This window comes from Mesoplodon densirostris, chromosome 2 (assembly GCF_025265405.1).
Source record: "Mesoplodon densirostris isolate mMesDen1 chromosome 2, mMesDen1 primary haplotype, whole genome shotgun sequence".
Taxonomy (NCBI): Eukaryota; Metazoa; Chordata; class Mammalia; order Artiodactyla; family Ziphiidae; genus Mesoplodon; species Mesoplodon densirostris.
In genome coordinates, this window is record NC_082662.1 from 22,512,835 (window position 1) to 22,652,774 (window position 139,940).

Below are 139,940 nucleotides of genomic sequence, written 5' to 3' on the forward strand. Positions count from 1 at the left end.
GTGACCTTGGGCAGGTGACTTCACCTCTCTGAGCCTCAGTTTCCTTATCTGTAAACTGGGGATCATAATTGCTTCTATTTCCCAGAGCTGTGAAGATTAAATGAGATAATAAATGTGAAGTAGTTAGCACAGTAGTTGGCACATAAGTAGCAGTTGTTGAATGTTCACCTTAATAATAATTATTATTATTATTGATGTCAGCAGTTACTACCCGTACTAGATAAGATTCTGGGGCTTTGCTTGAAAGTTGTCTGGCAACAGGAGCCTTCGTTTCTCCTTTTAGGCAACGGAGATAGGTTGCTTTCAGAGGGAGTAGTGTTGTGCATCTTAATACTAATACTGGGAATTCCCTGATGGTCCAGTGGTTAGGACTCCGCGCTTTCACTGCCGAGGGCACGGGTTCAATCCCTGGTCAGGGAACTAAGATCCCACAAGCCGCACAGCACTGCCAATAAGCACTAACATTGAACATTTGCTACGTGCCAGCCATGTGCTAAGTGTTTCATAGGTATTAACTCATAAATTCTTACAGCAGTCCTATAAATTAGGTCCTGTTATTATCATCATTTTACAAATGAGATAAAGGAAGCACAGAGAGGTTAAGTGACTTGCCCAAGGCCAGCCAGTCAAGAAGCAGCATGGCTCGAGTTTAAAACCCAACCTTGGAACTTGAGAGGGCTTGCTGGTCTTGAGGGGCAAGCCCTCCCTCTACTACCCAAGGAGTTATCACCTGGTACGATGAAATAATTCATTGCCCATAAATCCCAGGTTCTGAAGACCAAGCCCCATTCCTTTCCCCCCAGTTCTAAAAAATAACCCCTGCCTGTTTTCTGTCCCCTGAGGCTGATAAGATCAGGGAACAGAACTTCTCCCTCTGCAAGGGGAAGCAAAAAGACACGTAGAGTCACCAGAACTGGGTTTGAGTCCCAACTGTGCCACGTAATGGTTCTGTCTTAGCCAAGTCACACCCTCTCTCTGAGCCTCAGTTTCCTTATCTATAAAATAGGGATGATAATAGCTCTGCCTACAGGGCTGTTGTGAGGAGCAGAAAAAACAAGTCCTGCATAAACTATAAAGTGCTCTCAGCACAAGCCTTCCTCTCCTGTTGCTATGGGGATGGCAAGCACTCCAGGAAAGCAGCTGAAGCCAGTATAGCGTATAGCAGGAAAACGGCCATCTCTGGAAACAGTCCTGGATTCGAGTCCCAGAACTCCCTTTTATGCCTGAGTGACCTTGGGGAAGTCTTAGCCTCAGTTTTCTCATCTATAAAATAGAGTGAATAATACTGATCTTGTAGGGCTGGAGACAAAACATAGTGAAAGAATGCATAAAAAGCCATGAGCCAATGCCTGGTACAGAGCTGGCAGAGCACAGTCGGCTAAGGGATTCTAGGGATTCAGAGCAGGGGGACCAAGGAGAATCACCCTGCCCGCTCCACACCACCCCTGCCTGAGGGCAAGAGGGTGGAGAGTACTGTGATCAGAGCCAGAATGGACTCCAGCCACTGCCCTGCCTCTGGCATCCTCAGCTCTGGCTGGGTCCACTGCATCTCTCTCTCTCTCTCTCTCTCTCTCTCTCTCTCTCTCTCTCTCTCTCTCTCCCCCCACCCTTCTCGTCAAACAAGTTCTTCTCCACTGAGCAATCCCAGGGGGCCCCCGAACCTCAGTTCCAGCCAAGCTTGCAGGCTTTCCCCGCCTCCACATCCTGAATCCACAGCCTTTGCATTTGCCATTCCTTCCACCTGGAATGCTCTCTCCTCCCGGAGCGACTTTGATGGGGAAGGTGGGGGGCGGTGCTGGAGGGAAAGGATCTGGAATGATGCTCCCCCACCACCCCACTCCCCTTTGCTGCATCTCCCACACTGCAAGCCTGACCTCCCCCCTCCCAGCGTGGGGGACGAGGCAGCGCCGGGAGGGGTAGGGGAAGGGGGAGGGCTCAGTGAAGGGCCCTGTATGGGGTTTTTCACCTGCTCAGAAGAGGCAGACAGAAATGAAAGCTCTAGAAAAATGCCTGCCGCTCTGATCCCGAGGCCCCAGCTCGGTGAAGCCTCCCCGCCTTCCCACTGTGCCATCTTCTCTCCCTCCCCCTCCTCCTGCAGGCAGGTGCCACACAGTCAAGGAACATGTGTGGGTGGCAGGCCAGAAAGACTTGAGTTCAAATCCCATTCCTGCTGCTTACCCAGTGAGTGGCCTTAGCAAGCTGTTTGGCCTGCTTACACCTGATTTCTTTGTAAAAGGACACAACAATCCCTTCTTCTGAGGCTGCTGTGAGGACTAAGTAAGATGCCAGATGAAAGTGCCGGGGCACAACCAAAGCGCTCAGCAATGGAGATAATAACAATGATGGCAAACACACCCAGTGCCCATGTGTGCCTGGCACAGGTCTCAGTACCTTGCATATATTAGCCTATTTAATTCCTGGTGAGGTGGATACCATTACTATCCATTTTCCAGATGAGGACACTGAGGCACAGAGAGGTTCTATAACTTACACAAGGCCACACAGGCAATGAGAGGCAGACCTTATCTCTGTTCTTACCCATCATACTATGATGCTCTCAGTGGTAGTTTTATTTGCTTTTATCTGTACTGACTCTATGCCCTCAGTAAGTACATGTTATTCTTTTTTTCCTCCCACCTTCAAAATCCTGCCTGAATTTTCCCTCCTTTGTTACATCTTCCAGTCTATTCATTTAATGAGTATCTATTGCTGACAGCTCTGGCCAGGCCTGGGCAGGGCACTGGGGACCCAGGGATCAATCCACTCAGTCTCTGCCTCGAGTGGCTCCCAATCTGGTGAGGGAGAAAACACATATATAAAAATTACAGTAAAAGAGGCAGACACCAATTGCAGCAGGAGCTGTGAGCTCACAGAAGCATAGAGCTTAACTGGAGGAGTGGGGCAGGCTTACCAGAAGAGGAGTCATTTGAGTGGGGTCTTGAAGGGTGAGTAGGAGTTCCTCAGACAGTTATGAAGTAGAGACATAAAATATGATGTACAGTGCAGACCCTGCAAGGGAGACTGAGTCAATAAAGGCTAGAGAATAACATGCTGGGGTCAGTTCTATGCCAGGTCTTGTACTGGGCACTGCAGATACAGAGGTGGAAAGAAATTAACTGGGCCCCCAGGGAGCTTACAGACTTAGCGTCAGGGGTTGGAAAGCAACAAGTAAAGCAAAAATATCAATATTAAAGAAAAATCCAGAGGGGCTTTGGGACTACCAAAAAAGAGACCTAAACTTGTCAGTGGGTTAGTGAAGGCTTCCTGGAGGAGTAGTTGATGTCTAGGCTGAGATTTAAAGATCAGAGCCAGGGCTTCCCTGGTGGCGCAGTGGTTGAGAGTCCGCCTGCCGATGCAGGTGACACGGGTTCGTGCCCCAGTCCGGGAAGATCCCACATGCCGCGGAGCGGCTAGGCCCGTGAGCCATGGCCGCTGAGCCTGCGCGTCCAGAGCCTGTGCTCCGCAATGGGAGAGGCCACAACAGTGAGAGGCCGGCGTACCGCAAAAAAAAAAAGATCAGAGCCAGATTATATCACCTACCACCACCCCAGCCCATACGAAAATTCAACGTTAAAACAAAACCAACTGTAAAATGAGAGTAAGGAACTCCAATAAACTTCAGATTTTTCCCATGTATACTGTATAAATGTTTTTTAAGTTATCAAACATCAAATTATTTTTTTTTAAATAATGTTTCTAGTGCCCCTCCTTTGCTGGTGTTCTAAAAACATGTTGCTCTGCTCATTGGGTAATCTGCCGGGGTGACAGGCCAGAGGGAGTCAGCCAGGGGAGAGTTGGGGAGGGTGTGGCGGGCAGGGGGAATTTCTCATAAGTACAAAGGCCCAGAGGCAAGAGAAAAGATGGCATGTTGGGGAAAAAAGGAAATCCTTTGATGAGAGCTGGCAAATGGGACGAGGTAGGGACGGAGAATCGGACTGGATTCTAAGGGTGCTGGGGAGGCATGGAAGGGTTTTAGCTGGATGTGCCATGATCAAATGTCCCTTTTGCAAGCTCATTCTGAATATTGCTAGAGATCTTTTTGTGGTTTGAATTCATTCATGCAAGAGACACCAAGTACCCACTATGTTTCAAGCACTGACCCAGATGCTGGGGCTGCAAGAGATAATTAATTAAGGGTTCTGCAGACAGAGCAAGATGTGGCAGGGACATTGAGTGCCCCTTCTACAGAGCGGTCTGAGTGTATAGGGGCTTCGAGTGTGAAAGGGTATGGCTTTCACAAAAAGAAAGCCAAGCCCTGTGCTGGACAACGAAGCAGTGAGATGGGATATGGCACTCAGGGAAACTGCAGGGTACTTGCAGTGGAGAGACCGACAACTCCTAGGAGAGAAGAAGGAAGGAATGTAAGGAGGAGTAGAGGCAATGGGTTAGGGGTAGAAAATCCTGATCCTATAACCTCCCTAGAAGGTGGCCAAGTGGGCAGAGGGGCAGAGGCCCTGGCCAACCCCGTCAGCATCCCCATGCTTTCTTAGCCCTGCTGAGCCTTGCAGCTTGTCTCCTGGCTCCAGAAGTCAGACCAAACCCTGAAGGAGAACAGAGGCGGGTGAGGAGGGGGCGGGCGGGAAACAAGCCCAGGCCTCTCACCCCAGCAGGGCCTTCCTTCCCAGTGGCTGGAGCCAACCCTGCTGAGGAGCCAGAGGTTACAGGGGAGGATTAAGGAGTTGGTTGCTTTTTTACCCAAATTGTGGCTGCATTTCTCTCTCTTTCTTTCTCTCTCTCTCTCTCTCTTTTTTTTTTAAGAAAGAAAAATGTTCCTGTACACGCACCCAGAGGCTTTTGCAGGAGGCGGCTATTGGAGAACCAGGAAAACAAGCCAAGAAACAAGAGAGAGGAAAAAGACCACGCCTCGCTTGGCAGATTCCTAATAGCCCAGGAGACCTGAGGCTTTACAGTGGGAGGCCGGTGGGGGCTGGCTCGGGTGGGAGGGAAGGGCAGGCCGAAGGACAGCCACTTGCTGGCCAGTGACCTTGGGCGGGATGCTGCCTGCTTCCCTCTGGTGAGAATGGGGAGGAGGGGGCAGGGGCAGGGCTGGATGGCTGAGGTCACAGGAAGGCCTCTTCCAGCCTGAAACGCGATCTCGGGATGTGGGGCCTGCCAACCTGCAGAGACCCTGGGCCAGCAGAGATGAAAGGCTGCCTGTCCCCAGCTTCCGGACCCCCGAGGCCCCAGTGCCTCCAACTTGAAGGGCAGCAAAGCTGCTGCAGCTGGCTGAAGCCAGTTGCTGGGCTCCCCCCCCCCACACACACACCTGATGTCATCCAACCCTCCCTTCCCTGTTTTGCAGAGGACACTCAGGCCCAGAGAGGGCTGGTGGCCTGCCCGAGGTCACACAGCAAGTTGGAGGCTGAGCCAGGACTCACCACAAAGTCTTTGGCCTCCAAGTCCAGGTCTCATTCCCTTTCCCCTAAACTTGGCTGCCTGGGGGGCTTACCCTGGGGAGTTGGAGAGACCCAGGTTTAGGGAGGACAGTTGGGAGCTGTGTCTGTTTGAAGTCACGACTTAATGTTGATTAAAGTGCCTTTTTAAAAAAAAAAAAAAAAAAAAAAGAACGTTCCCAGCCCTTGCCATGAGCCTGGACTTGCTCTGCTGGCAGGGGAAGGAATGCAGCTCTGGCCGCCACAGCTGCTGGTGGCCAGCTGCGGCCTCAGCTCCTGCCGCTCCCACCCCAGCAGGCAAAGGGACAAAGGCCTCTTCTCAGCCTGTCCCCTCCAGCCCCCTGGATCAGTGGGGGCAGAGCAACAATCAGGAGGCTCTGTCACTGACCAGCTAAGTCGCTGTTCCTCTCTGGGCCTTAGCGCCCTTTCTGGAAAATGGGGGCAGAGTATCTGCCTGACCTACTTCTCAGCACCATTTTGAGGTTTCAAAGAGGTAAAGTTACAGAAATACAGACCTCTCAGCACCTTCTTCTGCCTGAGGGTCAGCCTACTTAGAGACCCCTCTGCCTCAAATGTCCCTCCCTTCCTCATGCTTCACCTGGCCAGCCCCAGCTTGCTCAGCTCAGCTCAGCCGGACCATCCCTCGCTCTGGGGATCCCTCCCTCACCTCCAAACCGTGATGCTCCTTCAAGGTATTTATCACTGTTGTAATTAAATAATTAATTGTGTAACTGGATCTGTCTCCCCACTAAAATGTGAATTCTGTAATAATAATAGCTGACACAAAAGGCTTACCCAGTGCCGGAGACTTTCCATGTATTAACCCATTTAATCCCTATGCCAGGTAAGATTAGTTTTCCCATTTTACAGATGAGGAAACTAAGACAATGAGAGATTTAGTAAATAACCTGACGTCACAGCAAGCTGGAGGCTGACCCAGGACTCAATACAAAGAAGTTGCAGAACCAGGATTCAAATCCAGACCCCAGGCTGCCCCACTAGTCAGGCAGATTCAGCTTGTTCCTTGTCCATCCCAGCTCCCAGAACATCTGGCATACAGTTAGTGCTCCATATACGTTGGGTGAATGAGGACACAAACAGGTTATGAATATACACATGAGTATTTGGAGAAGACTAAAGCACCTTCCAGGAGTGAGTTTTGCAGGTGCCATGTGTAGAGCCATGGTGATGGGAAGAGGTACCCAATATATTTTTATAGACCAATTATTGGGCTTCTTTCTCAAACATACAGGCCAAAAAGCTGAGACATCATCTTTGATTCCTCCTTCCACTTTATCTGCCGGAGCCACTCAGTCCCCCGGTTCTGCTCGATGTCTCCCAGTGTACCCCTTCTTCTCCATCCTTCAACCCCCATCTTTTCCTTGGATGTTTATAGCAACTCTTACACAGGTTTCTCTGTCTCTAATTTCTCCTCCTTCAAAGTGGGCCTCTAAAAACAGAAAGCTAATTGTGGGTGCTACGCCTCTTTACCCCCTCCCTCACTAATGAACCTTCCATGGCTCCACTTTGCTCTCTGGATAAAGCCCACCCTCCTCACCAAGGCTTCTACCACCCAACTCCTGCCTCCACCTGTCCGGTCTCACTTCCTGCCCCTCTCCTCCACATGTCCTTTGCCCAAGCCACTCTATGCAGTAGAAGTTAAGAGCATGGAAGAAGACAGACCTGGGTTCGAGTCTGAATTTTGCCACTTACTAGATGTGGAAGTTTGTAAACAAATCAGTTCCCTTCTATAAGCCTCAGTTCCCACATCTGGGAAAATGGGCATAATTATGATACCTCTTCACAGAGTCAGTGTAAGGATTAAATGAATACATACAGTGCTGAGCACAGCACCCGACATGCCCAATAGTTCCTGTAATTCTTTTTTTTTTTTTTTTTTTTTGCGGTACGTGGGCCTCTCACTGTTGTGGCCTCTCCCGTTGAGGAGCAGAGGCTCCGGACGTGCAGGCTCAACGGCCATGGCTCACGGGCCCAGCCGCTCCGCGGCATGTGGGATCTTCCCGACCGGGGCACGAACCCATGTCCCCTGCATCGGCAGGCGGACTCTCAACCACTGCGCTACCAGGGAAGCCCAGTTCCTGTAATTCTTATCCTTTCCTCTGTTACAAAGAGCATTTCTTTTATTTTTTTATTATTTATATATTTATTTATTTATTTATTTATTTTTAATTTTTGGCTGCGTTGGGTCTTCGTTGCTGCGTGCGGGCTTTCTCTGGTTGCGGCGAGCAGGGGCTACTCTTCGTTGCAGTGTGCGGGCTTCTCACTGCGGTGGCTTCTCTTGTTGCGGAGCACGGGCTCTAGGCGCGCGGGTTTCAGTAGTTGTGGCGCGTGGGCTCAGTAGTTGTGGCTTGCGGGCTCTAGAGCGCAGGCTCAGTAGTTGTGGTGCACAGGCTTAGTTGCTCCGCGGCATGTGGGATCTTCCCGGACCAGGGCTCAAACCCGTGTCCCCTTCATTAGCAGGCGGATTCTTAACCACTGTGCCACCAGGGAAGCCCAAGAGCGTTTCTTACTGTCAGTCTTACTATTCTTTATGACCCAGCTCAAATATCACCTCTTGGAGGAAATTTTTCTTGATATTCATACTCTGTTCCCTAAGTGAAATCAGTCTCACTTTCCAGACTCGCTTGCACTTTGCACCTCTGTAAAGCACTTGTAATATTGTTGTTGCACTCTTTCCCCCATTACCCCACGAGCTCCAGGAGAGCAGGAACAATACATTCTTAACTCTAGCCCATGCCTGGCATGCAGCAGGTGCTCAAACAGTGTTGGTAGAATTGAATGGAGTCACCACTTGCAGTGCTTTTCTTGAGTGCCTTGCAGGGAGGAGGCCTGAGGGATGCTGGGACCTGGTTGCCTGAGTCCCACTCCAGCTCTGGTGTGGGGTATGTTGGTACGTGTGTGGGAGTGGAAGTGGGTAGAAGAAACCCCTGACCTCTGGGCTCTTTCTTCTGGCCAGGACTCTTCAGTCCTCTGAGGGAGGAAGAGAAGGGAGAGGAGGTGAGGAGGTCCAGGTGCTGAGCAGGGGTGAGGTAGGGCTATAACAGGAGCTGGGGCGTGGGTGGGAGCTGGGAGACTCCAGTTGCTCTAAGACCAGGGCTGGGCCCGCCAGGACAGGGCCTCATAGCCCAAGTTGCCGCCTGCTATGCCCCGCCTCATCCTGGCACCTGGATTAAGTGACTTTTCAGGTTGTAAAACTACATCTTGATTTGCAAGGAAGCAGAATCCAAGCCTGGCCTTGTCTGGTTGCTGAGCAGGGAGGAAGGGGAGTGTTCCCTTTTATTCTCCTTTTTGTGTTGGCAACCCCTTGCACTCCTGGGCACATCAAAGAAGGTAGTACTCTTTGTAAACCCAGGTTAAGGTCACATTATCCCCAACTGTTGCTTCAGTTGGTGCTCCTGTCACTCCCCCTATTTAAAACGCTTCTCTCACTGCTTAGTACCCTCAGGATAAAGTCCCAACTCCTAATACAACCCAGAAAGTCCTGGGTAGTCTGGCCCCTGCCTCCTCGTGTACTTTCTCTCGCTTCCCTCTCCCCCTGCCTCCACGTCTTCTGGCCCTTTCTCAGTTCTCTCAAGCACACCTTTCCCCTTCCTCTGGGTCTTCACACATACTGTTTTCTCTGTCTCCAATGCTTTTCCCTATCACCTGATAATTATATTTTATGTTGAGTGCTTTTGATGCCTAAGAAATCTTTGCCTATCCCAAGATCATGAAGATATTGTCATATGTGTTCTTCTAGAAGTTTATAGTGTTAGCTTTCACATTTAGGTCCACGATTCATCGTGGATTAATTTTTGTGCGTTGTCAGATAGAGGCTGAGACTCATTCCCGCTTTAATTCCTACTCATTCTTGACAGTTCAGCTTATCCCTCACCTCCTTTGAGAAGCCTTCCTTGACTGCTCCCAGATTAGATCAGTTCCTCCCACTCCACAGCCCATAGCACCCTGTACTTTATTGTAGCACTTGTCACAATTATAATTAAACAATTATTCGTGTAATTAGTTGTTTAACATCTCATCTCCTCTTGTATACTGTAGCTCTCTGAACTCAATGCTTGTGACGGTCTTCTTAAAAAACTTTGTACTGAAATATACATTCAGAAAACTGCACATATCAAAATATATAGCTTGATGAATTTTCACAAACTGAACACACTATATAACTGGTACCCAGATCAAGATGCAGACCGTTATGATGCTAAACATTTTCTGTACCCAGGAGTCCCCTCCCCTCAGCTATGGCTGTCTTTTTTTACCCTTATATTCTTAGCTCCCAGCACAGAGCTAGGCATTATTAAGCTCTCAAAAAAAAAAAAAAAAAAAAAAAAATCCCAACTCTTCGCTGAATGAATGAATTAGTTGATGATGCTTAATTCTTCTTCAAAGAACTAGACATGGAATCCAATTTTGGCTCTAGGTCTAGCTCAGTGTGACCTTGAGGAGGTCCCTCTGCTTTCTGGGTCTCAGGTTGCTTGTTTACAAAATGGGTGGGTGGGGGGGGGTGATGGAGGGAGTTTGGATAATAATCCCTTTGGGCCTTTTCCAGATATGACATTTGGGGCAGAATTAGCCCCCTTAGGTTCTGACAATACATTGTTGGGAACTATTTTGGTTTCCTGCCTGGAAATGAGGACCTGGCGGGATTAGAAACTATATCCACGTAGAGCATCAGGAGCCTGGGCCTAAGAGTCAGAGGACGTAGGTTTGAGTCTTGGCCTGGCCTGTGGGTGACCTTGGGCAAGTCCCTTCCCTTCCCTGGGTCTCCTTGGTTTCTGCCCTTAAAATGCGGGGTAGGTTGACCTCAAGAGCTTGACGAACAGTGATGCTGGCTCCAGGCCTCTGAGCACCAAGTTTCTGTTCCTGGAGCACGGGAAACTGGCTCTGGGCTCCTCCCTGCCAGGCACTGTGCGGGGAGAGGAGAGCACTAGATGTGATAACCACCCTGCAAAGGGAACTCGCAGTCTGGCCAGGGGGACCCAGTGTTCAGCCAGGAAGCGAATGGAAAATGGGCTGATGGTCCAAGTGATTCTCTACGTGTGGGGCTGAAGGGAGAGGAGCTGGAGTGTTCCAAGTAGGGGTAGGAGACCTGGCAGTGGGGGTTGGGAGAAGACAGAGCCGGCTTCCTGGGGGAGAAGCCTTTGGAAATTGGCAGGGCAGCCCAGGGGCGCTTCCCAGAGATGGGAGGAGGCAGGAAGGAGGAAATTGGGTCCAGGTGACCACAGAGCAGCAACTTGGCCAGGGAGTAGGAGAGGCGGGAGCTTGGGCAGCCGCCCCACAGCTGAGCCTTGAAGGGGAAGGGGGGGCTGCTTCCTCTGCCTTGGCCTTGGGAAAGCGCCATCTTCTCAGGCCACAGGCTAGGAAGGAGGGCATTGTTGTGAGCTCAGGCTAGAGGGGCCTCTCTTGGAGCAGCCCCCCAGGGCCCTGCCCAGCTATGCTGGGGCTGCAGGATGGAGGGTGAGAAGCAGAGTCAAGCCCCAGCCCTCAGTTCCTTCCACAGGGCCCTCCCTTCAGCTTGGATCACATTTCTGACTCTTCCTGGCTTTACAACCAGGGGGCACTCAGAGCATCTTTACTGAATCCCATTCTTCAGACCGATGACTGAGGCAGAGTGGTCAGTGGCCAAGTTAAGGAGCTGAGTTACAACTATGCAGATGGTAATAGACAGCAGAGCCTAGAGTTAAGAGCTTGACTGCCGGGGTTCAACTCCCAGCTCTGCCACTTATGAGCTGTGTGACCTTAGGCAAATCCCTGAACCTTTCTGTGCCTCAGCTTCCTCATCTGTAAAGTAGGATGATAATATTACTTATATCATAGGGTTGTTGTGAGGATTAAATGAGGCAATAGATATAAAGCATTAAGATATAAAGCACTGCCACCTCAGAGGCAGCAAAACAGACAGTCTTTGGAGTCACTCCTCTAGTCCAAGCCTTAGTTTCTTTATCTCTAAAATGGTGCTAATAATTCCTGCCTCTCGGGGCATATGTGAAGATTAGTAAGGACAAGCTGGCCCCTAATAGGAGTCCACTGGAGGCCTCTCTCTCGCATCTCTTCCCTGCCTCATCGTTAGCATGTTCAAGCTCTATTCACCTGTCCCCAGCAAACAGTTGCCCCTTGGCCACCTTGTAGGCCTAGGAATCTACCCTGGCAGTGGGGTTTGGACTAGACAAGGGTCATTCAGGCTCTGGGACCTAGCTCAAGGGATTCTAGGATCTGGGTACCCAGAGGTGGTCTAGAGGGGGTGGAGGTGGGCTCCAGGTGGGCATGGCCTCTTGGCTTCTCTCTGACTCCTCATTCCATGGGGAAGGGCCCAGTAGAGGAAGCCTAGAGTGGGCCCTCTGAAAGGGGGGGTTCCTACCTCCCTGGTGGCCTGAGCCTAAGGGCCAAACTAATTAAGAATAAATGCTAGGGAATTCCCTGGCAGTTCAGTGGTCAGGATTGCACGCTTCCACTGCAGTGGGCACAGGTTTGATCCCTGGTTGGGGACTAAGATCCCACAAAAAACAACAACAACAAAAACTCTGGAAAAAAAAGAATAAATGACAAAGCGCATAGTAGACCCTTGGGAAATAGTAAGAATGGCTGCCATCCCTTATCTTCACAACGTTCCTGAAAAGCAGGCACTATTGAGCCCATTTTGAAGATGGAGAAACTGAGGCTCAGAGAGGTAAAGTCACTTGCTTGGGGGTCACACAGCTATATCTAAGGGCACAGCTGAGATTCAAAGCTGGATCTGTCTGATCCCAAAGGGGCTGCCAGCCAAAGACTAGGAATCCCAAGGTCACCAGCAGACTCTTGTTAGGGCTGGACCAGAAGCCAGGTGCTGGACTGGGCATGGTGTGGTCCCAGGATGATGAGCAGATCCACTCAGGACAGAGGAGTTTAATGTACCCTCAGAAACCTGCCTGTGAACCCAGCTCCCAACCCTCTAGTAACGTTCTTACTAAAGTTATTTATTCATTCTATGCACATTTGCACACCCCTTCCCTAAGTGTAGCTATGTGCTGGGCCCTGGGGACCCTGGATAAGTCAGACTTGGACATTGCCCTCTGAGTGCTGCTAGTCTGCTAGGGGAGACAGAGGCATGGCTAGAGACTGTACTATAGGGTGAGGTGGACTAGAGAGTAAGCACATGAGCTGTGGCAACCAACTCCCCGGGCCCCAGCTCTATCACTTATTACCTTTAGAAATGGGGCCAGTTACTAAACCTTTCTGAGCCTCAGTTTCATGTGTGTAAAATGGAGATGATGATAAGATATTTTCTTTCTTTTTTTTTTGGCCGTGCCACACGGCATGCAGCATCTTAGTTCTAGGACCAGGGATCTAACCCGTGCCCCCCTGCAGTGGAAGCATGGAGCCCTAACCACTGGACCGCCAGGGAATTCCAAGATATTTTCTTTTAAGATAGCCATGAGGATTAAATAATATCATGAACATGATATGCTTATATAAAGTCTAGCACATAGAAAGAAGCATCCAGGGGACTTCTCTGGTGGTCCAGGGTAAGACTCCACTCTCCCAATGCAGGGAGCCTGGGTTTGATCCCCGGTTGGGGAACTAGATCCCGCACGCATGCCGCAACTAAGAGTCCACATGCCGCAACTAAGAGTCCACATGCTGCAACTAAAAGATCCTGCATGCCACAACTAAGACCCGGCGCAGCCAAAATAGATAAATAAGTAAATATTAAAAAGAAAGATAGAAAGAAAGAAGTATCCAATGTGTATTAGCTGTCTGTAATTAAGTGTAATGGGGGCATAGAGGAGAAACCTATTTTTTGTTGGGGAACAGGGGTCAGGAGAGGCTTCTTGGAGGAAGGGACATCTGGATTGGGCCCTGAAGGATGAAGACTTCACCTGGAGAAGTGGGGGAGGGCACTCCAGGAGGATGTACCACAGGGACAAGGGCCCAGAGACCGGGAGGATATAACCTGTTTGGGTGTGGCTGAGCAGAGTCAGCTGGGAGGAGTGACTGGAAATGAGGCTGGAAAGGCCGTTTCAAGGACCTCGAGTCTGGACTTTAAAGGGCTGGGGACGGAGCAGGCCTTTAAGAGCTGGGAAGGGACATGATTGTGCCTATTTTAGGAAGATGACTCTCACTGTAGTGTGGAGAGTGAACCGGAAGGGGAGAGACTGGATGTCAGGGAGCGGATCTGAGTGTGTGCCCCCCGTGGGTTAAAGTCCCCCAGGGGTTCCCCAGCAGTCTGCAGATCAGGCTCTGACCTCTTACTTCCCACCTGCCCACAGGCTCTCTCCTTTGCATGCGACATCAACATCTTCCCCCTCGGTTCGCCCACTAATTCCTGGTCCTCCCTCTGGTCTCCAGTCTAGCCATGCTTCCCCCCGGAAGCCCTTCTGGGCACCCCAGGTCTAGATTAGGTCTTCCTCCTCCTCCTCGGGACGTGTAAACTTGCCCAGACTGGACTCTGGCCGAGGGCAAGGACTGTGTGGTCCTGCTCAGGCTTGAGTCCACAAGGCCCAGCAGAGCGTGCCCAGCACATAGGGGGAGCTTATCCCACGATTGGAGGAATGACTGAACCGCTGAGTGAAGGGACAAGCCCCTTAGGGGGCAGGTGTGATAGTCAAGTGAAAATGATGAGGCCTGCGGTGCCGTGAGGAGAGAGATCCAGCGGGTGAATTGACAGGACACACGATTGATGAGAGGTGAGCACGGGGAAAAGAAAGAGTTGGCGATAACTCAGAGGTCTCTCCCTCTGATAGCCTGATGCCTTTAACCAAGATAGGAAACATGGGTGGGGGCGGAGGTGGGGAGGAGGAGGCCTAGGCGGGAGATGGGGCCCGGGTGCAAGCTGTTCCCCATAATGCCCTTCCTCCCTATCTCCCCACTGGTGGGTCCCCATCAATGTGACTCTGTCAAAATGTTGCTTCCTCAGAGAGGCCACTCTGACCACCCTAGGTAGGCTGGCCCCCTGTGGATCACTCTCTACCAATGTACCCTCTCCATTTCCTTCCCAGCCCTCTTCATGATTGTCATCATGTATCTATTGATTTGTATTTTGTTTGTAGTGTGTGTTTCTCAATAGATGGGAAGTTCCACGAAGGCAGGGATCTTGCTTGTTTCATTGACCATGTATACCTGGCAGGTTTCATGAAACACAGGAGGTGCTCAAAACAAGATTTATTGGTATGAATGAGTGAATGAAGGAAGGAAGGAAGGCCGTGAATGCCATGATAAGGAATTTTACTCTCAGCCTCAGAGGAACGGGGAGCCATGGAAAGTTCTTAAGGGAGGCAGTGTCAGGGTTCAGCTTGTGTTTTAGAAAGCTCACCCTGGGGGCTGTGTGGAAGATGAATTGGGGAGGGAGGCAGCGGGAATTGAGACAAAGACAGTACCTGGGGCCAGGCTTGGAAACCCCCTGCCTGTGGGGACCTGGAGGCCCCTCCCTGTCCTTCCCCACCCCCGGCCAGGCCTGTTGTCTCAGACCCCAGCGGCGAGCAGGCGGTGGGAAGAGCAGGGCTGGCGAAGCTGACACTCACTAATCACGGCCCTCACCCCGGAGCCGCACTGACTGTCTGGTCTCCATGGAGACACGGCAACCTCCGGCCACTTGTTAATGGCAGCTCAACAAGGCTGCAGCAACGGGGACGGGCCTGACCAGCATGCCCCAGCCCGGCACCACCTGTCCCAGCCTGGGCCTCTGCAGCAAACCCCAGGGGCGCCTGAGCTGGGGGACAGGACCGGAGGTCTGGTGGCTGGGAGGCTCCCCCCACCCCTCCGGAGCCCCACCTCTCTTGGCACTGCCAAGCAGTGAGAGGGCAGAGGCAGCCTCTGCCCTGGCTGACTCCTCCGCGGGGCTGCTGGGAAGCTGAGCTCATGCAGGTCACCGAGGCAGGGCCAAAGGGCTGGAGGGGGATGGTGAGGAGAGTGTGTGTGGGGGGACCTGCCTGCATCCCACACACAAGAGGAACGGAGGAGAGGGCGCTTCGCCTGCCATGACAAACCTCTGCTCTGCTAGCCCGCGGCAGGGACCCGATTGGGAACCATCTGTCCAGAACCTCTTCCCTAGTTTGCTGTCACTACATCTGAAATCTGAAATGCCACCATTAGCAATTCACTCCTTCGGGAGGCAGCGTGGCATAGCACAAAAACACTGGCTTTGCAGTCAGGCAGGCCTGGATGTAAGGCCTGGCTCTGTCTCGCCACCTCTGAGCATTGATCTCCCCATCTGTAAAATGGGATAGTAATTGCACCCACACAGACACACATTCGAACATGCACACTTCTCTGAGCTTACTCTGAGTTATCCTAGGAGGCTGAGCTCAATACCTGTGACTCCTCCTCCCACAGGCCTTTCTTCACACCCACAGCTGAGTTGGGTGTCTCCTCCATGGTCCCCAGGACAGCATTCACCCTCCTCCTGTAACTGTCTGTCCCACCTTTATCCTCCCCACAGACTGCCCTGTGGGGCAGGGCAAAGTGAGCAGCAGGAGAGGTTTGTCTAGTAAACAAAGGAGGCGGGTAGGGGGAGCCTCCCTCTGCCTTTTGTCCTCCTTCCTCCGCAGGGGGTGCTCAACCCCTAGAGCACTGCTTGAGGGCCTCCTTTCCCTCTCTCCTTCATACCTTTGTTTGTCCCTCTGTCTGTCCACCCAGCCATCCTGCAAAGACGTGTGAGAGGGCCCAGACGTGACCCCCGCAAGCAGGTGAGGCAGAGACCAGAGTCCTCGGGTCAGGCACCTGAGGCCCACCCACGGCCGCCCCCAACCGTGTTTCTCCTCAGTCACTCCCTAGGCAACATTCCAAGCTGAGAGGGCCCTTGGAAATCAGCTAGTCTAATCCACTGCAGCCAGATGAAGAAACCAAGGCCCAGAGAGGACTGGGGCTTGCCCAAGATCCCACAGCAGCTCTGTTTTTGGGTTGACAATGTACCAATTATGTGGGCCTCCTTGGGAGGTGGCTTTTGGCTCTCTTGGCCCTGCCGACAGCCATGTTCCCAGTGGCAGCTGGAAGGCTGGTGGGAGGCCTGTCTGGCCTTTGCACCCTGACTCCCCAGGGCAGAACCAGGTGGCTCTGAGGGGGCTCAGGGCCTGGGGGGGTGGGGGGGGAGTGGGAGGATCTCAGAGGGGCAGCCCGGATACCAGCAGGGGCATGGGATGTCTGAAAGATAAAGGAAGCAACATTGATCTTAAAGACTAAATCAGAAGCCCTGAGCGTCTGTCCCAGCTCTGCCACACTCACTTGCTGGGCAACCTTGGGTGCATCATTTGACCTCTCTGAGCCTTAGTTTTCTTACCTGCAAAATGGTGCTACCTTTGTAGAATGAAAACCGTATTGTCAATGGCAACAGCAGTTTAGAGGTGAGGAATTTTTTTTTTTTTTTTTTGCAATGTGTGGGTCTCTCACCACTGTGGCTTCTCCCGTTGCAGAGCACAGGCTCTGGACGCGCAGGCCCAGCGGCCATGGCTCATGGGCCCAGCCGCTCCGTGGCACGTGGGATCCTCCCGGACCAGGGCATGAACCCGTGTCCCCTGCATCGGCAGGCGGACTCTCAACCACTGCGCCACCAGGGAAGCCCAAGGTGAGGAGTTTTTAACTGCTGGACTGAAAAGCTAAGTCTCTGAAAGGGGAAGGGACTAGCTCGAGGCCACAGAGTGAACCCACAGCTCCCTCCCATGAGGTCTTTGCACTGAATTGGATACAAGGTTTAGGAGCTGGAGGAAGCATCCAGGCCAGGCTGTTCGCTTGCTGAAGGAGAAGGAAACAGGATCAGAGAAGGGGAGCAAGTTCCCCAAGGTCACCCAGTGAGTCTGGGGCCAATGTGGGCCCAGAGCCCGGGCTGGGCACGACGTCCCCTTGCCCAGCTGCTTCGCTTGCTCATCCAGCCCCCTTGGTTTTGTCTCCCCCAGTGAGTGGGCGCAGAACGGGCCCAGCTTCCTTCCTGCCGCCCTGCCCGCCGTCTGCCACGTTGGCAGCCGCCCGCAGCCTTCTCGCCCCTGCTGCTGCTGCTGCTGCTGCTGTTGCGCATCAGCCGAGACCAACCCGCCGAGAGTTTGCCCAGAACAGCCAGGGCTGCCGGAGCCGGGGCTGGGCTGGCTGACTCTGCCAGACAGGAAGGAGCGAGCCAGCCGGCGTAGGGAGGGAACAAGGGTTGAGCCAGCCCCCAACCTTCCCAGTCCTGCCCCACCCTCACCAGCCAAGAAAGGGAGGCAGGAGGCTTGGGTTGGGGGCCTGGGGCTGGGGTGTCTGTGTGTGAGGTTCAGGTAGCCGGGTCTGTCTGTGGGAGTGTGCACACTTAGGTGTGCAGGGGGGAGCATGCTGGGGGTGAGTCTGTGTTTGCCTCAATGCACACAGGTGACTGTGTGTGAGTTTGTGCTGGTTTGTGATACACAGGGGCCACTGCATGTTTGTGTAAGCACAAGGGAGGATGACAAGACGACGACTATTAGTGATAAGGAATCTGTGTGCGTAAAAGGCTCAGCATGTGTGTCTGAGTCTGTGTACTCACCTCATGTCTGGGTGCGTTGGGGCCCCTGTGAATTTGTTATTGTGTGCAAGAGGATAATGACGTAACTGTGAGTTTGAGCTCCTCTGTGTGTGCCCAAGGGACGGCGATTGTATGTGCACAGCAGAGTCATGTGTGCAGCTGGGATTTTAGGCAGATCTCCATGCCCAGGAAGACACTGTGTAACAGAGTGCGCTGGTCCAAATGTCCAGGGCGTGGGCACGGGGTGTCTCTGTGCCCGGCGGGCTTTGTAAGCATGGTTATCTCTGGTGATGCAGGGGATGACCGTGTGTGATTGTTGATGCTCGGCTGTGTGTGCAGAGAACAGGCGGCACGGCTGTTGTGTTCCTGGGGTTGCATCCGCATGGGGCCAAAGCAGCCGTGGCGGAGGTGGCAGCTGTGCTATGCAGGGAGAGACAGTAAGCTACGGGTTTGCACTTGTTTCTCTGCTCGGCAGGGCCCTGTGTGTGACTGTGTTTGTGCGTGTCTGTGAGCACCGCGTGCTGGAAACTGCGTGCTTCTGAGTCTGTGGTGAGCTGAGTGTAGGAAGGGGGAGTACGTGGCCGTGTTGGTACTTGTCTGTGAGCCCCGGGTCGGATGCGCTCCATGTGCTGCCTCCTGTGTGCACAGGTGGCCGCTGTGTCCAACCGTGTCTTTGTGTGTTTCGGGTCGTCTGAATGTGCACAGGAGGAGGACATGGAGGGGGGGATTTGAGTGCGTGCCTGTGCAGGCCCCTTTAACGTGGCAAGTCGAAGAAATGTCGGCCTTCTTGGCAGCAGATCTGGGCTTGGTTCCACTGGGGGTGTCTGCAGAGAGGGGCTCTTAGAAGGGACGTGCTTGAGCGAGAGAGACAGGAAGGGAAGGGGGGGCCAGCCCCAGCTCGGGGTTTCCAGGAGGGAAAGCCAGACATTGGAACTTGTCAACGCTACCTCCTTCCCCGCCCCCACCTCCCCTCCTGGCGCCTGAAGGCTGCTGGCAGCCGGACAGACAGACAGACAGTGCACACATAGACTGGCTCACCGGCACAGAGCCCGAATGTGAGCCCCTAAACACACGAGCCTGGACGCCTAAGGTCCAGAGAGGGCAAAAGACGTGGGCACATGTGTTTATATGTACTGGGGGGCAGGGGTGCTGTTGGCCTCTGGTGCTTCAACCCAGACTAGAGCCCAGGCCTAGAGGGGGGAGGAGGCTGTCGGGGAGCCTCTGAGGAGGGGGCTTTTGTTACTCTGATCAGACTCCCCAGGCTCCCAGGCCCCCGCCCTGTTTATACAACTGCTGCAGTGACTTTGGGAATCTCATTGCCTCAGAAATCACCAACTGCAGCTCTCTCTTTGTTAGAAGCAGAAGAGAGATCCAGAGAGGGGCAGCAGCTGATCCAGGGTAACACAGCAGAGTCGGAAGTGGAAGCCAGGGCTGCTTCTTCCCCTAGCGGTGTCTGCTGTGCCCACTGGCCCGTGGCCCGGTCTGTCCTATCCTAGCCTTCCCATGGCCCATTGAGCTGTTTCTCCCTCCTAGTTCTTCATGATACGACAATGACCTCTGGCTTTTGCTTTTCTTTTCTTTTTTTTTGTCCCAAGTGATGTGTTTGTGTGCTTGATAGTCCATCTGTTTATCACAAGGGCTCCAACACCCTCTAGGGCAGCAGAACCTGGAAGAGAAAAGGAGAGTTTGGTTCTGGGCCAAGGGCTACTGGGGAGGTGGCGATGGGATGGGGAGATAGAGAAAGAGAAGGAAAGGAACTCAAGAAGAGAGGGAGGAGGGGAGGAGAGCAAAGCGAGGAGGGGCCTGGTGGCGCCTCTGAGAAGCATAGACTCTCCTGGCTCCACCTCCAGTCTGGGCACCAGGGGCAAACTCTGAACTCAGAGGGAGTCCTGCCCCTTGCTGGGTTTCTCTAGGGCCTGGCCTCAACCCCCAGTCCCTGGGGTCAGTAGGGTTGGAATCTTGGGGGCAGAATTTTGGGTGCACGTATGGTGTGCAGTGACCACACTCACCTTGAGAAAAGAGGGAAGGGGCTGGAGGGTGGGAGGATGGGCGTGAACCTAGGTGTGTGGCCTCTTTGCAGCTTGGGAGTTAGGTGTGTATGTGAAGTTGTGTGATAGGGCTCCGTGTGTACATCTGTGAACATAGGCAAACAGGCTTGGACTTCACTGGGTGGGGGGAGGATTGTGGGAATGTGTGCATGTGTGTGTCTGCTATAGGCAGGGAGAGGAATTTTACCCTGAGGGGATAGTTGTGAGCATGTGTGTGTGTGCACAAGGGCATGTAGAGGGGCGTGTGTGAACCTGCACTTACATGCTTTTGTAGAGGCTATATTCTGTGTACGAAGGTAAGTAACTTATATAGTTATGCACAGTGTGTGTGTGGTTGGATTTGTGCGTGTGTATCGTGTGTTTGATTGCATGAGTATTTACACGTGAAGTGTATAACTGCATATGTGCACAGCTGTGCACACGTCTGTGATTGTTTTGAGGGACAAGGTGGAGTTGTCTGTATGAGTCCTGACTGTGGGTTGTGTGTGCAGTTTTGTATATTTGTGGGACAGTGACTGTCAGGGAGCTGTTCACACGTGTGGTTGTGTGTTTGGGGGGATTGGGTTAAATGGGTGGTTCTTGAAGCAATACTTTATTTATTTTTTGTTTATGGTCAAACATTTCCCCCCCGCCCCAGGATGTAAACTCTATGAGGGCTGGAATTTTGCTCTGTATGTTCACAGTACTGTTTGTGTCTAGAACAGTGCCCAACACACAGCAGGCACTGAATCATACTTCTCAACTGAATGATGACCGAGTGTGTGCGTGCTCAGCTAGGTGTGGGAAGTGTGTTGTATGTCTGAATTGTACGTGCATGTATCTGGGTGTGTGAACAGGTACATTTCGTGTTGTCCGGGTGTGTGAGGTTTTAGGCATAAGTGGCACGTGGACCGTGTGTGTGCACAGGTGCATGTGTGTGTATCTAGATCCGCACATAACTGTGTCCCTGAAGCTGTGCCCCTTAGGTGAGCATTGCGAGTGTTGCGGGACGTGGCTGTGTGCGTGCACAGTTGTGTGTGCATGTGCAACGGGGGCGGGAAGGCGCTGGCGGCTTCTCCCAGCCTTCAGCACTCACTCAGCTTCACCCCAGGTCGCCTGCTGCGAAATGTCAGTGGCAGAGAAGCTAAAAATACCCGCTCTCCTCCTCCTGCTCACTGCTTGGGCTGACAGGGCTGTGGGGCCCCAGCAGGCCCCTTGGGCCCTGGCGGGAGGAGGAGCTGCTGGGTGAGGGGCGGGTGTGGGGTAAGATAAGGAGGCCCTCCTCAGCACACTCCCTCCCCCTTTCCTCCTGGGCTCCAAAACCAGGCGCCAGGCTCACCTCTGTCAGGAAGCCCTCCAGAACCCCCCAGGAGCTGCCACATGCTGGTGTGTGTATATGTGTCCATCTGTAGTGTCCAGAGCTGCCTGGGAGGGAGATACGGCCTCCGTCAGACCGGAGCTCATCTGGGCAGGACAGTGCCTCTTTTGTCAGTCCAGGCAGGGACTGAGGAGGACAGAGCTTCAGACAGGGCCTCCTGGGGATGGGCTGTATCTTTCCTCTCAGTCTGAGGGCTCCCAGGGAGAGAGCTGGTGCTGTTTCCTCCCTAGTGCTGAGGGTACAGCCCAGGCTGTATGGGTTCATCTGGAGCTGGTACTGAAGCCACTAGGGCCCTCTGACCTCAAGGCACATCTGCTGCTCCTCAGGGCTTGTGGGCAGGGAGGAGTCTCCCCTCACACCCTAGGCCGGCATGTGTTTGTGCTACGGGTATTTGTGTGGGTGTGGGTGCGGGTGGGACATGTCAGGGCCCATGGTCCTTCAGGGACTTGTGTCTCTTCACATGTTGGGCTCCTGGGTGTGTCTTTGCTTACATCTGTGCTGTCAGCAACTGCCTGCCTTAAGCATTGTGGGCAATCAATAAAAGTTTGGGGAGTTGTGTGTTTCTCAGTGTGCGTGTGGGTGACTCCATATGTGAGGCTGGGTTTCTTTCATAATGCAGACCTGCAAACTCTAGCTGGAATGAACTGCGTTAGTATGATAGCTGCTGGTGTTACCACATGGGGATTTTGGTGTGTCAGTGTTTTGGAGTGTGTGTCTCTTATCAGATGGTCAGTGCCTGTTTGTCCTCTGTATCAAGAGGTCTGTGCATATGTCTGTGTGTTGGGGTTTCAATCACTTGATTACTGCACTTCTGTGTGTCTGTGTGTGTCTACCTGGATGTCATTATGTCAATGGGCATCTCTGTGCCTGTGTGTGTGCCTATGTCAGTTTGATTGCGTGGGTCTCTGTGTCGATGTGTCCCTGCAAATGCTGGAGTTGTCTGTGTGGGTTGAAATCTGTGAACAAACTGGGCACCCTCATCCCCCAGCCCTTTATCAAGGAATTTTATTTTTTCAGCCATGCCACACGGCTTGCAGGATCTCAGTTACCCCACCAGGGATTGAACCTGGGCCACGGCAGTGAAAGCCCAGAACCCTAACCACTAGGCCACCAGGGAACTCCCCCAACCCTTTCTTAGTCTCCCACCATTTCTATGTTGAAGGCCTTGGGTTGTGTGTGTGTGTGTGTGTGTGTGTGTGTATCAACTGTCCCCAGCTCCAAAGCCTCCAGCTCTGCGCTCTGCCCTCCCACTCTCTCTCCAGTTGGACTTGAGGTAGGAGCTGAAGCAAAGAGGGCAGGCAGGCACCAGGCACGAAGCCCACCACAGCCAGGGGCTGGGGCCAGGCTGCCACCAGGGCACTGCCTCAGCTTTCCTCCAAGCAAGCGGGTAAGCCAGAGCCTCGGTTACATGTAAACACCAGCTGTGTCAAGACAGCGCAGCTTCTTCTAGGTCAACAGACAGCTGTGGGGTTGCTAGGCAACTGCCTGGCTCCCCCCCATTAACCCCCCCCACCCACTGCCTCTACCTGCAAACCCTCTGCTGGCTCCCCCAACCCCAGAATACCACCACACCCCTCCATGCCAATTAAAACAGTGGGCCTGAGTGGGTAGGGGGTCAAGGCTGTGTAAAAAGGGGGGCTCAGGGACTGGGATTAAGGTACGGTAACCCTTTTGGTGCCAATGCCCCCCTGCCCTCAGTCCTCAGCACACTCCTCCACAGCCCCACCTCACCAGTCAGACGAGCGGAACTGGAGTGATGGTAACTGATTCCCCCACCACTACCACCACCATAGGCCAAGCCAGAACTGGAGAGATGCTGGAAGCAGATGGAAAGTGAGGGGTGTAGACTGTATTAGTGATTGGTCAAGTCCCCTCCCTCTCCCCAGCCAAGCCTGGGGAAGACTGGCTGGAGGGACCGATGGCAACAAAAGCGTTAAATTCCCCCTTTATTTTCCCCCCTCCCAGGATTGCCACCCCGGTTTCCAAGACAGCACCTGCGCTCCCAGCTGCCGTGCCCGTTTGGTGCCCATGCCCAGGCCGGGCAGCGCCCCAGGCCCTCGCCCCGCGCAGCCTTTCACCTGGCCTCCTCCGGGAGTCCCGCAGCCCCGAGCTTCCCAACCGCCCCAGGCCCCAGGCCGGCATGGGGAGGCCGAGGTGAGGCTCTGGCTCTCTGAGTCGGGTGCGCTGGCCAAGCCTCGGGCCGGGGCGACTCGGGCTGAGCTGGAGGAAGGAGTGGGAGGAGGGAGCGGGGCGGACAGGGGGCAGCGCCAGTGGCCGCCCCATTAGTATGCGGCCGCGCTCTGCGCACCATGGCAACCGCTCCCCCAGCGCCGCGCCGGCCAGGCAGCCCCGGGCGCAGCGCGCACCTCTCCTCCCACAGGTGGCGGCGCGCACGGGGCGGGCACGCTCGCACGGGTACGCACGCGCGGGCACGCACACTCGGGGCGCCTGGGGCCGCCTGGGGGCGAGCCGAGGGCGCCAGGTGCGCTGGGCCGCCCGGGCCCCGCTCCCGCCGCCTGTGGGCGTGTCCCCAGGTGCTCCAGAGTGAGCCCCGAGGGGGGGTGTACCTGAGGATGTTCTTCCTGTGCCTGGGTGTGTCCCTCAGTGTGCCTGTTGTGCCTCTGTCTCTGGTTGTCCTTGAGGCTATTTGCCTGTCTGTGCTCATTTGCCTCCTTACTCCTGACTGTATGTGGCTCTGAGTGTGACTGCCGTGGTGGAACTGAGTGTGCCTGTGCCTCTGTATATTTGTGTTTCAGTGTGTGATTGTGTCTCCTATCTTTGTGCCTGTGTGTCTGTATGTTTCTTAGGGTGTGTGTACGGTTGTGTCCGTGTGCGTGCCCATGGCCCTGGGTTTTCCTCTGGAAGAATGCCCTGAGTGCCTGTGACTGTGTATCCCGGTGTGCCTAGATGAGTATTTGTCAGTGTGTGTGTGTGTGTGTGTGATTTCTTTGCATGTGACCCTCGGTGTTTGGCATCCGTGCGTTGTGGGGTGCAGCTGTGTGTTGAATTGTGTACCTGGGTGTATGTCCCCGAGGACCCATCTCTCCATGTATGACACTGTGCGTTCCTGTGAGCTCCCTGAGTATGTGTCCTGGAGTGTGGCTGTGTGTCCAGGGGCTCCTGGCTCTGTGCCCTTCTCAACTTCACTCCCTGCTGCCTGAGTGAGCTGACACCTGCTTCCTGAGCACTGGGCCCCCTCCTCCCACCTGGCAAGGACAAGGAAGGACACGGAGACAGAGGCGTACATAGAGGCAGAGACAGACAGACTTGGAAGGGGACACAGAGAGCCAAGTAGGCTGGAGAGGTGGTGACCCAGAGTCATGTGATCAGCCTCAGAGCCCAAGACCCAGAAAAGAGAAACAGATCCAAGATCCAGACATTAGAGAGAGGGAGACCCAGAGTCACAGAGAGACCCAGAGCACTAAGTCCGGAACTGCTGAAACAGACCAGAGATCAAGGATGTGGCTCCCCAGCCTCCCTCTCTGTCTCTCCCTCCCTTCCTCCCACTCTAGAGTTTCCAGCCCCAGCTGTGCCTCCTCCACACACCCAAAGCAGAATTCTCTTGGCCCTGGGAGTTTGTGCCCTGGGACTGGAACCCAGCCTCCTCTTTGCAGCAGCTGTCTGTGTGTGTGTGCTTGAGTGTGCATGTGCCACCATCTGTGTGCTGTTCTAGGCTGGTGCCTACTTTGCACACAGCCCTCCCCCATCACCCCCTCCTACACACACACACACACACACACACACACACTGTTGTGCACACTTTCACCGGCCCAGATCATGCACACCTTTAAACACATGCCACATAGTCAGCCACACTCATTCAAACCCGGAAACATGCCCTGGGTCTCCCTCTCTCAAACACATCTGCACACAGGGCCAGAAGATCCACCCTGCACACAGCCAACCAGCAAGTCTCACCTTCCTAAGCCCTCCCAGCCAGCCATTCACCCCTTAGCAACCCCTGAGGGGTTCCCAACCCCTGCCACCCACAGGGAAAGACGTAAGACCAAATTTGTCAATACTATCAGACCATACACACAAAGGCAGGGACCCCATTTGTCTTGTTCACTGGTGTATCCCCAGGTGCCTGGGACAGTGCTTGGAATCTTATAGATGCTTAAGAAATATCGGTTGAATTAATGTGTTCACACAGTGTCTCTAACAGTCACTGAGAAGGACCCATGGTAATTTACAACCAGCCACTCAGTGATAAACACTGATGGATACCACAGTATACACTCAAGAAAGCATCTTATGCACACCTAGGACAACTCATTAAATATAGGTGTGTGCACACAGGTGGCTGCTTGTACGCACTCAGCACAATAGCTAGATTAGAGGTTCTCAACTTTGGCTGCACATTAGAACCACCTGGGGAGCTTTTAAAAATCCCCATGCCCAGGCCCCACCCAGACCAATCAAATCTCTGGATTGAAAACCAGTGATCTAGATGAATGGACTCGAAAATGTTGACACAAGGATTGTTACCAGGAATGGGGGTAGAGTGGGTTTTCACCTTGAACAGTATAGTGAAGCAGACTCCTGAAGGAGATTGCTTGGGTTTCAACCCTGGTGTCATTATTTACTCACTGAGTGGTCTTTGTAAATTACCTCTCTGCACTTGAGTTTCCTGTCTGTAAAATGGGAATGATAATCATTACAGTAAAGCCTCACGGGATTGTTGTGGGGATGGAATGAGTTTATATATATGGTTTAGAATAGTAACTAGTACATAGTGTTATATAATTTTTTCTTACTCTTATTTCTATCATTTAAAATTTTTATTATAGAATAGATGAATTTGGGGATGAACTTTATAAGCAAGATTTTTTTCCCTTTAAATTGTTATGAAAAAGTAAGGGCTCAGAGCCAGACTCTGGGCCAACCTGCTTCTGCCACCTCCTGTGGGATCTTGGACAGGTCACTTACTCCGTGTCTCTGAACCTGTCTTCCCATCTGTAAATGAGGTGAGTATTTTTCTCTACCTCACGGATTGTCTTGAGGAATAAAAACCTCAGGGAAGCGTTTAATAAATGGCGGCAAAACCCAAATATCTAGGAGCCACATTGCCTTGATGAATTCCAGGATCAGGTGTGGGATTGTGGCTGCGAAGGCCCTTCCCCCAGAAGCCCCAGGGCCCAAGGGCCAAGAGAAGCTTCCATCCCAAAGGCTGGGCCCTCGGCCATGGCAGATGTCCCTGAGCCTGCTCTCCAAATACACCTCGGCCCTCCTCAGCCCTCTTCAGCCCAGACTAAGCCACAGACCCTGGACTGAGACCCCTCCCCTTCCTGAGCTCCATTCTCTCCAGGAGCCCACCCTTAACCTTTCAAGGAGCCCCAGTTCTCGCCAAGCCTCCCTCCCATCCCGGAAACCACAAGGCCTTCTCTGGGTTCCATCCCTCTCCAGGTGCCCCTCTCTTTTCAGTGAATCCCCACCCCTCCTACAAAGCCCTCTTCAAGTTACAGAGCCTCCTTGCTGGGCTATAATTTTCTCCCTAAACTCCCATTTCCTTCCTGGGTCACCCCTCTCCACCCCCACCCCAATTCCTGGGCACACAAGCCTTCACTGTCCCTCCTCCCCATCTTGCAGAGCTGCAACAGTCCCTTCCACGGAATAATCCCCCCACTACCCCTTCCCCACTGCACCTCCATCCCCCAGCCCTCAACCCCCTCAGCGAGCCCCCCCCTACCCAGCCTGCCCCACCTGGACAGCCTTCCCTGATCTCTTCCGCTTCCTCAGCAGCCCTGAACACATTCATTTTCTCCCTGCGGGCGATTCTTGGGGCTGAAAACAAACTTCTCCTGGCCTCTCCCACTGGTGCCTTTGAAGCCACCCACCCCTTCCAACCAGCCTCCCCCCTGCCCAGGGGTGACCTTTCCAAAGCCCTCTCCCCTCCCCAAACACACACACAGTGTCTACTCCAAACAGACCTAGCGACGTGTGGCTTCCACCCCCTGCCCTGCTCTTTCCTCCTCTGGGAACTCCCTCATTCTTATGCACCCCGGTGTTGGCCTCCAGGAAACCCTCGCTGGGTCTTACAGCCCCTGCCCCGACTCCCAGCCCCACCCCGGGCTGCAGCTTGAGTGCAGTGGATGCCTCCGCCCTCACCGCGCAGGAGGGTGGGAACAACGGCGTCTTCAGCTGAGTCTTGGGGCTGCACAGAGGGCGCTTGGTGGGAGGCTGAACCTTCACATCCAGCACAGAGAATGCAGTTTTAGGGACTGTTACCTGCTCCTGTCTGAACCCTCCAGCGTCCTTTTTCAGACAGGGGTGCCCAGAAGCTGGGGGTCTGTCTCCTGCCTCAGGCGGAGGGTTCCTCTGACCCTCCCAAGGCCTGGGCCTTGCCGGTAGGGTGAGGGAGGGGGGCAGGTGGTGCAGAGCTGTCCCTTGGGGTCTCCTTGAGCTTCAGCAGGGAGGGACAAAGAGCAGAGCTTTAACATAAACTGGGTCTATGGGAAAAGCTGCTTGCTAAGGACCAGGCAGCCCAAAGTGGGCTTATTTGGTCAAGGGCAGCCAAGAGCTCCCCAAGGTCAGGGGGTGTGATACAGTTCGGCCCTGCCAGGTCCACCAGAAATAGGCACAGGATTAGGAGTTTTCTTTTTCCAAAGTTTACAAAAGCTGGGAGGAAATACAGACCCGGCATTTGGGGTTCAGAGTGGAAAGAAAGGAGAAGGCAGATGGGTTTGGCCTAGTCAAACCTTGGAGTTTGCATACGCAGAGGCAGGTGTGTTAGGATAAAAAAGAGGGGGGACCTGGAGACAAAGGAGACCCAGGCCCTGGGGTAGATGGGAGACACACAAACAGGGGATACTCCAGTCTTTGTGGGAAAGGGGAGTGTCCCACAAGGGTTCTTGCGCTCAGGATTGATGGGTGTCTGAAAGACAGGTATCCTGAACCAGAGTACAACGGTGGGGCCCAAAGGCTGAGGGGACACAGGACAAATGAAGGGGCTGGAGTCAGAGACCTGGGACAGAGGATGGAGTAAGGGGGTCTAGAAGCAGGGGAGACCCAAGACCGGATTTATAATGGGGGTTCCTCAGGGAGAGGAAACCAAGGACTTGGGGGAGAACAGGGGTCTCAGAATCATGGGAGACCCAGGACCTAGGGCAAAAGAAAGCTCTAAAAGGCAGACTCCTTGGACCTGGGACAGAAAGCATGGACCAAGGGCCACGAAACCCCAGGGGGCAGTCTGGGGAGCCCAGAGGCAGGGGAGACCCAGGGCCTGGGGTGTAAAGGAAGGGGCCCAGATGCAAAGGTGACTCAGATCTCAGGCAGAAGGGAGAGCTCTGAGGGAGGGAACATATGAAGGTATTTCAACTCCTCTGGGGACCCAGTGGCTGGTGACGACCCCCAGCTGTCACACCCCTTCCACTCTGTCCACCCTCACTCACCCCCTTTCACAAGACACGAGGTTGTTTTTTTGTTTTTGTTTTTTGTTTTTTTTTGCTTTTTTTCATTTCTTTTTAATACAAACTTGGATCTTTGGGTGTGTCCTGCCAACAGAAAACAACAACAACAACAGAAGAGAAAACCCAAAAGAGTGAAAAATAAGAAAAAAAAAAAAAAAAGCTCCCGCAAGAGGTTCTTCTCCCTCCCCCCCACCATGCGAATTTGCACACCACGGGACCACAGCAGGTTTACAGAATGCAATATACAATCCACGATTTATAATAAAACAGTATATACAATAAATAGGATATTGTTCATTTTTGTCAAACGACCTGTAGATAAATTTCTCAGTGCATACTTGCAGGGGCTCTGGACACCTTGAGGCCCTGCTCGCAACCTCTTGCACACGCTCGCGTTCTCTCTCTCTCTCTCTTTTTTTTGTCTTTTTCTAAAACTGTGTTTTGTTTTTAAGTTTTGTACATTTTTAAAAAGTATTTACAATTGCTGGTTTTGTGCAGAAAGGGCTCACCTTCGGCTTCTGCGTGGAGGAGATGGGCAGGGAGGGGTGGGGGGTCAATGGGGCTGCAGGGGGTGCAGGGGAGGTGGGGCGGGAGGCAGAGGGGCAGGCGCCTGCCGGAGGACCATGTGGACGCTGGGAGGGGTCTTGGCGTTGGTTTTCTGAAAGCTGCAGAGAAACACAAGAGAAGAGGCAGAAGTCAGCGGCAGGGACAGACCCTGAGCTCTGGGAACAGGGAGGCTAAAAGCGGGACCTCTACCTGGTTCCTACCAGGATTCTGAGAGAAGGGAACTGCATTGTTCCTTCTCACAGAAAATTCCAAGTGGCCCCAGCCATGAGCCTCTGGACTGCTTCTGGCCTGCTCTGAGCTCACTTTCCCCATCTGTAAAATAGGTGTGTGTCCAAGGCCCACACCACTGAGAGGTAAAGGATGTGCTGGATGAGGAGCTGGGATTCCAGGCAGTGCAATCTGTTCAGAACTTGAGCTGAGTCAGACACAGCTGAGTTCAAACGCTAGCACCACCATTTAATAGCTCTATGACCTTGGGAAAGTCAGTGAATCTTTGTGAGCCTCAGTTTACTCATCTGTAAAAAGGGGATAACAGAACTATCCCGTAAATTTTTTGGGAAGGTTCAGTGGTTTGAGGCAGATTAAGCCTGGTCCATAAATGTGTCATAAGTGATTCTAATTAGTACTAGTCATTATCTTCATGAGGCGTGGGCCAGCTAGGCGCCCCAAGCCTCGGCTTCCTCATGTAACAGTTCGTTTAGTAATTCCTCCTACCTAGGCTGTTCTGAGGAATGACATAATGTGAAGACAGGGCCTTAGCACAGCACAGGTGTGAACCACTGCTTTAATTTCTTCCAAATCCAACCTTCTCCCCATTCCCTATCAATGTCATTCTGTTCCTTAGAGAGGTGAGGTGCTGAGGAAGTCTGTCTGAATAAAGGAATAAAGAAATTGCCCAACAAAATACCATCTGTGTTTGGCTGCACCCCGCCTTCCTGAAGCTCAGAAAATCTCGAGTCCCCAGTCCCTACAATCACCAGACAATAGAGATCTCAAGTACCCCCTTTCCCTAGACAGTCAGTCCTAATTATGTTTGCAGGGCTCTGGGGACCTGACTCCCTATCCAGACCCCTAGCTTTGCTGGGGTGAGTGGGAAGATGCCCAGTGGGAAAGGGGTGGGCTCAGTTATTCTCAAGACCTCCAGTCGTTAGCCTGGCTCTTTTAGAGCTCTGTGCTCTTCTCAGAGCCCTGAAATTCATGTCTCCTATACTGGGTGAGTGACCAACCCACCAAAATTAAGGGGCAGGCGTGGGGGTCCTAAAACCACCTTCTGAGACTCCTCAGCAAGCCATCCACCCTCCCCCACCCCTGCAGGAACCAGGCAGCCACAGAAAGCCTTCCCTCTCTTGTCCTCTTTCTTGGCTTCCCTTTCCAACGGGGCCACATTTAAATTCTGCTCAGCCTTGGCTGCTGTCTGCTGGGCAGTCAGCCCCCAGGAAGACTTTTGTCCCAAGGCTGGACTTGCCAGGACTCCCCTCAGGGAGCCAGGTGGGCTCCTGGGAGGCGGGACAGCACCCCATCCTGGTGCCTCAGCCCAGGTGGCATGCAGAGGCATGAGGGGGAGGGTAGGAGCTGCATCTTTGTTAAGCTGTCTGGTCTCCTGCTGGTGAGGGGAGGATGGAATATTAGCCATAGGGGTAAGAGGTGTGCTTGTTATGGCGACAGCTGTATTACAACTGGGGTGATGGGGAGAAAAGCTGTATTGCAACTGGGGTGATTGGGGCAGGGGATACAGTTGGGGTGGGTGTCAGTTCTCCAGTTAGGGTGATAAACAGGGTGGGGAGACAGGTTCAGCTGGAGGGCTGGGGGCAGCTGTAGGACAGCTTTACTGCAGTTGAATAACAGCTGCCAAGCTAAGGAACCTCTGTTGGGGTGGCAGATATGGTGTATTGGGGTGACAAGTGAGGGGGAGATTTAGGACGGGAGGCTCCCAACTACTTAGCAAGCGAACTGTGCTGAGCCCCAGCCTCCCCTGCTCCCCTTAAGGGCCCCGGGGCAGGCTGGGAGCCTCTGCACAAATCCCTGTCACCCCCGCCCCCTCCAGCCCTTAGCCACTGCCAGTGACCCTCTCCAAGCCAGGTCTCCATGGTGATCTCAGCCCAGCAGGCAGCTCCTGCCAGAACCATTCCCGTGGTGCCGGCGGCCAGGCAGCAGGGAGGCTTTCTCACCCTCTGCTAAGCCACCGCTGTCTCACCTTCCTAACACCGCCCTCCCCAGCTTTCATGACTTGGCCAGAATCTGGGGGGGGATGGGGGGGATGGGGAGAGAATCAAAAACAGAGGTTCCTGAGCCAGGGAGAAAGCAGAATGCTATGGCCCTGCAGAACCCTGACTTCACCAGGTTCAACTCGCCACGGAACAGAAGCAGTGCTGCTGGGCCAGGTGGCCCAGTGCTGGGCACTGGAGACAAAGCAGAGAGCAAGATGGATCTGGTCCCTGCCCTTGAGGGGCTCACAGAGCACAGAGGGAAGCAAAGCAGACCCCAAACCAGGCGATCACATGCAGGGAGATGGGGGTGTGTCAAGAGGAGCCCTGGGGGACTCAGGGAGCACAGCGGGGGCACCTCACCCAGCTTTGGTGAGAGGGACTGTGGCTCTTCAACACACTGCTGAGCACGGCGCCCAGCACATGCTGGGGTCAACGATGTGTGCTGACTGAACGAAAGAGCCATGACCGGTCTAAGTCCGATCGGTGAGTCAAGGTCCAGGTCAGGTGTTCCACATCTCCGGACGCCTCCTCAGACCGCCCTGTTACCATAGCTACTGGGGCACTTATCATTCCCTTCTGTGCTCCTCCTGGGCAGAGACCTGCGTGGGGTACCTCCGTATCCCCAGTGCCAGCATGTGGCTGGCGCCCCAGGATGCCAGCCATTGTTCACGAGACTTAACCTTTTAGTGCCGCCATAACGAAGGACTGCACGTTCCAGAGTCTCATGCTCCAGCAGTTTTACCATCTGTGAGGCCAGGGCTTTAAGTGGTCTCTGCCTGTCAGTGGGCGCTGGGGGTGCCAAGGAAGAGCTGAGCAGGGATTTAAAATGCTACAGATCACATATAAATCAGGTTGTCCAAAGAGAGCGGCTCTCCCCGGCAAAAGGAGCATTCATTCAAGCAACCAGCAGACATGTATTCATAGCCACTAACTGCCAGGCCACGAGCTAAGGTCTAACCCCACCTTCTAGTCTCTACCCTCCAGAAAGGGGTCTCAACATCAAACAAGGCAGTGGAGCAGAAGGCAAAGAGTGCATGAGGATTTGAGAGACGGATATGCTGTGTGACCCAGGGCAAGTCCTTTCCCTCTCTGGGCTTCAGTTTCTATGTAAAATAAGGGGGTTGAACAGGGAATGGCAGAGATCTTCAGGCGCTGAGATAGAGCACCAAAGACAAGGGGTCAGAGACCCAGCTGCCCAGGGAGGCTGATCCAGCCCTTCTGATGTCTTCAGGCAAAGTCAGGCTTTTGAGTCCCTTAAATGTGGAGAAGATGCTGCTTCCCTGAGGCCCAGACCACGCCTGACAGATGGAGATACCCTCTGGACCCAGAGTTCTCTGAGGGATGAAGCTTCCAATTGGGGATAGGTAGGCTGTGGCATGTGGGTGGGTGTGTGGCTCTCCTCCTCACTCCAGGGAAGTTTTTCAAAATCTGTCCACCAGTGACTAGAGGCATTCCTTAAACTCTAGCTCTGCCAGTCATTCCCTCCTTAGAGATCTTCTCCTACCTCCCCCCACTGCTGGGCATAGAGAGGGATGCTAGTGGGACCAAATGGGGTTTACATCCATGGTTGCCCACCAAGCTTGTGTGACCTTGTATCTCTCACCTCTCAGAGCCTCATGCTCCTTACCTGTCCTGGGAGGAGGCTATACACGCCCCCACCCCAAACACCCACACTCTCCACCCTCCTGATCGGAGATGCCTATGTAAGGACAGGCATCTGTCCCACATCTGGGTATGTGCTGGGCTTGCAACTGAGTGGAGGCTGAGGAAGCGGCAAGAACATGGAACTGGGTGATCCCCAAGGGGCCTTCCTGGCTCTACCTTTCCGTGCTTCCCTGCCTGGGTGGCTCTGTGTCTTTGGGCGAGTCCCTCTTCCTCTCTGTAAACTGGGAGGCGCTGAATTTACAGAACTCCAAAAGCTCAGTTAGCCTGAGAGTTGGAACTGGTTTATTTATACACCCCTCATCCTTAGGAGTGCATCTGATATCAGTAGGGCTGAGAGAAACCAGTTCGTGCCCCGTTCCCCGATGCCTAACCTTTTCTCTCACAATTCTTCCTAGTCTACATGCCCTTCTTTGACTCCAGGAAAAAAAAAAAAAAATCCTGACCCTTGAAGTGTCCCCGGCAAGATGAGACACTGGGGAGACAGGGACAGTGCACAGAGATGAGTAGCACAGAGATGAGTAACCAGCCTAAAGGAGCTGATGGCATGGTGAGGAAAACATTCCCCGGAAGGGCTGTCATGGATGCATAAAGGGCTGGAGATTAATTGCGCCTGGGAAGGATCCTGGAACGCTTCTTGGAGGAGGCAGTGTCTGAGTGAAAGATAGGAAATGACAGGTGGGAGATGGATGATGACTAGGAAAGGGCGGCCCAGGCCAGGGAACAGCTAAAGCAAAGATGCAGGGCACACTGGGGAAAGGGCCTGGAAAGCTCCCTCCCGATCCCACAGTATAGAGCTGGAAAGGGAGGCTGTGTGAGCAGGAGGTCAGGGCTGAAGAAGCAGCCTTGAATACCCAGAATACCAGGTGAGGAAGTCGGGCCTTTATTTTGGAGGCAAGGAGGCTGGCGAGGGGAGGATGCAATCAAAACGTGTTAAGCAATGAAGTCACAAGAGCGGACATGTTTAAATCAATTCATCCAGTAAATATTCTGGGGCGGGGGGGAGGTTGCTCCAGACACCATGCATCCCAAAATGCTGAAGGACATTCAGCAGCCACAATGGGGGCTGTGGGCTCAGGAAGCGGGGGCAGGTGTTGGAGCAGAGACCTGGCACGCACTGGCTGTGCTGACCCAGGTGGCTGAGCTAGGGCTATAGCTTCCGAAGCCTCAAATTTGTTCAAGACCCATTTTCTGCCCTCCCGGCCCCCCCAGGAAGCTCTTGCTGTCTGCCCTGCCCGTGGTTCAAGAGGGTGGTCCCTGGTATTTCCGGTGGGAGCATTTCAGTCCCTCCCCTGGAGAGTGATGCCCACATGGAGGCTTGAAATGAACACCTGCTTCAAGGCTGTAAACTCCATGAGGGCAGGACACAGCTCATCTTGTTCAGTGGTACCTTTAGTACCAGATGCAATGCCTGGCCCAGGGCAGGCGCCTGGTTCATGCTGGTTGAACACAGAATTAACCTACTTCCTCCTGCCCTCCAGCACAAACAGAGGGCACTATGGCAGCAAAAGTTAGGATGACAAGGAGGGCAAATCTGCTGGGAGAGAAATCATGATGTATTACAAAATCACAAGGCAATCTTCTTTCAGATTATCTGTACCAAAAGAGAGGACTGCTGTGGATAACTGTGTGTGGATAGAGTTTCTAGCTGACCTGGGTCATTTAGGAGTCTGGGTCCTGTTGCCCAACAGGCTTTAGGTCCCTTGGTGTGGGGTCTGTGGCTTACCTTGTCTCTGGACCGCCCAGGGAGGACTCAGCCCCACTGTTAAGGCATATAACTAGGTGGTATTTCACAGCCTCCTGCCAAAGGCCCCAAACCCATACTAGAATACAAGCTCCTTCCTAGAAGGGAAGCATGAAGAGCAGGTGAAGGAGTGCTGGCTACGGAGTCCTGAGCTTGGAGGAAAGGGTCAGAGGTGTGTGACGCGCACAGACGGTGGGGAGGTATTTTATTCACCCATCTACCAACCACTGATTACATGCTTCCTGTGTGCCAGGGACAAGCTAAGTGCTTCACGGGTAATCTCATTTAATTCTCACAAGAGATGCAGTGAGGTGACGTGACTCACCAGGTCACACAGCTGGTAAGGGATGGAACCAGGCTCTGCACGGAGGCCTGTTTGTGCCCACAGGCATGCTCCTAGCCACCACCCTCCAGTTTCAGGGCCTTGCTCCCTTGGGTTCTTCTGGGTCCACAGGGATGTGGGGAGATGGGAGAGGAGGAGTGTGAGAGGGCATGCTCATGGAGAGATTATATTTCCAGGAAATGAGGGCTCAGCACAAGAAGGCCTGGCCTGAAAATGGCTGCAGGAGAGGCAAGAGATAGGATTGGAGGGAGGATAGCCCCAGAGAGTGGGAAGAGGAGCCCAGGAGAGGCAGGGCAGGCCTGGCTGACCCCTGACGTGAGGGCCTCTTGCCTAGGGCCGGAGACAAGATCAGGTGACCTCTTGAGGTTTCAAGACATGGAGAGACAAAGCCCAGAGCGGCCAGTGCCTGGCCCAGGTCCGGCCATGCCTGCTGACCCTGGCTGGTTGGTGGCCTTGGAAGCCGCCTTCTGCTCCGGTGAGGCCCCAGTTGGTGTAACCTTGGAGGACCTGTGACATTTCTCTTGGCCTCAGGTCCAGGCCTGAGAGGGAATAGGGAGGAGAGGGGGGACTCGAGATCCCTAAACACCTTGGAGGGCCCTTCCCACCCTCCCACCCTTTCCCCAGGGTCTGGAAGGGCTGATCTTCAGCCGTGAGGGCCCAAGGCGGAGCCAGTCTGTCTGGCTCTGCATTCCATCTAAGGGACTAGAAGATGTTTGCGGGGCCCAAGTCTCCCTCACCCCCACATCCCCACCCCACCCCGGCCCCACTTCCCTCTCTGTCCCATCAACTCAGCTCCCAGACCATTCAGGTCCCACATTCCCCACTCTGGCTCCTCCAAGCTTTCTTCTTCTAATTCACATTGGGATGTGACCTGCCCTGGCTCACGGTTTCCTCAGCCTGGAATGCCCTTCCCCCCGTCTCCATCTCCGTGGATGGGCACTCTGAGGACAGGGGCCACGTCTGCTTTGTCTTCCCCGTGCCTGGTATCGGGACGGGCATGGAGGGGCTCAGGATGTGAGGCTAAGCTCAGTGACTGCTCCCCCTGTGCCCAGGGTCAGAAGGGCCCACTGCCTGTTGGTGAATGAGTGTGTCACTGTCCTCCCTGCTTAAGCCCTCTGTTGACAGTGACACTCCCTCTGTTAACTCTTTTTCCTCACTGTTCTCCTCCCCTATATCCCCAAGGCTTCTTCACTCCCACAATGATTGTAATCAGTCCTTGGGCAGGGTGCCGGGGTGGTGGTTTTGCCCTAGGTGAGGGAGTGTTTGGATAAAGAAGGGGGACAGCCCTCCCACCACCATGGTCCAAGCCACCACCACTGCTTGCCTGGGCTACTGCAGCCGGTCTCCCTCCTTCAACATGGGCCCTGCTCCACTGTGGCCCACGACATTCCAGCTGAGAACGCTTCAGTGGTTCCCCATTTGTCTTGGGACAAAGTTCAAACTCCTTCCAATGCCCTGCATGATCTGGCCCTGCCCCCTCACCCCCTCACGCAGTGTTGCCGTCCTCCCATCGGCTCCTCAAAGCTGAGCCGCTTCCTGCCTCAGGGCTTTACCCACTGCTGTTCCCTCTGCCCAGAATGCTCTTCCCATTTCCCATTTGGCTGACGCCCCCTCATCTTTCAGGCATCAGCCTCAGCCTCAGCATCTGGTCAGCTGGCCGCAAGCCCTCACGGCCTCCTAGCTTTCCTCCTCTTGCACTGTCCTTCCTACAGAGATAATTACCAGATGCTTTGTGTCATTCTGTTTACTGTCTTTCCCGCTCAACTGGAAGCCCCGTGAGGACCAGGACCCTGTTTGAGGTGTTCACTGCTGTGTCCCCGATGCCTGGCATGCAGTGGGTGCTGGACAGACGTCTCTGGCTGGAACAACTGAATGCATCGGTTTGAGGACAGTGCTGTCAACTCCCAGCTCTGAGTGGGGAGCGGGGCCAGAATGTGGGGCTGGATGGCATCCCAGTTCCTCCTGCGTTCAGGCCTCACTGGGTGGTTCCATTATGTATCTCACTGAGCCGTGACCTGCCCAAACACCCAGCCCCCTCACCCGTTTATTTTCCCACCCAGAGCCCAGGAGGAAAGGTTTTCAGATTATTTCGCATGTCTGGATTATCCATGAGACATCTCCCCTCCAGTGAGAAGGATCAGGAGTTTGACATTTTAAACCCTAAGCAGCTTCTCCCTGGCCTGCTTCAGATGTATGGCTCTGCTGCTTGCAATGAGGCGCATGGGGAACGGAAGGCCATTTTAATCTTGGTCTGGTTTCATTAGGAGGAAAAATATGCTGTCCCCCAAGGAAGTCTGGTCCACTGTCTATGCCATGCAGAGTTTTAAGAGCCCAAGAGATTATCAAAGTCAACTGCCTTCAACGGATGGGGAAACAGAGGTGGGGGGGTGGGTGGAGTAGGGGCAAAAGCTTGGTCAAGGGCATGTAGCAAGTTGGCCAGTTGGGGAGTGGTCCTTCCCCAGGCCTCTTGACTCCCATGTGCTGCCCTTTGCCATCTTCAGGCACCAAGGGAGCTGAGGTCAGGCAGAGAGGGAGTAATAAGTTTCCACTGACATGACTTCAGGACCCTGAGTCACCCTGGCTTCGAACAGCCTTCCCAGAGCAGGGACGGGGCTTTCCAGGAGCCCTGCTATTCATTCTCCAAGAAAAGGCACTCCCAGGAGGCTATGGTAGTAGCAGAGGTGGCAGGGAGTGAGGGGCTCAGACAGGCCCCCAGCCCATTCCATCACCACCCACCACGTCTGGGTCAATTTTTGTAACAGGTCTGTTCCAAAAGTGGGATCTCATGGGCCAGTTACGGCTGCATTTCTGGAGCAGGTTGTTCATCAAGAAAATGATTCCTCCAAGTCTGTCCCGTTTTACCACTTTGGGGGCATTTCCCCTCTTTTATTTTCCTTTGCCTAAACACAAAATCTTAAGAAAACTCAAGGAGGTGACAATACCTGATAAAACAATATCTGAATACCTAACAATATTTAACGGAATTCTTTTTTTTTTTTTGGCCGCGCAGTGCGGCTTGCAGGATCGCAGGATCTTTGTTCCCCAACCCGGGATCGAACCCACGCCCCCTGCAGTGGAAACGAGGAGTCCTAACCACTGGACTGCCAGGGAGTTCCCTAATGGAATTCTTAAGAAAAGCATTAGGCTTCATGAAAGGGACTGGCTTTTTCTAGGTAGGAAACATCCTGCCTGGGGATAGATCTGCTGGCTACAGGTCCCCAGGCACAGGGAGATCCCAACACCCCTGTTGAAAAATAGCCTTTGGGGTACCCTGGGAGAGCAGAAAAGGACATACTGACCACACCCTCAGTCTGGCCCTTGCCAGACTGCATCTTGAACTAAATGAAGCTCCCAGGGAGACAAGGAAGCAGGCAGGGTCAGTATCCTGGATGGGCCTCGGCGGATAATTATCCAACCTGCTTCCTTCTCCATCTGTCACATGCAGGGCGATGCAAACGCCCTCCCTTGCAAGAGGTCAAGTGGTGAGTGCTTCCTGGGACTCAGGTGGTCCCTGCCCAGGACCTAGCATGGATGAGGGAAATGAACGCTTGAGGAACCGAACTAGATGGCCCCATCCAGTCTATGGTCCTCCAGCCATTTCAATAATGGGACCCCCTGAATGCCCAAGCCCCACACTGGGCTCCCCACCCACGGCCCCATCTCCTCCCTAGGACTCTTCCTAATGCCAGACTCCCTGAATCCCAACTCGGGTCCCCAGTCTTGTCCTCAAATCCTTCCTGCTCATTGCTATACTTCTTCCCCTTGCCCAAGTTCTAATGTCCTCATCCCCCACCCCACCCCCACCCCACCCCCCGCTTCTTCCCACCGCACCCACATCCTCAGACTCACCCAGGAACAAAACCTCGAGGTCCAGTCGGCACTTCAGTTGGCACTACAGGGAGGTGACGGTGAATGTGTCCTCAGGGTGAGGTTCCGCCATGGGCCCCAAGAAGCCGCTCTTGGGGCCCCCACCCAGGCCGGGATGCGCCTGCGGCATAAAGCCTGGATACCTGTAGGCGGTATCCTGCAGGGGCAGCAGCGAGTCCCTCGGCACGGGGGATAGGGTCAAGTCACTAAGGAGTGGGCAGCCATAGCCAGCAGCAGCTGCAGCGGGGCCACGGGGTGGGCCGGGCGGCCGGGCCATCTCCAGTGGCTCCTTGTCGGCCTTAGGTGTGGCCGGTGGGCTAGCCAGGTGTGGGGCACTGAGGCACGCGGCCTCCGTCCTGCCCAGGAAGTCAGCCAGCAGCCCTGAACCCACCTTGCCTTCATAGGGCGGGCTGCGGGCGGCCGAGCCTGGCGGGTACCAATACGCCGTACCCTTGCAGCTGGGGGAGTCGTAGTGGGGCTGGCCCAGCGGCAGGTCCCGGCAGCTCAGGTGGGCCTGGGCTGCAGCTGCATGGCTCAGGCTGGCCCCCTGGAGCCCATGCTTGAGGGGCTCACAGGCAGCCAGCTTTGTGGGTGGCGGCCGCAGCTCTTCCTTGAAGCCTAGGGTCGGGGAGCAGGTCGGGGAGTAGGCCTTCTGCAGGCCAGCATCAAACACCGTGGGTGGGTGGGCCAGCGGCGGGAAATGCTTGCCATCCAGCTCAGGGGCACCGAGGCTGGGCGAGTCGCAGTGGAAGCCTTGGCCGAAGGTGCCGTCCGATGGCGTGGACGGGTTCATGGAGTAGGGTCCCATGAAGTCACAGGGATCTCGCTCGCCCACGCTGAAGGCCCTCGACTGCGAGGGCAGTGGTGACATGCTGCTGTCCCCGCTGTAGTAGTCCAGGCCGAGGTCTGGGCTGTCCTGGAACAGTGGGTTGACCGGCTGGGGCTTGGGGATGAACTTGGCTTTGGCCGCCGCCCCGCCCCGCTCCTTCTTGGCTGAGCAGGCCCCGCCACCCCGTCCACCCCGAGGCTGCCGGGGCCCAGTGCTCCGTTTGGATGGGTAGCCCGCGGCGCTGGCCGAGGCAGTTGACGGGAAGCCCAGATGCGAGGCCTCGAACAGGTCCACCTTCTTCCGCCGTCCGCGGCCTGGCTTGGAGCTGCTCTGGAAGAGGACGCTCTGGTTCCAGTTGTAACCGGGGGCGGACGATGCCTCGTTCCAGTCCATCATCAGTTTCTCCAGGCTGGACAGGCTCGACTGGCCCTCGCTGCTCGAGGCCTCGCTGTTGGCACGCCGGAAACCGCCGCCGCCGACGGGCTGATTGAACTGGGTGCTGTCGGAGGACGACTCGGAGAAGGTCTCGGACACGGCTGTCTGCTGCTTCACCTTCTGTGGCGTGTAGTTGGAGATGTCCAGGATCACGTTGGGCTCGCTGACGTGGCAGTCGAAACCGGGATTGTAGAGCTGACTGAAGGCCTCCGAGGCCCAGTCCAGGCCTCCATAGCCCTGCCGGAAAGGCCACTGAGAAGCCCCCGCAAACTGCCGACAGTTCTCAGGCGAGGGCTGGAAGGAGGAGGACGACGAGGACGCGGCAGAGGTGGCAGAGGCTGTGGTGCCCTTGGGTACCATGTAGCCGCCGGGTGAGACCGTGCTGGCCCGGCTGTCACAGCGCAGGGGTGTGGGGGCCGAACCAGAGAAGGGGCCCCCCTCAGAGCTGTTGAAGAAGGACGCCTTGCTTGGTGGCAGGCAGGGGCCACCGGTAGGCGGTGGGGCGTAGCCAGCGCTGTGGGCGCTGCTGGGTGAGGCAGGGAGGCTGTTGCCACTGCCGTAGGCAAAGCTGCAGTCCTTGCTGTTGGCGCAGTCCTGGCCCGTAAAGGGCTTAGCGGGTGCGAATACGCTTTGTCCAGCCCCGTAGCCCCCGTACTGTGGGGGGTAGGTGTTGGTGGGCGGGTGTGCGGTAGGTGAGCGAGCCACGGCAGAAGGCAGAGGAGCCAGCTTCGGGAAGGTCTCGGCTGCCCGGCAGTCTGAAGTGCCGGGGGTTAGCCCATAGCTCGCTGCCCGGCCCGGCGGGAAGGTCTGGCGAGTGGGCAGAACAGGCTGGAAGGAGGGGTCCGCCCCAGCCCCGCTGCTGCCCACCGCCACCGGGCTGGCCTTGGCTCCCCGGCTGGGGAAGGTGGCCAGGCCCCGCTGGGCGGGCAGGGCGCTGCTGGGGGGCCCTGTGTAGGTGCCTGATGCCTTCCGGGACTCGGGGCGAGAGGCTGAGAGGGCAAAGTCCAAGAGGTCGGAGGAGTCATCCGAGTCGAGCAGTGAGCGAAAATAGCCGGTGAAGAGGTTTTGGCGCTCCTGGCTGAGCTCCGTCTGGCCCGCAGGTGCGGCTGTGCTGTAGTAGCTGCCACGGCCCGAAGCCCCGCTCTCTAGCCCAGTGGAGGCAAAGGCCCGGGCCTCGGTACCCTGGAACCCGCAGTTTCGGCCAGCTTGCCCGCCTGGGTGCCCATGGTGAGGGGCCCAGCCACCACCCTTGTCCCCGGCCCACTCAGTGCCCGCCTCCCCAAAGCCTGGGCCGCTGGGCACCTGTTCCGGGAACAGAGTCCCGTTCTTCCGGGACCGCCTCTTGCGTTTGGGCTTCCCAGTCACAGCGTCTACCTCCCCCCGGCCCCGTTTGCGTGGGTGCCCCAACTCAGCGAGCCCAGGGCCCCCGACCCCAGCGGCTGCCACGGCCACCACCTTCTTTTTCTTGCCGATGCCCTCAAAGAAGTCGCTGAAGGAGCATCGGGCCGCCTTGGCCGCGTGCCCCCCACCCCGGCCACCAAAACCGCCTGCTTTGCCACCTCGCCGTCGGAAGCCCTGCACACGGTGCAGGAAGTGGGAGATGCTCTGTGTGTCGGGCGCCTGGTGCACTGACTCGGGCTCACTGGGTGTCCAGCAGCGGGGCGGTGAGCACCGCCCAGCGCACTGGCTCTGGCGGTTCAGGAAGGCCAGCTTGGCGAGGACGTCTGAGTACTCGGCCTTGCTGTCGTTGGCATCTGCTGCGTAGGACGGCTGGGGAGATGCCAGCTTCTGCTTCCGCCGCCGCCGCTTCTTCACCTCCGGCATGGCCATGGTGGCTGCCGCCACAGTGGCTGCCTCGGCTGCCACCACCGCTGGCTCCTTGGGCTTGCCGGGGCCCAGGAGGAGGTTCTTAGGAGGGCGGCCGCGCTTACGCTTGAGAATGATGGGCATCTCGCCGGGTGGGAAGACCACCACCACGTTCCGCCCATTGTTCTTCATCTTCAGCAGCGGGGTGGGCTCTGTGGACACGCGCAGGCCCAGCTCCTTGCCCTCCACACTCAGGCTGCTGCTCAAAGACGACACCTTGTACGTGGTCTTGTTCCGCCGGCCCAGTGACACGGGGATCTTGGCCATCTTCACCACCATGCGCCGCACGCCCCGGCACTTGCCTCTGCGGGTAGGGACCACTGGGGTCTGGGAGGATTCGGGCTCCAGCTCTGGGACTGGGCCTGGGCCGGGCAGGGTGTGAGGTGGGGGTGGGGGTGGGGGCGGGGGCTCAGCCAGGGCAGCCGCCAGCCCTGTGGGCACAGGCAGGGGCAGCAGACGGCCCTCGGGGCCGGCGTCTGCCTTGCGTCCCCGTCCGGCTTTCCGTCGGCGACACAGGATCTTTGGCCTATCAGTGCGCCGCAAGGCGTATTTGGGGTGACCCTCAGGCCCAGGAGGGCCATGGGGTGAGCACAAGTCCAGGCGCAAGGGCTCAGCCAGCGGGCAGGGTCCCAGGGGCTGCTGGGGCTCCAGACGGTGGCTAGGGACGTCAAGCAACTTGGGCAGGGGGTCAAGTGCCTGAGGGTCGAGCAGCTGCGACTCCAGGGAGTCGGGCAGGGTATCTAGGGCCTGTAGAGCCAGGCCCGGCAACCCCAGAGGATCAGCAAGGGGTTGCAGGGGCGGCAGCTCCAAAGCTTCCCCGAGCGGCTCTAGTGCCTGCGGGTCCAGGAAGCGGGGCTGGGGGTCTAGGAGCTGAGGCTCTGGCTCAGGCGATGGTGGCTCGAGGGCCTGGGCCTCCAGCAGCTGGGCCTCGGGGCAAGTAAGGGAGGCCAGCTCACTCAGGATGTCCGCGTCAGCGAGTTCTGAGTAATCAGGGCCGTCAGGCTCGGGCTCTGGTGGCAGACCGGTGGCCGCGGCCGTGGCTCCGGGACTATGGCCTTGGCCGGGCTGGGGACTGTCCCTAGGCTCAGGCTCAGGCTCGTAGAGGGGGTGGCTGGACCGCTCAGACTTGGCATGGGGAGTGGCCCGCTCCTCAGGGCTGCGGATGCTGTTGGCCAGGCTGGGTGAGGAGAAGAAGCTATACTGAAGGTCCCCGGGGGGCGGGGCAGGTGGGCGGCTGAGCCGGAGGCCACCGCAGTCCAGGTGCACGCCGCTGTGCTGCAGGTCCTGGGAGAGCCGGGTCAGGTCCTTCATGATGTCAATCAGCTGGACCACTGGACGCAGGTTCACCCGCCCGTTGTCCCAGCGCCGTCGGGAGCTGCTGCCGTCTCCCGCGGGGGTGGGGCAGCGGGCCTGGGAGACAGGACGGGCCGCCCTCGGGGGCAGCGGGTCGTCCCCCTTGGCAAGGACTGGTGGGCGCCGGGTGCTGGGGTCCCGGCGTGGGGGTGGGCGCGGGTTCTCGGAGAAGGTGTGGGCGAAGGCCTTGTCGGGTGGGCTGGCAGGGGGCCGGGCGGGAAGCAAGGGCCGGGGGGTGGGGGGGCCGCCGGGGTAGTACTTGGGCTCCCGGAGGTAGTCAGGAGAGCTGCACACGGCACTGGAAGTCACCACCAGGCCCTGGGGCTTCACACGCATCCTGACCTTGTCCTCCGCGGGCCGCCGGGCGGGGCCGGGGCTGACATGAGGGTGCGAGAAGCCGGGACCAGGACCTGCCGGGCAGCACAGGCAGGAGGTCCCTCACCGAACGCCTAAGTCCTCATCAGATTCCCATGTCCTCAGTGATCCCCTGCACCCCTCCCCTGAGTCCCCTCCCGAAGCCCCATCCCCTTGTTGACCCCCAGCTTTTCCTAAACCACCACACGCATCGTGAACCCCCATGGGCTCCGGTTCCACTTATTGACAGCTCACCCACTTTTGTCTAGACTCTGGCTAAGGGCTGCGGAAGAACAGTTCACCCGCTTTTGAGAGGGAAGCCCAACAGCAAGGTGGATCAAACGTCAGGAGAGGGCCAGGCCCCTGTCAGAGGGCCCGGAAGTCCTACCAAGGACACGGCCTCTTCCTTCTTGCCCCATCCCCAGGGCTCTAGGAGAACCCCGGCCACTCACCCTCGGCTCTGTCGCCTGGGCTGTCACACTGGAGATCTCTGTGGGCAGCGAGACAGGCAAGAGGAGATCTCAGCGGTCTGCTGGCCACAGCCCAACCACTGCCCACCTGCCCACGGGGCCCGGTCTCCCCCACATACCAACCCCAGCTCCCCCAGTACTCCCTCCAGCGCACACCCAGCTGACCTGAAAGAGAGAGGGCCCCCGTGCCTGGGGGCTCTGCCAGTCGCTGGCTGTCAGCTGGGGGTGCTATGGAGCAGCTTCGGCCTGAGCCCAGGCCTCGGGGCGTGGACAGCGCCTGGAAAGGACCACCGCAGCTCAGGTTTAGTAAGCACCTACTGCGCGCCAGGCACTGGGCTGGAAGCTGTCCAGGCATCGTTTCATTTAATTCTTCATACCAATCCTGCGAGGTAGGGGCTATTAATAACCCCATTTTGCAGATGAGGAAATGGAGGCTGAGATGAAGTGACATCATTCACTCATTCATATACTCATTATTTATGGAGTGCCTACTTTGCACAAAGACTGGGTAGACAAACACTTATCACATTATTGTAAGTGACTTAATTATTAGTGGGATAAGAGCTGCAAAGAAAAACTGAAGAGTGCCTGAGGTCAGAGGTTTAACAATCATACCAGGGAGTCAACAACGACAAAAGCTCATATTCTGGGGACACTTTCTCTGCTGCCAAACACTGGACTAAGTGCTTTATATGGATTACCTCATCTCACCCCCCTGCAAACCTGAGATCAATACGATTATCATCCCTGCTTTCACAGTCGAGGAAACCATCCGCTGGAAGGTGGTAAGCACCATGAAGGCAAGGATTTCTGTCCTGCTGACTTCTGTGTATATCTCCCAACCCCCGGATCAGCACATGGCCCACAGATGTCCTTCAAAAAATATTTACTGGGCTTCCCTGGTGGCGCAGTGGTTGAGAGTTCGCCTGCCGATGCAGGGGACGTGGGTTCGTGCCCCGGACCGGGAGGATCCCACATGCCGTGGAGTGGCTGGGACCGTGGGCCATGGCCGCTGAACCTGCGCGTCCGGAGCCTGTGCTCCGCAACAGGAGAGGCCACAACAGTGAGAGGCCCGCGTACCGCAAAAAAAAAAAAAAAAAAAAAAAGAAAAGAAAAAAAAATTTACTGAACAAATGAATGAATGAATGAGGCACACAGAACCATCAGCCCTGCCTTTCCCCCTGAGGCTCTCTCTTTCCTCTCCAGACCGAAAAGTGGGACCCAAGTAGGATGTGGAAGGAGGAAAGGAGATTAAGAATGTGAAAAGGGACATTCTCCGCCCTCCATGCCACCTCTAGCCTCCATCCGGCCCCTGCTACGTATTTTTAGAGCCCTCTTTATTTCACCTTCACAGTATTTATCATGACTGCAGTCAATTACTTGTATAACTGGCTGTTCAGTGTGTCTGCTCCCCAAGTATGGGCTCTTCAGGGGCAAGGACTGTGTCTGTCTTGTTTACCGTTGTACCCCCTGACCCCAGGACCTGGGTTATGGATGCTACATAAATATTTACCGACTGACTCCCTGAGCTGGTCAGGGCAGAGTTGGGATTTAGATCCAGGCCTGTCTGACACCCAAGGGAGCCTGGGGACTCAGGGCCCTGGCTGATCCCCAGGAGCTGGGGTTTGGGGGAGCAGGGAGCTGAATGGTCCCTGACCACTGGGAGGATCGCTGCCCAGGGTTGTTAACTCCACAGGAAGACTGCAGAGCTGACTTGGGGACAGGAGAGTGTGGGCAGGGACACTCGTCCACTCGCCTTTGGTGGGCGGCAATTTGCAATCTATGAAGCACCTCCACATATATGACCCACTGAATCTTCACCTAACCTGGGAGACATGGTTTACTGTCTCCATGTTACAGAGGAAACAGGCTCAGAGCAGTTGTATAACTTGCCTGAAGTCACATAGCTGCTAAGTGGCAAGATTCCTATAATTCTATCAAGTCCAAAGCCTCCTTCCACTCCCAGCCCCCGCAACTCTCCTTCAGCCACTCCTGAAAGTGCTCCTTCTAGAGCTGTGGTCTCACTTAAGGCTGGAAGGAACCTTAAAATCATCTAACCCATTGGCATCCAAACCCTGGGCCTGGGGAAGCTATGTAACCTTGCAGACACCCAGACCCTAGTCCAGGGGAGTCTGACTCATAAATCTGAAGGGACATCTGGGAATCTGTATTTTTTTTTTTTGCGGTTCGCCCGCCTCTCACTGTTGTGGCCTCTCCCGTTGCGGAGCACAGGCTCCGGACGCGCAGGCTCAGCGGCCATGGCTCACGGGCCCAGCCGCTCCGCGGCACATGGGATCCTCCCGGACCGGGGCACGAACCCGTGTCCCCTGCATTGGCAGGCGGACTCTCAACCACTGCACCACCAGGGAAGCCCAGGAATCTGTATTTTTAATCGGCTCCCCTAGTGGCTACGCTGTTCTAGTGCCACCTCGTGTGCCTCCCATTTTACAGATGAGGAAACTGAGACCGGAAGAGGGAAAGAGACTTTGCCCAAGACCACAAAATGGCATGAGGAGGGCCTCTTTGTTGCTCATCCAGGCAGAACATCCCCTGTCCCTGCAGGTCCCAGGCCTCAGCTGTTCCTCACTGTCCCATTTACTCGATCACTCAGGGTTCTGTTCTTTCTCATGCCTGCCGGCAGACTGTGGCCTGGCCCCTTCCAGGCTAGGCTCTCTCTGCTTCAAGAATCTCACTGTTGCTCTTGCAGGAAGGACTGTGGGTAAGACACTCACAAAGGAGGGAAGGGGCTCAGACTCTGTGGAGTCTCCAGGTCAAATTTCCAACAGTACGGTTGATCCACAAGTGCTGCCCTCTTTGAGATGCCTACCAGAAGCCATCATCCCTCCCTTACTGAGGGTGGGGCTCACCAACCCTCCTTGCTCTGGAGACCTCCCACTTGGGGCCTGAGGGTGTGATCTTGGCAGAAGAGAGAAACCTCCTCTCCAGCGGTTGCTTCTGTTCCACCCACCCGTGAAGACCTTTGGGCACGTCGTCCTGCCAGACCTCCTGACTCTGTCCACTGCTCTCTCCCGCAGCCTCCAGGATCTGAGGGAAGCAGCTGGCACCCCTCCCCACCACACCCAGGCATCCATTTTCTTGGACCCCTCCCAAGGGCACCACCTATCCCACGTCTGTGAACAAAGTCAAAAAGGTTCTTCTGTCCATCTGTCTGCTTCTGGGTCAGTGTGTCTGAGCCTGCCTATGGGGACACCAGCTGGCTGGGAGGGAAGGGGGCTGGGGGCCCCAACCTGCTGTGCACAGTGCCGGGAAGGGCCAGCCCACATCCTTGAGTCCCCAGCCCCACCCTCCCCCGCTGCGGCTGTGACCACCCCACCCCTTCCCCAGGCAGCCTCCCCTCCCCCACCCACAGCCTCCCCAGGGGAGCCAGGCTGCCAGCCCCAGCTCTCACTTCCGGCCTCATGACCCTCTCTCTAGCCTGCATACTCCTCCCCCCACCCCCCAACACCATTTCCCTCCCAGCCCGGACTGAAGGCTCAGGGATGTCCTCAAATGGAAAACTCTGCATCAAAGGGGCTATCACTGCTGCTGTGAAGCTTCCCCCATCACCTCCCTTCAGGGCCTTTATCTCCCAGGATCTGCCCCCTTCAGGAACTATGCATCACCCCTCTCAACTTCCTTCTCTTCAGCCCCCTCCCAGCCACCCAATTGTACCTGAAGATCTTCTTCCAACCTGACTCCAGACCAAAATCATAACAAAAATACCAATGATGAAAAAAATAATGGCAGCTGTCACTTATTTGGCATGTAAATGGAGGCTCAGAGAGGTTAAGTAATGCCCTTAAGGACAAACAGCCATGACAGGGAAGAGCTGGAGTCTGCACTTAGGTTTGTTGGGCTCCTCTAAACCAAACTTCTTCACTGTCCAGAGAGTCACCCCCCTTCCCTGAAGCTTCCTCTAACTGTCCTAGTCCCAACCACCAGTTCTAATTTTCGACTTCTAATCTACCCCCACTCAGCTTCGGCACCCCTCCCACCTAGGTCATCCCATGCACTACCCTCCCTCACCACTAGGTGTCCCCTTAGAGCCACTGACGCCCCCGAGGGGAGCAAGCCCCGCCCCACCCCCTGGAATCATCAGGGCTCCCCACCACAGCACAGCACACCCCACCCCACCCTACCCCCAGCCACACAGAGCTCCTTTGTGCAGCCCTTGTCCACCCCCTTCCTGCCCGGAGCGGGGCACCTGGCAAGCAGGTCTGCCCCAGACCCGCCCCCTGCCAGCCCCCAGCCCTGGGTGCCAGGTGTGTGGGCACCAGCGCCAGCTCTGGCTGAACCTGAGGGTCACCCTGCCGGGCAGCCCTCCCTTCCTCTCTCCGAGGTCACCCAGGGACTGTGCTTCCCGCCCTGCTCCGCCCCCATCCCCTCCTGCCCTTGGCCCTTCCAGACTCCTGTCCTTGTCTTTCCTTCTGTCTACTGGAGGACTTCCCTCCTCCAGCCCCACCAGGCCCTCCCCACAGCCTCGCACCACCGCCCACCTCCTTCCCCTGAGAGCTCCTTGTTCTGCGCGCCCCCCTCCCAGCCCAGGTCTGAAGAACTCCTCCTCCTGGAAAGTTGCTGCTGGAAAGGAAGTGACTTCAGCAATTTGGCCACAAGGCTGGGCACTGCTGAGCCCAGCTCAGCTGAAGGCTTGCCCAGCCCACCTCCAAAGCACAAACGGAGCCACGTGCACACACCACCCCCAGTGTGCAGCCAGAACCCTGAACACACGCTTCCCCGGTGATACGCCGAAGATCTTCGTGTACACACCCCACCCCACTGTACTCACACATCACCCCAGTGTGTTCAGATTCTTGTCTACACACCTCTCCAGTGTACACTAGAGCCCTGCACACCGACACCATCCAGCGTGGCACACATAACACTCCAGTATCCCCACACCTGCCCAGGACACGCTCTGAATCCTGCACACTCACTCCGATGTACCACATACACAGCCTCTGAATGTCCCCCAGCCCAGTCTACTTACTCTTGTGTGCAGAACCCTGCACACCTACGGACAGAGTCCTGCATGTGCCTGCTTGCACACAAGCCGGAGGACTTGCACACGAGATGCCCTGTGCATATACAGTCAGGTACATCCAGCTCTGCATCCTCCCACAGCTGAACCTCCCCACCCTTACAATCCCAGGAGGCCCCGCCCCCAGACCTCAGGCCCCAGGAATGCTCTTTTGGAAGTTGGGTGGGGTCCCCAGGCAGGCTGGACTCTAGGGAGCTTCCTGGAGCCCGAGGCTTGAGGCTTCATGTGTCAGTTCGGGGAGTTGCCTCTGCAGGGCAGGGCAGCCCCACCTGGCCTCTGTGGCTCGAGCCTGGGTGGGCTAATTCGGGCCCAGAGTTGGGAGGTGGGTCCTGCCCCCACCCCTGCCCCATTTCATATCAGGAGGGCAGCCTAGCATGCCCAAATTACCCAGGTCCTCTCAGCTTCCACAGACTCTAGAAGAGAAGGGTCCTGCGGGGTCAGCTTCACACATCAGGTATTCTGGTCTCTACCTCTGTCCTGGGTTCTGGTCACTGTCACAACCCCTTTCCCTTCCCAGTTCTCTCAGGTCATCCAGGTGCAGGGGAGAGTCCCCAGACTAGGAGGCAGGACTCCAGGGAACCGCCTGTATATCCATGGACCTCACCTTTCTGGATAATGGGGAGTCTGAGTAAGTTGGGTTAAAATATTTTGATTCTAAAGGGCCTCTTTTTGGCCTAAGCTGGGAGGGGGGAAATCCCTGCTAGGACTGGGAAGGAAGTACCCCTGATCCCCACTTCCTGGGGTGGCCAGGCACAGACCCGGCTTCCCTATACACTGTTACCTGAGCAGGCTGTGCAGACAGGCCCAGCTCAGCAAGAAAGGCCTGTCTTCGCCAGTGATTCCAGGGTGGTCTCTTCGGCGGCCTGAGAGTCGCCCCAAAGCCGGGGCCCTCTGCACACACTTAGCTGGGCAGGCTCTGGGGTCCAGGCCAATGGGCAGACAGGCAGGCAAGCTCCCATCTGTGGAAACAAAAACAGCACCCCAGACATAAGCATGGATACAGGATGAGTCAGAGAGAGGGACCAGGAGGCCATCCTAGATGGGGTCCACTCTTGCACAGGATGAAATTGGCTCCAACTTCATTTCACTGGGGAGTGTGAGCCTATCTCTTGAAACCCCAGGTAGTATCGTCGTGCGGGTAGGTACATGTATGCGTGAACATGAACACACATGCTATGGTGAAAAGAACCTGGCCTTGGGAATCAGAATGGTCCTTGGCTCAACTCTCGCCAACTATGTGATCTTGGGCAAGTCAGTTAACCTCTCTGGCTCTCAGTTTTCTCATCTATAAAATGGGGAGAGCTTATGAATGGGGAGAAGCACTCTGGGGAAACTATAAATGCTAAGAGCTCACTTACAACGTAGGTGTGAGAGTTGCTGTTCAAAGTGATGGTGAATGCAGATTTTCATGAGAGGTGTATACGCAGCTGGCATTTACCCTTCTCCATCAGCGACTGATTATATGTCTCTTGTTTTCTTTAATAACCGTGGCCCTCCTTACCACCCCCCCCCCCACCGCTTCCTGCCCATTTGTCTGCCTTCCTGAGGTCTGTACTGAAGCCGAGAGTGGGTCTGGGAACCAGGCCTCATGGACTGCTTATAGGTTTTGGTTGCCTGGGAATGTGTGTGTGTGTGTGTGTGTGTGTGTGTGTCAGAGATCCTGCCTGTACAAATGCACATCTGTGAGCGTCAGCTGTCTGGGCAAATACACCTGTGTGTGGCTTCCTGGGTCTACCTCGCCTTCTGTATGCTTCTCTGGGTGTATCTGTATGTCTATACGAGTATATGTGTAAGAGTGTACACGTATGGGACTTGTGTATGTGTGTGTGTGTGTGTGAGTGAGCTGATACTTACTTGTGTTCGGTGTCTTCAATTATACGTGTGGGTGTGTGCACCTGGGTCTGTTCAGTTCTCTGTGTGTGTCCAGCTGAGCCTATGTTTGCACGCCTGTGGGGACACAGAGGTGTGAGTGTGTACCTAGTGTGTGACAAGGTGTGCCCAGCTGTGGTCAGGGGGTGAGTGCCCGTGTGTGCACACAGCTCTCTGCACCTCACTGCTGTCAGGAGCTGAACCGGCTTCGGCCCATCTCTGACTCTCTGGGCGTGTGTACTGGGGCGGGGCGTGTGGCCGTGCCTCTGCTGTCCCTGCAGGCTTCCAACCTCAAGGCCGGTGACTGCGGGCGCTGGTGTCACTGTGGATCAGTGTTGCCTCCCTCCTACCTCTGCCTTCCTCTGGGTTTTCAGGGTCACGGTGTGATGGCAGGACTGGTCACAGTGTCCCTGTGGGTCTGTTTCACTGTGGGTCAGTATGTGCTCACGTAACTCTGCGTGTGTGTGCTGTATGACTTTATCGTTGTGTATCTGTGTATGTCAGTGGGTCCTTGTGCCATGTCATTGTATGTCTGTGTCAATGTCAACATGGGTGAGTCTGTGTGCCATGGTATGCCTGTCAGTAAAACGGTGCCTCAGTGTTTGTGTGGTGCCTTTATGTAACTTGTCAGTGCGTGTGCGCGTGCGCATGTGTGTGTGCATGGCAGACCCTTTGTGAGACGGTGTGTGTCTGTGTCACTGTTTGTATGCCTGCTTCCCTCCTCCCTCCCTATCTCCTGCGTTCTCTCTCTCTCTCTCTCTCTTTCTGTAGGAGCCAGACAACTCCCCAAGCCTGGATTAGGGACAATTTATCCACAGGCAGAGAAGGAGAATTCCAACCTGCCAGAGCCTCCCTCCTCTGATCCGTCCCCCCTTCCCCCCTGGTTGGGTGGGCAGAGAAATGCAGCCGGGCAGCTCCCAAGCCCTTGGGGAGCCCCCACCTCTGCAGCTCCCCAGAGGCCCAGGAGGGCGGAAAAGATGGAAATCTGGGTGGCCCCAGAGCCCTCCAGTGGGGGTGGATTGGCTGCCCCCCACCCCCAGGCCGCCACAGCTCAGCTCATCTTGGCCCTGTTCTCCTACATATGGTGGTGGTGGGTGGGGGGAGTCTGCATGAGGTCTGCCTGGCCCTGAGGGCTGGGGCGACCTAAGGAGTAAAGCTGCTCCCAACCCCTCCACAGCCTGATACTCCCCAACTGATAAACACCAGCTCCGACACCCCTGGAAATGTAAATGACTGGGGAGCTTGCGCCTGTGCCCGCACAGGCTGGGGGGATGCTGGGAGGCAGGGGACAGCGTGGTGGGGGGAATGCAGCAAGGGGGGAGCAGGGGCTGAGCTGGGCTGGGACTAAGGCTCCCTTCACGGTGCTCCAAGCGCAAGGCAGAATCACATGTTTCCCATTAGCTGCTCTGGCCTCCTTGTTCAGGGGGTGTTGGCTGGGGGAGATTTGTTCTGGTTGCAGACACCAGCCGAGACCACACAAGAGAGAGAGAGTAAAAGACAGAGAGAGAGAGAGAGGAAGAGAGAGAGAGAGAGAGAGAGAGAGAGAGAGAGAGAGAGAGAGAGGAGAGATTGAGCGCCAGAGGGAGAGGAAAAGACAGAGAGCGAGCGAGAAAGATACACAGAGACACACAGGGAGAGAGACAGAGACAGAGAGACATGAGAACAGAGACAGGCACACACAAACACAAAAGCAGAGGGACAGAGACGGGTGATGGGAGAGGCTAACAGAGTGGGGGACAGGGAGAGCGACAGGGAAGGCGACTCAAGTGGAGAGAGACGAGTCAGAGGCTGAGGATCGAGTCAGTGAGGCACAGAGTGCGAGTCAGGCCAGGAAGGACAGGGGGCGGAGGGCGGCACTGGGGCCGCAAGCCTGATGGAGGGGACCCGAGGGTGACAGAGCGGGAACCTGCTGCAGGGCCAGGGAGGGCAGGGGCGGTGGGTGGGGACGCGAGTGGGCAGGGGGCGTGGCTGCTCCGGAGCCGCCGGGCGGGGCGGCCAGGAGCCCGGAGCCTCCCGCCTCCTGACCCTCGAGCCTGGGAGAGATAACAGGCCGGAATAGTGCTGACTTGCGGTTCAGAAATCCAATATCCTCCGCAGCGCACTAATCGACTACCTGAGCTCCCGGCCCGCGCCGCCGAGCTGCCCCGATTAATCCTGCGGCTCCACAGCCTTAATTAGTTTAACAGTTTCAGGGGCAGGAGAGGCAGGCAATAGGGTCTCCCAGACCTGCGGGGACACAGGCCCCCATGCCGGCCCTGCCTGGCACCCCACCTCCCCGGTCACACCTGCCCCAGCCCCAGAGGCCCCTTTCCACACCATCTGCAAAACACTGGGTCTTTCCTCCTGGGGGACAGTCCCAAGGGCTGGCACCTGGGTCAGAAGGTAGGTCTTGTGGAACAGAGACTCCCCCATCCCAGCTTGTCCCTGTGCCCGTGGCCTGGGTGCTTGCTCTGGCCTGCCCTCTGGGGCCCTGCCAACTGTCCGCCCCATACCACTGGGCAACATGTCGTCTCTTTAGGGTGACAGACAAGCTCCCAAGTTACTGACAACCCCCCAACAGCATGAGATAATCACACATGTCACTCCCCACACCGGCATGAGATAGGCACATGGTGACATCTCACACATACCCAACAGTCAGAGAGACAGGAGTACGAGTGGGTGACTACCCTCCTAACAGGATGAGCTAAGCACAGAACCTGTCACTTCCTCCAAAGCCTGAGATGGGCACATCTGATACCCCCAGACAGTATGAGACAAGAACACAGGTTGTCACCCTCACAATGGTGTAACTGACATACAACCAGGCGCCCCCTCACCCACTGATAGGATGTGAAATGCACAGAGCCTGTCTCTCACTCACTGTCTCTCTCTCTCTCTCTCTCTCTCACACACACACACACACACACACACACACACACACACACACACCCCTCACCTTCCAGGTGTGACAGAGGTACGGACCCCTCCCCTGAACACACAGAGTATAAGCCAGGGACACAACCTCACCCCTTCCCCATCAGTGCTCCCTCCAGATTGCAGGATGGGTAAACGACATGTCACCCTGGCTGCTTTGGACGGGTGACAGCCCACCCCACCCCTCCCCCGTCACTGCCAGCCTGGTGGTGCCGTCCTCTGCCTGCAGAGGCGTCACAGCTCACAGGGCATGAATGTCACCCCAGCACTGCCAGAGCCGGGCCCAGCCACATGTTGCCCCAGTGACAAACACCACTGGCCCCAGGAGGTGGAGGTGCTCTGGGCGTCACGCTCTGGGCGTGACCTTGGTCCCTGAACACCAGGAGGGGAGGTGCCGTGGCTCCCTCCTGGGTAACCCACTGGCCCGGAGCTGGGGAAGATGAGTGCTGGGAAGAAAGCCGCCTGGGCACACAGACAACCTGAAAATGCCACCTCCCCAGGCAGCCACCCCCACCCCACTTCTAACTGAATGTAGCTGTTATCGAGGGAGGGGGCAGGCTGTGTAGTGGAGGGAGGCTGTCAACGAGGCCTGAGGAGCAGTTCCTGCAAGACTTCTTAGAGGTGGGGGAGGCGAGGCAGGGTAGGGGTTGCTGTCACCATGCCCTCGGGGGCCCAGGACTGAGGGAGCGGGACGATAGCTTCAGACTCCCACTGTGGCCGGGGGAGCCCCTCTTTCTTACAAGGGCCCCCTCTCCAAATTCAGGCCACAGAGCCTGACAAGGAGGCCAAAGTCCAGGGGCATGACTCACCCAGGGAACAGGCCCAGCCTGCTGGCCAGAAAGTGAGGGAGGACAGGAGCCAAGGGGCCTGGGTTCAAGTCTGAACTCCTCCCAGGCCAAGCGGAGTGACCTTGCAGCAGAGGCTCAGTCTCTTTGGCTTTGGGGAGGTGGGGAAGAGGCGGCAGCCAGGGAAGCGCTGAGGCTACAGACCAGCAAGCACAGTCCTGGGGCCACGGGAAGGAGGACACAGCGGGTCCAACCCCTGGCTCCACTGCTTCCCCACCAGGAACCTCAGCTTTCTGTACCTCAGTTTCCTCAGCTGTAAAGCAGGAGTGATAACGTCAGCCTCATGAGATAACGCAGCATGAAGTGGACACGTGCTCAGGAAATGGGAGCTTCTTATTGAAGAGGGGAAAAGAGACTAAGAGAGGGCAGGAGATGTGCCCAAGCCACAGATCAAGCTAGTATCGGCTGAACTCAGCCACCACCTCCAGGCTTCCCACCTGAAGCTGTTTCTTAAGACTGCTTGGAGATTGATTGTGTGTGCACGTGTGTGTTAGGGTGTTGTTGCTTATAGAGCTGCCCTACTGTCCAGTGAAGATCAAGGAAATGGGTAGGAGTCTGTCATATAGCCTGACCTTTACCCTAAACCCCACTTGGCCCACCTTCAAACTTTGGACCAGAGGGCCAGCTCTATGGGAGGGAGGCAGCCCACACTCCAGCCCCCATGACCAGCACCAGCACCTGGTGCTCGGAAGGACTGGGGGACTGGGAGGTCAGTGTCTGGGGCCCTCTCGTTGTACAGAAGCTCAGAGAGGGACAGGCCTAGCCTGAGGTCACACAGCATGACAGCAGCAGAGCCCAGAACCCTGGCCGGGGACAGCCTCAGAGCAGAGTTGTCTAGCCCCTAGGGTGGCTGGAGCTGGGGGGCCCTGGGGGACTGAGCAAAACGTGGCGACAGATGGCCTGCCGAGGCAGCGGCGATCTGGGCGGCTGGCAGGCATGCTCGCTCCCGCGCAGGGAAGCGGCTAATTTTAGCTGAGGCCTCGATGCCAGCTTTGTTCCCCCCACCCACCCGCCGAGGGGGCCCAGCATGCCTTGCGTGCAACCCGCCTCCCCCAGGCACCCCTACTCCCCCGCCTGGCCACTTGGTGAGTAGTGCCCAGACCCCAGGGTCCTAGAACTGTCTGTCTGGCCAGGTCTCATCACACCCAGCGGCAAGGGCTGGGCCCTGGAGGCCTGGCATCCCCACCCCAGGGCCTGCTTCCCATGATGCGAAGCTCACTCTGAAGAGGGGCTGTGGGGAGAAGGGCTAGAGGCCACTGCCCAGACTGGGAGGGAGAGCCTGACAGCAGGGGCTGCCAGTCTTTGCGGGGGGGCGGGGGCTGGCGGGGTGGTGGTGGTGGGCATTGTCCTCCACCAGATACTTAAGGAGACAGGACCCTTATGCTACCCCTGCCCTGAGCCAAACAAATTCTTCTGTGCTGGAGTCCCCCTCCAGCACAGAGTAGTGGTGAGCAAGGGGCTGGGAGTCACTTTACCCTTTCCCTGTTCTTTAGAAGCCCGATTTTGCTCCAGGAACTCAAAGTACTTTAAAAAAAAGTCAGAGATAGAGCAAGGGTAGTACCCCACCCCCACCCCGTGCCACTGGGGGAAACTGAGGCACAGTCTGAAACAGCTTTCATTGTAGCAGGGGAGGAACAAATCCCAGGAATCAGTGAGGGAAGCCTAAACATGCTCTACTTTGAGTTCTTAGAGCCGGGGGCTTCTTGGGCCAGCTCAGCCCCTAGGACTAGCCTCTGCCTCCACCTGGGCTGGTAGAAGGTAAGCTAGATGGATGGAGCCTGTCCTCTGAAGCCCTGGGAAGGGAGGCCTGGCATTCTTGGTTCCCGGTACCCCGCCCCCTGTGGGCTCTTTGACCTTAGAACCTCCCCTCCTCATCTCAGGTTCAACTACATGTGCCCAATGGGGTGCCAGGACATCTGGCCCCCACTTGAAAGGGAACTCCTTTGGGGTGATTCTGGAGGGCGCCCCTCTCCCAGTTCCAACCCAGGGGCCGTGAGGGTAATGGCCAAGTGGGAAATAGATAAAGAAGGCTGGAAAGAAATCTATGTACTAGAAGGAGACAGTCGGAAGAAGAGAGAGAGAGAGAATGAGAAACCAAGGCAAAGAATCAGATTCAGGAAAAGAGAGACAGAAAGAGGGAGAATGTGGGGGCAAGAGAAACGGGGCAGAATGAGGGTGAAGAGGCAGGAAGAGATGAGGAGGGAGGGGCTGCGGAAGAGACAGAGAAGAAGCCAGAGAGGAAGGAGAAGAGCAAAAAAGAGACTCAGGAAGAGAGGGACAGAGGAGGAGGAAAAAGACAAAGAGACAGAGAGACAGGCAGGATGAGGCAGAGACAAAGACAGAGAGAGAGAGCAAGACACATGCAGAGGGGAAGGAGATGGAGAAGGAGTGCCGCGGACGGGGCAAGGCTCAGGGAACTGAAGACACCACAGGGAGCTGGAGACACGCAGAGGGACTGACACACCCAAAGACCAACAGACACAGAGTGAAAGGGCGAGACGCACTCAAGAGACTGGGGAGGGAGGAAGGGGGAGACACTAAGTGATAAAGTGTGTGTGTGGGGGGGCAGCAGGAGTAGACGGAGGCAAGGAGGGAGGGGGCCTGAAGAGGAGGAGGGGGAGATGTCGTTGTCAGAGCTGGGGGGGACAGGACAGAAATGGAATGTGGGTCTGGGCATGAGGCTCACAGATGCATCGGCTCCGGTTTCAGCTGGGGCAGTTGGCTGCTGGTGGGGGGGGGATATGGTGGTGGTGGGGAGGGAGAAAGGAGGAGAGCTGACAAGGGAGGGGGGCCTGTTGCCATGGCTGCGGGCACTGCAGGGGCACAGTCTGCTGGCACTTGGAGTTCTGGGCATGGTAGGGGGCAGACTGAGGGGGAGAGAGGGCAGTGATGAAGAAGCCTGGCCCCTGCCCTCGGGGCTCTACCAGGAAGAAAGTTTCCAGAGAGAGGATGGGAGACCTTGGGAGCTGAGCAGAGCTCTGGGCCCTGCTCCACTCCATGGGGGGCACCACTCTCTGGGGTGCCTGTGGGCATCCCTGGTTCCCACCCATGCCTCAGGCTGGCCCCTGGGGATCCTCTTTCTCTGTCCCCTCCAGTCTAGCTGAAGATCCCGCATGCTGCTGCTGCTGCTGCTTCTGCTTGCAGGGGAGCAGCAAGATTGTGAATTCAGGATCTGTAATCCTAACGCAGAGCCCAGGCCTACCGGGCTCCAGTTGCCAAGGCGACGGAGGGTCAGAGGGCAGCGCAGGGCGCCCGCTCCTCCAAGTCAGAATCCCAATTGTTAAAGCCCAAGAATAAACAGCTGAAGCGGCCATGGGGGGGCCGGGAGGGGGGCTGAGGTCTGCATCAGCTCAGTGTGGTGTTGTCAAGCGAGATGTCACTAATTGTCTGAAGGAACGGGCTGAGGCAGCTCTTAACTGCTTCTGTGCCACCGGAGACACCTTGGCTGCCTGGCCCCATCCCCCGGGCCTCACAGCATTCCACCGGGCCGGCTCGGTGGTGGGGGGTGTGCTGGCCCAGCACAATCCCTGCCTCCCTTGCACTGAACCCCCTACATACTTTGGCTCCCAACCCTCCTCCCTGCCCCACTTGGAACCTCCCACCTGCAAGCGAAATGCTTTATGTCCCCAGAACCAGTACCCCCCAATTACTGGAATCACAGTACTCCTTATAGCCCAGAACCGCCACTCTGGCCTGCAAAAGCCCTCCCAGCTCCTCCAACATCTCTTCTTCCTCATCTTCTCAGAAGTCAGGGATTCTGGTACAAGGTGTGTGGACTGCAGAGGAAAACAGATTTCGGGTTCTTCTGATCTTTGGTGGGGGGAGAAGCCCTCCTACGGGAAGAGGGAAGGTCTATGGCATCCTCTGTGCAACTTCCTACTCTTAGTCACACACCAGAACTAAAGACCTGAATGGAGCCTGGAAACCTGGTTTCTAGCTTTGATTGTTCTACCTACTTGCTGTGTGACTTTTGCCAGGATATTTTCCCTCCGTGAGCCTATCTCCTCATTTACTATCCATCCTAAACATTTAGTAGTGCCTATTCTGAGCCATGCCATGTCTGGAACTCCTGCCCAGAGGAACTTCCAACCCAGTGGCTGAGAAAGGCTCATAAGACAAGGTAGAAAGCAATCAGAGACCCATCTGGTAAGATATTCAATGAAAAACAAGGAGCAGTTTGGTAAACCGTTCAGTGGACGGCTGCTGCGGTTAGGAGCAGTCAGTACCGGTATCGCCGTTATGACGGAGGGTCGCTAAAAGGGGGTAGGTCATCAGAGAAAAGATTGGGTGGAGGTCGGTTCTGGAAGGTTTCCTGCAGAAAGTGGTACCTGGTAAGATTTGGACAGGTGGGCAAGAAGGTAGAGCGCACCAGGAGAGAGGAGGTCTTGGGAGCTGCTCCGTACACTCTCAGGGTCGTGCGCTCAGCCCCGCCCAGAGCAGGAAGGGCGAGGCCTTCAATGGTCTCCCCGCCCCATGGGCCGGCGCTGCCTCCCCCTCCACCTACTGCGCCTCCAGATCTCCGGAGAGCGGAGCCTGGGAGGGGCGGGCCGCCCGTAGGCACGGCTCCCGGAGATTGGTAGCACCTGGAGTGATGTCATGGGGCGGGGTCAGGTCTTCGGACACGCCCCTGCTCCAGACCCCGCCCCCTGCTCCGGGCCGAAGCGTGGGTCCCGGGAGGGGTCGCTCGGGCAGCCTCGCGGCCCCCTCGGGTGGCAGGCGGGGCTGGGGCGCTGTCCGTGGGCAGGGAGCTGGGCGCGGAAACAGGGGATCCCCCAGAGAGGGCCTAGCCCAGCCCCGGGCTGGACTCGTACAAAAGGCGACTTGTTCTTTCTTGGGATGCCTGCGCCTTCTCAAACATACCTAGAGCCACACTCCGGGGAGAGCTACACCCACACATGGCTGCACAAACCCGCCGGGGTGGGGAACAGGGGGCTGTCGCCAGTCCCAGAGGTTGGCGTTAAGAAGAACTTTGCCCCAGCCACCCCTTGCCACAGACTAAACATCATTCACCTCACCCCATCCTAGCCCAAGTGACCTGGATACTCCCACAGTCTCCTGCAGAGCCCTGGGGACACTGACCCAGTCACATTCTCATAACTATCCTCTCCCTCAGACCAACTCTAGCGGCTCACCAACTCCTCTGGAGCCAGACTGCCAGTTTTAATGCGGGTGCCACACTAGTGTGTGACCTTGGGACATAATGAGGCTCACTAAGGTTTACTTTTTACTGAGCACTTGTTCTGTGCCAATCTTTACAATTGCCCTTTATGGTGAGTACTATTAGTCCCATTTTGTAGCTGGGGAAACTGAGCCTTGGGTTAAATAGCTTGCCTAAGCCAGAGGCAAGGATCTGAACCCAGGTCAAACTTGACTTCATAGTCCACGTTCTTCCGTGTATTATCTCTGCCTCCCATCACACCATGCTACCCTCTAACACCCCACCACACACAGCAAAGCCATCTCAGAGTTAGGGTGTAATTCTCCACCCCAAACACATCTCAGTGTCACCATCTAGTATCAGGCAGCTTCTCTCACTAATCAGTGTGTGTTCTGGGGGGTAGTCTCCTACCTTTAAGCTTCCCCAATCCCCAATATTGGCTATCAGAGTCATAAATGGGACACAGTAGGAGCAAGGCCAGAACAGGCTACCTCTAACCTTTCCAGCAAGCTCACCTCCACCTCCCCTGACCTTAGGATGAAAAAGCACTGCCATACTGGCTGGGGCTCCAGGCCTGCAGCTCTCCCTGACCCCTTGGGCCAGGACCCTCCCCTAGCCCCCAGTGCTTGCTGAGAACAAGTCCTCGAAACAAACTCCTTCCTGGGGATGTCAAAGCACCTTTCCTGGGGGAGGCGGCTCTATGATCCCCTGAGCAGGGCTAGGATCCGGTTACTCTTTCCCCAGCTGTGCCTGGACTCCTTGGGGCTGACCTTTCACCTCATCCAGGCCAGGACCCAAAGGGGGCTGGAGTCCAGCCCTCACCTCCTGTTAACCCTCTGCATTCCTCATCTTTCCATTCCAGAGCCCCCGCGGGGAGGGGGTGGTCTCAGGAAGCCCAGCCGGGCATGCCAACCTTTTCCCACCCTCCCATCCTGGGGTCTGGTTTCCCAGAGAGCTTTACAGAATGCTCCTCCCTGCCCCCTGCCCAAGCTGCCCTGCCCTGCTGGGATCAGATACCTCCGCCCAAGCAGCTGAAAATGACCTGGGCTATTTTCGCTCTGGGATCACGTTGCAAACTCCCCCTTGAGCTGGCAGCTTCCCACAATCCCTCCAGACCGTTGCCCCCCACTCCTCATCCCTCACCCAGAACCACTGACCAATAGGACAGGAGGGCTGTAAGAGACCACTGGCCTGAGCCCCTCAGATGGGGAGACTGAGACCATGAGGAGTCAGGTACAGGACTGGGCAGAGAACCAGGCTTCCTGGGTCCCCGCCCAGGTCTCTTTCTACTATCTAGCACAGCCTGCTCTGTACCCTAGATCTCAGAGCCTCTGACCCAGCCAAAAACCCAGCCGACCTCCTCCAAGCACCAGAAAGTCACACTGGAGGCTACCCACAAATCTCTGGGCCACCCTACATGTCAGAAACTGCTTCTGCCACACTCTTTTCTTTGTTTAGTACTGGGACCAGATCTGTACCTGTGTCACAGCCATGTGGACCACGGGAATGTTTGGGGGGTTGCAAACTGGGAGGAAAGACAGGGAGACAGACCCAGAGGAATAGGAGGCCGATTCAGGCTTCCAGAGGTTTACATTGCACAATCCTTCCATGTTCCCAGCAGCCCCTTGCCCCACCTTCTCGGTACCCACCCCCCCATTCCTACAAACCCAGCCCCCTCCAGGCCCCTGCCCCTCCACCTCAAGCCCCGGTCCTCCTGGGCAGGAATGTGACTGGTCAGGTCTGAGCTGACCACATGAGTGGCTATAAGGCGACAGACCCCCATCCTCCCATCCCCCCAGCCTGGGGGAAGCTCACATACCAAGGTGAGGTGGGAGCTGCTTTAACCCTTTGCAGCCAGGCTTCCAGGGTGAAAAAGAGGGGTACTCTACTTCCAATGGCCACTCCCAAACAGTGCTGCCAGGCTGGGGAGTGCAGGCAGAACCTACTTCCCCCAATGGGTGGAATGGGGGTACTTGCCCTGCTAGTCCCTGTTAAGAAAAATTATCCTTTGCCACACCAACTCTTTAGTCTCATCTCCCATGACATTTAGAAAAACAGTCATGAACTGGTGCTGAGGGAAGAGAAGGAAAGGAGGTATCATGAACCCCAACCTCCGGAGCCCCTGGTCTGATGGGAGAAATACAACCCTGCCCTGGGGAGTCTGATGGGGGAGACCAGGCACAGAAGCTGGGACAAAGAGCTGAGAGCAGAGAAGAGCATGGAGCCGCGCAGAAGTGGGAGGAAGCCAGGGCAGGAGCAGAACAAGCCAGGTGGGGTCAGATCGGGCAGGCTTCCCGGAGGCCCCTCTGCCCACACCCCTCCCCCCAGGCTCTGGAATCTCGGGGGTCAGGGCTGAGGGACAGCCCCGCCCCCTGCTCCCCTCAGGCTTAGGAATTCCACCAGCCAAGAGGGGGGGGCGGCTGCTTCGGCCTCAGTCCAAGTTGGCTCCCACTGGACCGGGAACTACAGCTCCTCCTCGCCCCCCCCACCAACCCAAGCCCCTGGGCTGGCCCCCGGCCCCCTCCCTCGCCCTCCCAGGCTGGCACGGTGTGTGCCAGGCGCTGGCAGAAAACAAACCCGCCGGGGTGGGTTTGCAGGGAGCGGGGTAACCTTGACACAGTTGCGGCAGTCGCTAATGGCAGACACACACTCCGCCTGTTCTGGGGGGACTGTTGCCGTTGCTAGGAAACCGGCAGCCGCGTGAATGGAAATGGGTCAGTAAACCTGGGGAGAGATAGTGTGACACTCGAACCACTGCAGCTGCTCCAGCCCACACCGAAATCCCTCCTCTTCAATATTTATCACTCCCGCCTGGGCCCTCAGCTCCTGCCAGGCCCTGCACCAGCCTGGCCCTCAGGCCCCCCCCCCCCCCCGCAAGGCTCAAGAGAGGAGGGGGAGAAAAGAGATGTGGGGGTTGCTTATCCGCTCCTTGGGTGGGGGGGAGCCCCAGGAGGGATGGAACTGGTTCTGGAGGAGATTGAACAGGAAACAGTCTAATCCCGTGGCAGGGAAGGGGTTAAAAGGTCAATTCACGCCTGTTCCTGATTTAGGCACCGTGGTAAAATTACTGCGAGTGTCAGCGGGTTGCGACTGCCTGCTTGCCTACCTGCGGAGGGACTGATTAAGACAGAAGACCTCTCTCCCAGTGTGTAAGAGATGGCAGGGCAAGAGGCACCCAAAACATGGCCAGGAATCCCTCACAGCCTGGCAATTCCCCCAATACAGCCCAAGGCTTCCTAACAGCCAGAACTGATGCCCCTCGTACAATCTGAGAGTACCCCAAACGGACAAAAGCTGCCTATTGCCTTACAATGTCGTCCTGTACAGACACTCCCCGCGAACAGCCAGACACTTGCTGTTCAGAAAACCTTGACAACACCCCTGCACAGATACCCCACAATAGAATGTGACAACTGCAATTCAGAACAGTGCAGTTCAGCACAGCACCTATAAACAAACCGACAAACCTAGGCACAGGCAAAACTGTGTTTGACTGTGTGTTGAATCTTCTGTACCTTCCCCATAAGGCTGGAGCCTCCCCACACAGCCTGCCCTAACCCAAAGCCTGGCTCTGCGGTTCATCTATGTTTTTTTCCTCCCTCCCATTGTCAGCCTCCTTGTCTTGCACACACCCCAGTAAACTGCCCCTGTGTTTGCTCTTCTGGACACACCATCCCACAAGCTAGCTGCCTCATGCACCGCGCCCCCCATTCCCTGGAGGCTGGCTGGTCACTGACACACACATTCCCTTCCCCTAGAAGCAAGCAGAGTCTCACAGCCCTGCCTGACACAAGCTCTTGTTCTTAGGCACAGGCCTCTCTACTGACAACAGGGACCCTGGGAATCAGCAGCACCACTTGGGTGATATGCCCCCTCCACCCATCACAATCTCAGCCAGGATCCCTGGAGGGTGTGTCTTGGGAAGGGAGGCACTCCAGCTTTCTGGAGGAGGTGGGGGGATACCTCAACAGGAATCTCCCAGCTGACTCGGTTCTGTGTGCTCCTATCTCCTAGGATACATCAGTCAACACAGGCTCCGAGCCTGTCAGAGCTGGAAGGTGCGCCTTAGGGAGTCACTAATCCAGCCTCCTCTGCTATGCAGGAGGAAACCGAGGCCCAGAGAGGGGAAGTGCCCTGCCCAAAGTCACACAGCCCAACTGCTGCTTCCAGCCCCTTTCTCTTCTACAGTCTCTGAGAGCCCTCCATGATAACTGGGGGTGGGGGACAGTCAGCCTAGGAAGGTTTCTCTGAGGCAGAGCGAGATGGGACTGGATTAGCTAGGAGAGGGAGAGCCTGTAGTCCTAGAGTTTATGAGAACTGCCCAGCAGTGTATTCAGACACATGGGCACCTGGCAGCCCTGGAACCTGGGCCACATAAGCTTCCTCGAATTTGTACTTTGCCAAATTTATCTGGTAGACACTCACCCCCAACCCACTTCTTATCCCAGGGCCCCAGAGAGCTGCCTCCCCAAACCAAAGGTAAAGGGAGGCTGCTCTATTCCCTATACCCGGCCTAGAATGTACATTCTAGGGAATCCCTGCCTTTTATTATTATTGTTATTATTATTTATTATTATTTTTTGGCCACGCCATGTGGCATGTGGGATCTTAGTTCCCTGACCAGGGATTGAACCCATGCCTCCTGCAGTGGAAGCATGTGCAAGCATGATGTCTTAACCACTGGACTGCCAGGGAAGTCCCTGCCTTTTATTATTTAAATAGTTCTCTGCCAGGGAGCCTCTGGGATGCTGTGAAAGACGTTTTCTGCAAGGTAGTTTTAATTTCAACTCCATTTTGCTGAAAAGCAAAATGAGGGTCACAGAGGTGGTGTAGTTTGTTCAAGTTCACACAGACAACAAATGGAGCCTTGAGTTCCTTCCAGTACACAAGGAAGGCCCATCCAACAGGAAACAGGGAGAACTGGGGGGAGGGTGGGATAGGAGGAGAGGGAAGGGTGGGAGTTGACACAGGCCCAGGCCCAACATCCTGGGCTGAGGGGGAGCCAACAAGCATTTGAATTTGAATCTGGGTATCTGGGTTCCACCCCCCCCCACCCACCCACTCTAGCAGAGGTGAAGTGAAAGGTCAGCAAGGAGATGGGAGGGAGAGGAAAGCAGAAGTCCACCAGCTTCTCAGTCTGCATGGGCCATGCCCCAGGGAGCTGGGCCGGGGGCTGCCCCAGCTTCCCGGCCCCAGAGCTGTCTGCCAGCCTCCACCCCCACCTCCACCTCCACCCCCCAACAGCAGAAGGAGCATTGTGAGGAGACCCTGCCTCCTCCCTGGGCCTCAGTTTCTCCATCTGTACTAAGAGCTAGCCTAGCAGGAAGGATTTCTTACGGGCCCTTCCAAATTTAACAGAATGTGGCAAACAGTCCTAATTTCTCAGTCTCCAGCACAAATGTACGTCTCTCCCCCAGACTGGAACTAGCTGAGAACAACCTTAGATATGTGTTTAATGAATAAATAAACACTCAACAGAACCAATGTCTTTCCGTCTTTCCCAGCCCAACTGAGAGGCACTACTTACCTTGGAAGGTCGAATTTCTCAAGGTTGTTGGAAGGGAAGGGGGATTCGAACACTTTGAAGGCTCTGAATGGGGCTGTCTGATACACAGGTGCCCTTTATTTCCTGTCCTGACTATATGCAGACACTACGGTGATTGCTTTAAATGTTCTTCAACTTCAAGGCCGTGGCCTACCTACTATCATCTAGCTTTTCAAATGAGCAAAGGGACTAAGGAGTGAAGGGACTTGCTCAAGGTCACACACCCAGTGAGTGGAGGAAAAGGTATTGGAACTGCACCTATCCCTTCTGCTTGTTTCACACAGTGAGGGTCTGCTGGGTTGGGGAAGGACATGAAGTTGAACAGGGACCACTGGCAAGGGGAGAGGGGGTCCACCCCAGGGGGGGAGGTGCCTGCTGAGTTGCCAAAAGGTTCATCAGTTTTCAGAGCACCAAATGGTACTGGAACTAGCAAAGTGGTGGGAAAGCATCTCTTCCCCTCCCCCACAAAGGGCAGGGTAGACCTCTTTCCCTCCCGCAAGACACGGTGCCCAGAGTGAGCCCTAAGAGGTCACTTACCTACTCCCCTGGATCTCAGGGCTCCTGTAAAAGGAAGCCCCTCCCTCCCGGGAGCCCTTTTCTGGACTCCGGGACCTGCAAGGTGCAGAGCCGCCCCCAAAGAAAGCTGCCGCCGCCGTCGAGAAAATTGTCCAGGATTTTTCTGGCTCATCCGACCACCACCGGGTCCCGGGAGATGGGGGTTGGGGGGTGGTTGCGAGAAGGTGGCCTCAACTCCCTCCTAGAAGCCCTTAGGCGCCTCCAGCTTGAGCAGGAGGCTCTGGTCCGCAGGCCCAGCCGTTCTCAGGCCCGAACGGTCCGTCTCCGACTTTTCCCGCCGCCGCCTTTCGGGCTACCTGGCAGCCCTGCACAGCCCCCTGATCTCTGCCACCCCCGCCCCCTCCCAGATGAGGCCGCAGAGCTTCTGACTCCTGGAGGAGGTGACGGAGCCGAGAGGGAAACCAGGCGGCTGGGGGAGGGGCGCTGCCTGCACCTGGCCCCTCTCCGCCACCCTGGCCGGGAGGGGCGGGACTGGACCCCCGCCAGACCCGAAAAGCGCGGCGGGGGATGGGGGGGGGTGTACCGCCTGCCTCGCGTGCAGTCTGGGGGGCGGGTCTGGAGATCTCCCCCCAGTACCCTCGCCGCGGGGGCGCCCCCTAGGGTCGGGTTGCAAGGCGCCCCTTCCCGAGCCGCGCGCTCAGCCCGCTCCCCCGGCCGGCCGCGCTCTCCAGCTGCAGGAAATTCCAGAAGCTCTCCATCATCCCGGCGCAGCGCGCAGCCCGGGCTGCCAAGGCTCCCCGAAGGAGAGCCACATGCCGGCCGGCCGCGCGGCCCGCCCTCGCCCCCCCTTCCAACCCGGCCGGGCAGCCACGTCGGGCCGGGCGGGGGCCCGGCCGGCCGCCCCTTCCCGCGCCCCGGGCCCTGCGGAATGCGTGGCAGCCCCGGCTGGGGGCTATTTTGAGCGGGAGGGGAGCGGCCCAGCCTCGGTGTTTTTGGCTTTTTCCTGGCCCCCGGCCCGCCAGCCCGGGCCCTCGGCTGCCCGCGGAGTGGGGGGGTCACGTGGCGGGGGGAAGGGGAGGGCCGCCGCGATCCGTCTGGGGCTCGGGCCCCGGCCCAGGCCCGGGAGGCGCCCGGCGGCGGTCCGGACCTGCGCTCTCGGCCGAGGCCGAGCCGGAGCGGCGGGATTATTAATAGCGCGCCTGGCTCCGGCTGCGGCTCCAGGGCGCCCGCTACCTGCACGCCCCTCCTCCGGTGAGCGCGGGCGGCCAGGGCACTCCCTCCCTAGCAGCGGACTCAGGCCTCACTGGATAGCGCCACTGGGCAACAGTAGCCAATCACCGGCCTCGATTTCCTTACCTGTAAATTGGGGGTGAGCTACCTGGCTTTATACGGTGGGTACCAAATAAAGGTTTTGCTTGCTGTGTGCCTCTCCTTGGCCAAAATGCCTTCTCTTTTGGGGGCCTCAGTTTTCCCGTTTATAAAATGAGGGGGTCCGAGAGGACTCTTAACAGGGGAAGAATCCCTCATATTCGAATAATGCATTTTCACTTACAACCCATTTGAGCTTATGGTCTACCCAATGGCAAGAACCAGCACTGGGCACTTGCCCTGTATAATCAGCACGCATTAACTCACTTGATTATAAAGTTCCCATAAAGTAGGTAATGTTCCTTTTTTACTGATGAGGAAACTGAGGCTCAGGAAGGTTAAGTGACCCGCCAAAGGTCACACAGTGGCAGAGGCCAGAATTAGCAAAACTCTGGCGCCAGAGTCTGAGTAAACCACTGAACTATAGTGCCCTGAGACGAGCAGGACAAACACTGCCCCGTTTTCACAGAAGAGTAAACTGAGGCTCAAAGTGATTTGCTCAAAGTTGCCTTTGGCCAGTTAGTGGCAGAGCTGAGCATCTAACACAGATCTTCCAACTCCTAGTCTAATGCCCTGCTGCAGTCCTCTGAATCTGTTCAGCTCCTGCCCTGGGGCAGCAGCTACTGGGGCCCCTAGGATGGGATCTAGAAATGGGCACAAAGCTGTGTCCAGGGCCCTGGAGGATCACCCTCTGCTCCCAAGGGTCAGTCCCAGACTCCTGGGCCCCCAGGGTTCACTAATCCACCAAATTCTAGGCTTAGCCCAGCCTCAGAGCCATGGGGGTGAGGACACCTGGGGGTAAGGAGAGATGGCATGCAGGGGTAACAGCCTGGGAGAGGGCCGGGAGCTGCTTCCTGTCCCCCCAACCCCTTAGCAAGGAAGCACAAAGGTTGGCAGGCCCCCCACTCCGCCCCGGAAACCTGGCAGTTTATTTGTGTCTCTGGGCCCCCTGTTTCCACAGAGTCAGTCCAGGAAGGCTGGCAGCAGCTAGCTTGGAGGGGTGGAGCTCCTGCTCCCTCAAGGGTCCAGCTGCTACCCTACCCCACCCCCACCTGCCAGGCCAGACCAGACTCCAGAGTCAGAGGTGACATTGGGATGAGGGAGGGAGGGGCTGGTGGCCAGTTGGTCAGGACTCCCAAGGAAGGGATCCCACCACCACCACTACCACTACCACCTCCCAACCCAGGGCCTAGATGCTCTCCCAGGATAAGCCAGTCTATACCCAGTTCAAGTCTGCTAAGAACATAACCTCTGGTGTGTCCAACTCTATCTACTCCAGATCATCCTGGCTCATGACTCCTCTGGACCCTGGTCCCAAAGAAAAGCCTGCTTCCAAACTGCCCAATGCTGGTAGAATATGCTGCCCAATGTGGTAGAAACTAGCTATTGGGCACTGGGAATGTGGCTAGTTGCAACTGGGATGTGCTGTAAATATAAAATATACACCAGATTTTGAAGTCTAAATATGAAAAAAGAATATAAAATATCTCAATGATTTTTACAATGGCTATGTGTTTAAATGACTATATTTTGGGTATATTGGGTTACATAAGATATATTATTAGCACTAATTCATTTCTTTCTTTCTACTTTGTTTAATGTGCTACTAGAAAATTTAGATTACGTATGTGGCTCCTATTACATTTCCACTGGACAGTGCTGTTCTAGATCATATGGTGTTCTGGCTTTGGACCAAGACTTTGCCTACTCTAGATCAATATCTGTGTGGCTTTAGCTCACCCACTTCCCCATATCCAGACCACAGCCTTAAGTGTGGGTCTAAATCTCACCATCCCACACCACCCCTCCCCAGCTTTCTGTGAATCTGGCTCAGCCAGAGATTATGGCTTAGTCTGCTTTAAACCACTCTCTAGTACATTTCTTGATCACCAATTCCGAATATCTAGATCCAGCAAGAGTGTGGCTCTAGATCACCCAGCCTTGCTTGCTTAGATCACTGTCTAGCAATATTTAAGATCTAGACATCCGCAGGAAGAATAAGGTTCTAGATCAGGGATTGGCAAACTATGGCCAGAGGGCCAAATCTAGCCTGCTGTCTGTTTTTATGATTCAAGTATGATTGGACCAGAGCCATGCTCGTTCTTGTTTTTTTTTTTGATGTGGACCATTTTTAAAGTCTTTATTGAATTTGTTACAATATTGCTTCTGTCTTATATTTTGGTTTTTTGGCTCCAAGGCACATGGGATCTCAGCTCCCCGACCAGGGATTGAACCTGCACCCCCTGAACTGGAAGGCAAAGTCTTAACCACTGGACTGCCAGGGAAGTCCCCGCCATGCTCATTCATTTTATGCACTGTCTATGAAGGCTTTCAAGGTGCAATGGCAGAGCTGAGTACTGACAGAGACCCAATGGTCTACAAAGCCTAAAATTTTTACTATCGGACTATTTACAGAAAGTTTCCAACCCCCGTTCTAGATGACCAACAGGTCCAGCCCACCATAAATCTAGATTCCAGCCTGAGACTATGGCCCAGTCTAATCTCGATCACCTCCTCCTAGATGGTACTGCTGATCAGGATCTCAACCAGAACCTAACATGTACCCAACGCTGTTTGGGTTCCAGATCCCACTCTGATCTCAGGACACGGGCCCTAGTACTCTTCTCTGGGATGGAAAGGGTGTCCCCACTTCCAAACTCCCCTAGAGAGATCAAGGCCCACTGGCCCTTGTCAATGGCCTTGGGAAGGGGGAGGAAGGGTAGATTCCAGAGACAGCACTGGAGGCTGAGTCAAAGAGTCAAGGGTAAGCTCTTCCTGCCAAAGGGGCAGAACATAATCAAGCCAAGAAGACAGAGCAGCCCCGCCCCTCCCCAGCAGGCTCCAGAGCAGGTCACTTAGCTGAGGGTCATGTGGGACAGGTACCAGTCTCCTGGAAGCTACACAAGGCACCTCCAAACGGAATCTTCACCTCCAACCACCTTGTGCCTATCACCTCAGGACTGAGCTGGCACCACTATCCGCCTTTCCCCCAGTCTCTCTCTAGGTCTCCTTCTTCATGGCTTTCTTTGAAAATTCTCCCACATCTGCCCTCCTCCCTGACACTTCTCCTTCATCCATCCTAGAATCCTAGCCTTTAACCATAGCGGTTAAGATCTCAAGCTCTGGAGCTGACACACCCAGGTGCTGATTCCAGCTCTGACTTCGGGCAGGTCACTCTACCTCTCTAGGCCTCCTCAGTTTCCTCAACTCTTAACAGGATGATAATAATGGTACCTACCTCATAGGGTTGTTGAGCGGACTGAACAGGATTATGATGTATAGCACTTTGCCCATAATAAGCATGTAACGCTAGCTGCTATTTTTACTATTACTGATGATCTAGCTTGGTTCCATGAATGGACTTTGACAAGTCTGTAAACCTTACACGATTTTAACCAAAATGTATTTTAGTATTTTTCTGAAGAGAAAGCTCATCATCTTCTCAAAATGGATCCTTAGCCCAAAGAGTTAAAAAAAAAAAGTGGGGGGAAGCCTTTAGTTCAATCCAAATGGGGAAACAGGCACAGAGGGGAATGGACTAGCCTAAGGTCCCTCAGAAAATGCGAGGTAGGGAGTTCCCTGGTGGTCCAGTGGTTAGGGCTCGGCGCTTTCACTGCCGTGGGCCCAGATTCAATCCCTGGTCGGGGAACTAAGATCCCACAAGCCGCGAGGTGTATGCCCAAGGAAAACAAAAAAAAAAAGAAAGAAAAAAGAAAATTCAAGGCAGACCCAAAGGTAGCATCCAGGAGTACCATCTCCTGGGCCCCACTCTTTCCACTAGTCCAAGCTGTCTCTCTGATGTGACCTCCTCATCATTTCTTGCTTGGGCAACTATGGTAGCCCCCCGGCAGGCTCCCCACTTCCAAATGCCTCCCCTAGGGATTTCCCTGGTGGCTCAGTGGCTACGAATCCGCCTGCCAATGCAGGGGACAGGGGTTCAAGCCCTGGTCCGGAAAGATCCCACATGCCGCGGAGCAAGTAAGCCCATGAGCCACAACTACTGAGCCCGAGAGCCACAACTACTGAAGCCCGCATGCCTAGAGCCCGTGCTCCGCAACAAGAGAAGCCACGGCAATGAGAAGCCCGCGCACCGCAACGAAGAGTAGCCCCCGCTCTCAGCAACTAGAGAAAGCCCGTGGCAGCAACGAAGACCCAACGCAGCCAAAAATAAATAAATAAAGTTAAAAAAAAACCAAAAGCAAATGCCTCCCCTAAATCTGCTCTACCTAGTGCTAGATTCACCTTCCTCAAATCTCACTCTCATGACACCGTGTCCCTGCTCCCCAAACTTTAACAGCTCCCCACTGCTGACAACAACATCAAGGCCGAGGTCTTTACCCTGATATTCAAGAGGCTGCACAGCCACCAACCTCCTCACTGTTCCCTCTTGTCAGGTCAGTCCTCTCCTCAAGCCCCTCCCATATTCTCCATAACACCCACACACTCACTCAGTGCTGGACAGATTCTGCCCCTCTGCTCAATCACGCAGTGTCTCAGGCCCAGCCTGCTGCCTCTGCTCTGCCCTCAGGGTTGCCCCTGGGTCCAGCCACTTCGAACCCACTCTGATCAGGCCACACTGAGGTATGCTGACCTGAGCTCTGGCTCCAGGAAGTAGGCCTCTGCCCCTGCTCTCCAGTTCGGCTCTATTCCGAGACACTGACCCACCTTAGCCACTTTCTGTATCCTCTCCCATTAGCCTCTCTCCTTCTCTCCAGACTTTCAGGAACAACACTCCCCTTGTCACAGGGAGTCAGCCAGTATAGCCTGTCCTCAAGAGTCATGACTCCAAGGTCAGAATCTTCTCTTTGAGCCTCAACGTCCTTATCTATAAAATGGGGACAGAAATACCTACACCTTGAGTGATTCTAATGAAGGATAAATGCCTCCTAAACTGGAAGGTGCTTTTTCTACTAAAACTTGTCATACAAATAATGCTACAATACAGCTATACAATAATTCTACACAATAGCCTCCATTTACAAGTTTACTTGAAATTGCAACCACCCTGTAACCTTGGCACTCCCCAAGCTCTTTCCATGTTTCATTTTTCTCCTTGGCATTTATCAGCATCTAACAAACCATATATTTTACTGATTTTTGTGTTAACTGTTTCACCCTCTAAATGTAAGCACTTTGAGGGCAGGGATTTTTATCTACTTTGTTTTCTGCTGTGTGCCCTAAAAAAGTGCCTGACACCAAGCGTGCACTTGATAGTTGAGGAATGAATGAATGAATCAAGCGCTTACTACGTGCCCGGCACTGCACTACGCACTCCTCACAGATGGTCTCATCTTAGGAGAGAGGTACTTTCATTACCCCTCATTTTGAAAATGAGACATCAAGTGCCTTGCTCTGATCACATGGTAGGAAGCAGCCTGACTAGAATGTGACTCTAGAACCTGCCCTCTTGTTCACTGTGCTCTATTTCCTGTCCAGATGGGAGGTTATTTCTATTCCTACATTAGCTAGGCCTCTTGAATCTGTCATCCTCCCCATCTCCCTGGGGCTGTCTCTCTCTCTATGCCCCTGAGGCCACCAGCCCTCCCAACCCTCATTCTGACCTCCCTCAGCCATTTCCTCCCACTTCTCAGCCCTACACCATGCTGCTCACTCACCTCAGGGCCTTTGCGGATGCTGTGCGCTCTGCCTGGAATGCACCGGCTCCCCATGTCTTTCAACTCTGCCTGTTTCTCAAGACCCACCTCTTCTGGGAAGCCTGGCCTCCAGTCTTCACTCGCTCCCTTCCCTGAGCTCATGCCTTGTTGTTTACTGCTGGGAAAACCCACTTGGGGAGCGTATGCTGAATTGGTCCATTCCTCACTATTTGCCGAGTTTGGAGGCTTTGCCCACCTCTGTCCCTCTCCTGGCCAGGTCTCTCCCTCCTTCCTCTGCTGGATCACTGCCCCCACCCCATGCCATCTCTTAACCAGGTTTAAAGCTTTGTAATCAAGAGCCTGGCTTTTGGGTCTCTCAAAACCCAGCTCCACCTCCTACTAGCTGTGTTCCTTTGGGCAGGTCACTACACCTCTCTCGACCTGTTTGCTACCTGCAAAACGGGGATGATGTGAGCACCTCATAAGCCTCATAAGCTAACGTGCCGAGAACATGGTAAGCACTCACTAAGTATCAGCCTGTGATCAGAATGTCGTTCATCCCCGTTTAGGCAAAGACCCTGAAAAGCCTCAGCCTCCTCTTTTCCTCCTCCCTGAACAGTCCCCTGCCTCCTGAAAATGACTGACGATAACAATAAGATTGCTAACACGTAGTGACTATTTATTATATGCAGTGAGTAGAAATATGTCTGGCACCCAGCAGGTGCTCAATATTGCTTATTTAATAAATGAATTACTAGTTTAATCCTCACAATACCCAATGATGGTGGTGGTGGTGGTGCACTAATATTATACCCATTTTACAGACAAGGAAATCAAGGCCAGAGAGGGTACGTGACTTGTCATGGTTGGGATTTAAACCCAAGCAGTCTGACTCCAAAGCCGAGACCCTCATTGGCCTCCTCATCCTCACTATTCCCATTCTGATCTGCTCCAATGCCATCTAGATGGATGCTCACTGGGCCCCTGCTCCAGAGCTCAAACCCTTCACATTTTATCTAATTTGAGCCTCACAAAATCCTATGGAGTCAGAGCCATCATTGTTTCCCCTTGACAGGTGAGGAAACTGAGGCTGAGAGAGGAGTCAAACGGCCACAAAGGATTCCAAGCCCAAACTCTTTCAACAGCATCGGGTTTTGTGCCGTTTCTCTCCCCGTCTTACACAACTGTTGATAACTGTTCACACACATCTGCCTTGTTTTTCCAGTCAGTCAGAAGGCAAGCTCTATGAGGGCTCAGTCTGAGGCAATGCTTCTGTCAACACTTCTGTGTCCCCGACCCCCTACCATGGCCAGAACTGTGGCCACGGGCCGTGCTCTAAAGGCTTCCTAACTGCTGATATGAGCCTCCCAGCCAGGCACACCCTGACACTTTGCCAGCTTCCCTCACAAAGCAGGTCTAGATTTGTGGGCTCTGTCTGCCTTATCAGACTTGGGTTTGGTGAGGGTGGGGCTGGAGCTCCCCTTCAACCAAGGCTAGAGGCTCCCCAAAGATGCAGTACGTCCTGGGAATTCAGGGCCCTATCTCCCATTTAGAGCATTAAGGGGGTAGGATGGTATGGTGGCTCAGAACTAGGACTATGGATCCTGGTATTCCAAGTTCAAAGGCTGCTCCACCAGGCACTGCTGTGTGACCTTGGACAAGTTATCAATACTTAACCCTTCTAAGCCTCAGTTTTCTGATATGTAAAATAAAGATGATAATAAGAGGGCTACTATGATGATTAAATGAATATCTATTTATAAAGTTAGAAGAGTATCTGGGACGTGGTAAATGCTATGTGTTTGTTAAATAAATAAAAGTAGAGTTCCACCTAGCCATGGAAGGGTCCCCCGGTAAGGTACAGTGCAAGTGACAAAGCAAACCCCAGTTCCAAACAGACAACTGAAGGCACCAAGGGAAATGGAAACAGGTGGCAGAGGCCTCACATCTCGGGAAGCCCCTTGTGGCAAGGACCCACTCCTCTCCTCTCCCCACATCCTCGAAAGCCAGAGGACCCCATCTCCTGGCCCCATCAGTCTTCTGACCTAATCCCCCTACCCTAAGCCCCAAGCCACTTGCCCTCCCTTCCCTCCAACTGTTAACTCCTTCTAGGCAGCCAGATAGATTACAGCCAGAATCCAGACCCTGCTTTCCTTAGCTGCTGTGTGACCTTGGACAAGTCACTTAGCCTCTCTGAACCTCACTTCCTCCTCTCTACAGGGGATAATCCTCCCCTGGAGGTCTGTCCTAGAGATTAACTAATAACTGAAATCATGCCCATGGATGTGCTCACAGGCGTTTGAACATGCTAGTGTCCCATAGGCCTGACCACACCGATGGGCGTGCTGTTTGGGGTGGGGAAGGGAGCTGCCATTTAAAACTGACCCCCACTTTATAAGTTTTCCCAACAGCTCTTAAGCACCACTTCGGTTGCAAGCCAAGCTCCCTGTCCTTTAATCCACCACCTATGACATTAAAATACAGTTTCTTGGGGGACAGGCAGGGGCCTCATGTTGGCCTCTCTTCACCAAGTTACTGCATCTGAGGCCCTGAGGCAGGCCTGAGGGGAGAAGAGAAGAAGTAGGAGGGGCTACTAGTGAGGGGGGAGGAGAGGGCCCCTTTGGAGGAGAACCAGGGAGAGTGGAGAAGACCCTTGGATTGAGGGGCAAAGGGGAAGAGGGTCAGGCGCCCAAGGCCGTCCCGTGCCCCCACTGCTAACTCGGCAATCACCTGGCCTGGCCTTCCACCCTTCTGAAAAGGAAGAGGAGCCAGCGGCAGCAAGTTACGATAGACCATTACCCGCCATTAATTAATTAAAATAAACAGCAAATTAAATACAGCAAAATTAAAATAGCACAGGAAATTAATTCTCTGCCGGCCCCACCTCACAGGTGAGGTGCTTAAAGAGCCCTTTGCAGCCAGGATCCCGGGCAGCTGGGGTGTCACCAGGACTTGCCTTAGACCACAACTCCTGGCAACACCAAATATAAATGAACCCAGTTACCCATGGGCGTTTACTTGGCTCTGCCACCCTGAGATTGGCCTCCCGGCTCCTTAACCCCAGGGGACTCTAAGCCCTGGGCCACGTAGTTGAACCCAAGCCCTGCTCCTCTGTCAGTGGGCAGAATAGTCCTGATACCCCCTGGACCAGGAACTGGGCACATGGCCCACATCTGCCACCACACGGGTCAGGGCAAGAGGGAACAGGGACCTTGGCATTCTCTTCTGGTTTCCCCCTGGGGCTTGGAGTCAGATCCTGGCAAAGACCCCTCCCTTCCGTGTGGAGCTCCTGGCTCCTCATTTGCAGCGCCCAACACCTGCCTCTGGGGAACCCCTCATTTTGCTCCTTTCTTTGGCTGAGAGTGCTCAGGAAGGAAGGACTGCTGAGACCCAGAATCCCAGGCCAGAAGATGCCCAACAAAGTAGGCTAGACCAACCCCAGGACATGATACCGGAATTCCCTCCTAAACAAGACTAAACTCATCACACAGATGGGGAAACTGAGGTCGAAGAGGGCAAGGCATTTTGTTCACCGTCACCCAATGGCTTACTGGCGGAGCCTGGAGCAGAGTCTCTAATGGACACATTCCACGTCACCACCAAAACATGGGACTTCTAGAGTGCAGCTCAGCCCGTACTGACCCCCCCTCTTAGCCTGGCCACCAAGGTCTCGTCTCCATAATCCCATCCCACGACACCCCCTTCCTGTGTCCCACACAACAGCCGGATAAGACGCCTTGCCCTCAGGCTGTCGTTCACAGGGCTCCTTCTCCCCGAAGCTCCTTCTCCCACCTCTGCCTGCCCAAGTTCAACCAGCCTCTTTAGGGTCCGTCTCAATGCCAGCTCCTTCGTGAGCCACCCAGAGCCCTCATGCTCCTCTAACCTTCCGAGGTGCTTTGCCTCCACCCTCACACCCCGCGCTGTTGTCCACGTGAGCTGTGGTCACGGTGTGTGAGTTTCCTGAAGCCGCAGACCACCTCCCCTCTGGGCCCCAGCACCTGGCACAGTACCCAGCACTCAGTAGGTGCTCAGTAAAATCTCCTCCTCATCTGATGCCCTGCCATGTCCTACCGATAACTGACAATAATGGCCATTGTTTATCGAGCATATACCATAAGCCCAGCTCCGGTACTGTCTCCCATCCTCATGTGATGGACCCAGGTCACCGAGGTTGTGTGACTTTCCTGAGGCCACCGCTCTGGAACTGGAACCCCACTGGTTCTTGTGCCTAAATGAGTCTCCTTTCCTTCCCACTCACCTCTTCTAGGTCAGACCACCATCATTTCCTCGCCCTGTCCTGTCACTAAAGACTTCCCATGACTCCTTGTGGCCCACTAGACAAAATCTAAACCCCTGAGCATGGCATCTAAACTCTGTGACATCTGGCTTCTTCCCTCTTTGCAGCTTCTCCTCTAGTCTCTGAGCATCACCTCAGTTTCCAGCCTACTGTACCTTGATTTACTTGTAGGCTCTGCACATGCTTTTCCCTCTGCCTAGAACACCCTTCCCCTACTTTTCCTCCTGTGAACTCCTACACATCTCTCAACATCCAAGATCAAGGGTTACCTTCCATTCTAGTCAGATGAGACAGGCAGCAAACGAATTGGCCACAAAATTGAGAGCTCTACGAGGGAAGGACCTGTGTCACCACAGTATCCCCAATGCTTAACCCATAATCAGTGCTCAGTCAACATTTGTTGAATGAATAAATGAATACTCTATACACTCTTGTTGACTAAATGGAGAAATGGCAGAAGAATACAAGGCCACAGTATGCAGGGCTGGAGGTGGAAGGGAAGAGACTGAGGCCAGGAAGGCCAAGGACGTGGTGGAGTACAGTGACAAGTACTTCAGGGGCTGCTCTGCAGCAGAGCCACGCTCTTGGCAGAGGGAGTGTTTGTGAGAGACAGAGGAAGGAAAGTGATGGTGTGAGGGAGGCTCTGAAAGTATGTGTGTGTGTGCACGCACGCGCGCATGTGAGAAGGCGGTGGGGATGTATGCGGGGGAGTGCGTGTGTGTGTGTGTGCTGCATTTGTGAATCAGTCTGTGAGAGCGGTGCTGAGGAAGTATGTGAAGGAGCGTGTGTACGTGGCTTGTGGGTCTGTGGTGGAGAGCCTGTGCATTCTATTTGTGCATGGGGGTCTGTGTGAGAAGGCGAGGGTGTGGGCCACGAAGGCTGTGCCGGAGGTTGTGTGTGTCTGCGGGGCGAGGGGGTGGGGACAGTGATTGAGAAAGACAACAAGGAGGGGACACCTGAGGGGGGTGTGAGGGAGAAACCGTAAGTGTGCGGGCGTGGAGGGTGTCGTGAGCACGTGCAGGAGGAGACGGTGTGACCGTGAGTGTGCACGACGCGGAGGGTAAGGTAGGATGTCAGGGTGCTGCTGAGGGTGTGGCTGCATGGCCTCGGCCACGGGCCGGGAGCCAGAGGTGGGGGCTGGCCCTGGGCCCAGGGTGGGGGGCTCTGATGGAGCAGAAGTTTCCTCAGAGTTCTCCCTGGAGCCATGGGCGCCAGATCACCACGTCCCCAGGCAGAGAGGTCGAGCAGGAGGCCCAGATGTGTGTGTGCCTCACATCTTGTCCACAGCGAAACCTCTGGGCATTTATTTGTCTTTGTCTGTGTCCGGGTGTGCACGCCTGTGCTTGTGTGCGTGCTGCCGGCTGTGTGTCTGTGCCTGTCTTTGTCTCTGTATGTATCTGGTCCTTTGTCTCAGTGTGTGTGGCGGTTGGTCTAGGCTTGCCCACAAGACTGTCTGGGGTTGTGTGTGTCTACGTGTATCTGTGCCTGTGGGGCACCGGGCGTCCTTGATCTGTGCATGTCTAAGTAGGGCTGCGAGCATCCCCCTGGACCGCCTGTTTGTATCTCTGTCTGTGTGGCCTTAGTGTGAGTGGGAGAACATCGTGCTTTGGAGACTGTGGGTCTAGATCTCGGTGTATCTTTAAGTGTGAGTGTGTGCTTGTGTATCTGCATGTGAGAGTCTGCCATGCGTTGTAGTATGGTAATGCTTATGTGTGCCTGTGGAAGGTGTGTTTGTGAGATCAAGGATCTCCGTGTGTCTCTGTGCCTCTGTGTGTGTATGTGTGTGTTGGGTGTGAGGGGTTTGTCACAGACTGGTGAGCAAGTTAATCTCAGACTCCGTGACACGTGGAATAAAATCACGCTCCCATAATGGGATCATTCGTCTTCCTGTCCAAGGAGAGAACCAACTCTTCACCCTCCGCCCTGGGGGAGCCAGTGGGGCCAGGGCCAGGCTTAGGCCCCTATGCAGGCCCCCCTGTGGCCTCAGCACCCTACCCCCACCTCTCCTCTGCCACACCAGGCTCATTCTGCCTCCAGAGTGCCCCGGTGCCCACTGCTGGCTGGGCTAGGTTCCAGGACATGTGACGGAGCCTTAGAGGCCTGTCCTGGGCCCCCCAGCCCCACCCACTGCTGAGGAGGGCCCTGCCCCAGATGGGAGGGCGGGTGCAGGAAGGAATCTTTGGGCCCCTCCTCCTCCCCGAGGGGAGGGATGAGCTGCAGGCCCGGCCGGGATTTTCCATCTCTCAGCAACAAGATTCCTGGTGAGCAGGCTGCGAGGCTTGGCAGGGCGCCTGCCAGAGACCCGCCCTCACCCGCCAGGACGCCTGGGTCCCCAGGGCCGGGCAGCAGCGGGTTCCCTGGGGAGCTAGGAGGGCCCCAGAACTTCAGGCTACAGCTGCCTGGGACTATGGGAAAGCCAGACCCTTCCAGGCTCCCACCCCCAACCACAGACGGGTCCTCAGCCCACCAGGCAAACCGCCACCCTTCTTCTGGCCTCTCCCCAGCCTCGGCCTTTGCTTCAGAAAGCAGACCAGCCACCCAGCACCACCCACTCCCTACCTGAGCCTCAGCGCACACCCAGCCTGAGTTCAAGACCTCACCTCTGGGTCTGAGGGCTCTCAAGGCCAGCACTGTGCTGCTTATCTCAGAATGGGGCTTCTGAGGACAGGGCCATGTGTCCCGCAGCTGTGAAATCCCTCTTGGTCTTAGCACTCCTTCCTGACTGAGCAGTCAGGCACCAGGAGAGGATTTCAAACTCAAGGCTGGGGAAATTGAGGCAGTGAAGCTCTCTGCTCTGCCTACCGTTACGAATCAGAGGCCAAATCCAGTAGTCTAGACACGCAAGTTCTTAATTCTGTCCAGCGGCAGTGGCTGCAACTCGTTCTTCCCCATAGGGGGTGCAATTTCGGGGGGGGCATCAGTTGGACGGAGAGGGGAATGGGCAGGTGGACCCCCCTCAACCCTCAGTCTTGGATGAGCAGCCGGAGAGCAGGTTTGGTAAGAGATTAAGGTCGAGGAGAAGAGAACCCAGATGCTCCAAGGTTTATGAGCCTACTTCTTCTCCCTTAAATTCCCCTCCAAGCCCCCCAGCCCTAGCCTGGTCCCTGCAGGGTCATGCTGTGGCCCCAGGCCAATGTCAAGGCCCTAACCCATCCATCAGCTGTTGCCAGGGAGTTTCCACCCCAATGGGTCCCAAAGGGAGGAGCTCAACTGACACTAGGGGCCCAGACTGACGGGGAAGGGGCCCTAAAGAGGCGGCCAACAGCCCCCTGCACCCTCCCAGGATGTAGGGGCTCACAACCTCCAGGGAAGAAGCTAGGCTGGTGGCTGGGGTCCAGGAGGAGGTGACCTCCCAGCTCTGGCACCACTCCCAGCCCCACCCTTCCAACAGGCCAGGAGACCTGGGATCCCATGGGGCCCTAAAGCTCACAGGGTGTGTGACCTTGGGCCGTTGCTGCTCCTCTCCAGGCCTCAGCCTCCCCACCACACAATGCAGGAAGTGGTTTGGATACCCCAGGTGTCCCCTCTTCAGCTCCGCTCCCTCAGTGCTCAGCCCTGCCCTCTCTCCAGCCCAGGGGTGTCACCTAGAATCTGGGTGACAGATGGGCCCATCTAGGCCAGATGGGGTGAGGCTTTGGCAGTTAACTGGAGGAGCCCCTGAAGCCACCCAAGTCAGAGCTGAAGAGTGTATGGTGCTCACTCCTCCACCACACACCCATTTTCCAGAAGAGTGAAACTGAGGCCCTGAGAGAAGGTCGGGGTCTGCACCAAGACCTGAGTTTAACTGGTGGGATGGTTAAGAGCACGGGTTCTGGGGACAGAAAGACTTAAGATTAAAATGTCAGCTGCAACAGAAACTTGTTATGTGAAGTCCCTGGCCTTCTCAGCCTCAGATTCCTCATCCATAAAATGGGCAACAGTGCCTCCCTCCTACGACTGCTGAGTTGAAATAAGAAAACGCATGTAAAGGGCTCAGCCAGTGTAGCAAACGCTTGGACAACGGTAACCATCATGACTGTGGGTAGTATTAACACAAAGCCAAGTGGCCGGGGGGAAGGGTAGGTGGGGTCCCGACCTGGCTCATCCTCCAGACCAGGAGGGCCAGCCAAATTCCTCGAAGCCCCCCAGCTGTCTCCCCTCTTCGTTAAAGGCCTCTCATTAGTGAGCCTGGGCACCTGCCCCTCCACACGTAATAAGCCTCATTAGTATCTTAGCCCCAAGCTCTGAGCCCAGAGTCTGTGCATGTGCACACGCATGAGGGTGGGGGGCTGCGACAGGCCACCAGCCAGGAGACAGCATCCCCGCCAACCACACCCCCTGCCTGTCATCAGCAGGGCCCGTCACCACCCAGCTTGTCACCTGCCTGCCTCGCACCCGCACCACCTGTCACCCACCCAGCTCGTCACCCACCCAGCCCATCACCTGCACCACCTGTCACCCACCCAGCTCGTCACCCACCCAGCCCATCACCTGCACCACCTGTCACCCACCCAGCCTGTCACCGGAGCTGCCTGACAGGCCTCTGGGTGGGGGACAGGAGATGGGGAGGAGAAGACCACAGGGGTGTGGAGCTGGGGGCCCCAGAGACCCTGTAGGACCCCCACTTCAGCTCGGCATCCTGCAGCATCACCATGGCAACGTCTCAGCCGCAACCACTTTCCCAAACATCCCCCGCCCCCCCACCCCCCACCCCCCCCAGGCCCTGCTCTTAGCTGAGCTGAGGCTGAGAAGAGCCTTGAGTGACAGCAGAATGGGACAGGAAGGAGGTGCTCATCAGCTGGCTGGCCTTGGCCATCCCTGCCCTCTCTGGACTCGGTTACTCCATCTGCAAAATGGAGGGGCTGGAACTAGGAGGCCCCTGTACAGCGGGTCATCCCTTCCCAGCCTGGATTTGCTGAGCCAGTGGCCAGTTAACCTGTGAAGGCTGGCGGGCGCGGGGTGCTAAAGGACAGGGGGTTCTGGGTTCTTCCACACTCCTTTGCCCTGGCCCAGCTCACACAGGCTGGGCCTCTGGCCCAAGCTTACATAGCAAAAGAAGAGGAGCAGGCTGGAAGGGAGAGGGGCTCTGCCACAGGACTGCCAGCTGGAGATGATGCCACAGTGGGTGACCCAAGGCTGAGGTGACCCCCACCTCCAAGCTGCATTATTTATAAAACCCAGAGCTCCTAGCTGAGCAACAGCTGCTGTGCCGCCCCTCCAGGGGGCACAGGCAGCGGTGGAAGGGTGGTGCCTCCCCGGGGGAGCTCCCTGGGGTCCCGGGCTCCCTCCACAGCTGGCCGGGGCAGGGGCTGAGGTGGGAAAGGAGCGGCCGCGCCATCCTTCCCCTCCCAGCCCCCTCTCCTCTCCTCTCCTCCAGGCAGGCGGCGATAGGATTACTTCTGCATGACTGCCCGCTCCACAGGGTTCCAGAGACCCTCCTGCCTGCAGCAATCTTTAAAATTCCTGTAGCCCGGCCTCGCTCCCTTTCTCCCCACAGTGAATGCTTCAGCTTCTACCGCAGTGTGCCCGCGGCCGCCACCACCACCAGCGAGCTGGCCGGGGCCCCAGGTCCCCGGAGCCATGGGCAAAGGTAGACCCATCCTCGGGGTGTCCCTCAGAACCCTCTGAGGCCCAGGCCCTGGCCCAACCCCTCCGGCCCCTGGTGCCCGTCCAGCCCCACAGGGCAAGGCTCAAGCTGGGTCAGGCTTGCCAGCTGCGCCAAGGAGGACCGGCACATACGTGCAAACACACCTGGTGGGTCTTGGCATGCCTGGCCACATCCTCTGCTGCCAAAACCTGGATGTCCCCACCTCTGCTCTAACCGCCCCCTCCCTAACCTCACTAATCCTTGCTACCCCTGGGGTGGGCAGACAGCTGGGCCAGGCCAGCGCCTGTGGCTCCCCAGGGCACAAGAAGCAGGCAGGAGATCGATCCACTGAATTTTTTAAGGATCTAATGGAGACTGCCTCCCCAGACTTGGGGCCTGGGACACAGGCGATCTCTCAGGGACCCCTCCCTCAGCATTGCAGTTGCTTCCTCTTTCAGGTCTAGGGGGTTGGGGCACCTTTCTAGGAGCCTTCCCCCCAGCAAGAGAAGAGGCACGAGGGGCCCCTGGGAAAGAGATGGGACTGGGGGGCTATGAGCAATACCCAGAGGCCCCCCCAGTCTCCCCAGCCCTAATGCAGGCAGAAGCAGCTCAGCCTCTAAATCACTCCCCTCATGCTGCCCTCTGAGGCGGATTCTGTGCATCTGTAATTAGGGGGTGGAACAGATGGTGGAGATTCCGTTTAAAATCATGCATCTAGTAAAGTAACCTTCACTGTCGGAACTGACTCCCAGGGAGACCAAGCCCCAAGCCCGGATCTGGGGGGGGTGGGAGGGGAAGCATGTCAAACCAGCACCTTCTCCATCTTTTTTCCTGAAGCTCCAGGCCCAATGTCCCCCTCAGGTGAGCCCAAGAAGAGGGGGATTTGGCAAGCACCTGAGAAAGCGCAGGCTGGGGGTAAATCCCCCTGCCCAGGCCCCCCCCCCAACCCATATACACCAGAGTCAGGGCAGGGCTGGGTACTCAGAGTTCTTGGCTGACACACCAGGATGACCAGGTGCCAAGAGCCCCCAAAGAGGCCCCAAACCCCCAAAGCCCAGGCCAGGGTGCCCAGAGCACAGGGTCTTGGGTGGGGCAGCTTTGAACCAGATGTACAGCCTCACTGTCCAGGAATGAAAGGCCTGGGGCAATGAGGGCGGGTGGAGATGCCTCCCCAGGCAGAGGAGGCTCTGGGAAGTGGGGGAGGACCAGGCAGCCGAGAACGAGAGAGAGCACAGAAGAGTGGGCCAGTGTGTCTGCAAGGCTAAGGCTATCTGGGGGGGATTTGGGGGAGGGAGGCTGGGGAGGACAAGGTGGGGTGGGGGAGCGGTAATGGAGAGCGCTGAGGAGGGAGGCTGTGCTGGAACATGTGATGGTGGTAGTGTGGCTGCAGGGTGAGGTGTGGGCGCAGGGCGGAGCTGCTCTGAGGGGTGACTGGGCTGGGGCTGCGTGTGTTTGCATATGAGTGCGGGACTGGTGTTTGGAGAGGGGTGGGGGCTGTCCCTGGGCCCTTGGATGGCTGAGGAAAGTACTGGAGCTGAAGCTTGCTGGGGAACACACAGAGGACTGCTTGTTTGCGGAGGTGCTGGGATGTGGGGGGGGGGTGTGCGTGTGCGTGTGCGGGGTGCGCATGCACGTGCACGGCCTGGAAGGTATGAGAAGCTGAGGGGACATTACTGTTCAAAGATGCACCGTGTCTGTGTGAGGTAAATGGTGTGGCTGCAGGGGTGTCCTCCTCTGCGTGGGTGTTGAGGCGGTGTGTGTACGTGTATGTCGCGGGGAGAGTTTGCAAAGGTGTAGGGGGCTGTATCGGTGTCTGGAGACGTGCTGAGCTGCAGCGGAGGGAAACGCTGGGGCCATCGGGAGAGTCTGTGGGTGTCTGGTTAGGTGCTGGGGCTCTGAGAACCTGAGTGTGCGGAAGGTATTAGGGCTACAGTAGGGTCCTGGGTGTACCTGGGGAGGTGCTGGGGTTGGAGGAGGAGTTGATCTGTTTGAGGATGTGGTAGAAGCCTTGTGTGTGTGTTGGGGTGTCTGGGGGTATATTGGGGGTCATAAACATCTGGGTTTTGGTTAAGTACTAGGACTGTAATATGTGTTTGGGTGGGTAGGCATGTAGTGCCTGTGTGTTTGGGGGTGTGCTGGGGCTGTGTGTTTAGGGGTGCTGGAGCTGTGAGTGGGAAGTGGTTGTGTATTTAGGAGGTATGAGGGGCTGGAGTTGGGCCCCTGTGCCCCGACAGGTGATGGGGCTGCGGGGTGAGGGCGGGTGCCCCTCTGAGGAGGTGAAGGGCAGAGTCCTGGCCTTTGCTTAGGGGCCCACCTGGGGGCTGCCCGCTAGAGCCCCTCTGCCGGGGGTGCCCGCCCACCCCCAGACCCCACGTCCGGGTGTCGAGACAGGCAGTCCATCTGTCTCTTCCTGTGCCCAGGCCGAAGGAGCAGAGCCCCCTCCTCGCTCCCTGGGGGGTGGCAGCAGATCCCAGCCCACCCTCTGCCTTCAGATGGTCGAGGCAGGAGCCTCCACAAAGCTGCCTGGAGGGCATCCCTGTGTTTGAAGAGGCACGGGCTGGGGGGTGGGGGGAACTGCACAGCAAATGGTCCTCGTGGAGGCTCCTTTGAAAACCACTGACGCCAGGAGAGGCGAAGAGGGAGGACAGGGGCGGGTATGTCTGTCCTTGTGCGTCTGTGCGGGTCAGCGCCCAACTGTGTGCCTTGGAGCCCCTTCGCGTGTGTTCATGCCGGTGGCCTCTGTTCAAGCAGCATCCTTGCCTTGGAAAACAGCCCTCCAACCCAGGCTACGAGCTCACAGCCTCACACAGGCAGCTACCCCCTCATCCATGCACCCTGCCTACACTACACTCACACGCAAACACCCCCCACACCTTCACATCTGCAGAACACTGCACCCTGGTACACATGCCCCTCAGCCCCAGGGTCCCAGTCCTTCACATGTGTATGCCCATGACACACACCCGCACGCTGCAAAGCCAGGTACAGCCACATGCACCTGTCACATATACATGCCTCCACACAGACATACCCGACAAGGAGCTGTCACACCCACCCCCACACACTCCACACACCTTGGGGAGTGGATCTCCCTGTCACACCCATATCCCACCTCATACGCACTCAGTCTCTCTCACACACATTGTAACAGACACTCACCATCCCTTATACCTGTACATACGTGCACATGTTTGTACATGTGCACACACACTCTCACCAGCTCTCAGCTCTTTCACACCAGCCAATTTCTCTGTGTCCAGGCCAGGCCCTGCAGGAGGGCTGCCCCTGGCTGAAAGTGTCTCCTGCCTCCCTGCCCTGCCAGCTAGGTCAGAGTGGGAGGCATACCCCCGCCACCCCCCCCATGACACCATGGCTCCCTGGGAACCCTGATCTTCCCCTCCAGAGAGAAAGAGTCCTCTCTCTGCTCTGGGGTGACTGCCACTGTTGTGTGAGCGTGTGACTGTGTATGTGTGTGTATCAATATATATATATATATTTTTTGCGGTACGCGGGCCTCTCACTGTTGTGGCCTCTCCCGTTGCGGAGCACAGGCTCCGGACGCGCAGGCTCAGCGGCCATGGCTTACTGGCCCAGCCGCTCCGCGGCATGTGGGATCCTCCCGGACCAGGGCACGAACCCGTGTCCCCTGCATCGGCAGGCGGACTCTCAACCACTGCGCCACCAGGGAAGCCCTATCAATATGTTTTGAGAAGCCACGATGAGGCCTGTGTGTCACTGCCTGTATGGGTAAGAAAGCATAGGGACAGGTTCACCAGTTATGTTTGTGAGATTCAAGATGAGTGTAAGAGCAGAGACGTGTATGCCACAAAATGTGTATTTGTGAGTGTGTGTGAGGCCAGGCCCCTGTGGACAGGTGTGAGTATGGGGAGGTGAACTTACACGAGGAGACACACAGTGAGGGTGAGTGGGGAGTGAGTGGGGAGTATTCTGGGATATTTTCTGAGACAAGAGGTACTGTACCTCTGTGAGTAGGGGTCAGGGCTAGGAGAGGCACCCTCCGCAACTCCCTCCCCCTACAAAGAGATCAGGGGAGAGGGGTCTCTGGGATCTGGGGGGAGTGTGTGTGTGTGTGTGTGTGTGTGTGTGTGTGTGTGTCTTCCTCTCTCTCTTTCTCCCTGACCTCTTTAGCAGCTGGAAACTGAGCCGGGGGTGGAAGGAATGGAGACTTGGCTGGCCTGGGGGTTTGGGGAGGGAAGCAGGAGAAAACACCTTCCAGATTCTCATCAAATCCTTGTTTGTGGTTTGTAGCCTTCAGTCTCTCCTCTCTCTCTCTCGGTCTGGGTTTCCCCCTTTCTTTATCTCTTCCTGCCCCTCCCTCTCTCCCCCATATCTCTCCTTCTCCCATCTCAGTCACCTTGTCTCCCCCCTTGGATCTCCCTGTCTCCAAGTCTCTGTCTCTCTCTGTCTGTTTCTCTCTCCCCAGGCCTTTCCATTTTTTCTGACTCCTGTCTCTGCCAGCACCTCTGTATGTCCGTCTCTCCCAGTCCTGGTCCATCTGTCCGTCTCTCTCCGTCTGCCTGTGCGTGGGTGTCTCTGTCCATCTGCTCCGCCACCCATCTGTCTGGTTGTCTGTGCTAGTCCTTCTAAGGGTGCCCACTCGCTCACCAAGACACCCTCCCCCAGGTCAGCAGAGGCCTCTCCTGGCTCAGGGGGCGGGGAGGGGGTGCAGAGCTGCAGCTTCTGGAAGCTTCAGTAGCAGCTGGGCTGAGCTGGGAGTTCGGGGCCAGCCAGCTGCAGAAGTGGCCCCTCCCCTGGGCTCCCAAGCCAAGGACCCCAGAGCAGAGAGAGGAGAAAGCAGGGCCTCACTGCAGTTCAGTCTGTGTGTGCGCGCGCGCGCGCGCGCGCGCGCGCGCGCGCGCGCGCGCGTAGGGGGCAGCAGGGGGCCTCACTTTGCCTTCGCTTCACCGTTCCCCCCAAAGCCAGGCCCTGTAGGAGAGGAAGCTTCAGTGCCCACCTCCCTCATTCCCTCACTAATGGAAGAGGCGCTGGGGATCCAGGAGGGAAGGGCTGGGGGATGCCAGGCCTTGGGCGAAGCCATAGCTTCCTGTCAGATGGGTGGGAGGGGGGCTCCTTCCCTCCTCCCTCCCAGGCAGTCCCTGGGGATCCCTCCAGTTCTGGTCCCAGCTCCAGACACGAGGGGCCCCATAGGCAGTTCTCACCAGCTCCCACAGGGACCATTCCTACCTCCCAGCTGCCCCAGAGCCTCTGACCCACAGGGATAAGGCGGAGGGGGGGTGGATCACAAGGGTGTCTCCTCCCTCCCCAAATGGAGGTTGGCTCTGGACATCTGGAGTTCGTGGCCTGTCTATACCCTGGCCATCCTGAGAGGCCCCAGGCAGTCCACTTACCATTGCCAGCCCAGCAGCACACACACACACTGCACCCCAGCACTCGTGGTCTACCACCACAGCCACTCCCTGGCCCAGCAACTCTGAGGGCTCAAGAGGAGCCCGACAGCCGGAGACCTGCACCCTACACTGACTGGGGGCAGCCTCCAGCAGGGCCCCGGCACAAAGCCAGCAGCTGGAGGAGGTACCCCTCAACACTTCCCAGGAGGCTCTGTTCCTCCTTCTCTAAGAAGAGCTCACAGTCCAAATCCCACAATAGATGGGGAAACTGAGGAAGGGATGGGATGACACAGTCAGTCATTCTTCCTGAGACCTTGGGGTGGGATCATGAATGAGGAATAGGGAATGAAAAGGACGCCGGGAATGAAAAGGACGCCGCAGGGGCAGAATCTGGCTCCTTCCTGACCTGCCACGGGCAAAGTCCATGTTGGCTGCACAGCCCTGCACAGCCCTACCGCTGGGCCAGGGCCAGGGGCTGGCTCCCTCCCTCTAGAGCTCTCCTTGCCCCTGGCTGGGCCCCCTCCCTCTCCTCGCTTCTGAGCAGCCCTCCCTGCCCTCTCCCTCCCAGCTCTGGCTCTCTCATCCTCAGCTCTTGGAAGCCTGACTCACTGTTTCCCCTCCTCTCTCCCCTCCCTCCCTCTCTCCCGGCAGCGGCGCCTCCCCCTCCCCTGGGGGGGCTCTGGCCACAAGGGTGCCCGCCTGCTCCTCTCCCCAGGCTCTGGCCCCCTCCGCACCCAGGAGGCCCCCTGCAGCTGTTCCAGCTCTCTAACTACAGAGAGGTGGACGGAAAGAGCCTAGGTCCCAGGCAAGCAAGGGGAGGGGGCCCCTCTAGACTGGATTTCCTCCTGTCAAACAAGGTGGGGGGATCCAACCGGATGACACCCCTGGTGTCTCTAACGGTCCTAATGTTCCCCGCTTTTAAAAGCCCGGTGCCTCCTGACACAGAGCGCCCACAACCTGTGGGGCGCTGTACCTGCCTCAGGCTCCGCCCCCAGGTCCAAAGAAGAGGTCGGCTCTGTTCCCAGACATTTGGGGAGTGGGGAGACGCTGCCCTGGGGCAGGAGCATTAGTCAAGTGACCCCTGGAATGCCCCTGTCTCCCCGTTCTCCCTCCTCCTGTGGGAGAGCTTCCTTCTCTCTCTCTCCCACCTGTCCTCCTCCCTTTTCCCAGAGACATTTGCTTGTCTCTCCTCCAGATACAATCCGAGCAGCATTTGAGCTTGGGTAAGAGGCTCTCAGTGCCCGCTCATTTTGGGCTGTGGGGTGGGGAGTGGCACATGCCTAGGCCTTCTTGGTCCCCTGGATGCCATCTCCAGGGGCTGTGATCCTGGCTCTTTTCCTTGACCGTTTTCTCTCTCACCCCCTCATCACTGGCTTCTGTCACCATCTTTTCCTCTTTCCACCTCATGTCGGGCTGTCTGGGTCTCTTTCCTCCCCACCTCCCCCAGCTCTCTCCCTGGGGGGCCCATCTGCTGACATTAGCAACAATGTTACCCTTGCTCCCCCCCTTCAGTTCCCAGCTCCACCCCATCCTGGCTTCCCCCTCCCCGGCTCTGTCCCAAGAGACCCAGGGGACCCAGAGGCAGAGCTGGGCTCCATCCCATAATGGTGAGTCTGCCTGACCTCACTAATCACACCAGAAGTGCCTGGGCATCTGGTATGAAGGCATGGCACCCTGTGGTCTTGGGTGGCTGGCCTGAGGCACAGAGCTCTGTATTCCACAAACCAAAAAAAAAAAAAAAAAAAAAAGAAGTTGACTTGGGGTGGGGCAGAGCAGAGAAGAGGGGAAGTGAGGGGGATCAGGTTTGCCTGGAGGAAGCCCCTGTCCAATGGGGAACAGAGGCAAGAGGAGGTAGTGGCTCGAGCCAGCGCTCCAGGCTGACTGAGAACAAGCAATGTCCCTCTGGGGCTCTGCGGGTCCAGATCAGCCCCCCCTAAAAAAAAAGGTCTTCTGCCAGGGACAGTTTGCCCCCCAAGCCTCCAGCACAGCCACACCAATCAGGTAAAGATCCTGTCTGTCTCTTAATCTCCTTTAGAATCCAAATCCATCCTCCCTACAGTACACCTCCACTTAGCTCAGCAGGGGGTTCCATAAGCCTCCCTGCCCAAATCTAAGCAGGTGGAATGGGAGGGGACAAAGCCCCCCAGCTCCCAAGCCCCCTCGCCAAAGGCCCCATCAAGGGCTGGGGAGCCATGCAAAACAATCCTGGAACCCACACACCTCCAAACTGAGAAGCAACGCTGTCCATCCACAGCACCTGGGGGTGCTGGGGCTCCCTGCCCTCACGACCCTGTTCCAGACCCCCCAGCCCAGCAACCATAATAAACAGCAAGCTCTTTTTCTTTATGACACCAAATTCCTCCAAGCCGAACAGCTCCTTCCATCACTACCTCAGCCATAGATCACATTAAAAACTCACAGAGGGCAACTTAAACACATCACATTTGTTTCTCTCTATATTATTTCAAAAGTAACGGCATTAAAAATGGATTTTACTACAGAAAATAAATATCAACACGTGGGCCGGGAGCCCAGGCAGGGGGAGAGAGCCCACCAGGAGAAGGTCCCTGAGGGCTTGGGCACAGCTTAGGCACTGACCAAGGAGGTGGCTGAGAGGACAGACTACACCCGGGGTGGGGTGGGGTGTGGGGGGAATGCCTGGGGAGGGGGCAATGCCCGCCCACCTGGGCACCTGCCCCAATGCCAGACCAAGAGGGACAAGAGTCACTGGTTTGAACTGGTCCCCCAGAGCTCATGCCCTCACTGATCTTTGCAACCTCTGGAGGGTAGGAGCTCTGGGGCAAGAAGTTCACTAGTCTCTAGGGGTTATTCCAACTATTGACACAGCAGAAGAAAAAAATGAATTCAACTTACTATCCAGTTTGATTTTCCATTACTATAAAAATATACATCTGCTCAAAGGAGGGAGATGGCAAGCTGCAGGCACATGCCACCTGGGGGGTCCCCCCCGCAGCTCACCACCACAACCCAGCCTGCCCCTCCAGGCGGCAGGGGTGGGGGCTGTGTGTGGGTGGGGGACGCACCAACTGGTAATCTGTCACCTACAGCCCCAGCTCACACAGCTACACACACCGGGCCACACGGAACAGGAACAAGCCAACAATAGAAACACCCCAAATGCTCCTGGCAGGACTCTGCCCAGGCCCGGGCGCATGCCCCCGCCCCGCCGGCGGCAGCAGCGGACAAAATGTGGCCACCCTGACCCGGAGGCAAAGCTTGTCCTCACACCCTGAGCTCTGCCCAGGGAGCTGGGGCCAAGTCCCGCCTGACACCAACTGGTCCGGCGGGAAACGCCTGCCCAGCCAGACAGGCACAGGCCCCCCAAGGGTCCCTCCTTGTGCTCAGGGGCCAGGCTGGTGCAGCCTGGCTCTACCTCCCAGGGTGACGCCTGGGCCCAAATTCAGCTGGCCCTGCCAGTCAGGCACTGGTGCAGAACGGAGGGCACCAGGCTCAGCCCCTCCCAGCCCAGCCCCAGGGCCCCCAAGCTAGGAGGGAGGGGGGACTCCCCACCCCTCCACATCTGGCCCTGGCCCCCAGGGTCTGCGGTAGAGAATTCCCGCCCCCGCTTCTCTCTCTCTCCCTCCTCCCTCTCAGTGCCCGCTGCCCGCCTCAGGGACGGCCCCAGCTCCCGCCTCCGGCCAGCAAGGCCCACATCCTTCCTCCCTCAGCTGGCCCCTTCGCCTGGCAGGAGGCTGGGGGGTCAGGCTGCTGGGGAACCCCTCCAGCTCCCATCAGTCTTCATCCCCAGCCCCCAAACTCTGGGTTGCTGTCCCTTTTCCTGTAGAACAGGAAACAAGGTTATTTCCTAGACTCAGAGCCAGCCCCCTGCCCCTCTGGCTCTGCCTGGGGACCAGGACCCAGCAGGGGAATGCGCCCGTAGCCAGAAGGCAGAGGGATTCTGCAATTCACCCCCAGCTACCGGCCCAGGGGGCTGACAGCTGTCACTCAGCACCCCACCCCCTGGGGAAGAGGGGGCCGATTCAATCAGAGCCTCAGAGGAAACGCATTGATAGGCGATTATTTATTTATTTATGCAAAAGTGAGCCGACTTTGTTCGCCAGGTAACCGGGCACGCGGCCCAACCCCTACGGCCCTGGCCGCCCCCAAATCCCTCCTCCGCCCCACACCCCCTCCGGGTCATTAGGTCCCCGCCCCTCAACTCCCAGAGCACCAGCAGAACCTTGGGATTTGGGGGTTGAAGGGGAGGGGCTCCTCCCTCCGCAGTCTCCCCCTTTCCCAGGGCCGTTCCTAAAATCCAGCCTTGTTCTCCGCTCCCACGGTCCCCCCCTTCACCCCCCCCCCCACATTCTCAGCAAGCTGGAGAGCAAATTGCAGTTTTAAATCCAAAGACGGAGGGAGGGGGAAGGAGGAGGGGGCGCGCGGCAGCGCTGGGCGCGCACCTCGCCCCCGAGCCGGGGGAGCCGCGGGGCGGCCAGGAAACCCGAGAACCCCCCCTCCCCGCCCCCCCTTCTCGTCCACCTCCCCCTCCCCCTTCCCGGCGCTGCCTGCCAGGCTTCGAGCCGAGCCCAGCCGAGCCGCGGGCCCCGGTGGAAACAAAGACCGATCGCACCGCGGGCACCGCAGCCACGGGGTCCGGCGGACCGGACCCGGGCGCGCGGAGGGGGCGCAGAGCCCCCCCGGTGCGCTGCACAAAAGAGCCCGGCCGGCCGGTCCCCAGCAGGGGTCTAGGGCTGGGGAGGAGGCGCCACTCACCGGAGTGCTGGGCTGCCGGCTCCGTTGGTCCGAGCCAGGCGAGGGGCTTTGGGGGGCGTCTGTCTTCCGGCCGCGGCAGCGACGCGGGCGCTCGGCAGCTGGGGAGAGCAGTCGTGGTGGAGCCCTGAGCCGCCCGCCGTTGCTGACAGCATGGCTCGCGCCTCGGCTCACATTCCCCGCCGCTAACTCCGCTGGACACGGCCCCCCGCTCCCGCGGCGCCCCCCACCTCGATCACTCCTTCGCTCTCTGCGCCCCCCTCGCTCCCCCCACCGCGCACACACTCTCACAGCCCTGGACACCCCCGCCCCCACCCCCCCAATTGCAAACCTGGGAGGGAACGCGCCCCGCGTAGTCCTCCTCCTGCTCCTCCTCCTCCGCCCTCCTCCCTCCTGCTCTCTCTGGCTGTCTGTCTGTCTCTCTGACTGTCTCTATCTCTCGCTCCCTCTGCCTTTCTCTGCTCTCAGAGCTGGGTGGGAAAAGGAAATGAGGACAGAAAGCAGACGCTGGCTTTGGGTGGTGGTAGCTGGATTCCCTCTCTCCCTCCCTCCCCCTCCTCCCCTCCCTCCTCCTGCCTTCTGCTCTCTCCGCTGCGAGCGGGGCTGAGCGCAGCCTGGCGGGTGGCTCGCTTTGCCCGCCCGCCCGCCTGTCTGTCTGTCTGGTCCGCCTCGCTCGCTCCCTCCCTCCGTCTCTCGCCCTCGCCCTGCCTGCCTGCCTGCCTCTCTCCGTCTCCGCCGCCGCCGCCGCTGCCTCTGCGAGCTCGCCTTACCTTCGCCGCTCACCATCCGGAACCCCAGGGGGGAGCGCGCGCGCGGCACGCCGGGACTTGTAGTCCCCGCCTCGGCCGCTCGGCGCGCGGGGCGGGCGGGGCGGCGCCAGCAGCTCCGACGGCGCGGCCGGGACCCTGCAGGGACCCCAGCGCCCGGGCCCCTCCGGCCGGGGCGAGTCCTGTTTTACCAAGGGGTGCTGTTTCTCCCCAAGGATTGGGAACGTTTCCCACGTTCCTAGTCCCCCGCGGGGGCTCAGGCTTGAGCGGAGGTTAGGGGCGGGAGCGAAGGGGCGGGGTCTGCGAAGGGAATGAGAGTAGAATAGGGAATCGAGGGATTTGCTAAAGGGCCTGCTACTTTCTGGGGCATCCCAATTAAATAAGAGAGGAAGAGGAAAGAGGAGAGGACCGGCTCCCTGAATTTGGGGTCGTTCTCCCTTTATGAAAAGGTTTCCTACTGAGTAAAACGCAAGGGTTTATGGCAAAAGGGCTGCTCTAGAAACCTCAAAGCCCACCAGCACCTCCTCCTCACTCAGTGACCCCGTCTCGAGTTCTGAGCTCTGGGTTTAGCGACCCCCACCAAAGCTTAGTGTTTCTAGAAGTCCAAGGGTGGCGAGGGCACAAATTCCTGGATAATCCACAGATCTCTCTCTCTCTCTCTCTCTCTTTCTCTCTCTCTCTCTCTCACACACACACACACCCCTTGCCTTCCTGAATTCGACTGAGCTTTTTCCTTGTGTCAGGAAGCAGCATTCAGATTCAACAGTTCAGAGCCCCTGCTGTGCCCAGGGGGCTGGACTCAGCACTTTCACCTACCTCCTCTTCAGGTCACATCTGTTATCCAGCCCCTCGCTCTGGGCCCCCTGCCTGGCCTATCCCCACAGATGGAAATGTGCACTGCCAGGGCCTGGTTACCAAGGGGAGGTATCTGGACAGCTCAGAAAGGAAAACTGCTGCTGCTGCCATTTACTGAACACCGCAGGGTTCTTGAGTCCTGCAAAGACCTGGTGAAATGGTATTGTTATCATTTCCATTTTAGAGATGAGGGCACTGAGGCCCATGACACCCACTGAAGAAGTGGTAGAGCCCAGCCAGACCAGGATCCATTTCATTCCAAAGCCCACTGCTTAACCTCTGGGCCGTGGCAGGGAGCTTTGACTCCCCAGGTCTCTGTCTGACCTTCTCTCCCAGTGTCTGTGTGTCCTCCCTTGGCACTTCAATTAGACAAATGTTAACTGAGGTGTGCAGGGCTCACAGGGGACACGGAGATGAATAATGCATGGTGGCTGTCCAGTCCTCAGTGTCTACCAGCACCGGCCCTGACTGGTCCTGCGCTAGTCCCACTTCATTTGTGTGTCTGACATTCCTTTGTCCAGTGTCTGCTGGCTTTTTTCTGTCTTGCCCCATGTCTGAAGTTTCTTCAGCGGTGCCTTTGTCCTTGGCCCACCTGTTTCTGACTCTTCCTTTGGCCCTGCGGGGTGTTGCGAGGTGATGGCCAGCATGTGACAAAGGCAGGCGGTGTCATTTTGCCAACTGCAGCTCCCTGTCACCACCTTCCCTACACCTCCACCCCTCCCAAGCCCCTCCTCTAGACAGTCTGGAACCCCCAGAGGGCGAAAGAGGGGATCTAGGGGGCACTCTCTGATGGCCCTTTGCAGGGACCGGGGGCACAGCAGCCATGGGAGAGGTTTAGGGTCTAAATAGTACACCTATTGATCTGGCATCATGGTGCTGGCATGGCCAGCTGCAGAGGCCCCCATTTGGGAGCAGCTTCTCCTTGCAGGCAAGCCCTGGGTTCAAAGATTTATTCATTGAATGGGAACAATTATAAGGTCAGATATTAATGAAAGCAGTGGTTAAAGTCGTTAGGGGCCCTTTGCATCTCCAAAGCCTGAGTCTAAAGTTATCACAAATAGATGGGACTTTGGCATCTTGCACCAGGTGGTCCCCCACTGGCAAGACTTATCACTGGGGAGTGTAGGAGAGGCCCAGGTTCCTCTTTCTTTTACCCCCTCACAACATCCTTACCTATTAGGCTCTGCCCAAGGGCATGAAGATCCCACCTAAGCTGAATCAAATTTGGGGAGGGAATTGGGTGGGCATACAGGATAGCTTCTGGGAAATAGGGAGCCCCAGGTAGATTGGGATGAAAAGGCATTTGGGAAAGGCATGGGAGGGGAGAGTTTAGGTCATAAGGTGCAAGGTTAGTAGGGCCCATGGCTCCAAGAGTGAGAGGGGAATAGAAGTTAGGTGGGGTTGTCCATGCATTCCCCTCGCACTCCAGGCTGCTTCAGCAGCCCCGTCCCCAGACAGGGTGGGTGCTCTTAGTCCCCAAGGTGTTGGGCATAGCTGGAAACCAAGCATTACAAGGTTTTCCAGTCATTTGGAGGCTGGTCTTTCTCTTGGAGCCTCTTAAAATTGTGTTGGGTGAGGGGGGGTGGTCTTCCCAAACTCAAGCTGTCTTCCTGTAGGTGGCTGCTGCCACCTAGTGTCTAATTGCCATCTCTGCTTCACCAGCCTAGTCTAAAAGGGGGCTACCCAGTCCTCAAAAACAGCATCTGGGGTCACCTCAGGCTGGGCAGGGTAGCTATAAGCTCCCAGAGAAAGCAGACTTGAAAGAGGGGACCCAGGTTCTGGAAAAATCTGCATCATCCTTTCTGGGTTCTGCTCACTCCAACCATTTTTGATTCAATGTAAGCAGAAGGTGGTATAGCTAGACCCCAGGAAATAGAGGTGAGAGTCCAGAGGTAAAGTTGTGGGGCCTAAGGGTTTGGAGGCCATGTGGAATAGGAGCCAGACAGACCTGGTTCTTTTTTTTCAGCTGTGCCAAGCGGCATACAGGATCTTAGTTCCCCGTCCAGGGATCGAACCTGGGCCCCCTGCAGTGGAAGCGTGGAGTCCTAACCACTGGACTGCCGGGGAATTCCCCAGACCTGGTTCTGATTCTGCTTTTACTTGTGTGTCCTTAAACTTTCTGAGTCTCAATTTCCACGTGTGTCAAATTGAGGAGTAATCCTTTCTCTGTGTTACAGGCAAAGCTGTTGAGAAGATTTACTGAACACATGGATGTGAAAGCACTTTGAAAACTGGCACGGGCATGCTGAGGGATTATTAAGTCATGATAATAATAATGACAATAACTGAGAGGTCACAGCAGCCTGGAACCAGGCCCCTGGAGCTCCTGGAAAGGTCAGAGTGAAGGGAGCCTTGCCTTCCCTGACTACAGAAGTTCTGGGGTTGGTCCCACTCTTGGAGCTACCTCAGGAAAGGTCTGGATTGCTGGAGAGGGATTCATCCCAGTCCACAGAAGGAGAAACTGGGCCAAAAGAGGTTGAGGGCCTGTCCTGAGCCACTGAGCTACTGATCCAGGAACAAGAGGCCCGTTGGACTGGAGCCATTATGGCCTTGGATTTCCCCTCCTCTGGATGGGAACGGCTCAGAGCTGGGGCCCAAGAGACCATGGAAGCAGGAAGCCCTCCTTCATTGTGGTACAGTGGGAACCAAGGCCCCCAGGTCCCCATTATCCCTCCTCATGGGCTAGCTTCCCTGCACTCGCCCCTCCCTGAAAGTCCTCCCACATTCCTCCAGGCAACAGGAAACCCCAGCTGCAGCCCAGACTTCAAACGGCTCCTCCCTCTGGGCAGGGGGTGTGGGAGGAGAGGCCAGAGGCCAGAGGGCAAAGGTCAGCTTTGTTCCTGCCCGAGGTGGTGAGGGACCCAGGGGGAGAGAGAGGGGGGCAGGGTAGAGCCCTTGACAGCCACACTGCATGTGTGTGTGTGTGTGTGTGTGTGTGTGTGTGAATTCCTGTGTCCATCAGGGCGTGCATGGTTCTAACTGTCAGCCTGTGTCTGGGGGTAAATGTGTGTCCTTGGTTTCCTTTTGGCTCGAGGACCTGAGTTATATGTCTGAGTGTATGTCAGTATGTGTTTGTTTCTCTGGGTGCTCAGCCTGGCGTCCCACTGACATGTCTGTAGGTGTCATCACGTGTGTTGATATGTCTGGTTCACAGGTCTGCCCAAAGCTCTGTGTTCTCCTATGAGTGTGACCTGGTGTGGTTCTTTGTGTCCAAGAAGGGTGTTCCTCTCCCACCTCTTCCCCTCCCATCCTTCCTCCGTGTTGGTCACCACGGGGTTCCTTCTGGAAGGTGAATCTGACTCTGTTATTACCCTGCTCAAAACCCTTCAGTGGCTTCCGTGGCCCAAGGTTTGGAATCCTAGCCCGAGGGCAATGGCAGACAAGACCCCCTGCCTACCTCGTCATCTTCATCTTTAGCCACTGATCCCCCTCAAATTTTTCACTCCAATCACACCTACTTAATTGTAACTCTCTGCACGGTCCCATTTCCTGCCTCTGAGCTACTTAATTCTGTCAAGTCTGGAACGCCTCTCTCTTGCTTGCTGCTTGCTTGCTTGCAAACTTTCACTCATTTTTCAGGTCTCTGGTGGTGAAGCAACACCTCCACTGAGACTTCCCCCTGCCCAATTGAGTTAGGAACCTCCCCTGTTCTCCTACGTCATCTGCCTGTGCCTGTCCCCTTCACCCTCACCATCATCAAATTGTGAGATTTCTGAGAGCAGGAACCGTACTGAATTGCTGTCTCTCCCATTCTGATGGATTGGGAGGCTCTAAAGGGACCTGGTCCTCCTGTCTCAGAGGAAAGTTTTGGATGTAGTGCCCAGAGTGACCACTAGAGGGAGTATGGACACCACTGCAAGACCACCCGGGGTGTGTGTGTGTGTGTGTGTGTGTGTGCGCGTGTGTGCGTGCGCGTGCGTGTGCGTGTGTGTGTGTGTGTAATGGATGTGGATGGCCGGGTAGAAGGGAGGCTTTGATACTGTACCTGGGAAAGAACTCTTGGAGTGGATAGTGGGTCCACCCAGCTCAGAACTGGAGCAGTGGGATCCAGAATAGACTCATCCCAATAGGTCCTGAGGCACCGAGATTTTTTCTCTCTGACTTTTCTCCACAACTCAGGGACCATAACCCTTGGTTTTCTGACCCTCCTACCTCTTGCCTCTGACCTTCCAACCATCTTCTTATATGCCTCATCTTTTCCCTCAACCCTCCCATACATAATTATTTGCTCTTGCCTGACTTGGTCTTGTTCTCCCATACCTCTGGACCTTTGCACATGCCATTCCCTCAGTGGGAGATGATCTCACCCTCTGGCTGCTTCATCAAGCAGACTTTTCTTTCACCTCCTCCAAGAAGTCTCCCTTGGCCTCCAGACTGACCTTGCCCCTAAGTGTTGCAATTGTTTTTTGTTTGTTTGTTTGTTTTTTGCAGTATGCGGGCCTCTCACTGTTGTGGCCTCTCCCCTTGTGGAGCACAGGCTCCGGTGTTCAGGCTCAGCGGCTATGGCTCACGGGCCTAGCCGCTCCGTGGCATGTGGGATCTTCCCAGACCAGGGCACGAACCCATGTCCCCTGCATCGACAGGCAGACTCTCAACCACTGCGCCACCAGGGAAGCCCTGCATTTGTTTACTGTTCTGTCTCCTGGACAGGACCAGCCTACAGAAGACATCAGTAGATGTGTGTGAAATTAATAAATGACTTGGCTCTTTTATGAAAACAGTCCTCAGCACATATGGGGCTACCCCCACCCCCTATCCTCCCTGGCCCTGACTCTGGTTTAGTATTATACTTTCCCATGCTGCTCCATCAAATAAAGCAATGTGACACAGAGGGATGCATAAGACTTTGAAGTCACACAAACCTGTGTTCAAATCCTGACTCTCTCATCCAGCTGGATGACCTTGAGCAAGCATTGTAGTCTTTCAGAGTCTTTGTTTCCACTTTTGTAAAACGGGAATAATCATACTTCTGCACTGCCTCATGGCGAGGCTCGCATGTGAAACATCCAGCATTAGTCAATTAGGTGTCCTCCTCCCCCACCATGAACTTGGAAATAAAATTGCCCTCTGAGTCTTAAGCCAGTAAAATCACGCATCACAGAAGAGAAGAGCCAGGTGGGGGAGTGAATGAGGCGAGAGATGGTTTTGTAAATGACTGAAGGGTTTTGTGAACGGTGGAAACCGCAATCAAGGTGACCCGCCTGTAATCTCAGGGAGGCAGGGCGAGGATGTGATTGAAATTGAGAAAACAGAGGCCTAATCAATTGCATTGTGCTCTATCTGAAGGGAACAGAAGGATGCACAGAAAAGGGGGTGCAAGGGAGAATTCATTCGGTTGCACCAGAGGGAGGGACAGGGAACCAGTAGACATAGGGATTCCAGGCTCAGGTGGCTCTTGTCTCTGCTGAGGAGTCATGGGGGCCTGGTGGACTCCAGGTGGCTCACTGTCCTGCTGGGCCTCCATTTAAACTAAATGGACATTCAGGTGCCAGGCAGAGCCCCTTTGGGCAGACAGAAATAGTCTGGTCCCAGGAAAAGACTCTAGAGACTGAGAGCACTGATTTTGGAGTCAGAGGACGTGGTTCAAGCCCCTGCTCTGCCATTATGTCCTATAATCTATTTACTTCACTGTGCTTCAGTTTCCTTATTAGTAAAATCAAGATATAATAGCCCTCACCTTATAGGGCTCTGTGCACTTAGTAGGCTGCATGCACTTAGTAGGATGTCTGGCATAGAGTAAATGATTTGTAAGTGGTAGTGACAAAGACAGCTAACATGTATTGTGCGTTTATTTCCATTTCAAAGATGAAGAAATTGGGGCTTGGAGAGATAAATAGCTTGCACTAAATGGCACAGCTAGCAGGTGGTAGAGGCAAGATTCACAATACTACACTACAGCTCCAGAACTGTGCTCTTATCTGCTTACTCCACGGCAGGTGAAAACACTAGGCTTCTGGTTTATACATCAGGCTCTTGTGAGTTTGGTTGGCCAGAGACCATGGCCTTCTGGAAGCCTTGGCCCCTGAGAGTTGGAATGTACAGAGTTAAGGCTCCGACTCCTGTGACCACTTCTCTAAGCAGCCACTTGGCTTCTACCCATCTTATCGCTCCTGTTCAGCCATCCCCAGCACAGGGCTCAGCACAGGGCTGAGCACAGGGAATGCTCCATCTGCACTGGCCACCTCATCCACTTTCCTTTAAGTCACTCAGCTTGGGGGGTTTCCAGGGACTCCTTCTACCAATATTTCGAGAGAGAAGGATCACCCAGACATCCACCTGGGGCAGATAGGATCTTTTCCCAAGGCCCAGAGGCAGCAAGGTCTGGTAGAAAGATCATGGGCCTTGATGTGAGACCTGGGTTCAAATCCCAGCTCTGTCACGTATATCTGTGTGACCTTGGTACATCATGTAACCCCTGGGCCTCAGTTTCCTCATCTGTAAATGGGGGGGGGGCTCATCATAGAACCAGATTCAGGAATGGGTTAAATGAAAAGATGGATGTAAACACATCCGGCATTCAGCAGACACTTAATAAAAGAGTTATTATTACTATTATTTCTCCCCAGCCTGACTGTGAACTCTTCTAGGACAGGGACAGGTCTTATTCATTTCTGTGTTCCCAGGGTCCTGCCTAGCAAAGGGCCCTTCACAGAGTCAATGCTTAGTCATTGTCTGCCAAGCGTAGCAGTGATTCCCAGCCCCCAGACTCTTTCCCCTGGCCATTCCCTTAGTAAGTCAGGGGTCAACAACTTCCTGATGGGAGAGGTGGGAATCCTTATTCCCTGTTCGTCTTTTTTTTGTTGTTGTTGTTCGGTATGCGGGCCTCTCACTGCTGTGGCCTCTCCCGTTGTGGAGCACAGGCTCCGGATGCGCGCAAGCTCAGCGGCCATGGCTCACGGGCCCAGCCGCTCCATGGCATGTGGTATCTTCCCGGACCGGGGCACGAACCCGCATCCCCTGCATCCGCAGGCGGACTCTCAACCACTGCGCCACCAGGGAAGCCCTCCCTGTTCGTCTTGTTTTCACCTGGAGGCACATCAGCTGCTGGAGTCTCTCAAAGGGGGTGCTGGGCGGGGGACAAATCTTCATTTCAGGGTACATGGCAGGCTGCTTAGCACCCCCCTCCCTGTCCACTACATGCCAGTAGGAGCCTCCAGTCATTGTGACTAACAAAACTGCTTCCAAACCTCTCCAAAAGCCCTCTGGGGGCACAGTTGCCCCAAGTGAAATCCAATGAGCTAGACTCTCAGGCTTCTCCCCACCCACCCCTTGTCCCTTCTGGGGAGCTGCAGAGCGTCCACTGTGGTCTTCCCCCTGCCCCACTGCGGGAGGCCTGAGGGTCTGCTGTGGTGCCTGTGATGAACAGTAAATCTGCTGAAATCAAGTAAAGAATTAGCAAAACCACTGCATGCAGATTGAAAGCCACATGAGTAATGAAGGAGATATTTTGATCTGCAATTACCTGTCTTCTATATCCATCTCTCAACTTGCCCTAAACTCACATGGGGATGAGCTTCAGGACTCTGGGGTGTCCTAGAACACACCTTGGGTGCCCTGTGCTTAGTAGGTATTAGGGCGCTCTCTTACCTCCCCTGCCTCCCAGCAGCCAAATCAACCCCACTCACCTTCCACCGACCACCATCCCTCCCACAGGAAGGGATTTTCACGGCTCAAGGATTCATATTGTCACTTTTCTTATTTACAAAATCAGTAAACACATACATGATTCAGAGAGGTGATGAGCCCTCAGCAACACTCTCCTTCACCCTGGCCTTGGACCTCTGTCCTGGACTACAGAATCCACCCAGCGGGAAAGGGATCCGGCAAAGTCTTTCCCTCTCTTTGTAACTTACAGACATGAGAGAATTGAGTAGGAGGTGAATTCTGGGGGCCAGGACCAGGGTGGGATGACAGGGTAGGAAAGCAGGGACAGGAGATAAGTGAGGGAAAGGATATACAGTTTTATAAATAACTAGACAAGATCTGAGCATTTCTTTTGTTGGGGGAGTGCAGACAGGAAGACTAGAGGCATGCAGGGGCAGAAGTGGGAAGGGGAGAAATAGAGCTTGGGGCCAGAGTTGGTGAGGGATTATCTCTGAGCCTTGATTTGCCTCATCTTTAAAATGAATGGGTTGCCTTAGATGATGCCAAAGCAACTTGCTTGCTCTGACATGCTAGGACTCTAGAGGGTTCTAGGCCTGCGGGGCTTTGGAACCAGAGCCCTGGCAATTGGAAGGGCTGTGAGCACCCCCAGAGAGGTGGTTGATGCCCAAACAGGCTATGTCTCATCCCCAGGCTGGTACTGGGGTTCTGTGGAGGTGAAGTAGTCCTCCAGGAAGGACTGCAGGTACTCGAAGGTAGGTCTCTCCTCCGGGTCCAGACGCCAGGTCTGTTCCATGACCTCGTACAGGGATCCTGGGCAGCCTGGGGGGCACGGCATGTGGTAGCCATGCTCCACCTGTTCCAGCACTTCCCGTTTATTCATGCCTGGAGGGTGGAGCTCTGTCAGTCAGGGGGCCTAGCCCCTCCTGAAGAGGCAACTAGGAAGAAGCCCTTCCTATGACCACCCTTCCACCTTCCCCACCTCCCAGCAAACCTGGGTAGGGGACTCGGCCCTTGGTGATGAGTTCAGTGAGCAGGATCCCAAAGGACCACACATCTGACTTGATGGTGAATCTGCCAAAGAGGGCAGCCTCTGGGGCTGTCCACTTGATGGGGAACTTGGTCCCTGGAGAGATTGGGGGAGAAGGGAAAGTTAGTGCAGAAATCCCTGGGAACAGCTGGATTAAGAGAATGGCATCTTTAGGACTGGGGACCCTAAGCACAGAGATTTCTGGGCATAACAGAAAAGACCTGGTATCTAGCCAGCACTTGTTACTGTGTCTAGTATAGTACCGGGCACTTTACAAACATTGTAATAATTCTCATCATAATAATAGCTAACACTTGTATAGCCTTTACCACGTGCCAGGCACCATTTTAAGCGATTTACGTGCATTAATTCAATTAACTTTCATGAAAACCCTGTGAGTTTTATTACTATTTTTTTTTACTATTACTATTATTATCCCCATTGTACAGAAGAGGAAAAGATGGCACTGAGTAGTTAATAACTTGCCCAAATCACACAGCTTGTAAGTGTCTAAGATTCATACCCAGGCATTCTGGCTACAACATTTCCCCTATTACACTCTATGGTCTTTCACTTGAGATTTATAGCAGTGCCTTGCACATAGTAGGTGCTTGATAAATATCTGTTGACTTACTGTTGTCTGAATATTTTCATTGAGAATTTTATTGTGAGAAAAGACAGCTCCCAGAGAGGTTAGGTGACTTGCCCAAGGCCACATGGTTGGTAAGTGGAGGAGCTGGGTTTGAACCCAAAGTTGCCTCTTACACTACATCAGAGTGGGAATGTCCTGGATCGTCTGCGGGAAGGTGGGGCCCCATGGCAGCCCCTTGGTGCACTGGAGAGCTCTTGGAAGGTGGGGTGAGACAGGGCACCTTGCTGGGGGTTGTATTCATCATCCTCGATGAGACGGGCCAGCCCAAAGTCGGCAATCTTGCACAGCAGCCGCTCCCCCACAAGGATGTTGGCTGCCCTCAGGTCTCGGTGGATGTAGTTCATGCGCTCCATGTAGGCCATGCCCTCAGCTACCTGGGGGCGAAGGTGTAGAGAGATGGGAACACCATGGTTTGCATGAGGGATCATTTGAAAAACCCACTTTCCAGACTGGGGCTCAAAGAGAGGGGCAGTGTCCTGCCTCAGGTCACACAGATGATCCAGGGGCTGGGGCTGCACTTCCAGGGTAGGCTAGGCGTTTGAGGACACAGGGATTTGTGGAAAATAATAGGAGGGGCTCTGAGAGATAAAGGCTGTTGTCCCAGTTTACCTGGGCTGCCATGTCCACCAATTGGGGCAGCCTCAAATCCCGGCCCTCCCGGTCCTTGAGGAACTCCAGCAAGCTACCTGGGGAGGAGAACTCAAAAAATCAGCATCAAGACACTACTCCCAGCTCCAGGCTTGCCTTCTCTCGCTTGGCCTCGCCCCTCTCCATGACTCCTCTCACATAGTTTGACCCCACCCCTTGCTCCCAGGCCTCTCACCCTAGATCCGCCCCCACTCAGGATTCTGCCAGGTGCCTCAGCCCCTCACAGATCTCGCCCAGGCCCTACTCTCACAGACACCCTGATTCTGCCCACGTCTCGTTTCTTCTCTTCCTCCATCCTCCCTAGACAAGCCCCACTAAGACTCTGCCCCAGATCCTTTCTCATCACAGATCCCGCCTTCACTCGCCCAAGCTCCACCCACCAGCTGACCACCCACGAGGCTCCGCCCCCAGGCAAAGGCTCCGCCCCCAGGCCGGGCCCGCCCCGTCTAACTTGGCGCCGCCCCCACTCCCAACACTCCTGTGTTTTCACTCATTCCGGCCCCTCACTCGGACCCTGCCCATTGTTCCTCGTCCCATCCCAAGTCTCCACCCAAGTCCCTCCCCAAGAGACACGCACCTTAACTTCGCCCCAAATCCCGCCCTCCCAGACTCCGCCTCATGACCCCGCCCCTCACCGTGGCACAGGAATTCTGTCACGATGTAGATGGGCTCCTCCGACACCACTGCGTACAGCTGCACCAGCTTGTCATGGCGCAGCAGCTTCATGATCTGCGCCTCCGCCAGGAAGGCCTTCGGGGACATGGTGCCCGGCTTCAGCGTCTTCACCGCCACCTTCGTGCTGCCGTTCCACATGCCTGTCGGGCGGAAAGGCTTGTCAGGACCGGCTCGTCGCCGTCCCAAGCCCTCGCCCCTGCCTCGGGCCCCGGCCCCCGCTCCCAGGACCTCCGTACCCAGCCACACATCCCCGAAGCAGCCGGTACCCAGCCGCCGCTCGAGCGCGATGGAGCTGCGGCTGATCTCCCAGGCGTCCTTGGACAGGCCCAGCGTCTGCGGCTTCACGGTGGTGCAGGCCGCCGTGAGCAGGTGGCACAGCCCATCGTTCACCTCTGGGCAGTGGGAGATTGGGAGGTTGGAAGTCAAAGGCAGGCCAGAATGGCCCACACATTCCTCACCCCACCCCAGCCCCCAAGATCAGTTATAAGGAACTAGGACACAGCTGAGGTCACAGGCCAGGGCAGAAGGCAACCTGGTCCACTGAGTAGGTGAACATGTTGGTGCCCAGGGAAGGAGGTGGCACCAGAGGGAGAGATGATCCCTGAAAAGATTGGGGGCCTTCGCATAAGAGGTGGCCTCCAGCTGGGCCTGACAGGTAGAAATGGATTTGGAAATTCCAGACAAAGGTGTGGACATGAAGCCCTCACCCTTCCACAGACCTATCCTTGGCCTAACCAACCAAAGCAGAAACGAGGCATGGATGCTAACCTTCCCCTCAACCCCACAGCCCATCCTCCAAGTCAGGTCCACTCAGTCTCCTACCCAGCTCAGACATTAGAGGGCATCCTTTGGCCATGGACAGCTTCATGCCTCAGTTTCCTCTGGAAACCTACAGAGCAGGATCTTGGGCTGGGAGCCCGGATATTTGGGTTCTAGTTCTGGTCCAGCCACTACTGCTTTGGGAGCCCCTTTCCTTCTCTGAGCCTCAGTCTCAGCCGATTGGTTCAGGAATCTGAAGCACACGCCAGCCTTGAGGGCTGCCCTCACCAAGGTAGTGCTGCACCAGCTCCTGTACCGAGTCGAACTGAGCCCTCGTGGTGATGTAGAAGCCACCTGTGTCCAGCTTGCGGATCTTGTAATGCTTCACGTGATCGCCTCTGGCCTGGTCCCAATCCCGGATGGACAGGGAGTAGGCGCCTGTGGGCAAGGGTCACCTTTGGGCCAGCTTTCCTCCTCATCCCCAGCCTGGGAGCCCAGAGAGGCCCAAAAGGCTGGGGACTCTGAGGTTGGATGGCCACATCCCTTGAACCCAGTCCCAGTTTTAGCTCTGCCCCTCCAACCCTGTCCCAGTCGTGGCCCTGTCCCAAGCCCCACCCCACTGCTCCTAGCCTACCCCTAATGGCTAGGCTTCCCTGTTGGATGGTCAGTGGCACAGCCCCACCTTTGGTGGTCTCGCTCTCTCGAATGAGAAAGGCCCCCCGGGAGTTCCCCGGGGAGAGCAGCTGCCTCTCTGCTTCCTTCCTCCCGATCTTTCCAAAGTACCACCTGTTGGGAGGGCAGGCAAGAGTCAGATACACCCAGTTCAACCTCCAACTCAGCCTCCTGGGAAAAGTCACCTAACTAGCCAAGATTCAGCCTGATTAGGAGGATCACAGAGAAGGCAAATGTAGAATGCCTGGTACACAGAAGGTGCCCAATAAAGGTTAGACTTCTCTCCACTCTCTGGGTTTCTCTTGAATTTAAATTGCTAGAACCCTGGTCATCAGTGACCTCATCAGTGTCCATCTCACTACCGCTCCTTCTATAGGCTCATTTACAGATGAGGAACTTGAGGCACAGAGAGGGGAACTGACCTGCCCACAGGGCTGGCTGATGAGCTCTACCTGAAATCCTTTGCCTCCCACCCTACTTCTTTTCCCACCATCGCAGGCAGTCGCTCAGATTCCTCTCCCTGCACACATCTCAAATCCTTTCCTCATCTGGCGTCCAGAATGACGCCCCTTCCTGCTTCTCTTCCCCTCCTATTTTTCCCCCCCTCGGCCGCACCTCGTGGCTTGTGGGATCCTAATTCCCTGACCAGGGATTGAACCCGGGCCAGGACAGCGAAAGCGCCGAGTCCTAACCACTGGACTGACAGGGAACTCCCTCTTCCCCTCTTTTTGACTGCTCCTGCCCAGCTCTGACTGCTGCTTTTCCTCCACTCTCTTAAATTTGGATGTTGTTCTAAGTCTCTACTTCAACCTCAGACCTCAAGCATTCCTTCTGTCTCTTGGATATTCTTCCTGGGACTGAACTGTAGCCTGAAACCAACTGTGAGAGTACACTGGGAGAGTCGAGGTGACCGTAGGTGTCATAGAAGACTCAGATGTCATTTGATCACTAAATTGGCCTGTGACCATCTTGGGCTGAATTAAAAGGAGCGTAGTTTTCAAATCAAGGGAGGTGGCAGTCTCAGTGAACTCTGGGACTGTCAATCCATACCTGGGTACTACGCACAGTTTGGGCAAGAGGGGAAGGCATTGGCGAATAGCGTGTCCAGGAGGGCAGGCAGGGTGGGAAAGGAGAAACTATGCAGACAGAACACATTCCCAAGTTTTATCAATGCTCTGCCCCCACTCACACCCATGACATTAGCTACTTCCTTAATAATTGACATAATCATAACAGCAGTTATTTGTGTCAGGCTCTGCTGTCATACATATATGTATTCATTTAATTCTTATAACAACACTGTGAAGTAGGTACTATTATTAACCCCCATTAGACAGACGAGAAAATTGAAATGCCTAGTGGTTAAGCAACTTACCCACAGCCACTCGACTCTTAAGCTGTGCTGCCAGAATAGGAACCCAAGCTGTCTGCTCTAGGGCGTGCGCTCTTGACCATGACACTGTTCTTAACCATGAAACTGCATGGAGTGCCTCTCTGAACTTCACAACACTGCCGCCGAGATGTGGACCCCCAAAACCTCTCACCTTCTACCTCATCACCTCTCCTCTCCTCCATGCCTCCTACCACCCTCTCCAGATGAAGGCCTCATCCCATTTGAGCTCAGGACCCTGTTCACTCCCATCTGCTCAAGGACACCTCTCCCCCACCGACCAGCCCCCATCTGCAGCCTCTCCATCCCACCACCAGCCTCTACATATGCCCACATTTCTTCCTTCCCCAAAGGAAACCGTTCTAAGCTCTATCCTGCCATCAACATTCTGCTATATCTCTCACCTTCCTTCACTTGAAAAAGCACTTCACACTTGGGTCTCTACTTCCTCACCTCCCACTCCCTCCCAGGCCCTGCTGTCTGGCCTCCACCCCCACTTCACATGGAGAGATCTCTCACCAAGGTCACCCCCACTGCCAAATCCAGTGGCAGCCTCTGACACTCCCTCTCTTGTTTCCTGAAAGCTCTCCTCCGCCCTCTTGGCTGTTCTGACTTAGCCTGGCCTGGTTTTCCAACAGCTCTTTCCAAAGTTGGGTCCTAGGGCCAATCTCTTTCTCACTCTTCTCCCTCTTCCTTCACTCCCCTGTGCAGCTCTATTTATCATCTCCACTCTGAAGAGTCCTGCCACCCCAGCCCAGATGTGCCCTCTGCAGGAGCCACATCACACAAACTAAGGAGCCTTAGTTCCAATGAGAATAAGATGCCCCTTCCTCTGCGCTAATTCAGGGGCATGGCTTGGCATGTGCTGGGCACCTCGCATACAAAGCACAACCTAATCTAATTGCTGGCCGTCTCTTCCATGTGGGTGTTCCTCTCCACGAATTCAACCTAACAAGCTCGCTCATGTATCTGTACCTGCTCCTGTGTTCCCCACTTTAGCAAATGGCACCCACTCAGTTCCTCAAGAAGGTTTTGGGTCACCCTGGATTCCTCCCACTCCCCATAGCCCAATGGCAAATCAGTCACCAAGTCCTGGTGACTCCCATTCTGCCGTCTCTCCAATCTTTACTTTTCCCATATATGTACGTATATGTGAGGCTAGATAAAGAGTTTTTATGAGCCTCAGTTTCCTCATCTGTAAAATGGGACAATAATAATGTCCATAGTGTTACTGTGAGAATTAAATGAATCTAGATAGGTAAAGTATCTGTCATAGTATCTCAATTACATCAAGATACTCCATAAATGATAATTCTCTGATTCCTTAATAGAATTAATTCTAAGTAATGCCCCCTTCCATCTGTTTAGCACTTTACAATTTTTTTTTTAAAGCTCATACACTGTTGTTATCTCCGAGGGGCTATATATATATAATGCTTAGCAAATGTAGCCAGACTATCTGGGTTCAAATACCAGTTCCACCTACTTACTAGCCATGTGAACTGGACAGGATATTTAATTTCTCTGTGCCTCAGTTTCCTCATTGTAAAATAGGATTCTATTAGTTTCTAACTTTGTTAATGCATTAACTTTGTTAATGTTGAATTAACTTTGTTAATTCAAAGGAAGCACTTTGAATAGTGTCCAGAACATAGTACGTGCTAGATAATATTTACCTACTCTTAGTGTCATCATTATTATCTTTTTATCCTCACAAAGATCTTACAGAATTACAGGTAAGGAGACAGGCTCAGAGTGGAGCTGTGACTTGCCCAAGAAGTGGCCTTGAGTCTGGACTCCAGGGTCCTGTGTGTAAGGCTGGCCTCCCCCCAACCCCTACTTACTCTTCAGCCTGGATGGAGTCCACAGGGGCCACGTAGTTGCTGGGAATGTAGCCAGTTTGTCCAGAGCTGAGGGACCGAGCCTCCCACCAGTCACCCTCGCTGAAGGCACAGAACAGGCGGCTGCGTTGGCAACCCAGCCCCTGGGGCACCATGGGGCCAGGCAGGGTCACACCGAGGATCAGGTGGACACTGGCCCTGCCAACCCCTCACCTTGGGTACACACCCTCCCCAAGGCTTTCGTCTATTCTGCCCCCAGCCACTGCAGCTGCCCCAGGAGCTTCTCCCCACTGAAGGAATATGTTTGGGGACATCTGGGCCTCCTGGCTTTCTTTTCTGGCACTTCAGCTGGGCTGGGGTTTGGGCGGGCAGTGGACAGCTAACTAGGTCACTTCTCCATTAAAAACCCCTCCAATGGCTATATTTCCTTCTTGATAAAATCCAGATTCCTCAAGATGGCTTAAAAAGCCCTGCAGAATCTGCTCCCACCCACCTCTCCAGGATCTGCTCTCTCTGTTCTGCACTTCATACTTTATGGCCCACCTATACTGAATCACTTGGTGGTTTCCAGAAGTCATCATTTAGTTTCATTCTCTCTAGTTTCATTCTCTCTCGCTCTCTTCCTTTTTTCTCACCTCTTCTTTCAATGTCTATTCATTTTTCTAGTCTCAGCTTAGAAATCACTTCCAGAAAGCCTGCCCTGATCACTACTACCCTGGAGACCATGGTTGGTGTTCTTTCTGTGCCCATAGTTCCTCAGGCTTCCCCTTACATAGTAGCAATCACCCCAGCTTGTGATTGTCAGGTACCCCTCCCCAACTAGCCTAGAGCTTTCTGAGGACAAGGACCAGGTAGGATTCCTCTCTGGGTCCTGCTCCCAGTCCAGGCCATGTCCTGAGCTGGGTGGCCTGATCACTTACATGTTGTTCAGGATGTGGAACTTCTCGCCCTTGGCGAAGGTGAGGTCATCCTCTGTTCGGGCCTCATAGTCATAAAGGGCGATGAACAGGGTCACCCCAGTCCCTGCAGAGTCAGGGCTACTCATCAGGAGGCACCACAGGGGCTGCACCCCAGAGTCCTGTTCCACAGCCAGGCACTATGCCTCCCCACTGCTGCAGTGCACTGGATCGCAAAGGTCTTTGGAATCCAGTGGATTTCTGCTTTGGACATGGATTCAGGACACACCTTCAAGCCCCTCCCTCCCGCCTTGGGGGCTCCCTGGGGAGTTGCTTCTGCTCTCCCCCACCAAGCAGACTTCCCATTGGCATCTGTCATCAGAGTCCTTCTCTCAGACTGGGAACAGAACTATGTCTCCCCCTCAGACTAGGGTTTCCGAGGCTAGGGCTGTACATACTCCCTCAGACTGTGCGCTAAAAGCAGGGCCGTGTCTCCCAAATCATAATGGAGGCTCCTAAGGACAAGTCCAAGTCTCTCCTTCCCCTAGGTCCTGCCAGGGTCCAGTCAGTGCCTGACTCCAGCCCACTGGACTCACCTGAGATGCCCCTGATGGTGCCCCCATTGAGGAAGGCGGGGCTGGCGGTCTGAGGGGAGAAGTTGTTGTAGTTGGGGATATGGGTGAAGGAGGATGCAGGCCGGCCCTGAGTAGGGGCAGGGCCACAGCGGTCTGCAGCCCCGTAGCCCCTGAAGTCCTCTTCCAGGCCACCATCCTCCTTGGGCCCCGGCTCCAACTTCTTGCAGAACACACAGCCCATTCCACGTGCCCTGCTACAGAATGGGGGGCATGCTTCACTTGGGGCCCCTGCCAGATATGCCACCCTAGGCACACATGCATGCACGCTTGCGCACACACACTCACACAGGCATGCAGCTTCCTCTCTCAGGCCTGGAGTAGGGGGTGTCCTCCCTAGTGAGGGATAAAGGTGGGGCAGGGCCACCATTGCGTCCACCCCCCCAGCTGCCTTAGTGTGTGGAGAGAGTATGTGTCTCCTCCACGGGGCTGGTTTTCCGCTTCACGATGTTGCTGTGTTCATTTACATATTTTTGCCTTCTAGTGCTTCAACGTGTTGGGTTTCCGTGACTCCGTCAGAGTGCTTGTGTGTGTATCTCTGAGTATTTGTGAGTTTGCTGGTGGGTGTGTGTCTGTGTGTGTGTGTGTATGTGTAGCCTTTTGTGAATGTCTGCGTCTGTGTGTGTATGTGAGTGTGTGTATGAGTGTGTGTATGTTTATTGCATGTGATGGCTCTGTGTGTTCACATCTGTATGAGTATTACGTATGCGTGTGTTTCTGTGTGAGCGTGCGTGTGCATGCCTGTGTGTGTGTGACTGTGCATGCAAGTGGGTGTGTGTGAGTGGGTGCCTCTGTATCTGTGTGTCACGACTCTGTGCATAGCCCTGAGTGGGAGAATTTGTGCCTGTCTGCGTGTGTGTATCTGTGTGTGTAGGTCTGTGTAAGTAGGTGTGCATGTCTCTGTGGGTATGTGTGTGTCTCTGTGTGTGTGTGCATGTCTATGTATCAATGTGTGTTTGTGTGTAAGTGTGTGTGAGGGCTGTGTGCCTGCACCTGGAGCTTCCCTGCAGAGGGGGATCAAGGCCATTTCCTGTCATGGGTCCAGCCTCTGGCCTTTCAAGCTGCCTCATTCCGGCTCCCCCATCTGTTACCTAGCAACAGGGTCCTTGTAGGAGGAGGGGGCTGTGAGGAACTGTGGGGCCCAGAAAGACCACCCCCTACCCCATTTCCTGACCCTGAGAGCCCTCTGTCTCCATTCCTCCCACTCACCCCTCAGGCCCCTACTCCTGGGTCAGTGGGGCTGCGGCATGGTCCTTGGGAGGGGCCAGAGACCTGAAGGCGAGACAGAGGACACGGAAGGTGAAGTCTCTGCCAGTGTTCCTGCAGCCAGATGCCAGCGCCTGTCCTCTCCAGGAAGCCAGGGGGCCTGGGCTCGGCCCTAGCGTGCCTTCTGCCTTCATTTTCCTTCCCACAGCCCCGGCTCACTTATACATCCACCCCCAGACAGGACACACCACCACACCAGCCCTCTCGCACTCATATCCACCTGACACACCGACACATAGAGTAGCACCCATGGCAGCACACAGTCACGCACCAGTACTCATAGCACACACTTGCATGAGTGTGCTTACCAGCACTGCCACACACCAACACAACTAACTCTCACACGAGCCCAGGCTCTGATGCATGGTAGCACACACAGGCACACACATGCCACAGGCTGCCTCTCAGGCTAACAGACTTGTACACTCACACACTCGTACCTTTGGGTTAGACCCATGTCTCTAACAGGATTTCTGTCAAGCCCTGCTCAGCTCACTACAGGTCTCTGGTCACTGTCTCCTAAAAACAAGCCCAGCCTCCGGGCGCTGCCTCTGTTTCCACCCTGGGCTGGGTAAACCCTGGCAACCCCAGGACTATATCTGGTAGCTGAGTGCAGGTGGACACCTACCTCCAGAGCTTGTTCTTATTCCCACATCAGGGAAAGGCCCAGGTCAGAAGCCAGAGCCACCAGGGTCCCTTGGGGACCCCCTAAGTGAGCCAAGCCTTTCCTGGTAGCTGTGTCCTCTGAGTGACACGGCAGGCAGGTCATTGAGCAAGGGCTCTCCACGCCCCTCCAGAAACTCTGCCATTGCAACACTCAGAGAGGAAGTGCCGGGGAGAGGGCTCGGTTATCTCAGATATGAGAGGAATGGAGAGTTCTAGGCTGGGACCAACCCAGTGAACCCTAATTTCTCCCAGAGGGGCCCAAGGATCCTTGGGACAGGTGCCCGGTCTTGCTTTTCTCAACTCCCAAGTCCATTTCCCTTTATGGATAGCCTCCCCCCTCTTCTCTATGGGTCCTGCCCCTCCTACACAGCACTACTCACCTCTTCCAGGAAGCCTTCCTGGATCCACTGGATCCAGCTGCTTAGCCGATGGCTCTGTCACATCAGTGCCCTGACCCCCACTCTAGACCCACCAGCCTGTCTCATGCTCCACTGTAACCATTCTCCCGTGTGTGTGTGGGGGGGGGTGACACTCATGTGGTGAACTGTGAGGCAGGCTGTGGTTTGAGCCCCAAAATAGGCCCTGTTCACCAAGCCATTGCCGAGATCTTCACCTCAGGACCCCTCCCCTGGGGTGAAGCCACTGTCTGAAGGGCTACAGGGCTGGTTAGACTCAGGCAGAGAATAGACGTGGAGGTGGGGGGCATCTAGAGCCAAGGGAGGGGACTTCAGGCACTGAGGAAACAGATGGGGGTAAGATGAAAACAAAGTTATAGGGTGAGAATGGAGGTCTTCTCACAGGAAGACACATTGCACATCTCAAACAATACAGAGCCCTACACGCAGGTCCACATGGCCCTCCCGACACCTTCTCAGACGCACACACGTCACCTCAGCTACCCATAGCGCCTCACACAGAGACTCTGAGCTCCTCTGTACAGATTCACAGATGCAGACATCTGTGAATACACACACACTTTCAGCCCTCACCCATCTACACACACACACACGCACACACACACGCAGCCTCTCCCAAAGAATAGCATATGGAGGATTTATAGCACTTCCTCTGTGCCAGCCACTGCATTCAACGCTTTATATATATTACCTCATTTTATTCTCACGACAACTCTACGAGGTAAGTATTATAATTATTGATAAGGCAACTGAGGCACAGAGAGGTTTAGAAACTTGCCCAAGGTCACACAGATGATTTATCCTGGCGTTTGGTTCCAGGATCTGAACCACTTCTCTTCCATTGCCTGGTCACAGACACAGATGATTGCAGCCATTCCTGCAAGCATGCACAGGTGCACGGAGCCCCCAGAGGGAAACCCAGAGATATATGTAGCTCCCCCATCCTTGAGACACAGACCCACACAGAGCTCCCCTCTGTAAGAGATACAAACTTATACAACCTCTTGGGTCCCCACTTAGATACAATGTGGCCACTTCCAACAATACACCGGTACATGTTACCACAATGTTTTCAAATCAGCCTAAGGGGAGCCCAGAATTCTGCATGCCTGGAGTGGAACGTGGGTTCAGAAACTGTCAGCTTCCGAGAAGGAGGCGGAAGGCTCTGTGGGCTTAGGGAAAGTCCTGGCAAGGCAGCGGGGGCAGGGGTGAGGGTATCCTGGTATACTGACTTAAAACAAAAGGGGGAAAAAGGGCCCTGATTTGTAGCAGTTGCTGATTTCCATGGTGTAAATATTCCCACCATGGCTGATTTCAAGTTACTGAAGTGACTTCCTGAACGCTGGGCTGGAAAGAGATTCGCAGAATCAGCTCCCAAGAGCCAGTACCAGCTAGCTAGCTCCAGCATATCACTGCCAGAAAGAAACAAAGAGAAGAGACAAACAGACAGAAATGAGAGGTAGAGAGACAGAGAGGGACAGAGACAGAGAAAGAGAGAGGCAGACACAGAGAACTAAAGAGCTAAAAATAGGAAAAAGAGAAAGGGAGCAGGTAGGGTCCTCTCTGCTTGGCATCTGCATGAAAATAGCCCCCCAGGACTCTTTGTCCTCACCTAGCTCTGATCTCAACTACCAGCCACCAATTCCTAGGAGGGTAATTTGACTTCCTAAAAGTCTGGGGCGGGGGGCAATGACTATTAGTTTTAAAATGCTAATTTATTAAACACCTACTCAGTGCCAAGTAATTCCCATGATTGATCTCATTTAGTGACCCTATGAGGTAGGTTTTATTTTTACCCCTATTTTACAGATAAGGAAGCTGAGTCACAAAGGTGTTAAATAACTTCCCTAAGTTTAGCTACATAGCAAGTAAGGGGAAGCTAAAATGCAACCCCAATCAATTTGGCTCCAAAGCCCATCATAAGCAATGTTGTATTTTGAAGTCCTTGTGAAAGCAATAATGTATGTACCTTAATGAGCACCTACAATGTGCCAGGCCCTGTGCTACATGCCCTGAATTCTCATTACAGCCCAGCAAGGGGAAGTGACCTGCCCAGGGTCTCTCAGGCAATCACTGATTTTCATAGCTCTTAGAATCTGAATCCAGGTCTCTCTTTTCTCAGCGCTGATCTAGGCTGCCTGCTAACACCAGAAAGGCACTAGCTCAGAGAACGGCTACAAGTGTTCTGGTCACTGCAGGGAGTTGAGTCTGTTAATAAACATGCCTCTTGAACATCTGGTTGACAGGGGTTGGCTTCCAAAGTCTGATCTGGATCAAAATCAGGTTGTGGATGTCAGAGCTGAGGTCCAGTCCTGGACCATGTTTTTCCCACCTTCAGCATCTCCCTCTGTGTGGTCCTACCCAGCTCTGGGGCCTTGGGTGAATAACGTGAGCCCTCTGAGCCTCAGTTTTTGCACCTGTACCTTCTGTGCAGTTGTTGGGAAGGCTCTTGTCCAGTGTGGCTGAGTGAGGCTGAGAACCATATGCTAGAATGGCTCCCAGGGACCATTTATCAGTCTACCTCCCTCCTGTGTGTAGGGGGGAAGTGACTTGCTGGAGGTCAAACAGCCAGACAGGGGATTCAAAGCCAGGATTATTAATTTGGGTCCAGAGTTCTGTTCCCGGCTATGCTCTCCAAAGCCTGAGCAGGAGGTCATGCTGTCCCTGACTGGTGAATGTCATATTTCCTACCCAGCTCCTGGCCAACTGATCACACCACCCTTGCCATACGGCAGATGGCCACCCAGCAGGGAACCTGCCTGCCTCCCACCCCTACTCCTGGACACAGGAGCCCCAGGCTCACCCATCTTTCTTGAGGTCCATACTTGCCAATGCCACATCAGGGCTTTGATGTAGACACAGGACGTCCTGTGGGATCTGAAGACAGATTTCGCCTCAAATTCTACCCTGCCTGACAACTAGCTTGAGACATTGGGCAAGTCAGTTCACTTCTCTCTGAGCTGCAGTTTCTTCGCCTAGAAAATAGGAATCTAAATCTCTACCTCAAGGGGTGGCTTCTGCGCATCAACTGCGGTCAAGCCCCTGAAAGCACAGGGCACTCAGTAGTTGCTCAGTGAACTTTCACTTCTGTTCCCTTCCCTTGAGGAAGCCCCCCTCCAAGGCTGAGGGAGGAGGAGTGGCAAGGCTGAGAAGAAAGGGAAGTGCTCTGGGTGAGGCGGGAGGGCTGAGCTGAACCAGCTGCCTGGGGGATTTCACCAAAAGGGAACTGGGACTGAACAGCAGCGGGAAACCACCATCCAGCAAGAGTTCCGGCTCCTCCTCAGGGCTCTGGGCTGGCCAGGGGCAGGCCCAAGTTTCAGCCCCGCCGCACCCCATCCCTCGCCAAGGCCTGACACCCCTGATGAAGGCTTCCACCCCTCACTGGGACCCTCCACCCCTCACTGGCTCTAGTGCCCTTACTGAGCCCCCATCTCCCTCACTGAGGCCCTCGCCTCTCATAGAACCTCCAACCATCTCGCACCATTCCTGCTTGAGGCCTTACCACCCCCAGCCCTGAACACCCAGGGGCTAAGAGGACATACCAGGGTCTGACTCTGCCACCGTGGTAGGGCCAGGTGCGTGCAGGTGGGAGGGGGGCCACACTCACTTTCCCCTCCACATGGCCCTGAGGGCGTCAGCTGAATTTTCTCCATTTCTTGTGGATAAAGGTGGTTTTTCATCTGTTGCTGAAAACCTACCCATTAGCCTCTAAAATAGGGGTCTTGAGGGAATTGAGATTCTTGGGGGATGGGAGCCATGGGTGGTCCAGGAGGAGCTGAGGGAACAGGAGCCTAGATTCCAAAGTGTGGCCAGACTTCCCCGGGGTCCCATGCTAGCCCAGCCTGGTCTGCTCTGTGCAGGAAGGGCCCTGGCTCCTCCTTCCCCAGTTCTGGGGTCTCCCTACCCATCCTCCCAAAAGTCTGGCCACTTCCTTTGCCACGTCAGCCCCAGGTGGCTTCAGAGAACACCCAAACACCCACACATATGCTCACACGCTCATGCTCATTCACTCAAAGCCCAAAGCACACCCACAGACACTCTCCACCCTCACTCACCGCTTCATACCCACTGGAGAGCAGGAGCCAGCCATGAAGCCCAGGAACCCCATACCTTCTTCCGTCACGCCCCTCCTCACCTGCTCCCCCCTCCAGAGGGCTATGTGGGATTTGGTAGGGTTGAGGGGGGAACGCCGGCCTCATCCCTGGCTACTTCCTTCACCACATCAGGGACGGGATACCCTGGACTCTGGGTCCCTACTGCTGGCCTGTCAGTCCTTCACTCCCAAACCTCCATCTTCCCATCTTAGAAGTGGGAACAGAGCCCTGCTCTCCCACCACCACACACAGATGGAAGGATGCCAAAGGACTCAGGGATCACTGGTTTCAATAAAATGAAGTTTCCATAAAACTCATATTCTTGAACTTTGTATTATTTGGAATTGAGAACGGCAAAACTTGCTGACAAACCAGTGCTTATACCATGAACATAAACACAAAAAATAGCAAAAAAGGGGGGGGGGCAGGGGGGGGGACATATCTCAAACCTGCTGACTTTCCCAGTATGGGGCCTCAACAGACCCACAAACATTTATTTCACTGGAAGTCAGCTGCGTGCTGGTTCCTGGAGGCCCTGTCAGGCTTTTTGGTCCCGCTCCATGCTTTTGAGAAAGTGAAGGGGTGATAAGTCTTAACCCCCTCCAGCACACTGGGCAAAAACTGCTTTCTGCACCTGGTTCTCATGATTGGGGATAAGGTAGGGGATGGGAGCTGGGTAGGGGCAGAGATAATGTCCTACATAATTCAAATGAGGAAAATGAGGCCCAGAGAAGCCCCATAACTTGCGTAAAGTCACACAGCAATCAAGGTCCCAGTCTGGCTAAGTCCCTGAGAATGCAGATTCCCCACCTCAGGATCCCTGAACACTGAACATCATTGCCTTACTCCTCTGTCCCGCAGGCCGCCCCCGACTGAGGACCCAAAATGGGGGGCGGGGAGGGGACCAAAGGGGGCACCGTGGGCGTAGAGTCCTGCTGCAGCCAAGCGCTGGGCTCGGTCTCTCCGCCCTCTTGTTGCCATGGAGACAGCCCCTCCCTGCAATCGCGGTCAAAGGCAGGATTTCCGTCGGGGCGGCCAGCAATTCCCGGATCCCGGGAGGAACGTGGACCGAGACCGCCACCGCGGGCCAGGAGGGGGCACCCAGAGAGGCCCATCCCTGCCGAGGGCGGGGACTTCCCCAGGAAACGGGAACCCACGCCTCCAGCAAGTTGAAGGAGTCCCCTAGCCAACCGGGACCCGCCCACCTGTGCTGGGCGGGAGAGTCTAGGGGGCTGCAGCGTGGCAGCCTCCCCTCCCTTCCCAGCTACAGACTTCGCCCCCAACTTCTGCCGATTCCGGATAGGGGGACTTTCTGGACCCCCGGAACTGCGCCCCACGTTCTGCGTCCTCCAGAAATGGTTCTCCTTGACCCCCTTCTGGCAAACTCCCTCACCTGATTCTCCCAGGCCCCCCACCTAGTAGTTCCTCTCTTCCAGACCCCTCAGCTTCTCCCCAAATTCTCGCCTTCAAGGTTCCCAGGCCCTTGTGGGGGTCCCCTCAGTTTCCCTCCCCCGACCCAGCCCCCTTCCCAAATTCTATCTCTACAGGTTCCCTCCGTTTTCCCCACCAGACCATTTTTGGGGGTCCTTTTAGTTTACTTTCCCCATATTCCCTCATCCCCCTCCCCACATTTTACCAGTTTCACTCTCCAGGTCTCCTCAGTTTTCCTTTTTAGGCTCTTTTCAGAGCGGGATCGCTTTGGCCTTCAACTCCCTCAGCAATCCTCCCCAAGTTCACGTCCCCCCACTCCCCAGCAACCCGGACCCTGGGGCCTAGGGCGGGCTGGGGGCGGGGCACCGCCTGCCCATCCAGCCCCACCTGACTGCACCTACCTGGTCCCAGGGGACACCGCTTCTGACCGACCCCGGGGCTAGCCAGCCGGGGCTCCCAGCAGCCAGAAGTACCGACGGGGGTGGGGGCGAGAAAACTGGGGTGCTGCCCGCTTCTGACCGCCGCCCCCTCTGGGCAGAGAGGAAGAAGCAGCCTCGGACTTCTCTTATTGCAGCCGCAGCGGCGCGGTGGCGGTGGCGACGAGGAGAACTTGCAGTCAACGCCCCAGCCCCAAGCCAGCTGCCCGCAGCGGGGAGGGGCCCTCAAATCCCAGGCCCTCCCGCCCCCATTTCCCACCTCCCCCCGGGTTACCGCGGCTCGGCTTTCCCAGGCCTCCCCCTGCACCCTGGCTCCTGTCCCCAGACCTGAACCCCCAGCACAACCTTCCCAAGACCCCCTCCAAAGGGGCAGGTTCCTCACACCCAGAAGCACCTGCTCTTTTAAAATCATGGCATTTAAGGTTAAGAGGGGCTTTTCTCTATCACTGCCCCACCCTCCTTCTGCAGCTGAGAAAACTGAGGACAAGATGCGGACAGACCTTAACTCAAATTCTCATAGCCAGTTGACCTCAGACTGCTGTCACCAGGGCCACTTCTGATCCAGTCACCACACCTTGCCATCCTTGGGGACTGAGCGCTGGGGAGGCAGGGATCTAGGACGGTGGGGAGCAGCAGAAGACCCTTCTCTTAGGAAACTGCTTTTCAGAGGATCAGTCACTGGGCTACACTGAGGAAGCAGGGAGGTGTCAAGCCTCCCCCACACACCCAAGTTTTAGAAAAACTGAGTAGCATCTTCTATCACAGTTCCAGCCTTTCCAACGATCAGGGGTCCCTGACCTCCCCTCAACCTGGGGTTCAATCCCCCCTCCCACCACTATTACTTCTTCAGCCTTCAGCCAGGACCAGGAGAATCCCTCCTGTCTGGGGAGGAAGAGATGTGTGTGGGAGGGCTGTTTGGTGGAGAAGTATGTGTGTTGGGATATAGTGGGGAGGCAGGGAGTGTGTGTAAGAACAGGTGTGTGTGTGTGTGTGTGTGTGTGTGATTGGAGGGAATGAACGTGATGACTGCAATTTTGGAATCAACAACTGGGACACATTATGCAGGCACATGTGCTTCTGTGTATGAGCAGGGATGCGTTTGAATGCCTGTGTGTGTCTGTGCACACGCATGGGCTCACATGTGTCTCAATATGCTTGCGAGGTGGCAGAGAACAGTGGGGTGCAGGTAAGAATGGCTTTCTCTTAGGATAATGGGAGGAAGGATGGGGGGAGGAAGACACAGGGGAGGAGGTGGAGGTGCAGGGACTTGGGAAGGGTGGCGTCACCCTGGCTGGACATCATCACCTCCGCCATCAAGCACTCCCTGACTGGCTATTGTCCCACCTGTTCAGTTAACAAACAAACATTTATCATTGCCTGTCAGGTGTCAGGCTCCGGGAGCACAGACATGAAAGAGACTGGTCCCATCCCTGGGGATCCCCCAATCTATCAGGCTCTGTCATCCTTCAAGGGCTGGCTTCTTATCCCCAGCTGAGCACTCAGCATCATTTTCCTGGGGTGTGCGGTGTGAGATATGTTTTCCTCAAGGCCAAGGACTAGACCTGGCTCTTGGCAATGCCCCTGGGGCCCAGGCAGGGTCTGGCACAGAGAGGCAGGTTCTCTGGGTACAGGAGTGCATGAATCAATCAAGGAGGAAAGGAATTAACAGGTAAACAAATGAAAGCCCAATGAAAAAATAAACGACTGAATGTAAGAATTAAAGAATGAATGAAAATATTCAAGAATCAATGAATAAGCAAATGAACAGAACAGAACTGCTTCTGCTTTTAAAATACAAATCAGACCACATAAGTTCCTTGCTTAAAACTCTCTCACGGCTTACCTCCCATTTTGCTTGGAATAACAAAAATACAATTCAATAATAGGGAAGAATAATAAAATCCAAATGCCTTGCCATGACCTCCCAAGCCTTGCGTACCTGGCCCATGCCCGCCTCTTCAGGTCCATCTGGGCCGTCCTCCTCTTCAGCCACACTGGAATCCTTTTCAGTTCCTAGACTACATTGACTTTTTGCCTCAGGATCTTCTTACCTGATGTTCCGTCTTCCTAGGACACTCTTTCCTTGTCTTTTCACAGTACCAGCTCCTTTCTGTCCTTAACCTGAAGTGCTGCCTCTTCAGAGAAGCCTTCCCTGACCACCTCATCTAAGGAGCTCCCTTTATTCTTGCCCTTGGCACCCAGTTTGTCTCCTTCACGGCAGTTGTCACAATCTAGAACTGAGTATTTCTCAGTTCATTGTTGATCATCTCGGGGTCTCTCTTGACTAGATCGGGGCTCTGACCTCAAGATATACCTGGCTTCACCCAGGACAGAGATAGGCCGAGTCTATGACTCTCATTCATCCATTCAGAATAACATGGTGGTTAGGAGCACAGACTCTGGGCTCAGACTGCCTGGTTTGCAGTCCAACCCTGCCTCTTCCTAGCTCTGTGACTTTGGACAAATTATTTTACCTTTCCATGCTTCAGTTTTTCTTCATCTGTAAAATGGGGAGTCTCTACCTTACAGAAGTCTTGAGAGAAATTGATGAGCTGTTAGACTAGTGCTTGGTACATAGTAAGTGCCGTATAAGTGTTCGCTATCATTCATTCATTCGTTCAATCATACTCAAACTTCCCTGTCACTAGTCTGTGGCACGCTGGGTGGTGGAGGCTCAAATAGGAGTCAGGTCCAGTCCTTGCCCTCCATGTGGCACGTGCTCCCCATATGACACAGGAGACAATGGGCACAGGGCAAAAAGGCCACGGGGGGGCCTCCCCCACTATCCTTAGTGCTCACAGTTCCTGCGCTCGCTCATGTGTTCCTTTAAATCAGTTCTGAAAACTGATACCAAAACCAAAAATCAAGGCCCAGCAAGCTGCTGAGACCTCCCATCCATTTCTCATCCAGCCATCACTCTCCCACTCTCACTTCTGTTTTCAACTATCTTGGATTCTGTGGTCAGTCGTTATGGTGCCCCTTTGCCCAGCCCCTGCCCTGCCTTGCCGCCCTCCAGTGTGCTTGCCTGGAAAGCCCCAGGCCTGCAGCAATCCAACCATTCACCTTCTCTGGGTGAGGAGGAGAAAGCCACCTGCCAGACAGACAAGAGTTACAGCTCCCAGATTCAAAGGACGCTAACCAGGCCCAGCAACCCTCTAGTGCATTTCTTAGTAAGCTGGCCCTGTATGTCTGCCCAGATGACCAGTTCACACCCTTTCTTCTGCCCTCCCCCTTCCCACCCTTTTTCCCCCTTCCCCACTTGCACTCTACATCCTCCCACCTTTTTAGGACTTCACGCCTTCCGTAACCTCCTCTCCTGCACCATGTCTTTCCCTCTCCAAAGAACTATCCTCTCAGCATACAAACAGGTTCTAGAATTTCCCATTAAAAAAGAAAAAAAAACCCAAAAACCTTCCCTTAGAGAATTTAACATTTATCCTGTCTTTTTAGGAGGAGCTTCGGTTCATTCCTACTTGATGAAGGAAAGCTTTTCTTTGTAGAAGAATGCCAGCTAATATACTAGAGGGAATGTGAGAACTAGAAAAACTCCATTTTGCAGCCTCAAGTAGACAATCAATTTAGGCAAGAATCGTCAATGATGTGTTAGTCACGTCGCATAATGCTGAAGGAGCCCCACACAGCTGACCTGGCATTTGCAAAGAGGGTCTCTCTTTTCAATGGAGAGGTCTAGTGGGCATCCTGCAACTCACACTGTAACTGGCATAAGCTGGCAGTACGTGCCTCCTCATGCGATGACTATTAGGTATACACCATCAGTATGAAGAATTCTTGCTACAGATGCTTAACCTGAATCCAATCAGGGGTTAGCAAACCATGGGTCAAAGATGGCCCTCTGGGCTTTCCTGGTGGCGCAGTGGTTGAGAGTCCGCCCGCCGATGCAGGGGACACGGGTTCGTGCCCCGGTCCGGGAAGATCCCACATGCCGCGGAGCGGCTGGGCCCGTGAGCCATGGCCGCTGAGCCTGCGCGTCCGGAGCCTTTGCTCTGCAACGGGAGAGGCACACACACACACACACAAAAGATGGCCCTCTGCCTGTTTTTGTGCAGCCCCTGAAGTAAAATGGTTTTTACATTTTTAAATGGTTCTAAAAAATCAAAGAAAGAATAATATTGTGTGACATATGAAAATTACGTTAAATTCCAATTTCAATGTCCTTGAATAAAGTTGTAACTGAAACACAGCCACGCTCCATTTGCGTACTGTGTATGGCTACTGTCATGCTACGACGATGGTGCTGAGTACTTGCAACAGAGATTGTATGAGCTGCAGAGTCCAAAATATTTACTTTCTGCCCCTTCACAGAGAAAGTTTGCCATCCTGTGGTCTCCACCTAACTTCCGGTTACAAGCGACACCGGGTTTAGAGGATTACGGTAAACAACACTAGAGGGAACCTTCACACTCACCTATAATGTGGAACATTCTGAAAGACAACTGACTAGGTCATTTAAAACAGTTGCTGTCTTTAAAAAAAAAAAGGCAGGATGGGGTCACTGTTCTCTATTCAAGGAGACCAAATAGACATCATTGCCAAATGTAATGTATAAAATTTGGCTAGATAGTTTTGGGGAAAAAAAACAGCTATCAGGGTGTGTATTAGTCAATGTGTTTTTCTCCCTCCTGCCTAGGCTTTCGGCTCCACTAGGGCAGGGCTTTGGTCACCAGATCTACCCAGCACATCGATAGTGCCTGGCACCTAGTAGGTGCTTGATAGACGTTGGTTGAAAACAGGAATGAAGAAAGGAATGAACTTTGCTTGGTGGAGAGAGATGACTCCCCAGGGGAGAGAGTATCTAGTGGGTTCTGAAGGAGAAATAGGAGATTACCCACAGGTGAAAACTCTGATAGAGTCCCTCCCCCGACTTCCACCCCACCCCCGACTTCCACCCCCAACCCCGAGGATCTGGGATGATACTCCTTCTGGGGACCCAGACAGCAGAATTCTGACCAGTGGGTGCAGCCTCAGGCAGCAGAATTTCAGCTCAGAAGCAGGAAGAACTACGTTCTCAGAATAGCTCAGTAGCAGAATGGTTGGTCTCAGGAATCACCAGGGAGAGCAACAGAGGAGATCCTCATGGACTAGCCTCATGTATGGGCAGGGGATGGGCCCCCATGGTGATGCACACAAGTCCCACTGCCAACCCTTGGCCCAGAGGTCTCCCCAGCTGGCAGCCTCTCTCTCCTCTTTTCTTGCCCAGGCTCAGCCTTCTAGGCAGGTGGTATTTTCTCCCTTCCCTGACCCTCGAGCACTTCTTGTCGGCACCGCTGGAGGACGATTGGCACGCTCTGTCTTTTATGAGCAGCAGGTCTTTACCTGGGTAAGAGGCAGGGCTTCTGACAGGCTGTGTGACCTTGAATAAGGGTCTGCCCGCCTCTGGACCTCTGTTTCCTGATCTGTACAAGGACAGGGTGGGACAGGATGCCCTATGAGGCCTATTCAACCTCCAGATGTCTTGCTTGGTGTCTGATCCTCTTGTCCTCTATGGGACTGGGGTCTCTTGGAGGACAGAGATGGCACTGGCTCAGGTCCCACTGCCAGGACCCCCAGGAACAGACCTGGCTCATGGAGGGCAGCAGGGTGTGGTGCTGCTCTGACTTCTTCCTTGTCAAAGGTAGGATGGACCAAATTTAAGCCCCATAAGTTACTAGCTATGTTTTCTTAGGCCGTGACTTAACAACTCTAAGCTTTAATTCCCATATCAGTAAAACCAGAACTTAATATTTATCTGCCAGGATGAGGAGTAAAGGATATGATGCCTTTGAAAGTACCTCGTACATAGTAGGTGTACAAAAGGCTGTCAGGAGCCAGGGAGGGATGTCTGATCAGGAGTTTTATAATCTCTCCCACCACCACTGTATACCCTAGTCCCTGCACGCACATAAGCTGATTGATGCAGGGAGAAATAATAAATACTTTATGTCTATGTCTGATGCAGGCCTGGCACATAGTAGGCACTCAATAAATACTTGTTAAATGCAAGATTCATTCTCTAACTGCTAGTTCACTGGAGCCTTGAAGCAAACTGGTAAGGGGCAAGATAAGTATTATTATCTGTTTCAAAGGTAAAGCGACTGCAGCTCAGAGGGGAAAAGTGATTGGCCTAAAGTAATACAACAGAGCTGGCCTTGGAACCTAGCTCCTTCCACTACTAACCCATAATTAATATCACCTTCCATGCAGCCACCTCGCGGTCAGGGACTTGCTAGGTTCTGGCTACACTCACCCTCACATAAGGGTGACCCAGTGGGTAGCACTTGAATAAGCACAAAAAAGGGCAAGTAGCCCCCCGAAACCCTCCCCAGGGGCCCAGCTCCACTCCCTGGTGACTCAGAAGCCCTACTGGGTCACTGTGTTCCTTGAACAGAGACAGCTTGGCCTTGACCTAACTGCCCTTTTATCTTAGATCCATGGTGCCACAGGACAGATGTCTCAGAGCAGACAAGGGGGAAACCGGCCGGGTGCTGGAGCTGACTGAGCCTGCGGGATTACTCTGGGCAGCTGACCCAGCCAGGGCGTTCCTGACAAGTTGACCTGGCAGGTCAGTGGAGTGCTGTCCCACAGGGACTGGGCGCCGCCAACCTTTGGGGACTACTATCATGTTTTGTTAGTGGGGCCCTTAACCTGGGTGGGAACGGGGTGAAGATTTCTAGAAGGGGACTCTCTTTGGCTGGAGGACTGTGATGAAGCTGGTGGGGTCATCTCACAGCCTCCTCCCAGCAGGGGTGTGGATGCTGCCCTATGCTGATGTCCAGGAGCCATTTGAGGTCCAGGAGGACGTCTGAACCAGCAGGAGCCAGAGCAAGTACTACCTCTCAGTATGTTCTAGGCAGGCCTGGGGGTCCATCTTTGTGGACAGCCAGAGCATTACAGAGGTTTTGGGCTATCAGAGTGAGACTGGAGTGTTACTGAAGGGGCTGGAGGATTTTCACTGGGGGTGGAGACTATAATGGGAGTGAGGACTGAGGAGTATAACGTGTGTTGGCATATTTCAGGGGGACTGAAGTATTGAACTTGGAGCACACATTTAAAGTTGAGCTGCAGGACTTCCCTGGGGGTCCAGTGGTTAAGACTCCATGCTTCCACTCCAGGAGGCACGGGTTTGATCCCTGGTTGGGGAAGTTCTGCATGCTGTGTGGTGCGGCCTAAATAAATAAAAAATAAAGTTGAGCTGCAGCTTAACAGTGGAGTGCTATTTCAAAGCCGGGGCTGGAGTATTTCAGAGATGATTGGAATATTTTATAGTGGGGGGGTACAGAATTTCACTGAGGGCTGGGTTATTTCAGAAAGTGCTAGAATATTATGGGGAGTGAGGAGGATCTTGAATATTTCAGAGAGAAGCTGGAACGTTATAGAGAAGGTTGAAGTCTTCTGGGGGAGGCTGGATTATTTCAGAGGCAACAGGAGTACTTCAGCGGGGGCTGGAGTCTTTCACTGAGTGGGCTGGGATATTTCAGAGGTGAGTGAGAATAGTGGTGAAGATGGTGTATGGTCTTGGAAGCTGCCCAGAGAGCCCTGTTCAGCCCCGAGTCTGCAGTCCAAGGATTCTGGGGTCCCTGGAAGTCCCATGCTCTCTCCTGCCCCTCAGGGCGGTCATCACCCTCCAGTTCAGCCATAAGCAGCCCTTCAGTATGGGCTACAAGGTGATGCTGGTGACCATGGCCTTGGGGGGCCAATATCCGCTGTGGTCTCCAAGTCAGTGGCACCAAGGAGAAGCCAGGCCTGACGCAGCATCCCGTCTGAGCTCTGGGGCTTCCAGATAAGGGTCAGGTTAACTTGGCCATCCCTCTGCCTTTGGGCAGGACTCCTTTCCTTTCCTCAACAACCCTTTCTCAAGAATGGGACTCCCAGTTGAAGTGGGGAGCATTGCTGGGCACAGACCCTTCTTCCAAGGGTCTCTCTGCAGTCTACCTGCAGTCCCTTCTGCTTTATGGAGGGCTTGCTTATTTCCAGAGTATAGGAGCCCTGTTGGGGTGGAGGAGATACTCTGCTTCATAGCCTGTGAGATCTGAGACCCTTGGGGGCCAGGGAGCTCAGTGAGAGGGTGCCAGTAGGTGATGGGCGGAAGAAAGTGGGCCAGTTTGGGTGGCTCAGGCCCTCAGGGTACAATTCCTATTTGTTCCACCATGCGTAGCGTTAGCGACGTACTGGGCTGTCACTTGGACAAGCAGCAGCTGCACGGTGCCAACTTCTCCAGCTGCCGTCCACACAGTGTGTTCACCTTCCAGCAGGTAGTAACCCAGCAGCTCACTCAACATAGGGCAGAGCGCCAGCCACGCCCCTGTGGAGCACCAGCCCTTCTACCTCCTGTGCGCACACCCTAGCCACACACACACTGTGCAATGAGGTGGCACAATGCTGTGGTTTCTGTGTCAGACCTGGGGCCGGAATAGCCCTTCTCCGACTGGGCTGCTCTCCATCAGCCTGGAGACTATCCCCTAGACCCCAGCAGGCAGAGGCTCCCTGCGAATGGAGCGACCCTGGGAGTGAGGGGAGCTCTCAGCAGTCCCCCAGGCCTTTTCAGTATGGGAGGAGGGAACACAAATATTGTCTCTGACAGCTAGGTCAGCCCGCAGGCCTGAAATCCCTACCAGAGCAGGGAAATAAGGAAGGGAGGAGGGACCACCCTTTACGGAGCACCTACTCTGTGCCAGGCCCTGTTCTAGACATTCTACCTGCATTATCTCCCTGTGAAGTAGAGTCATTCTTCCTGTTAATAGGGATAGAGGCCAGAGAGTTCCAGAGACTTACCCAAGGTCACACAACTAGTGAATGAGTGAAAAAGCTGGGGTTTGGCCCAGGGTCTGCTTGAACTGATTAACACTGCCTTCTCTCCATAACCTTGACATTGGCCTCTAAACAAATCCTGACTACTCCATTTACTGACTGGGTGACCTTGAACAAGCTGCTTAAACTCCTTAAGCCTGTCTCCTCATCTGTAAAATGGCTATATTAATAAGATCTGTAATGTGATGAACTGAGATGATGCATGTGAGGTGCCCGTTGTATCGTGTCACCGAGCACACTAAATGCACAGTAAGGTCAATCTCACTGTCCTTATTTTACAGATGGGGAAACTGAGTCCCAGGGAGGCTGAGTTACTTGTCCAAGAATATAGTGATTCAATGAAAGTTGTCCTTTGGTATCTGTGTAGGATTGGTTCCAGGACCAATGAGAAAACTGGAGCACAGAGAGGCTAAATAACTTTTCCAAGATTACACAGCTTCTAAGTAGCTGTATTACTACTACAGCTTCTAGGGCTGCTATAAGAAATTATCACAAACTGGTAGCTTAAAACAACAGAAATTTATTCTCTCACAGTTCTGGAGGCTAAAAGTCCAAAACTGAGATGTCAACAAGGCTCATTCCTTGTGGAGGCTATAAGGAGAATTTCTGTGCCTCTTTCCTATTTTCAGGTGGTTGCCAGCAATCCTTGTCATTCCTTGACTTGTAGATGCATCACTCTAATCTCTGCCTCTGTCTCATATGTGTGTGTCTGTCGCTGTGTCCAAATTTTCTTCTTCTTATAAGGACACCAGTCATATTGGATGTAAGGCCCACCCTAATCAGGGATGACCTCATCTCACCTTGATTACATCTGCAAAGACCCTATTTCCAAATAAGGTCACATTAACAGGTTCCAGGTGGACATTTGGTGGGACACTACTGAACCCAGTATGGTACCAGAATGTGTATTTGTACTCAGGCAGTCTAGCTTCTGAGCCTGTGCTCTTAATCACTGGTTGCCCTGCCCCTCAGTAGGAATTTGAATATATAGTTGGCCCTTGAACGACACGGGTGGTTCCACTTATACAGGGATTTTTTCCAATAAATATAGTACCTGGATTTTCATTTTACAGATCTTTAATGGTGTGGGGAAAAGTTTGTGTTTGATTGGCGATCACAATCTATGGAATCAAAAGAGTTAGAGTCTGATCCTGACTCTCTCCAAACTGTTTCCGTTCCTGCCCTTGTGTGAGTCATTTATCAAGTCCTTTGTTTATGAGGCAGAGAGAGCAGTACATGGGTTTTTCCACTGTGCAGGGATTCAGAGCCCCTAACCTCTGCATTGTTCAAGGGGCAACTGTGTATATAATTCTCCCCCCTTTTCCTACGAAAGGTGGGATATCATATATGCTGCTCTGCACCTTGTTTTTTAAACTTAATATCCCTTACAGATATCCTGTCCCCATCTGGACACACAGATTTCCCTTATTCTCTTTCTTAGTTGCATAGTATCCCATTTTATGGATAGACTGTGCTCTACCTAACCTAACACTTACTAATGGACAGTTGACTTGTTTCCAGTCTTTTGCTATTGCAAACAGTGCTGCAGATAATAACTGTATCCATACATCATTTCTCACTTGTGCAAGTATATCCAAAGGATAAATTCCCAGATGTAGAATATCTGGACTCATTGGTAATTTTGATAGATTTTGCCAAAATGCCCTTTCGGGGACCTGACCCAATTTATATTTGCAGGTGTGAGAGTACGGTTTCCTTACAGAAATGCCCACAGAGTATATTATTAAAATTTTGGATTTTTTGCCAGACTGATAAGAAATGGTATCCTAGTGTGGTTTTCTTGATTTTCATTTCTTTCGAGTGAGTTTGATCTTCTTTCCATATCTTTAAAAGCCATTTGTATTTACTTTTCTGCAAACTGTCAGTTCATATCTTATGCCTATTTCTACTAGATTTTTGGCCCTTTTAATGGACTTCTGGGAATTCTTTATAAATTAGAGAGATGACCCCTTATCTGTGATCTGAGATGCAAATATTTTCCTTTAGTTTGTCATTCATCTTATGACTTGATTTATATGATTTTTCCATGAAACAGTTTTTAATTTTATATAGTTGACTTTATCAGTCTTTTTTATTTATTTATGTATTTAGGTTTTCTTTCTTTTTCTTTTTTTTGGCTGTGTTGGGTCTTCATTGCTGCGCGTGGGCTTTCTCTAGTTGCAGTGAGTGGGGGCTACTCTTCGTTGCAGTGCACAGGCTTCTCATTGTGGTGGCTTCTCTTGTCGCGGAACATGGGCTCTAGGTGCGCGGGCTTCAGTAGTTGTGGCACGTGGGCTCAGCAGCTGTGGCGCATAGGCTCTAGAGTGCAGGCTCAGTATTTGTGGCGCTAGGGCTTAGTCGCTCCGCAGCATGTGGGATCTTCTCTGACCAGGGCTCAAACCCATGTCCCCTGCATTGGCAGGCAGATTCTTAACCACGGCGCCACCAGGGAAGTCCCTATCAATCTTTTCTAATGACTTTTTTTGAGTCATGGTTAGACTTTTCCCACTATGAGATTACAGATTCTCTCCCGTTTTCCTTTAGTGCTTTTATTTTAAATTTATTTATTTATTTATTTATTTATGACAACTAAGTGGCACACAGGCTTAGTTGCTCCGCGACATGTGGGATCTTCCCAAACCAGGGCTCGAATCCGAACCCATGTCCCCTGCATTGGCAGGCGGATTCTTAACCACTGTGCCGCCAGGGAGGTCCCAGTGCTTTTATTTTATTTTAATTTTTTTAAACATTTAAATCTTTGGAACTTATCCTAATGCTCCATGTGAGGTAGAGATCTCATTTTCCCCCCAGTAGGCTACCTAATTGTCCTAGAACAATTTACTAGAGAGTCCATTCTCCACTTTGAGATGACACCTTTATCAAATACTAAATTCTCCTGTGAAGTTGGGTCTATTTCTGGACATTCTAGTCCAGCCCATTCCTTTGTTTCTTCCTGCATCCAAAGCGAGTTGTTTTAATTATTGAGGCTTTAAATATAATTATCTATAGTAGTACGGTTAATGTTGTCTTTTCTTTCTTCATAGTTTCCTGATATTCTTTTCTCTTTCCCCCCCTTTTTTTTCTCCTGAGGGGTGGGGAACTTTAGGAGATTTCATGGGACTTATACTCCTGTAGGGGAACACACAATAAGCAAATAATTACCTGTCATTTGGTAGGGCCAAGAAAAAGATAATAAAGCAGATAAAAAGACAGAAGGCAAGTAGGAAGTAGTATTTAGATGGGCAGTGTGGGAAGCCCTTGGATGAGGTGGAGACATCTGAGTGAAGAGAGGGAGGCCACCTGGATACCTGGGGAAGACATTCCTAGCAGCACCAAGGGCAAATGCAAAGGCTTGAGGCAGAAGCATGCTTGGCAGGTTGAAAAACAGCAAGGCAGCCCGTGCAGCCAGAATAGAGCTCTCAGAGGGGAGAGTGGGAGGCGATGAGGTAGCTCATGCAGGCCTTGCAGGTCACAGCAAGGACACTGGTTTTTCCTCTGGGCTAGGGAGCCATGGGAGGGGGTTGAGCATAAGAGTGACATGTTCTGACCTCCCTTTTATCAGGATGGCTCAAGCTGCAGTGTGGAGAGCAGACTGCACCGCTGAGGGCAGAACAGGGGAAGGCAATAGGATTGGGGATGGGTGAATGAATTATAACGTGGTTTCCTTGTCAGTGTCTCCCTTTGCAAGGACCAGCACTGAGCTTATTCAGTGACACAGAGTAAGCATGGATAAACATTTGTGGGAGGAAGAAGGGAGAGAGGACAATAGGAGGAGGCAGGAGAGGCAGGGTCCCTTGGGGAATGGCTCTGCAAAGGCCACAGATAGTAGAGGGAGCAGAGGTGATGAGAGCCGGCTCCTCAGCAGAGATGGAGGCCAAGCAAATAATTACCTGTCATTTGGTAGTGCCAAGAAAAAAATAATAAAGCAGATAAAAGGACAGAAGGCAAGTAGGAAGTAGCATTTAGATGGGCAGCAAGGGAAGGCCCTTGGATGAGGTGGAGACACCTGAGTGAAGGGAGGGAGGGCACCTGGATACCTGGGGAAGCTATGCCCCCTCCCACCTGGTGCCTGCCCAACCCAGGATCTGTGACCCCCATGTGCTGCCCAGACACAGCTGCTGAGGCCCCTGTGGGGGTGGGATCTAGCTGTGTGGAACAGGAGCCATGGGACCCTCAGGATTTTATGATGCTTCCGGCAGGATGGGCCTGGTAGCAGGGCAGGTAGACAAGAGACACCAAGCTGAGGGGTAGAAGAAAGAGGTTGGGCTTTGAAGTTTGCCCTGGCTTGGCCACTATGTCACATGTGACCTTAGGTAAAGAGCATCCATACAGAAACCCCAGTTTGTGCCTCTGTAAAATGAGAACAGCATCTCCTGCAGGGCTGGCATGGGGTCTGAAGGAGGTAGGAGTCCGGTGCTACTCCTCGTCCAGCTCTTTGGGGTCTGAGTTTGGGGTGGGAGGAAGAGGTGAAGCGTGTCCAGAGGTGTGAGGGGGGAGTGTGGGGCTGTGTTTCTGGAACTTTCCTCGCTGAGGTCAGCGGCCCGAAATAGCCGCGCTTCAGTGAGCGCGTCGAGGTTTGGTCACTGGCTCTCTGCCCCGCCCGCTGCGGGCAGCCGTCCAGCCACAGCGCGGGCCCCTTCCGCTGTCACATCTCCCTGCAGGATGGTGAGAACCTGGCCAAACGCTCGGCGCTACGCGAACGCGACCGCAGGGGACTCCGATGAGCTGAGGCTGGCGCGGCTGCGGACGGCCTCGCCGAGGTCCACGGGCACGCCTTGCTGCGTTCCCTCGCCTTGGGTCCCACTGCATCTACTCCGACAGCAGTGGCTGTGAGTGCAGCCGCTCGTGGCGCCGAGTGCAGCCGCTCGTGGCGCCCGCCAATCAGGGAGCAGAGGTTGACTCCGGGCACGCCTCCCGTGACGTCACTCATCCGGCCCCCGGAAGCCCCGCCCAGTGGCCTGGCCTGAGAAAGGCCTTGAAGGGCTGGTGGGTGGGGCCTCTAGAAGGATGAAAATAACACCCCTGTGAATCGTGCACTTCATAGGTGACCTGAGAAATACAGGCAGGTGAATAGTTTTATAAGTTTTAAAATATATTTGTTCACTCAGTCACTCGTCCACCCATCCGTCTGTCCATCCAGCTGTCCACCTATCTGTCCATCCACTCGACCAAAGCTATTGGGCGCCTCTTGTGTGCCAGGCGCTGAGCTGGGTGCTGGCGGTAGATAACGACGAGTCCTGTGCTTGTGCTCAGAGAGCTCAAGTCTAGTGAGCAGGTCTGACAGTAACAAAATGCTTATACCAATCGTGCTGTTATTACAACCGTGATCAATTCTAGGAACATAAGGTACAGGCTGCTGGAATAACGGAGTGTTTAATTTAGACTGGGGGCTCAGGTCTCTGGAGAAGTTACATTCCAGCTGACTCCTGAAGCAACAAGAGTGTTCCAAGCAGAGGAAAGAGCTTGTGGACAGGCACTGAACTTGGCAGACTCTTGGAGGGCTCTGGGAAGGGAAAAGAGGCCAGTATGGCTGGAAAAGAGTTGGGGGAGGGGAAGGAAGGTGAGATAAGACTCTGAGATTTGGGGGAGCAGGTTATTAAAGACCTTGAAGGCCAAAATAAGGAAGTAGAATTTTTTTAAAAAATAAATTTATTTATTTATTTTATTTTTGGCTGTGTTGGGTCCTCGTTGCTGCGCGCGGGCTTTCTTTTAGTTGCGGTGAGCGGGGGCTACTCTTTGTTGTGGTGCGTGGGTTTCTCATTGCGATGGCTTCTCTTGTTTCGGAGCACGGGCTCTAGGCACGCAGGCTTCAGTAGCTGTGGCTCGCGGGCTCTAGAGCGCAGGCTCAGTAGTTGTGGCGCACGGGCTTAGTTGCTCCACGGCATGTGGGATCTTCCCGGGCCAGGGCTCGTACCCGTGTCCCCTGCACTGGCAGGCAGATTCTTTACCACTGTGCCACCAGGAAAGCCCAGGAAGTAGAATTTTATGCTAAGGGTGATGGGAAGCCACCGTTGGTTTTGAGGGGGGTGGGGTGGATGTCACTTGATCTACTTTGTTTTCAGATCTTCCTGACTATGTGGAGAATAGACAAGAGTGAGCACAGGGGGGCAAGAGTGGACACAGGGAGACCCATTAGAAGGACCTTGTAGTTGCCCTCCAGGCCTGAGGGTAGTGAGCTAGATGCTGAGAGGGGGGCCATGTGGGTGGAGACGCGTGAACAGACTAAAGAAATAATTAGAAAATAGAAGCTCCAGGCTGCCTGGTTGCTCAGTTGAATGGGGTTGGATGGGTGAGGCAGAAGGAGATTAAAATTAGTTCCTTGATTGGACAGTCACTTATAGAGTCCCCTGTGGGTGCCAGGCACTGTCCTAGTGAGGCTGACTGGGTCTGAATCCTGGCCTGTCACTTGCCAGCTGTTTACCTCGGGGAAGTGATTTGACCTCTCTCTGCCTGATTTCTTTTCTGTAAAATGAGGATCCTAATAACACCTAAGAAGATTGTGGTAACCCTTTACCACCTTCCCTGGTGGTCCAGTGGGTAAGACTCTGTGCTCCCAGTGCAGGTGGCCGGGGTTCAATCCCTAGTCGGGGAACTAAGTCCCACATGCATGCCACAACTAAGAGTTTGCACGCTGCAACAAAGATCCCGTGTGCTGCAACTAAGACCTGGCACAGCCTAAATAAATAAATAAATATTAAAAAAAAAAGATTGTGGTAAGGGTTAAATGAGTTGATATATGTAAAACCTTGGATCTGGGTGTTTGGGACTGGGTTCTGAAGCTGAGTACTTGGACTTGAGTATTTGGGGCTGAGTGCTTGGGCCTGCTTCTTGAAGTAACCAAGCCCCATTTCTTTACTGGCCTTATACAGAAACTTGAAACAGGATGATATGTTAGCACAGTGGTTCCCACACTTGCCTGTCTGCACATTAGAATCACCCAGAGATTTTTTTTTTAACTTCCAAAGCCCAAGGCTACACCCCAGACCAGTTAAATCACAATCTCTGTGGGTGAGACACAGGTATCTGTATGTTTTGAGGCCCCCAGGTAATTCCCATCAGCGGATAAGTTTGGGAACCACTGTGGTAGAGAGAAACAAGGAGGCTGCTTTAAAGTAGTGGTCAGGGAGGGCTTCTCCGAGTAGGTGACATTTGAGCGGAGACCCCAGAGTGAAGAAGGAACTGTCATTGGAAGGTCATGGGGAAGGCCTTCATCTAGCCTCAGTTCCTGCATGCCTGGAGGTGCCTTTGGGCCTGTTTCTTTGAGTAACCAAGCAGCCATTTGTTTACTGGTCTTGTACAAATGAACTGCCCCCTAACCTGACTCTCCTCTCTGTGGCTTCACAGCACATAAAGGACTGCCTGTCTGCACTGTCTGCTTCATGGAGACCCCAGAGGGGAAGGAAATAGAAGGCTGCCCTGGTCCGCTTCCTAGGGTCTTCCTAGGGCCTTCCTCTCCCCCTGACCTCTGCCCCTCCCTCACAGCCATCTGCTTAAAAGAAGTGGCTCTTCAGTTCTTCACAGGAAGCCACAGGCCTCCTCTGCCTCAGCTCCCTCCGGCTACTGCTGACCCAGGCCCTCTGCTGGCCCAGGTCCCCTTCAAGTCTGGGTCCAGGAATGCCCTCTTCCTGGCATCACCATCTGCTGCCCAGACAAGAAATGTTTGTGTGGAGTTTCCTCTCATTGCCTTTAAATCCCTGTGGCTCAGGTCTGGAAGCACAGGCTGGAAGTGAGACCTGATTGCAGAGGGTCCTGAATGCTGTGCTCAGGAGATCCCAGCATTGCAGGACTGAGGGTCTGGAAGGAGAGGAAGAGGCAGGCCCTGCAGGGATCCTGAGGGTTGACCACTCCTGTGAGCTTCAGGAGCTCCTGCTGCAGAGCAGGCGCAGGGCCTGAATCTTTTTGGTCTCTAACATCTATGGGGGGGCCTGGCCCCAGGGAGGGCTGTTGATCTTGGTGGAGCTGCTGGAGGATGCTTCAGGCTGAGGATTCCAGGCTGGGACTGTATTGCCACCTGGTGGCCATATCCATGCATAGAGTAATGGAATTGTGGGAGGCTTGCCTGGAGAGGGAGTGAGTGGACTTTCAAGGGTCTGGGGGCCAGGGAGGCTCTTAAAGAATAAAAGAAATCTCTAGATAAAGGGATTTTAATCAAAGAGCAAGACACCTCTAACTTGAGCACTTTGGAAAGACATTCTAGGTCTAGAGGAGAGTCCAACACTTCCCTTCCTCTGTTTTATAGACTAGGACACTGAGGTCCAGAGAGAAATGATGATGTCAGAGGACCTCAACACTGTTTTCCATCAAGTAAGCCACACAGATGGGATCTATTTTTGGGCTTGTGTTAGGGTGTGGTCCCAGAGTGAGGAAATGCCCTGCTAGTTTCTAGCTACCCTCATTTGTGACCAAACAGGCATCTCTCAGCAACATCACCCACCTTAGTCACCAAAGTTGGCACCACAAGGTGGCTTTTGGTAGCTTCCAAAAATAAAATCTCAGAGCACTGGGACCTGACAGGACCCAGGAGATTCAGAAGTCTGTGCTTCAGGCTCAGCAGTTTTGGAGCAGGAAGTGCTCGGAGACTCTGATGTCCAAATCCCCTGGTTTTGAAAATGAGGAAGCTGGGACTCAAAGAGGGCAAGTAACCTGCCTGAGCGCCACCCCCTGGAGCTGGGCCAGGACTCAGCATTGTGTCTTTCTGAAGGCCATTGTCAAGGAGAAGTCCAAAGGTGATTAGCATGTCCTGACTTGTTGCACTAGTGAATTCTGGTTTGTATTCATCATTCTGTCTCATACTTTGTAGACAAGACGATTGTGGTCCGTGAAAGTTGACAAGGGCCAGGATGGGTGAAAGGAGATGGGGGCGAGGAGGTGGTGACAGGGAGGGAGAAAGGGGGTCATGGATGCTTTGGGGGGCTCCTAGTTTGTACGCTATGGGCTCCAAGTACGTAGGAACTGGGTCTCTTCCACTGCAGTGTCCTTAACACCTGGCACAGTGCCTGACACAGAGTGAGTGCCCAGCAAACCTCTGCAGAATGAAAGCAAAGATTTATCCTGCACAGGCCCAAAGGGATCCTGTGGTAGGCAGAGGATCTCCTTAAAGACGAGTCATTGCCAGTATCATTCAGCTTGAGAACTGCTGAGGCCTCAGATCTAAAATCTGGGGGCAGAGCCGTCCATTTCTCTCTGGCCTTGACGCTGTTCAAGGCAATATGATGTCTAAGGAGGGTGTTTGCCCCTGGGGCAGGCTGCCCACCCTTAGGAGGAAGGAAGAACAGGGGCTGTGAGCCCCAGAAAATAAACCCTGACACCAAAGTTAGCTTATCTAATTCTTGGCTGTTATTTGGCTATTTCCTCTTTGCTTTATGCAAGCCCTTAATCATAATAATAATGGACATTTACTGAGTGCTTACTATGTGCCAGCATCACGTTAAACTCTTTCTGTTCATTATTTCATCTAATCTCATAGAAAAAAAACCCACGAGGTAGATGCTATTATCATTCTCAGTTTACAGGGGAGGAAACTGAGGCACAGAGAAGTGAAGGAACTTGTGCCAGGGCATGCAGGTAGGAGATGGCAGGGCAGGTTTGAACCCAGGTCTGTGGGACTCCAGAGGGACATCCCTAACCACTCTGCTCCACTGCCTTATTGAAAACCCAGCCTCATCTGTGCTAGAGAATATTGAATAAAAGGTTAGGGGCCTGTGTTTACTTGACCACAGTGTTAAAGGGGGTTGAGGTCCCCTCCCCGAGGCCTGCATGGCAGTGACAGTGGGTATTATCAAGGGCTCCCCAGGGAAAGAACAAGAGGTTCAGTCCCTCCTTCCCATGAAAGTTGGGAAAGGTAAAGGGACAGGTACATGGGAGGAGACTAACCTCAGGTTCAATTCTATCCACATATACTGAGCACCTACTGTGTGCCAGGCACGGGGGAGGAGAAATGAATTAGATGCAGTGCTCACCGTGAAGGGACTGAGGGATACACGTTTCTGTCTCTGGGATATCAACTCTACAGACAAACTGGGGTGCAATTACCAGGCCTGGGAGAGTGTGATGCTTGAGACTCCATCCCCTCCTGGGCAGAAGTCCACTCCATCTGCCTCTCAGTGAATGGCCCGAACCAAGGCAGGACTCAGCTGAGGCCCAGTGGTGATTGTCAGAGCAGGGGACTCAGCTCAGCTTCCGCTCTTGGACACAAGCTGTGGAGACAGTGTTTGAGGTGCAGATGGTGCCTCCACCACCTGTGTCCCCTCTTCCACAAACACTGCTTCTCTGGGGGCCTGGGGCAAGCCAGCTGAGGCAAACCATTGCCACCTGCAGGGGTGGCGCTGGACCTGGGGACGGGAGCAAGCACGAAAGAGCCTCTTACCCACCTCCATACATTTGTAATCGAAGAAGAAATTCTGGATTAGAAGTGGGGCTGGGTGGGGGAGGCCTGAGGACAGCTGGCTTGGCCCTTTAGTGACCAGCTTTTGTAGTTCACACATGGCCACTTCCCAGGGGTGCAGATCACTCTAGAAGGCTGGTCTGGCATCGAGGCTGGTGCACCCACTCAGACCAGAACCACAGCACGATTGGTGCTAGAACCAGCCCTAGCTTTACTACCAAACAATTTCCAGGGCCTTTCTGCCCTCCCCCTGCCTAGGTCCTGGCACTCTGGTTCACTGAACAGGCCTCCCAAACCTCAGATCCTCCCAAGGGCTTGGCCTTCCCTTCCCCCTCAGAAGGCGTGTAGGCTCCAGATGAAAACTGCCTACCCTGTCCCCAGAGTTTTCTGAGGGAAGGGAGGCCTTGTTGACCCCCCAAAAGCTGCTGTTACACTGTTTCCCCAAGACAAATGTCTGGCCTTCTATCCTCCACTCTAGCACTTCTTTGGAGAATGGAGATCTGGCTTCTCCATCTCTGCCCAATCAGGGAAGTAGTTGGAAACTTCTCTCATCGAAAACAGAAAGAATCTGCCTCCCCAGGAACCCTGAGAAATAGAGCCTGAGCATTCAGGCTGTGACAGGAATCCCGGAGAAGGAGATGTCTGAGCTGGGTTATGAGCTTCAGAAGGACATTCTAGACAGAGAGAACAGAATATGCCAAGGCTCAGAGGCGAAATCAGCTAGTTTTGCTCCAGGAGCTGTGATGGCCTTTGGGGGAAATGCAGGTGGGGTGTGTGGATGAGGCAGACCAGAGCCAGATCTTGTTGGGCTTCTCATAGCAAGCACGACTCACAGCAGGACAGAGT

At 54.9% G+C, this 139,940-nt stretch overlaps 2 protein-coding genes across 4 annotated transcripts; both read right to left on the reverse strand.

Annotated features, from left to right (window-relative positions):
* Window positions 1-28,894: 28,894 nt before the first annotated feature.
* Window positions 28,895-93,970, reverse strand: AHDC1 (AT-hook DNA binding motif containing 1). 3 transcript variants are annotated; one of them, XM_060089242.1, is made up of 7 exons: window positions 93,947-93,970; window positions 93,180-93,277; window positions 50,184-50,361; window positions 44,530-44,641; window positions 44,347-44,384; window positions 39,040-43,950; window positions 28,895-29,332 (listed from the first exon to the last, which is right to left on the reverse strand). In XM_060089242.1, exon 6 carries the CDS (start codon window positions 43,874-43,876, stop codon window positions 39,083-39,085), a length of 4,794 nt encoding a protein of 1,597 aa, XP_059945225.1. In that variant the 5' UTR covers window positions 43,877-43,950; window positions 44,347-44,384; window positions 44,530-44,641; window positions 50,184-50,361; window positions 93,180-93,277; window positions 93,947-93,970; the 3' UTR covers window positions 28,895-29,332; window positions 39,040-39,082. The 3 variants fall into 3 exon arrangements, 2 of the variants coding, with proteins under 2 accessions (XP_059945225.1, XP_059945224.1); XM_060089241.1 differs by lacking the exon at window positions 93,947-93,970 and adding an exon at window positions 93,508-93,709; XR_009531101.1 differs by lacking the exons at window positions 28,895-29,332; window positions 39,040-43,950; window positions 93,947-93,970 and adding an exon at window positions 93,508-93,709 and having other exon boundaries at window positions 44,105-44,384.
* A 9,106-nt stretch (window positions 93,971-103,076) lies between these two features.
* FGR (FGR proto-oncogene, Src family tyrosine kinase) lies at window positions 103,077-116,766 on the reverse strand. Its single transcript, XM_060081407.1, has 12 exons — window positions 116,747-116,766; window positions 111,560-111,792; window positions 110,988-111,090; window positions 110,071-110,169; window positions 106,847-106,950; window positions 106,453-106,602; window positions 105,642-105,797; window positions 105,366-105,545; window positions 104,692-104,768; window positions 104,303-104,456; window positions 103,395-103,526; window positions 103,077-103,285 (listed from the first exon to the last, which is right to left on the reverse strand). Exons 1-12 carry the CDS (start codon window positions 116,764-116,766, stop codon window positions 103,077-103,079), a joined length of 1,617 nt encoding a protein of 538 aa, XP_059937390.1.
* Window positions 116,767-139,940: the final 23,174 nt, after the last annotated feature.

Excerpts from the sequence above, each read along its gene's own strand:
- AHDC1 (XM_060089242.1), bottom strand. The coding sequence starts at position 43,876 with ATGCGTGTGAAGCCCCAGGGCCTGGTGGTGACTTCCAGTGCCGTGTGC.
- FGR (XM_060081407.1), bottom strand. The coding sequence starts at position 116,766 with ATGGACCTCAAGAAAGATGG. Across the intron at positions 111,091-111,559 it reads CACCATCAGGGGCATCTCAG|GGACTGGGGTGACCCTGTTC; the intron begins GTGAGTCCAGTG and ends CTGACTCTGCAG. Across the intron at positions 106,951-110,070 it reads GACTCCATCCAGGCTGAAGA|GTGGTACTTTGGAAAGATCG; the intron begins GTAAGTAGGGGT and ends CCCTCCCAACAG.